General features: G+C 53.2%; 6 protein-coding genes across 6 annotated transcripts; 1 reads left to right on the top strand and 5 right to left on the bottom strand.

Moving 5' to 3' along the window:
• The first annotated feature begins 3684 nt into the window (after window positions 1-3684).
• Window positions 3685-8658, top strand: SIX5 (SIX homeobox 5). The gene is made up of 6 exons (XM_038767638.1): window positions 3685-4493; window positions 5374-6203; window positions 6425-6633; window positions 6725-6996; window positions 7693-7754; window positions 8558-8658. Exons 1-6 carry the CDS (start codon window positions 3685-3687, stop codon window positions 8656-8658), a joined length of 2283 nt encoding a protein of 760 aa, XP_038623566.1.
• MEIOSIN (meiosis initiator) lies at window positions 8514-20927 on the bottom strand. Its single transcript, XM_038767637.1, has 11 exons — window positions 20604-20927; window positions 19091-19182; window positions 17586-17679; window positions 16923-17022; window positions 15058-15127; window positions 14365-14462; window positions 13771-13941; window positions 12422-12474; window positions 9475-9710; window positions 9120-9209; window positions 8514-9012 (listed from the first exon to the last, which is right to left on the bottom strand). Exons 1-11 carry the CDS (start codon window positions 20925-20927, stop codon window positions 8865-8867), a joined length of 1476 nt encoding a protein of 491 aa, XP_038623565.1. The 3' UTR covers window positions 8514-8864.
• Window positions 20928-21759: 832 nt separating this feature from the next.
• Window positions 21760-25746, bottom strand: SNRPD2 (small nuclear ribonucleoprotein D2 polypeptide). The gene is made up of 3 exons (XM_038767363.1): window positions 25668-25746; window positions 22175-22354; window positions 21760-22051 (listed from the first exon to the last, which is right to left on the bottom strand). Coding segments are annotated over exons 1-3 (357 nt in total). The 5' UTR covers window positions 25670-25746; the 3' UTR covers window positions 21760-21876.
• An 8408-nt stretch (window positions 25747-34154) lies between these two features.
• On the bottom strand, window positions 34155-40613 carry QPCTL (glutaminyl-peptide cyclotransferase like). Its single transcript, XM_038767636.1, has 7 exons — window positions 40605-40613; window positions 40072-40206; window positions 38252-38533; window positions 36445-36597; window positions 35004-35103; window positions 34688-34804; window positions 34155-34500 (listed from the first exon to the last, which is right to left on the bottom strand). The coding sequence occupies exons 1-7, from the start codon at window positions 40611-40613 to the stop codon at window positions 34355-34357; spliced, it is 942 nt and encodes a 313-aa protein (XP_038623564.1). The 3' UTR covers window positions 34155-34354.
• A 10543-nt stretch (window positions 40614-51156) lies between these two features.
• FBXO46 (F-box protein 46) lies at window positions 51157-53729 on the bottom strand. Its single transcript, XM_038767159.1, has 2 exons — window positions 52423-53729; window positions 51157-52385 (listed from the first exon to the last, which is right to left on the bottom strand). Exons 1-2 carry the CDS (start codon window positions 53437-53439, stop codon window positions 51606-51608), a joined length of 1797 nt encoding a protein of 598 aa, XP_038623087.1. The 5' UTR covers window positions 53440-53729; the 3' UTR covers window positions 51157-51605.
• GIPR (gastric inhibitory polypeptide receptor) lies at window positions 53459-92243 on the bottom strand. The gene is made up of 18 exons (XM_038767635.1): window positions 92220-92243; window positions 81483-81547; window positions 81140-81184; window positions 74390-74547; window positions 72404-72511; window positions 72157-72278; window positions 70517-70620; window positions 70103-70259; window positions 68240-68399; window positions 67024-67084; window positions 66812-66881; window positions 65800-65888; window positions 65282-65423; window positions 64767-64808; window positions 64116-64336; window positions 59459-59645; window positions 56743-56876; window positions 53459-53498 (listed from the first exon to the last, which is right to left on the bottom strand). The coding sequence occupies exons 1-18, from the start codon at window positions 92241-92243 to the stop codon at window positions 53459-53461; spliced, it is 1929 nt and encodes a 642-aa protein (XP_038623563.1).
• Between the last annotated feature and the right edge of the window lie 9619 nt (window positions 92244-101862).

The following is a 101862-nucleotide window of genomic DNA, read 5'->3' as shown; positions in this document are numbered from 1 at the left end:
TAGAAGAGGAAATCCTTTCCCTGACCGGGAAACGAACCCAGGCCGCGGCGGTGAGAGCGCCGAATCCTAACCAATCAATCAGTTGTATTTACTGAGTGCTTACTGTGTGCAGAGCACTGTGCTAAGCGCTTGGGAAGTACAAGTTGGCAACATATAGAGACGGCCCCTGCTCAACAGTGGGCTCACAGTCTAGAAGGGGAAATCCTTTCCCTGATCGGGAGACGAACCCAGGCCGCGGCGGTGAGAGCGCCGAATCCTAACCAATCAATTGTATTTACTGAGCGCTTACTGTGTGCAGAGCACTGTACTAAGCGCTTGGGAAGTGTAAGTCGGCAACATATAGAGACAGTCCCTACCCAACAGTGGGCTCACAGTCTAGAAGGGGGAGACAGAGAACAAAACCAAACATACTAACAAAATAAACCACTGTCCTGCCTCAAGGCAGGGGTGGAGGGTGAGGGAGGGCGGGACGGCGGGGGTTCTGGTTCACTCGTGGGGTGGTGGTAGAAGCGAGGGAGAGCCAACTTGTAATTCCCAAGCACTTAGTACAGTGATCTTTTAGACTGTGAGCCCACTGTTGGGTGGGGACTGTCTCTATATGTTGCCAACTTGTACTTCCCAAGCGCTTAGTACAGTGCAGCGTGGCTTAGTGGGAAAGAGCGCGGGTTTGGGAGTCAGAGGTCATGGGTTCGAATCCCGACTCCGCCAACTGTCAGCTGTGTGACTTTGGGCAAGTCACTTCACTTCTCTGTGCCTCAGTTCCCTCATCTGTAAAGCGGGGATTAAAATTGTGTGAGCCCCCCCGGGGACAACCTGATCACCTTGCAACCTCCCCAGCGCTTAGAACAGTGATTGGCACATAGTAAGTGCTTAACAAATACCAACATTATTCTTTTTACCCCTTTTAGACTGGGAGCCCACTGTTGGGTAGGGACTGCCGCTATATGTTGCCAATTTGTACTTCCCAAGCTCTTAGTACAGTGCTCTGCACATAGTAAGCGCTCAATAAATACGATTGATGATGATGCTCTGCACACAGTAAGCGCTCAATAAATGCGATTGATTGATTGATTGATCTGCACACAGTAAGCGCCCAACTAATACGATTGAATGAATGAATGAATGAGGGAGCCAATCCGGAAAACCTCCGAAGCCACGCTCAAGGGCGGGAGAATGCCCAAAGAACCAATCAGAACGGCCGCCTGGAGAGCCAATAAGCTTGCGGCCCGAGGGGCGCGGGATCGTAATTGAACCAATCAGAGCGGGCGGAGGCGAGGGGCCCGAGGCTGGGAGAAAGGGAATGCGGCGCTCCAGGCAGCGGGATTGTAATTCGACCAATCAGGGTGCGCAGCGGCTCGCCGATGGGCCAATCGGAGCCACGGGTTCGCTCGGCCCCTGCGGTCAATCAATCAATCGTATTTATTGAGCGCTTACTGTGTGCAGAGCCCTGTACTAAGCGCTTGGGCAGTTGGCAACATCTAGAGACAGTCCCTACCCAACAGCGGGCTCACAGTCTAGAAGGGGGAGACAGAGAACAAAACCAAACATACTAACAAAATAAAACAGAAATGCTTAAAGTAAGGTTAAATGAAAGAAAGATTAGAAGCAAGATTAAAAACGGGTTTCCCGGCTTGGAGAACGTGAGAGGCCTTAATCACGGAACCTAAGGGTGTGAAGGAATAGCGTATCTTCTAGACTGTGAGCCCGTTGTTGGGTAGGGATTGTCTCCATCTGTTGCCGAATTGTCCTTTCCAAGCGCTTAGTACTTCCCACGCGGGACCGACGAGGGGGCGAGGAGACCGTGGGGGACGGGAAGCTCGGCTCCTCCCTATTTCCAACCACCCCACTCGGCCCTCACAGAAGAGTAGGGGCGCGGAGAGGGCAGGGCCCGCTCCCCCACCATCGGTTGTCAATCAATCAATCGTATTTATCGAGCGCTTACTGTGTGCAGAGCACTGTACTAAGCGCTTGGGAAGTACAAGTTGGCAACATCTACAGACAGTCCCTACCCAACAGTGGGCTCACAGTCTACAAGGGGGAGACAGAGAACAAAACCAAACATACTAACAAAATAAAGCAGAAATGCTTAAAGTAAGGTTAAATGAAAGAAAGATTAGAAGCAAGATTAAAAACGGGTTTCCCGGCTTGGAGAACGTGAGAGGCCTTAATCACGGAACCGAAGGGTGTGAAGGAATAGCGTACCTTCTAGACTGTGAGCCCGTTGTTGGGTAGGGATTGTCTCCATCTGTTGCCGAATTGTCCTTTCCAAGCGCTTAGTACTTCCCACGCGGGACCGACGAGGGGGCGAGGAGACCGTGGGGGACGGGAAGCTCGGCTCCTCCCTATTTCCAACCACCCCACTCGGCCCTCACAGAAGAGTAGGGGCGTGGAGAGGGCAGGGCCCGCTCCCCCACCATCGGTTGTCAATCAATCAATCGTATTTATCGAGCGCTTACTGTGTGCAGAGCACTGTACTAAGCGCTTGGGAAGTACAAGTTGGCAACATCTACAGACAGTCCCTACCCAACAGTGGGCTCACAGTCTACAAGGGGGAGACAGAGAACAAAACCAAACATACTAACAAAATAAAGCAGAAATGCTTAAAGTAAGGTTAAATGAAAGAAAGATTAAGAAGCAAGATTAAAAACGGGTTTCCCGGCTTGGAGAACGTGAGAGGCCTTAATCACGGAACCTAAGGGTGTGAAGGAATAGCGTATCTTCTAGACTGTGAGCCCGTTGTTGGGTAGGGATTGTCTCCATCTGTTGCCGAATTGTCCTTTCCAAGCGCTTAGTACTTCCCACGCGGGACCGACGAGGGGGCGAGGAGACCGTGGGGGACGGGAAGCTCGGCTCCTCCCTATTTCCAACCACCCCACTCGGCCCTCACAGAAGAGTACGGGCGTGGAGAGGGCAGGGCCCGCTCCCCCACCATCGGTTGTCAATCAATCAATTGTATTTATTGAGCGCTTACTGTGTGCAGAGCACTGTACTAAGCGCTTGGGAAGTCCAAGTTGGCAACATGTAGAGACGGTCCCTACCCAACAGTGGGCTCACAGTCTAAAAGTCATCATCATCATCATCGATCGTATTTATTGAGCGCTTACTATGTGCAGAGCACTGTACTAAGCGCTTGGGAAGTGCAAGTTGGCAACATATAGAGACGGTCCCTACCCAACAGTGGGCTCACAGTCTAAAAGTCGGGGGACCCCTCCTCATCCCAGGCCGCCCCAGCGGAGGGCCTAAGAGGATTTGGCTCCGGCCACTTGGGGTAAAAAGAAAAAAAGTTGCAAAAGTGCGTTTCCCTTTTCTTCCCCGTCCCGCGGTCCTCTCCTCTTCCCGGGCCCCGGAGCACGTGGTCTGGCGCTGCGCAGGGCGAAGGGGGAGAAGGAAGGAAGGAAGGAAGGAAGGAGCTGGGGGAGGGAGAGGGGCGCCTCCGCGGGCTCCCCTCCCCCGGCTCTCCCCCTTCACGGTCGGAGCCGGGAATTCGGGGCGGGGAAGGAAGGGGAGGAGCCCGGGAAGGGGAGAGGCGGCGCCGGGAACGGAGTGTGTGTATGGAGGGGAGGGGGAGCTGGACGAAGAGGCGATTGAGGCGGGGGGGAGAGGGAAAGGGGGAGGAGATCGGGAGCGGGAGTGGAGAAGGAGGAGGAGGAGGAGTGGGGGGAGGAACTTGAAAAAGTTGAAAACATGGCTTCCTTCCCCGCGGAGCCCGCGGAGCTGGGCTCGGGGCCGGCCGGGGGGTCGGCGAGGGGCGAGGAGGAGGAGGACGAAGACGAGGAGGACGACGACGAGGAGGACGACGACGACGACGACGAGGAGGAGGAGGAGGAGGAGGAGGACGAGGCGGCGGAGGAGGCGACGGCCCGCCAACTTCTGCAAACTTTGCGAGGGGCGGAGGAGGGGGCGGAGGAGGAGCCGGAGCCGCCCGTGCTGAGCTTCTCGGCCGAGCAGGTGTCGTGCGTGTGCGAGGCGCTGCTGCAGGCGGGCCAGGCGGGCCGGCTGGGCCGCTTCCTCGGGGCGCTGCCGGCCGCCGAGCGGCTCCGTGGCAGCGAGTCGGTGCTGCGGGCCCGGGCGCTGGTGGCCTTCCAGCGGGGCGACTTCGCCGAGCTGTACCGGCTGCTGGAGAGCCGGCCCTTCCCCGCGGCCCACCACGCCTTCCTGCAGGACCTCTACCTGCGCGCCCGCTACCGCGAGGCGGAGCGGGCCCGCGGCCGCGCCCTGGGCGCCGTGGACAAGTACCGGCTGCGCAAGAAGTTCCCGCTGCCCAAGACCATCTGGGACGGCGAGGAGACGGTGTACTGCTTCAAGGAGCGCTCCCGCGCCGCGCTCAAGGCCTGCTACCGCGGCAACCGCTACCCGGCCCCCGACGAGAAGCGCCGCCTCGCCGCCCTCACCGGCCTGTCGCTCACGCAGGTCAGCAACTGGTTCAAGAACCGCAGGCAGCGCGACCGCACCGGGGCCGGCGCGGGCACCGGCGGGGCCGCCACCGCCAAGAGGTGAGAACCGGGGGGAGAGACGGAGGGAGGGACGAGGGGAGCCTCCCCAACCTCTTTGTTGTGAAATGTGACCCGACGACGACGACGACGACGATCGGGTTTCCCTCCCCGGGGCCCGGAACCCTCTCCCCACCGGCAGGGAGGGAGCAGCCTCCTCCCGGGCTCGGGCCCGGGGGCGTGAGAGGAGGAGGAGGAAGGGCGAAGAGGTCCCCCGCGCCCCCTCCTCTCGGCACACGCACACATTCACTCACTTAATTACATTTATCGAACCCCTACTGGGCGCGGAACACCGTACTAAGCGCCCGGGAAGGACAAAACGGCAGCACAGAGAGACGGCAACGACGGGCCCACCCCGTCCAAATCGCTCTCCCAGCAAACAGGTCAAAATCACTGGATTTTTTAAAAGGGTGACTCCCCCCAATCGTATTTATTGAGCGCTTGCTGTGTGCAGAGCACTGTGCCAAGCGCTTGGGAAGTACAAGTTGGCGACATATAGAGACGGGCCCTACCCAACAGCGGGCTCACAGTCTAAAAGCTCACACCACTCTGGATAGCCTAGGCCAAACTGAGCAATTACGTGTACGCAAATCGCCGGGGACCGTTGGAATCTAAGATGCACACGCTCATGCACACGCATCCCCCCCACCCCGCACAAACGCGTGCACAAGTTGGCACACACACACATCCCACACATACACAGCCACGCGCTTCCTTTGAGGCAGCCCTCTCCTCCCTTCACACCTCGTCGCGCTTCCCGCCCCGCGGCTTCAGCCAACCGGTTCCCGAAGCCGCCGGGGCAGGGGTCCGGGGGTCGGGGGTGGCGGGGGATGGGGGAGGGGGACCCCTTCCCCACGGACCGCCTGCCCACCTCCGCCCACAGCGAGTCGGACGGGAACCCCAGCACGGAGGACGAATCCAGCCACAGCGCCGAGGACCTGGAGGGGGCTGCCGGGGTCCCCGGGGTGACCGTGGCCCCCGAGGGCCCCGTGGGCTCCGTGTTCCTGCCCGCGGCGCCCGGCGGGACCCCCGGCCCAGCGCCGGTTCTGCTCAACGGAAACTTCCTGGCGGGCAGCCCCCCGGCCGTGCTGCTCAACGGGGGCTCGGTCATCATCAACGGACTGGCGCTGGGGGATGGACCCACCCTCGCCCCGGCCCTCGCCCCGCTCCTCCTCAACGGCGCCGCCCCGCAGCCCCCAGACGCCGGCCCGGGGAAGGCCCAGGAGGCCCGGTTGGCCGAGGGGCCCGGGCCGCTGCCCGGCACGGCCGAAGAGAAGCCCCCGCCGCCTCCGGGCCCGGCGGTCTCCCTGCCCCAGGTGGTGCCCGGGTCTCAGGCCCCCGCCGCCCTGCAGCTCTCCCCTGCGGTGCCCGCCGTGCAGCCCGCCACCCTCCCCACCTCGCAGGTGGTGCCCGCCTCCCAGCCCGGCTCCGCCCCGCCTGTGCTGTCCCCGGCCCAAATGGTGCCCCTGTCCCCGTCGCCCGTCTACTCCGTGCCCGCCGGCCCCGCGCCCCAGCTCCTGTCGCTGCCCCAGGTGGTGCCCTCCCCACAGGTGGTGGCCCTGCCACAGGGCGTCGGGCCCCTGCAGCTCCTGGCGGGGGGCGGCAGCCCCGTCAAGGTGGCCGCGGCGGGCTCGCCCCTCGGCTCGGGCAACGTCCACCTCATCAACACCGGCGTCGGCGTGACGGCTCTGCAGCTGCCCACTGCAGCTCCGGGTAATGGCCCCCGGGGCACGGGTCGGGGGCAGTCCCGAGGGAGAGGGGAGGGAATCCGTCGGCACGGCAGTAGGGCTGTGGCGGAGAGTCCCCAGGGCCCCGTGGGGGCTGGGGGGAGGAACCCCAAGGACCCTGGGGGGATGGACAAGGGGAACCCCCCCGGGCCCCTGGGGAGGTCACCGCGGGCAGGCCGCGCTCACTCGCCGCTCTCCCTTCCACAGGCAACTTCTTGCTGACGAACCCCGTCCCCGGCGGCCCCATCCTGACGGGCATGAGCCTGCAGCAGGGCAAACTCGTCCTCACGGCCACCTTCCCCGCCAGCATGCTGGTTTCCCCCGTCCTGGCCGCTGCAGCCCCCACCGGCCTGGCCCTGCCCGTCAAGCAAGAGCAGGGCCCCGGGCCCGCCCCGGCCGAGCCCCCCCCCCCCCCCGCCCGCCGACGCCGCCCTCCTGGACCCCTTTGGCGGGCCGCCACCCCCCGGCCCGGCGTTCTCCCCGGACCCCCCCGACTTTGGGACCCAGGGGGGCCTGCTGCCCGGCTTGGCCGCGGCCCCGGCCGAGGGGCTGGCGCTGGCGGTCACGCCCGCGTGGGGGGCCGGGGTGCTGGAGCTGGGGGGTGGGGTTCCGGTGGGGGGGCTGTTCGAGATGGACAAGGAGCTCCCGGCCGCGGCCCCCCACGCCTTGCTGCGGCTGCCCGATGCCGAGGGCCTGCTGCTGGAGCCCGGTGAGCTGGGGCCCGAGGGCAAAGTGCTGACCCAGCTGCAGTCGGTGCCCGTGGAGGAGCCCCTGGAACTGTGAGGGGGCAGCCCGGTGTCGGACCTCCTCCCTGGGGCCAGGTGCTTCAAAGACGAGACCCCCCCCAAGGCGGCGGGGGGGAAACGGACGTGCCCGGCCTTCCCAGCCCCATCACACTACCGTCTTCCCGCTCAGAACACTAACTGGCTCCCTCAGTGAAGGGAGAGGAAGCCCCCGACCTCTTCCAGCCGGGGCCTAGGACCCCACCCTGGGGCTCCAGCTTCTGTTACATCCCTCACCTCTGCTGCCCTGGGGCCCCGGGGGATGGGGGAGTCACTCCCCTAGACGCCCAACCTGAAGCCCGGCAGAGGGGAGGGGAGGGGGCCGGGGGAGGGTCTCGGCCCAGCTCGACCAGGTACAAGGGCAGAACTCCTGGGCTGGCACCCGTGGCCCCAACCCTAGCCCCGCTCCCGGTACTGTATCACTCCGGAGGGGATATCTACCCACAAATATATATATACTGTCTATATTATTATACAGATGGTTTCACAGCCACTTTGGAGGGACCCTCCGTGGGCGACTCACAACTTCTCCACCTTCTGCAGGGGCTGCTGCAGCCAAAGTCCCTCAGACCCAGATTGGTATTTGCGTTGGCGGGGTGGGGTGATGGTAATACTGAGGCCTTCCCACCAATTAAAGCGAGAGTACCCCTCCTGCTACACCCTCTGCCCTGTCCGGAGGGTCCCTGTAAGCAGATGGGAATCCGGTCTGTTCCCCGGCTGCCAAATACCGGCCCTGCCCGAGGCCCAGGACCGAGGTGAGTAACTGAAATCCACAGGCTGAGGTTTTTCTGCTGCAGTCTCAGCTCCCTGTCCCCAATCCTGAGGCTGCTGAGGTGTCATGGAGCCCCCAGATCAGAGTTAGGGCTCCTCGTCTCCCCCGGAGCCGCTGGGATGAGTAGGGAATAATAATGATAATAATAAATGGGGTAGTAAATGCTTACTGTGTGCCAGGCACTGTACCGAGCACTGGAGTGGATATAAGCAAGTCGGATTGGACACAGTCCCTGTGCCACATTGGGCTCACAGTCTCCATCCTCTTTTTACAGATGAGGTGACTGAGGCACAGAGAAATAATAATAATGATGGCATTTGTTAAGCGCTTACTTTGTGCAAAGCACTGTTCTAAGCACTGGGGAGGGTACAAGGTGACCAGGTTGTCCCACGGGGGGCTCACAGTCTTAATACCCATTTGACAGATGAGGGAACTGAGGCGCAGAGAAGTGAAGTGACTTGCCCAAGGTCACCCAGCTGACAATTGGTGGAGCCAGGATTTGAACCCATGACCTCCGACTCCCAAGCCCGGGCTCTTGGAAAGCGGGGATGGAGACTGTGAGTCCCATGAACCGCCCAAGGTCACCCAGCAGATAAGTGGCGGAGCTGGGGTTAGAACCCTTGACCTTCTGAGTCCCACGCTCTAAACGCTCCAATGTGCTCCCCTAATGGATGGCTGCAGTCCAAGGAGAAATAAGTTAAGTTTATTCTAAAACAATAAATAGATAAATAGAACAGGCCAGGAGGGGCCACGGCTGTGGGAAGCTGCCAACACCTGAATAACAAGAACTCTGCGGGCTGGATTTGCAGCCCGCCGAGGCCAGGGTCCCCGCTTGCCACGAGCAGGAGCGGGGCCCGGGCTGGGAGCGGAGCACCATGCCCCGCTAGGGACTACGGCACCCCGGCCCTGTAATCCCCCCGCAACCTGACCTGGCCTCACATTAAAACCTCGCAGAACAACGACCACGCACGACGGTGGCAGTAGTACCAACCTCGATTGTCCCGATGCCACTAAAGCCCACGGGGCACCAGGCCCCAGCCCCGAGGGGGGCTATGGTGAGGCTGCTCAACCCGGGGAGGGAGCCCTGGGGGGATCACGGGGTGCCTGGGGGAGGGAAGCAGTGCGCTTTCTCAGCCAGGAGCAGGTAGAAGGGCTTCTGGGGCGGCGGCTCCTCGTCACTGCTGGAATTATCACTGCGCACGATGCGGTTGTGCAGGCGGCTGAACCGTCGAGCTTTGAAGCTTGGTTGGGGAACAAAGGGCCGCGTGAGGGAGGGTCCGAGCTCCACGGCCCAGGGAGCCGTATTCCCTTAGATCTCCCCCGCTCCGGCCCGCGATCACCCTCTCACCAGTATGGCTTTCGCTCCTGCTGGGTCATCAGACGCCACAGGTGGGCCAGCTCTTTGGTGGCAGTGGTGGACGCGATGCCAGGCCGGGTGCTGGAAAAGGGGAAGGGGAGGCATGGCAGGGGCCTCATCACCATCCCAGCTGCTTCTGGGGTAAGTTGGGGGGGCGGGGGGCGTAGGTCTGGCTCACGGACAAAGACCTTGGTGTCACCATCCCCCCGGGGAAGACCCCCATCGAGTCAGCCCTCCCAAGCTGCCCACTTGCAGCCCCAGGTCCAGAGCGACCACCCTGAATCTCCCTGCCAGCCCGGGGTTACAGGTAGGCCCTCCGACCTCCCACCCCGCGGCCCGCCCCTACCGAATGTACTGCCTGCGGTTGAGGCGGCAGAACATGATGAATCCGTTGACACACTTCTTCTTCAACAGGAAGGGACAAGGAGGGTTGGGGGTCTCCAGCCGTCGACCCAGCTCCTCCACCCTCTTGGTCTTGGGCCTGACGGGCGATGGGTTGGGGTCCCGCTTGGCGGGGCTCCAGGCGCAGTCCCCGTCCTCCTCCCCGGAGGACGAGAAGTCATCCTCCAAAGTCCAAGGGTCCTGGGGGCGAGAAGAGGGGGCGGGCTGTCCGAGTCGCTTCCGAGAAGAGAAGGTGGAGAGGGTGGGAGACGGAGATCCCTTGCCTGCTCCTGCACCTCTAGCCCCTGTGGATTCTGCTCGTTCTTCCCCGACCCCCACTTGGCTGCAGGCAGTGGGCCGGGTGGGGGCTGAGAGGGGACAGCTGCCAAGGATGGGGGCGGGGGTCCCTCAGGCAAGTGGGAAGCTCGGGCTTCGGAGTCAGAGGTCATGGGGTCATGGGTTCAAATCCCAGCTCTGCCAATTGTCAGCTGTGTGACTTTGGGCAAGTCACTTCACTTCTCTGGGCCTCAGTTACCTCACCTGTAAGATGGGGATTAAGACTGTGAGCCCCCCGTGGGACAACCTGATCACCTTGTAATCTCTCCAGCACTTAGAACAGTGCTTTGCACATAGTAAGCGCTTAATAAATGCCATTATTATTATTATTATAAGTGGGACCCCCGCAACCCGACAGGCCTGACAGTGAAGACACTCGCCACCCAGCCGTTGGCTTCCTCCCTCCCTAGTGGTCCCTGTCACAGCCCTTCCCTGCCCTCCGCTTGCTCTCACCACACCAACACGGTGTCACGTCCCATCCCACCCCCCCGCCCCGCACCACGGCACAAACGCTCGTTCCACAAATGCCCATCCGGGTTGTGCATTTGTCGGAATGCTGGGCTACTACAGAGTCGGCAGGCCCGGGGACTGGGGGAAGGGGGTGGTATCTGGTCTCCTCCAGGAGACCTATTGTACCTATAACATGTAATAGGTAATGTATCTATTATGTACCTATAATGTACCTATTACATGATAATAGTAATTATGATTCTCTGTTAAGCATTTACTGCGTACCAAACACTGTACTAAGCACTGGGGTAGATACAAGATAATCACATCCCACGTGTCTTGCCCAAGGTCACACAGCAAAGCGATTGGCAAAGCTGAACCCAGGTCCCCTGACTCCCAGGTTCTTTTCCACCAGGTTTCACTACATCCCTCGATCCTGAACAGCACTGCTGGAGCACAATTCTGATGGTGCTGACTATCTATAATAATAATAATAATGGTGTTTTTTGTTAAGCGCTTACTATGTGCCAAGCACTGTTCTAAGCTCTGGGGTAGATACAAGGCGATCAAGTTGTCCCACGTGGGGCTCACAGTCTTAATCCCCATTTTACGGATGAGGTACCCGAGGCCCAGAGAAGTTAAGTGACTTGCCCAAGTGGCGGAGGCAGGATTAGAACCCACGACCTCTGACTCCCAAGCCCGGGCTGTTTCCACTAAGCTTCTCAAGGTGTGCATTTTCTAAAGGGTTTTGCGTATTCTTGTGGAAGGACTTTTCTGTCGGTGCCGAGCACCCCGGTGAGAACCCCCTACTGCACACCACTGAGCGATGGGTGAAAACGGGCAGGACGGCGGGGCGGGGGAGTGGGGTCCTTCACCCACCTGGCCCTCAACCGCGGCTCGGCGCTCCGGAAGGAAACAAGCTCAAGGCCGGAGACGGACCTGCTGGTCTCACTCACAAAGGCAGCAGTGACCACCCAAAAGCATAGACTGGGGTGGGCCGCGGGGAGGGGGCCACGGCCCTTGGGGACGAGCATGGGCCCGGTTCCTGCACGGGTGGGCAAGGAGAGAGGGCGAAACCCCCCGGCGGGCCTGAAACCCAGGCCTGGGTGGACCCCAGACAGTGGCAGGTGGAGGAGGCGACCCTAAGGGCTCTTGGGGATTGGAGTTCCAGAAGCTTCTGGTCCCTGGCCAGAACAGGGACCAGAGAAGCAGCGTGGCTCAGTGGAAAGAGCGCGGGCTTTGGAGTCAGAGGTCTTGAGTTCAAACTCCGGCTCCACCACTTGTCAGCTGTGTGATTTTGGGCAAATCACTTCACTTCTCTGGGCCTCAGTTACCTCATCTGTAAAACGGGGATTAAAACCGAGTGAGCCCCCCCGTGGGACAACCTGATCACCTCGTAACCTCCCCAGCGCTTAGAACGGTGTTTCGCACATAGTAAGTGCTTAATAAATGCCAGCATTATTATTAACAGGTGGAAACACCCAGGTGGCCCCCCAAGGGGCAACCCCTCAATATGGGGGTGGGATGGTGCCCAAAGGGACCCCAACACAAGTCCAACAGGTTCCACGGAGAGCTGGAGGGCCAGGAGGGGTGTGGGCTGCACTGACATTTCATTCATTCATTCATTCAATCAGATTTATGGAGCGCTTACTGTGCGCAGAGCACTGTACTAAGCGCTTGGGAAGTACAAGTTGGCAACATACAGAGACGGTCCCTACCCAACAGCAGGTTCACAGCCTAGAAGGGGGAGACAGAGAAGAAAACAAAACATATTAACAAAATAAAATAAATAGAATAAATAGGTACAAATAAAATAGAGTAATAAATACGTACAAACATATATACATAGCAACAGGGGAGTGGGGAAGCCATGCCTGGACCCCCATATACCTCAGCCCCGGGGCCGTAGGGAGACAGCAGGACCCCTGTACTCCCTGGCCGTGGAGGCAAACTCGAGGGGAGTCAGCAAGACCAGCACACACTCTCCCCAACCTGTCAGATCCATCCTGGGCTTCGGCCGAGATAAGCACAGCAAGGAAGGAGCAGAGGGCAGAGCTTGGGAGGGAAGGGGTGAGTAGGGGAGGCAGAAGGTGAACGGGGGGGGGGGCACAGGAGGCACGACTCACCTTCATCCACAGGGTGCCCGTGGAGAGGCTCAGGCACACGTCTTCAAACAGGGCTAAGGGCAGAGATCGGGAGAGTTCGGTCAGCAAACTCCACCCAAGTCCCCTGGCCTAGCCAGGCCCCGCGCAGCATTCCCGTCAGCAGGCCCCGCCGGGAACGGAGGCTTCCTCCTCCCTCTTCCCTGAACCCCAGCCCCACTCCACCCCCGGTACATGGCGGGTTGGCAGACAAGAAGGGGCAGTGAACAGGTGGGAGGGGCATGCCAGAAGGACATGGGACACTCTGACTCGTCCAAGACAGATGCCAGGGCATGGGCTAGAGAAGACTCCCATTCCAGGCAGGGAACCCAGGTCCCTCCGTGGGAGCAGGGCAGGGACAAGCAGCGGGTCAGTGGGCTTTCTAAAGCCCCTGACCCGACCCCTGGGGCCTTCTCCCCTCCACCCGCCGCTCACTGTTGAGGGTCCAACTGGGGCACGCCACAGGCTCTGGATGGGCAGGACCTGCTCTAGGGGTTTCTCATCATCATCATCAATCGTATTTATTGAGTGCTTACTATGTGCAGAGCACTGTACTAAGCACTTGGTAAGTACAAATTGGCAACATATAGAGACAGTCCCTACCCAACACTGGGCTCACAGTCTAAAAGGGGGAGACAGAGAACAAAACCAAACATACTAACAAAATAAAATAAATAGATATGTACAAGAAAAATAAATAGAGTAATAAATATGTACAAACATATACATATATACAGGTGCTGTGGGGAAGGGAAGGAGGTAAGATGGGGGGATGGAGAGGGGGACGAGGGGGAGAGGAAGGAAAGGGCTCAGTCTGGGAGGAAGGGGCTCAGTCTGGGCCCCATAATGATAATATAATAATAATTATTATTATTATAATAATTCAGACTATCAGCCCCATGTGGGATGGGGGCTGTGCATAACCTAATTCATCTGTATCCACCCCAGTGCTTAGAAGACTGTTTGACACACAGTAAGCACTTAATATCATTTTTTTTTTAAAAAAAGAAACAGGATTAGAACCCAGGTACTCCCACTCCTCAGTCTATGCTGTCCGTTAGGCCATGCTTCTTCCCAGAGTTCCAGGTTTGACCTTACTCAGAGAATACAATTAAAATACATACTTTGGGGTGTAGGGGAGAGAACCTCTCATCCCACTCCCACATTTGCTAGAGTTTCCCCGCCCTCCCTGGCCCTGCGGGGCTGGGCCCCCAGTCACAGCTGGCCCCTGAGTTGCGGGGAGGGGAGCCGCACGGATGGGGCTGGATCTTCATCAGATGGCGGGGGCAATCCCAGCCCACCTTAAGCGACCCCCAGCCCCCAGGTTTCCTGACCTTGGGAAACGCTCTCGATCCCCTCGGGTGGGGTCTGAGCAGACAGCAGGTGACTGGGCGAGGAGAAGAGCGAGGGGCTCAGGCCCAAGTCCTGAGCACTGCAGCCAGTGGCGCAGCAGTTCCGGGCGGGCAGCAGCAGCAGCGGGGGCTCAGAGCCAGGGACCACCAAGCCTGCAATGACCAGGCCAGCGTTTGCTTGGGTGGCAGCGGGACTGCCCCTGCTCTGGGCCGCTCCTCCCGACTCGGCCTTGCTGCCGGACACCATCGTCGGGGGTCATTTCCGGGCCCCTCCCCTCCCTCAAGGGGTCCCCAGTCAGAAGGGAAGACAGGGGACGGTCTCCCATACACGCACGCACACACACACCCCTGCATATGCACATGCACGCACGGTGCCGGACACTGGAGAAAGGGACACAGTGGCTGGAGAGCAGTGGCAACTGGATGGATACAACCTCCCATACGGACAGACCGTGAGACCGTACTCCACGCCCCCACCCCCGGCGGGGCCGGTGGCTCGCGGGGTCCGAAGCCTGCAGTCCGAGGGGCTCGGGGTAGCGGGGTCCCCGGGTGGGCCCGGCCTCGGGCCACGCTCACCGAGGGGGCTGTTTGGGGGGGTCAGGGTCGAGAGCCACGGGCCTGTGCCGGGATCCTCCTCCTCCTCCCAGGCAGAGTCGTAGTCCACCAGCTTGGGTCTAGAAGAGGAAGCCTGCTCAGCCCCCAACCCCCAACCCCCGTCTCCTCTCCTTGAGGTGGGAGGGGAGGCGGCAGGACTCCTGCCCCTGGACCCAGCCCAACCAAGGCCCCTCCTCACTGCTCCCACATTCCTCCCCAGCCAATCAATCAATCAATCGTATTTATTGAGCGCTTACTGTGTGCAGAGCACTGCACTAAGCGCTTGGGAAGTACAAGTTGGCAACATACAGGGACGGTCCCTACCCAACAGTGGGCTCACAGTCCGACCTTCTGCCTACCCTGTCGCCCCCACTATTCTCCAGACTGTAAGCTCATCGTGGGCAGGGAATTTGTCTATAGTATCGTTTAGTGTACTCTCCTAAGCGCTTAGTACAGCGCTCCGCAGATGATAAGCGCTCAGTAAACGTAACTGACTGCCACAGCTCAAATTCCCTCCTCCTCCAGAAATGCCCCCTCCTGTAGGAAGTCCCTTCCCTCCCCCAGGCAGTCTCCCACCTTTGGAGGCTGGAGAAATGGGGTGTCACCTCGCTCGCAGAGAGCAGGCAGCCTGGGGTCCCCCCCAGCACCAGGGGCTGTGTCCAGCGGAGCGCTTACCCCATGGAAGAGAGGTCTTCCTCATCCTCCAGCTCTTCACCCGCATTAGCGCTGCTTTGGGCACAGGCACCTGCAGGACAGAGCGGATTCATGCCAAGCCCAGCCCGTGCCCCAACGTGGCCCTGCCCACCCCTCCACAATCAATCCTGGGCCCAGCCCCCAGGCTTCCCACCCCTCACCCCAGAGATGGGCAGGCCAAGTGCCAACCTGCGGTAGAGATGGATGCCCCACCCTTGGGTGGCACCTCTTCAGTCCCGCGAGGCGCTGGGCCGGACTCCGGGTCCCCGGTAGACGGGTCGGCCCCGGCGGCCTCTCCTTTACGGCCTCGCTCGGAGCCCAGCTCCCGGGAAGGATCGTTCGACCGGCGGGGGCCCTGCCCCGGGGCCAAACAACGCCAAGGCCCCCGGATGGCCCCCTGGGGCTCTACGGGCCGAAGCAGACCACTGAGCTGCTGCACCCAGGGAAGGCCCGGGGGCTGCCGATGCCCCCCGGCCAAACCCTCTCTTCTCCCAGGGGCTCGTAGCTTCAGGTCACACCCAAGCCGGAAGGGCGCCGGGGAAGACGAGGCAAACCAGAGATGAGGGCCAGTGAGCACCTTAGCAGGCGGAAGATGGGGAGAAGGTGTTGCGGAGAGTGGCAGCTGGACGAGGACAAGAAAGGTCGGGGGGGCAGAGGTGGGCAGGGTGAAAAGGATAACTGAGGCCAACCGTGAGAGCCAGAGATCCTTCTACGGCTGGGGAGCAGAGAGCTCTCTGCGGCCGGTGCCCCCACCACTTAATAACTGTGGTATTTGTTAAGCACTTACTATGTGCTAGGTACTGTACTAAGCGCTGGGATCAGGGTAGACACAGTTCCTGTCCTACGAGAGGCTCAAGGTCTCAGTCCCCATTTTACCGATGAGGTAGCTGAGGCACAGAGAAGTGAAGTGACTTGCCCAAGGTCACACAGCAGACAAGTGGCAGAGTCGGGATTAGAACCCATGACCTTCTGATTCCCAGGGTCGTCTTTATCCACTACACCACACAATCCCCAACACGGGCCCCCAGGGCCCACCCGAAGCCGGGGTCTGTGCCATTTCCTGAGGCCTGTAGCTCTGGCCCAGGAGGTGGCTTTTTTGGGATGGCGGGGAGCTGCGGGGAGAGCAGTCCCATGCCCGGGCTGGCTGAGGGAGAGCGCTGGCCTCCAGCCTCCAGCCCCGCTCGGGTTGCCAAGCTGGCTGAGTCCTGCACGCCAGGAAGACAGCGGCGTGTCAGGCGTGTGGGCAGAGATCAGGGGTCTTGGCCTCAGGCCCCCCAAACCCCTGCCCCTCTGGCCTGCCCCCGGATCGATGGCTCTGCTCCCTGCAAGTCTTCATGGCCCCCGACTGTGGCACCCCGGTTCCCTGAACCTCTGGCTCCGTCTCCACAAGCCCCTTGAACCCCTAGCTCTGTCCCCACAAGCTCCCAGCTCTACCTCTCCCCAGCTTCCTCAACCCCCAGTTCTACCTCCCCAAATCCCCTAATTCCATGGCTTTGCCTCCCCAAACTCCCAGTTTGGCCCCCGGCCCTGCCCCCGGCTTTGCCCCCAGCTCGCTTTCACTTCCTTGAAGCAGCGTGGCTCAACGGAAAGAGCCCGGGCTTTGGAGTCAGAGGCCATGGGTTCAAATCCCGGCTCTGCCCAACTGTCGGCTGTGTGACTTTGGGCAAGTCACTTAACTTCTCTGGGCCTCAGTTACCTCATCTGTAAAATGGGGATTGAGACTGTGAGCCCCCTGTGGGACAACCTGATCACCTTGTACCCTTGTAACCTTCCCAGCGCTTAGAACACTGCTTTGCACATAGTAAGCACTTAATAAATGCCATTATTATTATTATTATTATTATTACCTTCCCTGTCCTCAGGCAGGAAGTAGAGCACGGCCTGGACCTTTTTGATGCTCCTCTGGAGATGCTTGATGTAGCGCAGAACATGCAGCAGAATCTCCTTCTGCCCGGAGGAGACATGCGGGAAAGATGGGGTCAGGTGGAGTCCAGGAGCGCCAGGAGCCTCCAGCTGCCTTTCCAGGTGGGAATCCTGGGCAGGGTTGGCACCTGGGCTGATCCCCGCCCTTAGGGTGCTGCAGGCCTGTGGTCCAGTTGCTCAGTCTGACCTGCTGAACCTCCATCCATCCCGTCTGCTTGTGGACTAAACTAGGGACGGTGCCAGATGCTGGGGTCACGGGGCCTGTCGAATGACCTTGGGCCAGTCACATCGCTGCTTTGGGCTAAGGGCTTGGGACTGGCAAGAGAACATGCTGGAGTAGAAGAGGAGCTGGCAGCCTCAGGTTCCTCTGGCCTGGGGTCCCTGGGCCCGTGGCTTTGCTGAGGCGGTTGGGCCCGGAGTCCCCCTCTGAGGGACTTTCTGGACCCACGGAGAGCCGCTTCTTGTCGATGAGCCCCACAGGCAACCGCACATGGGCAGGGAGCCGGCCTCCTGTCCTGCAGCGTCAGCCACCATCTGCTCCCTCCCTACCGGGTCCCACCCAGCAGGGCCCTTTCCCCACCGGGTACCTTAGTGAGTTTCCTCCCATTGGCATGCAGGGGTCTGGGAAGCAGCGATGCCAGCTCCTGGAGGGATCTGCTGGGGTTGTGGGACAGTTTCTTCCTGGGAGATAAGGCGAGGAGACTCAGTGTTTGTCACAGCTGGGCACCTCCACCCGCCTGCTCTCCCACCCCCCACACTCTTGGCCTGGGTGTCGCTGGCGGGGTAGGGAGGGCGCTGGGGGAGGGCAGACAGAAACCCCCAACCCCCAACCCACAACTGGGGCAACAGAGACGACGCTGAGCTCCAATTGTGCAGCCCCCTCCCCGCCAGACTCCCGCGATCGCCTTTCATTTCCCGCTTGCTCGGTGTTTCCCGTTAGTCAACACCGGCCCCTGCATCTCCGACCGCGCCCCCTGGTCAGCCACAGGCCGAGAGGGCCAGGCTAGAGTTTGCAGAATGAGGGATGGGGTGGATGGGGTGAATCGTTGTCCCCCAAATCCCACTCCACCGGGGCAAGGGGCACCCCTGGAGCTGGTGAGGGGAAGGTTCAAAACAAACAGCACGAAACATGCCTTTCCCCAGCAGGGGTGAGCGCAAGGAACCCATTAGATGGCCAGTGCTGGGTCACTTGAAGGAGGGGGAGCTGGGGGGCAGAGAGAGAGAGACAGAGAGAAAGACAGACTGTTTGTGTGTGTGTGTGTGCATGTGTGCTCATGTTTTGGCTTTGGTGACTTGCGGGGAGGGGTCCTGGGGATGAGTGTGCATGCGTGTGTGTGTGTGCGTGCATGTGTGCTCATGCTTTGGCTTTGCTTGGTGACGTGGGGGGAGAGGTCCTGGGGATGTGCATGCATGTGTGTGTATGTGTGTGTGTGGCATGTGTGCTCAGGTCTTGGCTTTGTTGGGTGACTGGTGACCTGAGAGGAGGGGTCCTGGGGATAAGTGCATGTATGTGTGTGTGTGTGTGTGTGTGTGCGCACGCACTCATGTCTTGGCTTTGTTTGGTGACCTATGGGGAGGGGTCCTGGGGATGAGCGTGTGTGCGTGCATGTATGTGCTCAGGTCTTGGCTTTGTTGGGTGACTGGTGACCTGGGGGGAGGGATCCTGGGGCTGAGAGGGAGAGAGAGAGAGAGAAAGAGAGAGAGAGAGAGAGTGTGTGTGTGTGTGTGTGTGTGTACACACTCGTGTCTTGGCTTTGTTTGGTGACCTGTGGGGAAGGGTCATGGGGATGAGCCTGGGTGCCCGTGTATTTGCCCCCGTGTGTTTGCAGCAGCGCTATGGGCCGGGCCCGGCTTGGAACACTGCAAACAGAAACTGCGCCTTTAATATCCCTTGACCTGGGCAAACATGGCATCAGGGCCCCACGGGGCCAGCCAGAGAGCAGAGGTTTTGTGGAAGGAGGTGATTCAAGGTCTTCAAAGGCCAGTGCGGGGCATGGGAGGAGTGCTGCACGACTGGCCTGGCCTTTACACCCAGACTCTGAGTTGGAGGGGGTAGGGGGTGTGTGGGGGTCCCTAGCCCTGGGCCGCTTACCTTTTGGCAAGGCCTAGGAAGCTGACTCTGCGGCTGCCCAGGTCTGGGGACCACCCCGGTGGGGAGCGTCGACTTTTTTTTGGGATCAACATCTAAGGAGGGAGAGACGATCCATGGGGAGAGGGGCACGGCCCACATAGTGGTGGGTGTTGGTGGGCCTAGGCCATGTGAGGCCATCAGAAGCCGTGAGAAGCTGCGTGGCTCAGTGGAAAGAGCCCGGGCTTTGGAGTCAGAGGTCATGGGTTCAAATCCCAGCTCCGCCAATTGTCAGCTGTGACTTTGGGCAAGTCACTTCTCTGTGCCTCTGTTCCTTCATCTGTAAAACGGGGATTAAGACTGTGAGCCCCCCGTGGGACAACCTGATCACCTTGTAACCTTCCCAGCGCTTAGAACAGTGCTTTGTACATAGTAAGCGCTTAATAAATGCCATTATTATTATTAGCAAGGTGCAGGTCGAGGGGAGGCGGCCGGGCCACGGGGGACAGTCACAGGCCATGGGGACCCACAGGCCTTAGGGGTGTCTTGTGACTTGACACCTGTCCACATGTTTTGTTTTGTTGTCTGTCTCCCTCTTCTAGACTGTGAGCCCGTTGTTGGGTGGGGACCGTCTCTATATGTTACCAACTTGTACTTCCCAAGCGCTTAGTCCAGTGCTCCGCATACAGTAAGCGCTCAATAAACACGATTGACTGACTGAATGAACTCCCTCCGCCCCGGCCACCACAGCCCCCACTTCTCCTGGCGCCTCGGTGCCCCCTCGCCCACCCTTCACGGGTCCAAGGTTTCCTGGTGGATCCACTTGTAATAATAATAATAATGATGATGATGGCATTTATTAAGTGCTTACTATGTGCAAAGCACTGTTCTATGTGCTGGGGAGGTTACAGGGTGATCAGGTTGTCCCACATGGGGCTCACAGTCTGAATCCCCATTTTACAGATGAGGTAACTGAGTCTGAGCCACATGTGGGACAGAAACTGTGTCCAACCCCAAAAGCTTGTATTGTACTTCCCAAGCGCTTAGTACAGTGCTCTGCACACAGTAAGCACTCAATAAATACGATTGATTGATTGATTGATCTACCCCAGCAGTTAGTACTTGGCACATAGTAAGTCCTTAACAGATACCAATAAAAAGTAGTATTTATTAAGGACATGCTATGGGCCAAGCGTTGTGGTAAATGCTGGGGTAAATACAAGGTAATTAGATCAGATAGGGTCCCTGGCAAGAGCCCGGGCTTTGGAGTCGGAGGTCATGGGTTCAAATCCCGGCTCCGCCAATTGTCAGCTGTGTGACTTGGGGCAAGTCGCTTCACTTCTCTGGGCCTCCGTTCCCACATCTGCAAAATGGGGATGAAGACTGGGAGCCCCCCATGGGACGATCTGGTCACCTTGCGACCTCCCCAGCGCTTAGAACAGTGCTTTGCACAGAGTAAGCGCTGAAAGAAAAATGCCGTCATCTCATCACCCGGGCCGAGACAGGCCCTCACGGGCCCCCCCCCCGCCCCCATTACCCTCCTGGAGGCCGGCCTGAGGAGAGGGAAAATGGCGCGCGGCTCCCGGCGCCTCAGAGGGAGGGGGCCGGGGGGCCCCAGGCCTCGCGCCGCCCGAGAGGGCGCGGGCCCGGGGCGGGCGCGCGACGCCGCGGGACGCGCCAGCGCCAGGCCGAGGGGGGGGAGTGCGCAGGCGCAGGCCCTCAGGACTCCAGAAGGCGGGAGCGGGCGCGAGGGGACTCGAGCCCGGGCGACCCCCGGCCCCCACAAGTGGCCCGCGGGCCGTTCTCCCCCAAGCCCCGCCTCCTCCCTGACCACGTGAGCGCCGCGGCTCTCCCCTCCCATAGGCCACGGCCCCTCAAGCCCCGCCCCTCTCACAGCCCCCTCCCCTTCCCCACACGACCACGCCCCCTTCACCTCACGTGGCCCCCGCCCCTCCCGTAGGCCACGCCCCCTTTCCACACTGCCGAGCCCCTTCCACAGGCCCCGCCACATTTCCTTCGTACGACCACGCCCCTTCCCCCCTCACGTGGCCCCGCCCACTCCCCCACACCCCTCTCCACACACGTGGCCCCGCCCACTCCCAACACGGCCCCGCCCCTTCCCCCTCACGTGGCCACGCCCATTCCACAGGCCCCACCCCATTTCCCTCACACTACCACACCCCATCCCCTCACGCGACCACTCCCGTTCCACAGGCCCCGCCCCCTTTCCACACTGCCAAGCCCCTTCCACAGGCCCTGCCACATTTCCTTCATACGACCACGCCCCTTCCCCCCTCACGTGGCCCCGCCCACTCCCGAAACAGCCACGCCCCTTCCCCCTCACGTGGCCCCGCCCACCCCACAGGCCCCGCCCCTTCCCCCTCACGTGGTGCTCCCCACAGCACCTGTATATATGTATATGTTTGTACGTATTTATTACTCTATTTTATTTGTACATATTTATTATTTTATTTTGTTAATATGTTTTGTTCCGTTCTCTGTCTCCCCCTTCTAGACTGTGAGCCCGCTGTTGGGTAGGGACCGTCTCTAGATGTTGCCAACTTGTACTTCCCAAGCGCTTAGTACAGTGCTCTGCACACAGTAAGCGCTCAATAAATGACTGACTGAATGAATGAATGAATACGGGCAGAAGAGGAATCCCCACCCAGGCGGAATGAGAACTATGCGCCTTCAGCGGACTGTTTTATTTACAAAACAACTGTTAACTATAGATAACACAATCAGTGGCTTTTTGGGTTTTTACTGCCTTCCACGAGGGTCTACCTGGCTTGGCAGGTGACAGGCCCCGGCTACTTGCCGGCGATCAGGGGGTTCCTGAGCACCACGATGACCGAATCTCCACGCAGGAACATCTTGGAGATGTAGCGGTCCTTGTTCACCGGCTTTGATTTCTTCTTGCCCTTGCCGCTCTTGGGCACTTCGGTCCACATCTCCTTCACGTTCTCCAGAACCATGTTGCAATGCCTGGAGGGGAAGGGCGGTGAGACCGACTCTGGCCCCGGAGCGTGGCCAGGGGAAGACCTCCACCCACCCCACCCTGACATGGGGCCACCGGAAAAACCCCTACGTCCCCCAAAGGGCCCATACCTATCGAATGCCTTGACGCGGCCCAACAGTTTCTTGTTGTTTCTGCAGTTGATGAGAACTTGCGTGTTGTTCTTTACCGACTGGGTCAGCACCGACAGGGGCCCCGTGTTGAACTCCTCCTCCTCGCGCTTCTGCAGCTCCTCTGGGGTCATCTCGCTCTTGGGCTTGTTTAGGAGACTCCTGGATGGGGTGGACATAAGGTTAATGGGGGATAGGGAGATACCTGTATATATGTATATATGTTTGTACATATTTATTACTCTATTTTATTTGTACATATCTATTCTATTTATTTTATTTTGTTAGTATGTTTGGTTTTGTTCTATGTCTCCCCCTTTTAGACTGTGAGCCCACTGTTGGGTAGGGACTGTCTCTATATGTTGCCAATTTGTACTTCCCAAGCGCTTAGTACAGTGCTCTGCACATAGTAAGCGCTCAATAAATACGATTGATGATGATGATAGGGGTAAGGGAGAATTGACTTTCCTTTTGGGTTGACAGAGACCACAGCCCAGAGGCTCGGCATGGCATAGTCCACCAACCATGGGCTTGCGAGTCGTAAAGTCATGGGTTCTAATCCTGACTCTGCCACTTGTCTGCCTTGGGACCTTGGGAAAGTCACTTCATGTCTCGGTCCCTCAGTGACCTCATCTGTAAATTGGGCATTGACTATAATTCTATTTGTTTACATGGATGCCTGTTTACCTGTTTTGATGTCTGTCTCCCTCCGCCCCCCACCCCCAGACTGTAAGCCCGATATGGGCAGGGACTATCTCTTTTCATTGCCGAATTGTACTTTCCAAGTGCTTATCCCAGCTCCGCCAACTGTCAGCTGTGTGACCTTGGGCAAATCACTTCACTTCTCTGTGCCTCAGGTCCCTCATCTGTACAATGGGGATGATGACGACGATGGTATTTGTTAAGCGCTTACTATGCGCAAAGCACTGTTCTAAGCGCTGGTGGGATACGAGGTGATCAGGCGGTCCCACGTGGGGCTCACAATCTCTTAATCCCCGTTTTACAGATGAGGCAACTGAGGCACAGAGAAGTGAAGTGACTTGCCCAAAGTCACACAGCCGGTAAGTGGCGGAGCCGGGATTAGAACCCATGACCTCTTACTCCCAAGCCCGTGCTCTTTCCACTGAGCCACGCTGCTTCGCATGGACTGTGAACCCCACGTGGGACAACCTGATCACCCTGTATCTCCCCCCCGGCAATAAGAACAGTGCGTGCATATAGTAAGCGCTTAACAATACCATCATCATTATTATTACTAGTGTTCTGCGCACAGTAAGCGCTCAATAAATACGACTGAATGAATGAATGACTGTGAGCCCCATATGGGACAGGGGCTGTGTCCAACCCGTTTGCTTGCATCCACCCCAGTGCTTAGAACGGTGCCTGGCACATAGTAAGCGCTTATCAAGTACCAGAATTATTAATAGTAGTAACAGTAATAATGGCATTTATTAAGCGCCTACTATGTGCAAAGCACTGTTCTAAGCGCTGGGGAGGGTACAGAGTGATCCGGTTATCCCACGGGGGCTCAGTCTTAATAGAGAACGCTCAATCAATCAATCATATTTATTGAGCGCTTACTATATGCAGAGCACTGTACTAAGCGCTTGGGAATTACAAGTTGGCAACATATAGAGACAGTCCCTACCCAACAGTGGGCTCACAGTCTAGAAGGGGGAGACAGAGAACAAAACCAAACATACTAACGAAATAAAATAGAATAGATATGTACAGGTAAAACAGATAAATAAATAGAGTAATAAATCTGTACAAACACATACACATATATACAGGTGCTGTGGGGAAGGGAAGGAGGTAAAATGGGAGGGGGGGGGGATACTGTGAGCCCACTGTTGGGTAGGGACCGTCTCTATATGTTGCCAACTTGTACTTCCCAAGCGCTTAGTACAGTGCTCTGCACACAGTAAGCGCTCAATAAATACGATTGATTGATTGATATATACAGGTACATATGTACCTTCTAGACTGTGAGCCCACTGTTGGGTAGGGACCGTCTCTCTATGTTGCCAACTTGGACTTCCCAAGCGCTTAGTACAGTGCGCTGCACACTGTAAGTGCTCAATAAATACGATTGATTGATTAACTACCTTAACTTCTCTGGGCCTCAGTGACCTCATCTGCCAAATGGGGATTAAGACTGTGAGCCCCCCCCTGCGTGGGACAACCTGATCACCTTGTAATCTCCCCAACGCTTAGAACAGTGCTTTGCACATAGTAAGCGCTTAATAAATGCCATTATTATTAGTATCTCTTCCCGTGGCCAACGGGGCCTCCCCTCCCCTGCTACCCCCTTCCGACAGAGCCGAGCCCCCCACCCCTAAAAGGAGGCCTTCCCAGACTGAGCCCTTTCCTTCCTCTCCCCCTCTCCATCCCCATCTTACCTCCTTCCCTTCCCCACAGCACCTGTATATATGTATATGTTTGTACATATCATCATCATCAATCGTATTTATTGAGCGCTTACTATGTGCAGAGCACTGTACTAAGCGCTTGGGAAGTACAAATTGGCAACATATAGAGACAGTCCCTACCCAACAGTGGGCTCACAGTCTAAAAGGGGGAGACAGAGAACAAAACCAAACATACTAACAAAATAAAATAAATAGAATAGATATGTACAAGTAAAATAAATAAATAAATAGAGTAATAAATATGTACAAACATATATAGAGGTGCTGTGGGGAAGGGAAGGAGGTAAGATGCGGGGGATGGAGAAGGGGACGAGGGGGAGAGGAAGGAAGGGGCTCAGTCTGGGAAGGCCTCCTGGAGGAGGTGAGCTCTCAGCAGGGCCTTGAAGGGAGGAAAAGAGCTAGCTTGGCGGATGGGCAGAGGGAAGGCATTCCAGGCCCGGGGGAATATTTATACTATGTATATATTTATGATATGTAATGCTGAGAAGCAGCGTGGCTTAGTGGAAAAAGCACGGGCTTTGGAGTCAGAGGTCATGGGTTCAAAACCCGGCTCTGCCACACGTCTGCTGTGTGACCTTGGGCAAGTCACTTAACTTCTCTGAGCCTCAGTTACCTCATCTGTAAAATGGGGATTAAGACTGTGAGCCCTACGTGGGACAACTTGATCATCTTGTATCCCCCCGGCGCTTAGAACAGTGCTTTGCACATAGTAAGCGCTTAACAAATGCCATTATTATTATATGTAAATATTATAATATGTAAATACGTATTTATAATACGTATATATGTATACATATTTATTACTCTGTTTATTTTACTTGTACATATCTGTTCTATTTATTTTATTTTGTTAGTATGCTTGGTCTCCCCCTTTTAGACTGTGAGCCCACTGTTGGGTAGGGACTGTCTCTAAATGTTGTCAACCTGTACTTCCCAAGCGCTCAGTACAGCGCTCTGCACACAGTAAGCGCTCAATAAATACGATTGATTGATTGATGCGGCCGAATCCGCCCCCCCCCGCCTCCCGAGGCCCCGGAACTCACATGGCGCCGGATGCGCAGCCTTCCCGCCTTCTCTCGCTACTGCTGCGGCCCCGGCGTCACCTTCCTGCGCCGCCCTTCTGCGTCGCCTTCCAGTGACGCACTTCCGGTCCGGGTCACGTGGGAGCGCGGGAGGGGAGGGGCGTTACCATGGCGACACGCTCGTCCTCGCGGTCGCCGCAGGGCGGCGCGTCACCCGCGTCACGTGACCCCTGTGACGCCCCCCCCCCTCCCCCCTCCAAAAGCCGCCAGGCATTGTCGGGGTCGTAATGAAGGTAATTACAATAATAGTAATAATAATATCTGTTAAGCGCTTAATCAATCAATCAATCGCATTTATTGAACGCCTACTGTGTGCAGAGCACTGTACTAAGCGCTTGGGAAGTCCAAGTTGGCAACATATAGAGACAGTCAATCAATCAATATCAATCGTGTTTATTGAACGCTTACTGTGTGCAGAGCACTGTACTAAGCGCTTGGGAAGTACAAGTTGGCAACATAGAGAGACAATCAATCAATCAATATCAATCGTATTGAGCGCTTACTGCGTGCAGAGCACTGTACTAAGCGCTTGGGAAGTCCAAGTTGGCGACATAGAGAGACAGTCAGTCAATCGGTCAGTCAATAGCAATCGTATTTATTGAGCGCTTACTGTGTGCAGAGCACTGTGCTAAGCGCTTGGGAAGTCCAAGTTGGCAACATGTAGAGACAATCAGTCAATCAGTATCAATCGTATTTATTGAGCGCTTACTGTGTGCAGAGCACTGTACTAAGCGCTTGGGAAGTACAAGTTGGCAACATATGGAGACAGTCAATCAATCGGTCAATCAATATCAATCATATTTATTGAGCGCTTACTATGTGCAGAGCACTGTACTAAGCGCTTGGGAAGTACAAATTGGCAACATCTAGAGACAGTCCCTACCCAACAGTGGGCTCACAGTCTAAAACGGGGAGACAGAGAACAAAACCAAACATACTAACAAAATAAAATAAATAGAATAGATATGTACAAGTAAAATAAATAAATAAATAGAGTAATAAATATGTACAAACATATATACATATATACAGGTGCTGTGGGGAAGGGAGGGAGGTAAGATTGGGGAATGGATTAATAGGCTGGCTTAATAGGTGCCAGGCACTAAAAACTAGGGTGGATACAAGCAAATCGGTTTGGTTTTTTTTATGGTATTTGTTAAACGCTTACTATGTGCACTGTTCTAAGCGCTGGGAGGGATACAAGGTGATCAGGTTGTCCCGCGTGGGGCTCACAGTCCCCATTTTACAGATGAGGTAACTGAGGCCCAGAGAATAATAATAATTATAATAATAATAATCAATCAATCAATCGTATTTATTGAGCGCTTACTGTGTGCAGAGCACTGTACTAAGCGCTTGGGAAGTACAAGTCGGCAACACATGGAGACAGTCCCTACCCAACAGCGGGCTCACAGTCTAGAAGGGGGAGACAGAGAACAAAACCAAACATATTAACAAAATAAAATAAATAGAATAGATATGTACAAGTAAGATAAATAAATAAATAAATAGAGTAATTAATAAATATGTACAAACATATACATATATACAGGTGCTGTGGGGAAGGGAAGGAGGTAAGATGGGGGGATGGAGAGGGGGACGAGGGGGAGAGGAAGGAAGGGGCTGAGTCTGGGAAGGCCTCCTGGAGGAGGTGAGCTCTCAGTAGGGCCTCATTTTACAGACGAGGGAACTAAGGCCCAGAGAATAAGAATAATGATGATGGTATTTGTGAAGCGCTTACTATGTGCCAAACACCTTCCTAAGCGCTGGGGTGGATACAAGCAAATCGGATTGGACACAGTTGCTGCCCCATATGGGATTCACAGTCTTAATCCCCATTTAGAGACGAGGGAACTGAAGCCCAGAGAAGAATAATAATAATGATGATGATGGTATTTGTTAAGCGCTTACAACGTGCAATGCACTGTTCTAAGCATTGGGGTAATAATAATAATAATAATAATGGCATTTGTTAAGGGCTTACTAGGTGCAAAGCACTGTTCTAAGCGCTGGGGGGGATACAAGGTGATCAAGTTGTCCCACGTGGGGCTCGCAGTCTTAATCCCCATTTTACAGATGAGGTAACTGAAGCTCAGAGAAGTTAAGTGACTAGCCCGAGGTCACACAGCAGGCATGTGGCGGAGCCGGGATTTGAACCCATGACCTCTGACTCCAAAGCCCGGGCTCTTTCCACTGAGCCATGCTGCTTCTGGTTATTTGTTAAGTTAGGCCTTACTTATAATAATAAGCGTTTAGTACAGTGCTCTGCACACAGTAAGCGCTCAGTAAATTGATTGAATGAATGATGGCATTTGTTAAGCGCTTACCACGTGCAAAGCACTGTTCTAAGTGCGGGAGCACTGTTCTAAGCATGTGGTACTATTAATAATGATTGTAATAATTGTGGTATTTGTTAAGCTTTTACTATGTTCCAGGTACTGTACTTAGTGGCTGGTGTAGATATAAGATAGATCCCACGCCGAACTCAAGAGTCTAGGTAATAATAATAATAATAATGATGGTATTTGTTAAGCGCTTACTATGTGCAGAGCACTGTTCCAAGCGCTGGGGAGGTTACAGGGTGATGAGGTTGTCCCGCGGGGGGCTCACAGTTTTAAACCCCATTTTACAGATGAGGTGACTGAGGCATGGAGAAAAGTGACTTGCCCAAAGTCACACAGCTGATGGAGCCGGGATTTGAACCCATGACCTCTGACTCCAAAGCCCGGGCTCTTTCCACCGAGCCACGCTGCTGACTCAGGACGGAGAACACATATTGACTCCTCATTTTTGCAGACGAGGGAATCTTATTACTGAGAAGGTAAGTGACTTGCCCAGGGTCACAGAGCGGGCAAGTGGCAAAACTGGAATTAGAACTCAGGTCCTCATTCATTCACTCAATGTATTTATTGAGCACTGACTGTACAAAGCACTGTACTAAGCACTTGGGAGAATACAATATAACAGTAAACAGATATGTTCCCAGCCTAGAATGAGCTCACAGCCTAGATGAGGAGACAGATATTAAAACAAATAAATAAATAAATTACAGATCTATTCATTAGTGCCATGGGGCTGGGAGGGGGAATTAATAAAGGGAGCAAGGCCGGGAGACACAGTGGGAGAAGAGGGGAGAAGGGCTTAATCAGGGAAGGCTTCTTGGAGATGTGCCTTCGATAAAGAAGTGGGGGAGAGCAAGTGTCTGTCTGATATCATCATCAATCGTATTTATTGAGCGCTTACTGTGTGCAGAGCACTGAGATGAGGAAGGGGGGCATTATTCCAGGCCAGACGCAGGATGTGGGCGAGGTTGGCGGCGAAGTAGACAAGATCGAGGCATGGTGAGAAGGTGGGCATTAGAGGAGCGAGGTGTGCGGGCTGGATTGTAGTAGGAGGGTAGCGAGGTGAGGTAGGAGGGAGCAACGCGATAGACGGCTTTAAAGCCAATGGTAAGGAGTTTCTGTTCGATATGGAGGTGGATGGGCAACTACTGGAGGTTCTTGAGGAGTGTGGGAACATGGGCTGAGCGTTTTTGTAGGAAAATGATCCGGGCAGCAGAGTAGGGAGAGACAGGGGGCATGGAAGACAGCAAAGAAGCTGACACAGTAATCAAAGCGGGATAGGATAAGTGCTTGGATTAATGTGGTAATAAATACGACAATAAATGAATGAATGGTAGCAGTTTGGATGGAGAGGAAAGGGCATATTTTAGCAATGTTGTGAAGGTTGACCCAACGGGATTTAGTGATAGATTGAATATCTCGGTTGAAGGAGAGGAGTCAAGGATAACGTTAAGATTACGGGCTCGTGAGACAGCAAGGACGACAGTGCCGTCTCCAGTGATGGGAGAGTCAGGAGAAGGGTCGGTTGGGGTGGGAAGATAATAAAGAGTTCTGTTTTTGACCTGCAGAGTTGGAGATGATGGGAAGACTTCCAAGTGTTTAAGGCAGGAGGAGATGCGAAACTGCAGAGAGGGAGAGGAGACGAGGGCTGGAGAGAGAGATTTGGATATCATCCACATGGAGGGGGTTGTTGAAGGAATGGGAGAGAATGAGTTCTCCAAGGGAGTGGGTGCGGGTGGAGAATAGAAGGGGACCCAGAACTGGACTCTGAAGAACAGCCACGGTTAGGGGGTGGGAGGCAGAGGAGGAGCCCATGAAAGAGACTGAGAATGAGCAGCCAGAGGGATAGGAGGCAAACCAGAAGAGGACAGCGTCAGTGAAGTCGAGGTTGGATCACGTTTCCAGGGGAAGGGGGTGGTCAACAGTTTCAAAGGCAGCTGAGAGGTCAAGGGGCATTGGGATGGAGTGGAGGCTATTCGGATTGGCAAGGAGGAGATCATTCGTGACCTTTGCGAGGGCGGTTTCTGTCGAGTGAAGGGGTTGGAAGTCAGATTGGAGGGGGTCGAGGAGAGAATTGGAGGAGAGGAACGTGAGACAGTGGGTGTACATGACTCACTCAAGAAATTTAGAGAGGAATGGTAGGAGGGAGATGGGGCAAGAACTGGAGGGAGCTGTGGAGTCATGGGAGGGATTTTTTTTTAGGAAAAGGAGATGTGGGCACGTTTGAAAGCAGTGGGAAAGAAGCCATTGGAGAGCAAACAGTTGAAGATGGCGCTGAGGGAGGGAAGAAGGGAGGAGGCTAGTGTTTCGATAAGGTGCGAAGGGTTGGTGTTGGATACACAGGCCGAGGGGGTGGATTTGAGGGAAGGCAGATCTGCTTCTGAGATAGTTCTGGGAAAGATGGGAGAGTTGAAGAATGGGTAGGAAGAGGGAGGGACCGGGGAGATTTTAGGAAGATCAGGCCTGATAGTTTCTATTTCCTCAATAAAGTAGGTGGCCGGGTCTTTAGGGACAAGAGATGGGGGCATAGACAGGAGGTTTGAAGAGGGAGTTAAAATGGCTGGAACAACTGGCCAGGGTAATGGGCAGAGGTATCAGTAAAGATGGAGAAACTGGGGAACAGAGAAGTGATTAGAGAAGCAGCATGGCCTAGTGGAAAGAGCCCCTACCTGGGACTCAGAGGACCTGGGTTCTAATCCCAGCTCCACTGGGTACCTGCTGTATGACCTTGGGCAAGTCACTTAACTTCTCTGGGCCTCAGCTCCCAAATGTGCAAAATGAGGATTCAATGCCTGTTCTCCCTCCTACTAAGAGTGTGGGACCATGATTATCTTGTGTCCACCTCAGCGCTTAGTACAGTGCTTGGCACATGATAATTCCCAGCCCCACAGCACTTAAGTACATATCTGTAATTTCTTTATTCATATTAATGTCTGTCTGCCCCTCTAGGCCCGAAGCTCACTGTGGGCAGGGAATGTGTCTGTTTATTGTTATATTATCCTCTTCAAAGTGCTTAGTACAGTGCTCTGCAGACAATAAGCACTCCATAAATATGATTGACTGACTGAAATCCTTACCAGATACCAAAATTATTATTATTACTCAAGGTCATACAGCAGACAAGTAGAAGACCTGGGACCACATGGGTTTCACAGTAAGCAGCATTGCATAATGGAGAAAACAAGGATTTGGGAGTCAGAGGATTGTGGGTTCGAATCCCAACTCCGCCATTTGTCTGCTGTGTGACCTTGGGCAAGTCACTTCTCTTTTCCAGCGCTTAGAATAGTGCTTTGCACAGAGTAAGTGCTTAACGAGAAGCAGCGTGGCTCAGTGGAAAACACCCCGGGCTTTGGAGTCAGAGGTCATGGGTTCAAATCCCGGCTCCGCCACTTGTCAGCTGTGTGACTTTGGGCAAGTCACTTAACTTCTCTGGGCCTCAGTTCCCTCATCTGTAAAATGGGGATGAAGACTGTGAGCCCCCCGTGGGACAACCTGATCACCTTGTAACCTCCCCAGCGCTTAGAATAGTGCTTTGCACATAGTAAGCGCTTAATAAATGCCATTAAAAAAAAAACAAAACAAATGCCATCATTATTATTATTATTAGAACACTGGTCCCCTGGCTTTCAGTCCTGTAGCATGGATAGTGGCTAGAGCCCACGGGGGCCTGGGATTTCAGAAAGACCTGGGTTCTAAACTCAGCTCCGCCACTTGTCTGCTGGGTGACCTTGGGCAAGTCACTCAGTTTCTCTAGGCCTCAGTTATCTCATCTGTAAAATGGGGATGATGACTGTGAGCCCCACGCGGGACAACCTGATCACCTTGTATCCCCCCAGCGCTTAGAACAGTGCTTTGCACATAGTAAGCGCTTAACAAATGCCATCATTATTATTATTATTATTAAGTCACTTAGTTTCTCTAGGCCTCAGTTATCTCATCTGTAAAATGAGGATTAAGACTGTAAGCCCCATGTGACCAACTTGGTCAGCTTGTCTCTACACCAGTGCTTAGTACAGTGGCTGGCATATAGTAAACTCTGAACAAATACCATTTAAAAAAAAAAGTCACGCAGCTTTCCAGTCTATCGATAGTATTTATTTACCATCTAGTATATGCAGGGCACTGAACTAAGCTTCTGGAAGAGTACCGCAGAGTTAGTAGACAGACATCAATATAAATAAATAAAATGACAGATACGTACATAAGTCTGGGAGGGGGGAATGTATAAAAGGAGCAAGTCAGGGTGACGCAGAAAGGAGTGGGAGAAGGGGAGAGAAATTGAGTTCCAGGCCAGAGGCGGGACGTGGGTGAGAGGATGGCGGCGAGATAGAGGGACAGTGAGAAAGTTGGCATTAGAGGAGTAAAGTGTGCGGGCTGGGTTGTAGTAGGAGAGAAGCGAAGTGCAGTGGGAGGGGCCAACCGTGAGCCCGTTGTTGGGTAGGGATCGTCTCTAAAACAAATGCCATCATTATTATTATTAAGTCACTTAGTTTCTCTAGGCCTCAGTTATCTCATCTGTAAAATGAGGATTAAGACTGTAAGCCCCATGTGACCAACTTGATCAGCTTGTCTCTACACCAGTGCTTAGTACAGTGGCTGGCACATAGTAAACTCTGAACAAATACCATTTAAAAAAAAAAGTCACGCAGCTTTCCAGTCTATCGATAGTATTTATTCACCATCTAGTATATGCAGGGCACTGAACTAAGCTTCTGGAAGAGTACCGCAGAGTTAGTAGACAGACATCAATATAAATAAATAAAATGACAGATACGTACATAAGTCTGGGAGGGGGGAATGTATAAAAGGAGCAAGTCAGGGTGACGCAGAAAGGGGTGGGAGAAGAGGAAAGGAAGGCTTAGTTAGGGAAGACAACTTGGAGGAGATGTGCCCTCACTGAAGCTTTGGAGAAGGGGAGAGGAATTGAGTTCCAGGCCAGAGGCGGGATGTGGGTGAGAGGACGGCGGCGAGACAGAGGGACAGTGAGAAAGTTGGCATTATTAGAGGAGTAAAGGGTGCGGGCTGGGTTGTAGTAGGAGAGAAGCGAGGTGCAGTGGAAGGGGCCAACCGTGAGCCTGTGAGCCCGTTGTTGGGTAGGGATCGTCTCTATATGTTGCCAATTTGTACTTCCCAAGGACTTAGTCCAGTGCTCTGCACACAGTAAGCGCTCAAGAAATACAATCGAATGAATGAACGAACGCCCTCAAGGACTTAGGTTTAGCAAAGACAGTAGTGGGTTTTTTTTAAGAGCATTTGTTAAGCACTTACATGCGTCCACCTTATTCGGAGCACCAGGGTAGGTACAAGTTAATCAGGCTGGGCACGGTCCCTGAGTTTCTGTCGAATCTTTAGCACTTGTGCATCTACAGTTATTGAACTGTGCATTCAAGTGTTTATTCTGATTTCTGTGTTTGTAACTTTATTTAATTTCAGAGAAGCAGTGTAGTCTAGTGGAAAAAGCATTGGCTTGGGAGTCAAAGGACCTGGTTTCTAATTCTGGCTCTCCCACTTGCCAGCTCTGTGACCTTGGGCAAGTCATTTAATTGGCTTGTGCCTCGGCACCCTCCCCTGTAAAACGGGAATTTAATGCCTGTTCTCCCTCCTTCCTCTTTTTTCTTCGTAAAGCGCTTACGAGGTGGCGAACATCATTCTAAGCGCCGGGGTAGATACAAGATAATTAGGTTGGAAACAGTCCCTCTCCCGCAGAAGCCTCACAGTCTAAGTAGGAGGGCCAACGGGTGAACTGAGGCACGGAGAAGTTGAGTGACTTGCCCGAGGTTACACAGCAAGCAGTTGGCAGATCTAGGATTTGAACCCAGGTCCTCCAACTCCCAAACCCGTGCTTCTTCCACTCGGCCGTGCTGCTGCTCATTGACCACCTGGAACTGTCCGCTCTCCATCCTTGACTTTCCCTCCACCAGCCCAGGTACTTAACCGCGGCTCCATCCACACCCTTTGGGATCTGCGGGTGTTTCAAGCCACACAGGTCAGTCCCCTGTCTCTGTGGCTTCACCGGAGGGCACCTTGCTTGGCCAACGGCTAGGGAAGGGGCCGGCGAGGGAGGGGGCCGGCTACGGAGCGCCTAGTCAGGACACGAAGCTGCTGGACGCTACCGATGGAATATATTGTCAAACAGGGCAATGGCTCAGACACCACCCCGATCCCGACCCCTCTGGGCCGGCCCCTTGGTTCCGGTCCTCCGTTGGGGGCAAGGAGCGTCGAGGCGGTGGCAGTCAGGGACCTCTTGAAGGGCTGAGGCTGCCCTGGCCCCCAGTTTGAACTGTCCCGCTCCGGTGCCGGGCGCCGCTAAAGGCCCAGACATTCGGCCAGGAAGACGAGGAGGATGCGGCTGAGGTTGTGGACGGTGGGTGGATCCAAGTTCTCCTCCGTGTCAGCGGGCGTGTGCCAGACCGCGGGGAAGGGGGTGGCGATGAGGTGCAGGACCGGCACCCCTGGATGGGCGAAGGGGAAAAAGAGGGAGGATTGGCACGGCATCCCTACCGAGAGAATCATCGCAGGGGAGGGGTGGGGCAGTGCAGGGGTGGATATGACCCCGTCTCCCTTCATTTCCAGCCCTGAGGGCGCCTCTGGCCCAGGGGTTCGGGGGGATGGAGCGGGGCGGACCGGGGCACCAGATACCTCTGCGGAGGAAGGGCGCGTGGTCATCGTCCACGGGGCCGTAGGGAGTTCCCTGCTGGAAGTACAACTCCTCCCGGGAGTGGGATTCCAGGAGGCCGAGCCGATGCAGTCGCTTCTCTGTGGGGAAGGGGCCCGGTGTGGGGGCGAACTGTAACCCCCAAGGCTGCCTTCCATCCTCCCCCCGGCCCCCAGGGACCGAAGGGGAATTGCCACCCTTAATCCCGGGATGAGGCCTGGCCTCCCGCCTACTTCTCCCCCTCCCCTCCCTCCATCCCTCTGCCCCGAAACCGGCGCGGGGCGGGCGGGCGGGCGGTACCGATGCCAACGAGCCGCTGGAACCAGGAGGCCGTGCGGGGGAAGTGGCTGTGGATGGAGAGGGCAGGGGCGCCCAGCAGATCCAGGAGCACGAACAGTTCCTGACAGAGGAGGGGAAGGAGGGTAGAAGCGGTGGGACACGAGAGGGGCCAAGCAGCATGGCCTAGTGGACAGAGCCCCCGCGCCTGGGAGTTGGAAGGACCGGGATTCTAATCTGGGCTCCGCCACCTGTCTCCTGGATGACCTTGGGCAAGTCAGTTCACTTCTCGGGGTCTTAGTTCCCTCATCTGGAAAATGGGGATTGAGACTGTGAGCCCCACGTGGGACAGGGACTGTGTCTAACCCGATTAGCTTGTTTCCACCCTAGTGCTTAGCATCATCATCATCATCAATCATATTTATTGAGCGCTTACTATGTGCAGAGCACAGTGCCCGGTGCATAGAAAGCACTTAACACATACCACAATCATTATTATTATTGTCACACTGTACTCTCCCAAGCACTTAACAGTGCTCTGCACACAAAAAGGGCTCCATAAATATGACTGATTGCCTCAATTACCTGCTCTGTAACACATACCACGATCATTATTATTATTGTCACACTGTACTCTCCCAAGCACGTAACAGTGCTCTACACACAAAAAGGGCTCCATAAATATGATTGATTGCCTCAATTACCTCCTCTGTAAAACGGGGATTAAGACCGTGAGCCCCAAAGTTCGTTGTGGGCAGGGAATGTGTCTGTTTATTGTTGATTTGGACTCTCCCAAGCAGTTAGTACAGTGCTCTGCTCTGCACACAGTAAGCGCTCAATAAATACGATTGAATGAATGAATGAATGAATATTACTCTGTTTTACTTGTACATCATCATCAATCGTATTTATTGAGCACTTACTATGTGCAGAGCGCTGTACTAAGCGCTTGGGAAGTACAAATTGGCAACATATTGGTACATATTTACCATTCTATCGATTTTATTTTGTTACTGTGTTTTCGTTCCGGTGTCTGTCTCCCCCTTCTAGACTGTGAGCCCGCTGTTGGGTAGGGACCGTCTCTCTATGTCGCCAACTTATACTTCCCAAGCGCTTAGTACAGTGCTCTGCACACAGTAAGCGCTCAATAAATACGATTGATTGATTGAGCGCTCAGTAAATACAACTGAATGAATGAATGAATGAATGCTCTGTCCACAGTAAGCGCTCAGTCAATATTTTGGAATGAATGAATACGGGACATGGACTGTGTCCAACCTGATTAGCACTTTGTACAGTGCCTGGCACATGGTAAGCACTTAACAAATACCATAAAGAAAAAAAAGAGAGGGTGGGGGACTAGCCTCGGGCCTGTCTAGGGCAGCAGTTGACAGGGGCAGGGGGATCCTAGTCTGCCCCATCTCTACTGTGCCTCCGAGGCCTCAGGCAGTACAGGGACACTCACAATGGCTTCCAGCTGGGAGGTGCCAGGGCCATGGGGTGTCTTCTCCATTCGCCGGGCGAGGTGCCGGGCGCCGTACAAGGAGTCCGTGGGACTCCACTCCTCGAGAGCCTCCTCCCCGTCCAGGAAAAGCAGCTGGAGCGTCATGGGGGACCCCTGGGGGGACAAGAGGGTGGGCCCATCTCCCCCCCCACCCCCTGTCCCCCTCTCCATCCCCCCCATCTTACCTCCTTCCCTTCCCCACAGCACCTGTCATCATCATCAATCGTATTTATTGAGCGCTTACTATGTGCAGAGCACTGTACTAAGCGCTTGGGAAGTACAAATTGGCAACACATAGAGACAGTCCCTACCCAACAGTGGGCTCACAGTCTAAAAGGGGGAGACAGAGAACAAAACCAAACATACCAACAAAATAAAATAAATAGGATATGTATATATGTTTGTACATATTTATTACTCTATTTATTTATTTATTTTACCTGTACATATCTATTCTATTCATTTTACTTTGTTAGTATGTTTGGTTTTGTTCTCCGTCTCCCCCTTTTAGACTGTGAGCCCACTGTTGGGTAGGGACTGTCTCTATATGTTGCCAATTTGTACTTCCCAAGCGCTTAGTACAGTGCTCTGCACACAGTAAGCGCTCAATAAAGATGATTGATGATGTGACCATGGGGAAGTCATCTCCCTTCTCTGGGCCTCAGTTATCTCATCTTTAAAACGGGGATTAAGACCATGAGTCCCACGTGGGGCAGGGACTGCGTTCAACCGTGCTCTGCACACAGTAGGCGCTCAATAAATATGATTGATGGACTGTATTAGCTTGTATCTGCATCAGTGCTTAGAACGGGGCTTGGCACATAGGAAGCGATTAACAAATGCCATCGTTATCATTTTTGTTCCCCGTCCCAGGCCTACAGCACTTATGTACTTATCTGTAATTCCTTTGTTTATATTAATGTCTGTCTCCCCTTGCACTCCCCCGCTCATTGTGGGCAGGGAATGTGTCTGTTCCACTGTTGTACTGTCCTCTCCCAAGCCCTTAGTACAGTGCTCTGCACACAGTAAGCGCTCAATAAATACGATTGATGATGTGACCATGGGGAAGTCATCTCCCTTCTCTGGGCCTCAGTTATCTCATCTGTAAAACAGGGATTAAGACCATGAGTCCCACGTGGGACAGGGACTGCGTACAACCGTGCTCTGCACACAGTAGGCGCTCAATAAATACGATTGATGGACTGTATTAGCTTGTATCTGCATCAGTGCTTAGAACGGGGCTTGGCACATAGGAAGCGATTAACAAATGCCATCGTTATTATTTTTGTTCTCCGTCCCAGGCCTACCGCACTTATATACTTATCTGTAATTCCTTTGTTTATATTATCATCATCATCAATCGTATTTGAGCGCTTACTATGTGCAGAGCACTGTACCAAGCGCTTGGGAAGTACAAATTGGCAACATATAGAGACAGTCCCTACCCAACAGTGGGCTCACAGTCTAAAAGGGGGAGACGGAGAACAAAACCAAACATACTAACAAAGTAAAATAAATAGAATAGATATGTACAAGTAAAATAGAGTAATAAATATGTACAAACATATATACAGGTGCTGTGGGGAAGGGAAGGAGGTAATATTAATGTCTGTCTCCCCCTGCACTCCCCCGCTCTAGACTGTACGCTCGTTGTGGGCAGGGAATGTGTCTGTTCCACTGTTGCACTGTCCTCTCCCAAGCCCTTAGTACAGTGCTCTGCACAACGTAGGTGTTCAATAAACAGGATTGACGCCGCGTCGCCCGTTACCTCCTCCTTGGCCCGGCGGAGCTCGGGGTCCAGGGCCCGGGCCAGCTCCAGGAGCAGGGCGCAGGGCACGGCCGAGTCCGAGGCCCCCAGGAAGGGCCCTTCTCCCGGCGGGAAGTACTTGGAGTCGAAGTGGCAGGCCAAGACCAGGCGGCGGGGGGCCTCGGGGGCCAGCGTGGCCACCACGTTGGAGAAAGGGATGGCCCCGCGAGGGGTGCGAGCGGAAAAGCTGTCCAGCTCCACGTGCCAGCCGGCGCCCAGGGCCCGCAGCTCCCCTTCCAGGAACTGGGGGCACAGATGGGGAGTCAGTCGGGGGTCAGGGCGAGGAGAGCCCTTCTGTGCCACCCTTGTACTGTTTTTTAAATGGTATTTATTAAGTGCTTAAGCACGGTTCCGAGCGCTGGGGTAGATACAAGGGAAACTCATGCGGGGCTCACAGCCTTCATCCCCATTTTCCAGGTGAGGTAACCGAGGCCCAGACTAGTTAAGTGACTTGTCCAAGGTCACACAGCAGACAAGCGGCAGAGCCGGGTTTAGAACCCACGTCCTCTCACTCCCAAGCCCTTGCTCTTTCCACTAAGCCACGCTGCTGCTACTTGGATTGACACCCCTTATTCATCCCTCCCTCAGCCCCACGGCGCTTCTGCACATAATCTGTAAATTATTTATTTCACATTCATGTCTGTATCTCCCTGTAGGCTGTAAGCTCACTGTGGGCTGGGAATGTGTCTCTCAATCAATCAATCAATCGTATTTATTGAGCGCTTACTGTGTGCAGAGCACTACTAAGCGCTTGGGAAGTACAAGGTGGCAACATATAGAGACCGTCCCTACCCATCAGTGGGCTCACAGTCTAGAAGGGGGAGACAGAGAACAAAACCAAACATACTAACAAAATAAAATAAATAGAATAGACAGGTACAAGTAAAATAGAGTAATAAATATGTACAATCATATATACATATATACAGGGGCTGTGGGGAAGGGAAGGAGGTAAGATGCGGGGGGATGGAGAGGGGGACGAGGGGGAGAGGAAGGAAGGGGCTCAGTCTGGGAAGGCCTCGTGGAGGAGGTGAGCTCTCAGTAGGGCCTTGAAGGGAGGAAGAGAGTTAGCTTGGCGGATCATCATCATCATCAATTGTATTTATTGAGCGCTTACTATGTGCAGAGCACTGTATTAAGCGCTTGGGAAGTACAAATTGGCAACATATAGAGACAGTCCCTACCCAACAGTGGGCTCACAGTCTAAAAGGGGGAGACAGAGAACAAAACCAAACATACTAACAAAATAAAATAAATAGAATAGATATGTACAAATAAAATAAATAGGGTAAAAAAAAATATGTACAAACATATATCCATATATACAGGTGCTGTGGGGAAGGGAAGGAGGTAAGATGGGGGGGGATGGAGAGGGGGACGAGGGGCAGAGGAAGGAAGGGGCTCAGTCTGGGAAGGCCTCCTGGAGGAGGTGAGCTCTCAGTAGGGCCTTGAAGGGAGGAAGAGAGTTAGCTTGGTGGATGGCCAGAGGGAGAGCATTCCAGGCCCGGGGGAGGAGGCCTCTCAACTCTGTTACCGGTTACATTTACTTTCCCCAATGCTTAGTAAGGTGCTCTGCATACGGTAAGCGTTCAATAAATTAAATTGGTTCGTCGATGGATTGATACTGAGGGGACTCCCGCCCATCCTGGGCCACGGCTGCTCAGGCCGCGGACCTTCACCGCCCACCCTACGATCACCAGAGCCCCAGCCCCTCGCAGCCCCTCACCGCCCAACCCGAAGGTCGCCACAGCCCCTCACGCACCTGAGCCCCAGCCCCTCACCTGTCGGACGCGCAGGTTCCCGGGGCTGCCCGGGCTCCGCTCGACCAGCAGCGGCTGCAAGTACGTGCCCCAGAGGCGCCGCGCATCCAGCTGGCTCAGCAACTGCTGCAGCCGGGCCCGAGGAAGACTGCGGAGCTGAAACGGAGAGGGGGGGGAATCGATCCATTAATCATAGCTGATCAATCAGTCCCCCTCTAGAAGACTGTACGCTCGTTGTGGGCAGGGAATGTGTCTGTTTATTGCTGTATTGAACTCTCCCAAACGCTTAGTACGGTGCTCTGCACAGCGTAGGTGCTCAATAAATATGAAGCAGCGTGGCTCAGCGGAAAGAGCCCGGGTTTAGGAGTCAGAGGTCACGGGTTCTAATCCCACCGCCACCACTGCTCAGCTGTGTGATCACTTCTCTGTGCCTCAGTTCCCTCATCTGCAAAATGGGGATGAAGACTGTGAACCCCACGTGGGACAACCTGATCACCTTGTATCCCCCAGCGCTTAGAACGGTGCTTTGCACATAGTAAGCGCTTAACAAATACCATCATCATCATCAAGTACGTGCCCCAGAGGCGCCGCGCATCCAGCTGGCTCAGCAACTGCTGCAGCCGGGCCCGAGGAAGACTGCGGACCTGAAACGGAGAGGGGGGGGGGAATCGATCCATTAATCATAGCTGATCAATCAATCCCCCTCTAGAAGACTGTACGCTCGTTGTGGGCAGGGAATGTGTCTGTTTATTGCTGTATTGTACTGTCCCAAACAGTACGGTGCTCTGCACAGCGTAGGTGCTCAATAAATATGAAGCAGCGTGGCTCAGCGGAAAGAGCCCGGGTTTAGGAGTCAGAGGTCACGGGTTCTAATCCCACCGCCACCACTGCTCAGCTGTGTGATCACTTCTCTGTGCCTCAGTTCCCTCATCTGCAAAATGGGGATGAAGACTGTGAACCCCACGTGGGACAACCTGATCACCTTGTATCCCCCAGCGCTTAGAACGGTGCTTTGCACGTAGTAAGCGCTTAACAAATACCGCCATCATCATCATTATTATTATGATGATTGAATGAATGAATTTATTGAGCGCTTACAATGTACAGAGCACTGTACTAATTGCTTGGCAGAGCACAAGAGAACAGAATTGGTAGGCACATTCCCTGTCCATAACAGGTTGACGGTCTAGACGAGGAGACAGACAGTAATGTCAGTCAGTTGTATTTATTGAGCGCTTATTCAGTGCAGATCATTGTACTAAGTGCTCGGGAGAGTGCAATAATCAATCGTATTGAGTGCTTACTGTGTGCAGAGCACTGTACTAAGCGCTTGGGAAGTACAAGCTGGCAACATATAGAGACAGTCCCTACCCAACAGCGGGCTCACAGTCTAGAAGGGGGAGACAGAGAACAAAACCAAGCATACTAACAAAATAAAATAAATAGAATAGATAGGTACAAGTAAAATCAATAGAGTAATAAATATGTACAAACATATATACATATATACAGGTGCTGTGGGGAAGGGAAGGAGGTAAGATGCGGGGGATGGAGAGGGGGACGAGGGGGAGAGGAAGGAAGGGGTTCAGTCTGGGAAGGCCTCCTGGAGGAGGTGAGCTCAGTAGGGCCTTGAAGGAAATAATAACAGCAAGCAGACACGTTCCCTGCCCACAATGAGCTTACAGTATAGAGTGGGAGGCAAATATTAATATAAATTACAGATAGGCTATGGATGTAATAAGTGCTGAAGGGCCGAGGGAGGAGTGAATAAAGAATGGAAATTCATGGGCAGGGGTGATGCAGAAGGGAGTCGGAGAAGAAGAAATGAGGGCTTCATTGACCTTTTGGAGGAGAGAAGCAGCGTGGCCTAATGGAAAGACGATGGGCCTGGGGGTCCGAAAACCTGGGTTCGAATTCCAGCTCTGCCACTTGTCTGCTATTAAGTGACTTGGGCAAATTACTTAACTTTTCGGTGCCTCAGTTATCTCAGCTGCAAAATAGGGATTGTGCGGTCTTTGTCGGTCAGGGGGTGTGTCCAACCAGGTTATCTTGTATCTACCCCAGTGCTTAGTAGAGTGCCTAGCACATAGTAAACACTTAACAAATACCAATCCCCCTCCCCCCCAAAAAAGGATTAGATGTGTTTTTAATGAGGTTTTGAAGGTGGGTAGAGTGTCAAATATGAAGAGGGAGGTTGTTCCAGGACAAAGGCACGCTGCTTCTCTAATTCTAATAAATTCAAATTCTAATAAATTCTTTGAATTCTTCGAATTCATTCTTCTTGGAATTATTAGAATTCTTCTCATTCTAATAAAATTAGGCGTCCAGTAAATCTTTTGATTGATTAAGGACGTAGCCATGGCCTAATGGAAAGAGCAAGGGCCTGGGTGTCAAAGGACCTGGGTCCTAACCCGCCACTTGTCTGCAGTGTGACCTTGGGCAGGTCACTTGTGGGCAGGGAATGTATCCGTTATTAGTGGAATAATATACTCACCCAAGCGCTTAGTACAGTTCTCTGCACATTATTAGGGCTCTGTACATATGACTGAACTGAAATTCACTTCTCAGGGGTTCAGTTCCCTTATCTGCAAAATGGGGTTATAGACTGGGAACTCCACGTGGGTCACGGACTCTGTCCGGCCTGATTAGCTTGTATGCACCGCAGTGCTTGGTAGTAGTAATAATAATAATAATAATAATAATAATGATGGTATTTGTTAAGCGCTTACTATGTGCCAAGCACTATTTTAAGCACTGGAGTAGATCCAAGGTAATCAGGTTGTCCCACGTGGGGCTCACAGTCTTAATCCCCATTTTACAGATGAGGTAACTGAGGCCCAGAGAAGTTCAGTGACTTGCCCTAAATCACACAGCTGACAAGTGACGGAGTCTGGATTAGAACCCAAGACCTCTGACTCCCAAACCCGTGCTCTTTTTCGCACTCGTTCATTACTGAGCGCTTACTGTGTGCAGAGCATTGTCCTAAGCGCTTGGAAAAGGACAATATGATAATAAATAGAGCAATAGGAAGCTTCACCCACTGGGAAGCAGCGCGGCCTACTTATTAGAGCATGGGCCTGGGAATCAGCAGGACTTGGGTTCCGATTCTGCCTCTGCCACTTGTCTGCTGTGTGATCTTAGGCAAGGCATTTCACTTCGCTGGGCCTCAGTTCCCTCGTCTGAACTTTGCTGCTTCTAATACGGAGAAGCAGCGTGGCTCAGTGTAAAGAGCACGGGCTTTGGAGTCAGAGGTCATGGGTTCAAATCCCGGCTCCGCCAAGTGCCAGCTGTGTGGCTTCGGGCAAGTCACTTAACTTCTCTGTGCCTCAGTTACCTCATCTGTAATAATAATAATGATGGCATTTGTTAAGCGCTTACTATGTGCCAAGCACTGTTCTAAGCACTGGGGTGGGGGGGAGATAACAAGGTCATCAGGTTGTCCCACATGGGGCTCACAGTCTTCATCCCCACTTTACAGATGAGGGAACTGAGGCACAGAAAAGTTTAGTGACTTGCCCAAAGTCACACAGCTGACAAGTGACAGAGCCGGGATCCCACGTGGGGCTCAGAGTCTTCATCCCCACTTTACGGATGAGGGAACTGAGGCACAGAGAAGTTTAGTGACTTGCCCGAAGTCACACAGCTGACAAGTGACAGAGCCGGGATCCCACGTGGGGCTCACAGTCTTCATCCCCACTTTACAGATGAGGGAACTGAGGCACAGAGAAGTTTAGTGACTTGCCCAAAGTCACACAGCTGACAAGTGACAGAGCCGGGATCCCACGTGGGGCTCACAGTCTTCATCCCCACTTTATTCAATCGTATTTATTGAGCGCTTACTGTGTGCAGAGCACTGTACTAAGCGCTTGGGAAGTATAAGTTGGCAACATATAGAGACAGTCCCTACCCAACAGTGGGCTCACAGTCTAGAAGTCTGTATGTATGACTGTCTGTCATATATGTCTGTATGGCTTGATTACATTCCTGCACAAATCCCCAAGTATGAAAGGGTCTTATTCATAGCAGAGAAGCAGTGTGGCTCAGTGGAAAGAGCCCGGGCTTGGGAGTCAGAGGTCATGGGTTCTAATCCCGGCTCCGCCACTTATCAGCTGTGTGACTTTGGGCAAGTCACTTCACTTTACAGATGAGGTAACTGAGACTCAGGGAAGTTTAGTGACTCGCCCAAAGTCACACAGCTGACAAGTGACAGAGCCAGAATTAGAACCCATGGCCTCTGACTCCCAAGCCCGTGCTCTATCCACTGAGCCACTATGCTGTAAAATGGGGATGAAGCCCGTGAGCCCCTCGTGGGGCAACCTGATCACCTTGTAACCTCCCCAGCGCTTAGAACAGTGCTTTGCACATAGTAAGCGCTTAATAATCAATCAATCAATCGTATTTATTGAGCGCTTACTGTGTGCAGAGCACTGTACTAAGCACTTGGGAAGTACAAGCTGGCAACATATAGAGACGGTCCCTACCCAACAGTGGGCTCACAGTCTAGAAGGGGGAGCCAGAGAACAAAACCAAACATACTAACAAAATAAAATAAATAGAATAGATAGGTACAAGTAAAATAAATAGAGTAACAAATATGTACAAACATATATACATATATACAGGTGCTGTGGGGAAGGGAAGGAGGTAAGATGGGGGGATGGAGAAGGGGACGAGGGAGAGAGGAAGGAAGGGGCTCAGTCTGGGAAGGCCTCCTGGAGGAGGTGAGCTCTCAGCAGGGCCTTGAAGGGAGGAATCAATCAATCAATCAATCGTATTTATTGAGCGCTTACTATGTGCACAGCACTGTACTAAGCGCTTGGGAAGTACAAATTGGCAACACATAGAGCCAGTCCCTACCCAACAGTGGGCTCACAGTCTAAAAGGGGGAGACAGAGAACAAAACCAAACATACCAACAAAACAAAATAGACTAGATATGTACAAGTAAAATAAATAAATAAATAGAGTAATAAATATGTACAAACGTATATACATATATACAGGTGCTGTGGGGAAGGGAAGGAGGTAAGACGGGGGGAGGGAGAGGGGGACGAGGGGGAGAGGAAGGAAGGGGCTCGGTCTGGGAAGGCCTCCTGGAGGAGGTGAGCTCTCAGGAGGGCCTTGAAGGGAGGAAGAGAGCGAGCTTGGAGGATGGGCAGAGGGACTGGGGGCATTCCAGGCCCGGGGGTCGATGGCGGGACAGGCGAGAACGAGGCCTAACGGTGAGGAGATTAGCGGCGGAGGAGCGGAGGGTGCGGGCTGGGCTGGAGAAGGAGAGAAGGGAGGGGAGGTAGGAGGGGGCCAGGGGATGGATGGATGGACAGCCTGGAAGCCCAGGGGGAGGAGTTTCTGCCTGATGCGCAGATTGATTGGTGGGGGCGCGGGTGTGTGTGTGTGTGTGTGTGTGTGTGTGTGTGTGTGTGTGTGTGTGTGTGTGTGTGTGTGTGTGTGTGTCTCTCACCTGCGGGTCCCCCCGCGGCGGCGCCGGGCCTGCCCGCTCCTCGCCGCCGCCGCCGCCCGGGCCCCAGGCCACGTAGAGCCCCGCGCCCACGGCCAGGCCCAGCAGCAGCAGCGGCAGCGGGGCCCGGGGCAGGCGGCCCCGCCCCGCCTCCTGGGCCCCGCTCTCCTTGGCCCGCGCCCGGGACCCCCTCCGCATGGCCGGCCACCGGGACACCGGGAACCGGGACACCGGCCGCCGGGGCGGGGGGGGGCGAGGCCACGGACAAACGCGCTACTAAGCCCCGCCCACGGAGCCACGTTCTGGCCAATGGCTGCCGCGCCCGACCCCTCAGCGGGGCGGGGCCACAGACACACCGCTCAGGCCACGCCCACCGAAGGCAGTTTGGGCCAATGGGAGCAGCGCCCTCCCGGTGAGTGGGCGGGAAAGGGGGCGGGGCCACAGCCGGCCCGCTGAGGCCACGCCCACCGCAGGTAGTTTGGACCAATGGGAGCAGCGCCCTCCCCGTGAGCGGGGAGGGGAAAGGGGGCGGGGCACAGCCACCCGGCTCAGGCCACGCCCACCGAAGGCAGTTTGGGCCAATGGGAGCCGTGCCCTCCCGGTGAGTGGGTGGGAAAGGGGGCGGGGCACAGCCACCCGGCTCAGGCCACGTCCACCAAAGGCAGTTTGGGCCAATGGGAGCAGCGCCCTCCCCGTGAGCGGGGAGGGAAAGGGGGCGGGGCCACAGCCACCCTCCTCTCCCTCCCCATCCTCCCCGCCTTACCTCCTTCCTCTCCCCACAGCACCTGTAAATATGTTTGTACGTATTTAATACTCTATTCATTTATTAATTTTATTTGTACATATTCTATTCATTTTATTTTGTTAATATGTTTTGTTTTGTTGTCTGTCTCCCCCTTCTAGACTGTGAGCCCGCTGTTGGGTAGGGACCGTCTCTATATGTTGCCAACTTGTACTTCCCAAGCGTTTAGCACACGCTCTGCACACAGTAAGCGCTCAATAAATACGATTGAATGAATGAATGAATGAATGAATGAACCTTGCTCAGGCCACGCCCACCAAAGGCAGTTTGGGCCAATGGGAGCAGGGCCCTCCCGGTGAGCGGGCGGGGCCACAACCGCCCTGCTCAGGCCACGCCCACCAAAGGCAGTTTGGGCCAATGGGAGCAGCGCCCTCCCGGTGAGCGGGCGGGGCCACAACCACCCCGCTCAGGCCACGCCCACCAAAGGAAGTTTGGGCCAATGGGAGCAGCGCCCTCCCCGTGAGCGGGGCGGGAAAGGGGCGGGGCCACAGCCACCCCGATCAGGCCACGCCCACCAAAGGCAGTTTGGACCAATGGGAGCAGCGCCGTCCTGGTGAGCGGGCGGGGCCACAACCACCCCGCTCAGGCCACGCCCACCAAAGGCAGTGTGGACCAATGGGAGCAGCGCCCTCCCCGTGAGCGGGGCCACATCCACCTTGTTCAGGCCACGCCCACCGAAGGCAGTTTGGACCAATGGGAGCAGCGCCCTCCCCGTGAGCGGGGCGGGGCCACAACCAACCCGCTCAGGCCACGCCTACCTAAGGCAGTTTGGGCCAATGGGAGCCGCGCCAACCCCGAGAGTGGGGCGGGGCCGGAGCCTCCCTGCTCAAGCCCCGCCCACTAATGGACGTTCTGGCCAATGGGCGCAGCGCCCTCCGTGAGTGGCAGCGGGAGGCCACGCCTCCCGCCAGACGGGCGGGCGTCGCTTCCCGCCTCACGGAAGTCGGGCGGTTGGTCGTCGCCTGAGGCGGCGGCGATGGCGGCGGGCTGGAGCAGAAGTTGTGCCTCGTACGTATTTATTGAGGGCTAACTGAGTGCCGGCCACTGGACTACTACTACTACTAATAATAATGGCATTTATTGAGCGCTTACTATGTGCAAAGCACTGTCCTAAGCGCTGTGGGATACACGGTAATCAGGTTGTCCCACGGAGGGCTCACAGTCCACCCCCATTTTACAGATGAGGGAACTGAGGCACGGAGAAGTGAAGTGATCGGCCCCAAGTCCCACAGCTGACAGTTGAGTCAGGATTTGAACCCACGACCACTGACTCCAAAGCCCGGGCTCTTTTCCACTGAGCCACGAAGTGTTTGGCAGAGTGTAGCGTAACAACAACTAAGCGCTTAGTACAGTGCTCTGCACATAGTAAGCGCTCAATAAATACGATTGATGATGAACAATAATCACAGTAATGGTACTTGTAAAGCGCTATATGTCAAGCACCGTTCTAAGCGATGCGGTAATAATAATAATAATAATATTAATGAATGGTATTTGTTAAGCGCTTACAATGTGCCAAGCACTGTCCTAAGCGCTGGGGTTGATAGAAGGTAATAGGGCGGTCTCACGTGGGGCTCACGCCTTAATCCCCATTTTACAGATGAGGTAACTGAGGGTCAGAGAAGTGACTTGCCCAAGGTCACACAACAGGCAAGGGGCCGAGCTGGGATTAGAACCCACGTCCTCTGACCCCCAAGCCCGGGCTCTTTCCACCAAGCCATACTGCTTCTCACAGATATAAGATAATCAGGTAGATGTAAGTTAATCAGGTTGGACACAGTTCCTGTGACACATGGGGCTCACAGTCTACATATAGAGTTGGCGGCACATTCCCTGCTCACAGTGAGCTCCCAATCTAGATGGTAATAATAATTGTGGTATTTGTTAAGCGCTTACTATGTGCCAGGCACTGTACTAAGCGCTGGGGTGGATACAAACAAATGAGGTTGGACCCAATCCCTAGCCCACATGGAGCTGAGTCTTACTCCCCATTTTACAGATGAGGTAAGAGGCACAGAGGAGTTAAGTGACTTGCCCAGGGTCACAGCAGCTACCTGGCAGAGTCAGGATTAGAACCCAGTTCCTTCTGACTCCTAGGCCCGTGCTCTATCCATTAGGTCATGCTGCTTCTCCTCAGAGTCTGATTTTTTTGGCGGTTTGGGTTTCTTTTAACAGGTCCCCTGCTCTTTCCTCTCCATCCAAACTGCTACCATGTTAATACAATCGCTTATCCCATCCCGCCTTGATTACTGTATCAGCCTCCTTGCTGACCTCCCTGCCTCTTGATTCTCCCCACTCCAGTCCATACTTCACTCTGCTGCCCGGAGCATTTTCCTTCAAAAATGTTCAGACCATGTTTCCCCACTCCTCAAGAAACTCCAGTGGTTGCCCATCCATCTTTGCATAAAACAATAACTCCTCACCATTGGCTTTAAAGCAGTCAATCACTTTGTCCCCTCCTACTACAACCCAGCCCGTACATTTCGTTTTCTCTAATGCTAACCTCACTGTACCTCGATCTGGTCTATCTTGCCACCGACCTCTCGCCCACATCCTACCTCTGGCCTGGAACACCTGCCCTCCTCATATCAGACTGATAATTGCTCTCCCCCACTTCGAAGCCTTATTGAAGGCACATCTCCTCCAAGAAGCCTTCCCTAAGCCCTCCTCTCCCCTTCTCCACTCCCTTCTGCGTCACCCTGACTTGCTCCCTTCATCCTCCCTCTTATCCACACGGCATATATGTATGTATCTGTAATTTATTTATCTATCAATCAATCGTATTTATTGAGCACTTACTGTGTGCAGAACACAGTACTAAGCGCTTGGGAAGTACAAGATGGCATGTATATCTATATATATTAATGTTTGTCTCCCCCTCTAGACTGTGAGCTTGTTGTGGGCAGGGTGTCTGTTGTTGTATTGTACTTTCCCAAGTGCTTAGTACAGTGATTTGCACACAGTAAGCGCTCAATAAATACAACTGAATGAAGGCACATCTTCTCCAAGGCTTTCCACAGTGATTCCCTCACAGTAAGCGCTCAATAAATACAACTGTATGAAGGCACATCTTCTCCAAGAAGGCTTCCCTAAGCCCTCTTCTCCCACTCTCTTCCTCGTCACCCTTAAGTGCTTCCTTTATTCATCCCCCCTCCCAGCCCCACACTACTTATGCATATACCTGTAATTTATTTAGTGTGTGTCTCCCCTTCTAGACTGTAAAGTCGTTGTGGGAAGGGAATGTGTCTGCTTTTCGTTGTTTGTTTTATTGTACCCTCCCAAGGGCTTGGAACAGTGCTCTGCACACAGTAAGTGCTCAATAAATAGGACTGAATGAATGAATGAAGCACTCACTTTGTGCCAGGCACTGCACTAAGCCCTTATGAGAGTACAATATAACAGAGTTGGTGACAGATTCCCTGCCCACAAGCTCCCAGTCTAGAGGGGTGAGCTCTTCCTCAGAGCATGATTTTTTTTATATATTTTGGGGTTTTTTAATGGTATTTGTTAAGCGCTTACACAGTCCATGTCCCAGATAATAATTATGGTATTTGTTAAGCGCTTACTATATGCCAAGCACTGTTCTGAGCGCCAGGGTAGATACAAGGTAATCAGATTGTCTCACATGGGGCTCACAGTCTAAATCCCCATTTTCCAGATGAGGTAACTGAGGCACAGAGAAATGAAGTGACTTGCCCAAGGTCACACAGCAGACAAGTGGCAGAGCCAGGATTAGAACCCAGGTCCTTCTGATTTCCAGGCCTGTGCTGTATCCACTAGACCATGCTCCTTCTCCAGTGGATTGGCCAGACCCTTCTGCCGCTGCAACACCTGGTCCAGTCTGGCCCACCATCCCCAGTGGCTCTGGGGGCTGGGATTCTCCAGGACCCAGGTGCCAGATTCCCTTCCAATATCTAGGCACCCAAGGCAGTCCACAGGGGACTGTGCTGGCGAGAAAGAGGGACAAGTGGCAGGGAGCAGGGAAGAGCAAGAATCCCTGGTGTCTGGGGATTATTATTATTATTAGTGTTATTATTATTATTATCTGGCCAGCAAGAGAGGCTCTGGACCTCACAGGCAGGACGCACTGAAGTTGGGAGGGGGCTGGACACCAGGGCAGACTGACTCTGGTCACGGACAGGCGTTTCCTAAAACAGAACAGGACCCATCCCTACTCTGGCTTCAGGAAGGCCACAGTGTGTGAAGACCGAGGAGAAGGGGTCTTCCACGGATCCTTCTCCTCGAGGGAGGGTGAGGCAGCCCCCCTTTCCGTGCCTGGCTGGAAGAAGCAATGCGGCAGACCACTGCCTTATAAATATTGACTTTATAGAAAGAACCGATAAAAACCAGTCAAACATGACACACAAGAAGCATCCAGAACTGCGGAGGTAAAAACCAAAAACCTATACCGCCCCGGGGCTGGGGGTGGGGGGGACGGGATTCCAGGAGGGTCATCCCCTCGGTGGCGGGTGGCAGAGGGCTGCGGGGAGCGGCCTGGGGCAGCGAGTTCACAGCAGAAGAAAACAAAATCAACCCAAACTTTCGAGCCAGCCAGGCCCGCCCGGCTCCGGGAGAGGGAGATGTCCGATTCACAGCTTGAGGGGGACCGGGGAGAGGGCGAGCAGAGCACCCGGGGTCGGGGACCCGGGCCCCGCTGAAGGACGTCAGAGAGGGGACAGGCTCTGTCGGTTCGCCGAGGGTCCACGACCTGGAAATACCGATCGGGGGGGCCCCGAGAGAGGGGCTGCCGAGGAAACGCGGCGGGAATCTGCGGCTGCCCACCCCGGGTCGGTGGTGCTGGCCAGTGAGGGATGGGGGTGGAGGCGCCCGGGACCCTTCCCGGGCCTGACCCTGCTGGCGACTCCTCGGGGGGGAGGAGGAAGAGGGGTGGCTACCGGGAGGCCGCGGGACCTCGACGGAGGACTGGATGGGTGGGAGGAAAGGCGGTGTCGAAGGACCCTGCTTCGGTGCCCGTGTTAGCTGCCATCTGCTCGCTGCTGGTAGGATTCAGGAGCAAGGTCTGGGGTGGAGGTCCGACCCGGGACTCCGGAGGGACGGGGCACCGCGGGATCGTCGAGGAACGGTCGATGACCGGACCGCTCCACCCCGCGGCCCCAGGCGGCCCGTGTCGCCCCCCCGAGCTGCGGTCGCCCTGGGGCCGCGGCTCGGGAGGGGCTGTCGGGGTGGTGGGGGGGGGAACCGGTCCCGGGGGCTCCCCGCCCCGGTCGGTGAGGCCGGACTCGCGGAGAGGGGAGGGGGTGGCTCAGTCGGGCCCCCCCCCAAGGCCGGGGGCCCCTCACCTGCCGTCTTCCCGGCGGCCCCGCTCGGGGGCCGGCGGGCGGCAGGGCAGGACCCAGTTGTTGTCGTGCAGACCGACGCGGCAGCCGGGCGCCTCGCGGTCGGGCCGGCGGCAGCACATCCAGTAGGAGCGTCCGTAAGGCAGGTCGTGGTGGTAGGGCTTGGGGTGCCAGCGGCACAGCGACACGTCGCCGCGGGCGTAGCGCTTCTTGCACTGCTTGCAGGGGTCCTCGCGGTACAGGGGGTCCCGGCTCCAGCGCGAGTCGGCGGCCCGCACGCCGAACGTCTCGATGACGCACTTGAAGTAGTGGCAGGTGCACTTGAGGGCGGCCAGGGCCCGGGTGGGCAGGCAGCTGAAGATGCGGACCAGCACGTGGTCCGGCAGCTGCAGCAGATACTGGCGCGGCTCCAGCAGCCGCTGGATCTTGAAGCGGATCTCCAGGAAGTCGTGGGAGACGTGGCGGTAGAGGCGGCACAGGGCCGGGTCCCCCGCTTCCGCCTCGCCCCCGGCCCGGCCGGGGGCCGGGGCCGCCTCCGGGGCCGGGGCCGGGGCCGGCGGCTCGTCGGGCCCCCGGGGCAGGAGGAAGAGCTGGCCGGGGGGCGGGGGCTCCTCGGGGACGGGGGTGCCGCCCAGCCGCACCGTCTCCTCCTGCACGTTCTTGGCCCCGTCCTGGCCCAGGAAGACGCACTGGTCCACCACGCCGGTCACCACCACGTCCACGTGGAAGCCGGCCCCGGCCGCGGGGGCGGCGGCCGGGGGCGCCGAGTCCCGGGCCGGCTTGTCCGGCCGCTCGGCGGCCCCGGCGGGGGGGGACCGGGGCCGGCGGCGGCGGGGCCCCGGGCTCCCCGCCGCCGCTCCCCGGCTCGCCGGGCCCGTCGGCCCGGGCCAGCAGGTACTCCACGTTGGTGGGCAGGGCGTCCCGCGAGGGGCTGATGAGCTGGTACAGGTCGCACGTGATCTTGTCCGGGCCCCCCGGCCCCCCGGGGAGCGCGCAGCCCTGGCGGCCGCCACCGGCCCCCCCGCCCTCCCCGGGGGGCGACGAGCGGGAGTCCCGGCCGCTGGAGATGCGGAAGGCGATGCGCACCTCACCCGCGGCCCCGGCCCCCGCCCCGCCCTTCTCGTCCTTGCGCTCCCCCACCTCCCGCCAGGCCTCGAACTGGGCCACGGCCTCTGCCACCCGGCTGCAGTCCCCGGGCCGCCGCTCGGCCCCCTCGGGCGCGCCCGGGCCCCCCAGGCCCCCGGCCCGCTCGGCCGACACGAACACCACGGGGGCGGGGGGCGCGCCGCCGCGGGGGTAGGAGGCCTGGAGGGCCAGGGCCGTCCGCTGCTCCACCAGGGCCACCATCTCGGCCACGGACAGCAAGTCGGGATCCTCGCCGGGCACCGACCCCGGCGGCGGCTGCCCGGGCTCCGGCCGGCCGGGCTCGGGCCGGGCCTTGGCCGGGTCGTGGCTGCGCCGGCGCCGCTTGGCCTGGGAGCTGTCGCTGCCCCAGTGACCCTTGACCTTCATGGCGCTGACCCTCCCGGCCCCGCACTGGTGAGCCACGAAGAACGCCACCTTCTCCTTGGTGTTGCCGGGCTTGATGACGTACCACGTGTCCAGCAGCACGGGCCCCTCCTCGCCGGGGGCCGTGGCCAGCAGCGGGGGCGCGGGCGGCGGGGGCGAGGCGGCGGTGTCGGGCGCCGGCGGGGTGTTCTCCGAGCAGGCGGGCCCTCCCCCGTCCGGGCAGGCCGGGGGCTTGCGGGCCGGGGGCCGGGGCTGGTTCTGCGAGGAGGTGCCGAAGGGCCGCGGGCACCACAGCTGGACGGGCGACAGGCTCCCGGGCTCCATGGTGGCGCTGGGCCAGGGCTCACCGCATGGCCGGGGCAGGGAAGGGGGCCCGGGGCCACCTGCGGGCACAGAACGGACGGGCTCAGCGGAGACGCCGGGAACGGGGAGCCTCTACCTCCTGGGTCCCCTCGACGGGGGCCACGGCTGGGCAGGGAGCCCTCGCTCCAGGGGTGCTGGGCGAACGTGCGCACGGGCCCAATTGTGGGCCTGTGTGATGGGCAAGGGTGCCAGGGATTTGAGGGGTCCGTGGGGGCTCAGGCCTTGGGGTCTTCAGGCCCAAATGGCTGGGCAGGACCTGACCCATCTCCAGGAAGGGCTGGGCATCCCCGGCACCCCTCACGTCACCCCACAAACACCGCAGCTCACCCCAAATTGTCATCCCAAGCGCTTAGTACAGTGCTCTGCACGTAGTAAGCGCTCAATAAATACGATTGACGATCCCACACCTCTCCTCCCCCCCCCAAGCGTGGGGTGTGGGGGGGGGGCGGTGCCCGTGGAAGGGGGCGCGCATGCGCGTTGGGAACCCGCTCTGCCCCTCCCCGGATGGCCCCGCCCCTCTGCGCGCGTGCGCGGGGCGTCCGAGGCGCTGAGGTGCCGGGGAAGCCCCACCGCGCGCCTCGCCGGCCCCGCCCCTTTGTTGACAGAAGCGCGTGATGCCGCCGGCCAATCAGCGGGCGGCGTTTGGGGCCGTGCCCATATATGGACGCCAGCGGCGCGGGGGGCGGGGCCGCGACCCGCCAGGGACCGTCTGCCAATTCCCACCCCCACACACATCTCACTCTTTTTTTTTTTAAGGGCATTTCGTTAAGCGCTTACTATGTGCCTGTCAATCAATCAATCAATCGTATTTATTGAGCGCTTACTATGTGCAGAGCACTGTACTAAGCGCTTGGGAAGTACAAATTGGCAACACACAGAGACAGTCCCTACCCAACAGTGGGCTCACAGTCTAAAAGCTGTCCTGTCCTGAGCGCCGGGGTGGATGATAATTAAAAATAGGCATTATTATGGTATTTGTTAAGCGCTTACTAGGGGCCGGTTCTAAAAGCTGGGGCGGATCCAAACAAAAAGGCGTGGCCCAGTCCCTGTCAATCAGCCCACTGTTGGGTAGGGACTGTCTCTAGATGTTGCCAACTTGTACTTCCCAAGCGCTTAGTCCAGTGCTCCACACACAGTAAGCGCTCAATAAATACGATTGAATGAATGAATGAATCGTATTTATTGAGCGCTTACTGTGTGCGGAGCACTGGCAACATCTAGAGACAGTCCCTACCCAACAGTGGGCTCACAGTCTAGAAGGGGGAGACAGAGAACAAAACCAAACATACTAACAGAATAAAATAAATAGAATAGATATGTACAAGTTAGAGTAATAAATATGTACAAACGTATATACATATATACAGGTGCTGTGGGGAAGGGAAGGAGGTAAGATGGGGGGGATGGGGGGGGAAGGAAGGGGCTCAGTCTGGGAAGGCCTCCTGGAGGAGGGGAGCTCTCAGTAGGGCCTTGAAGGGAGGAAGAGAGCTAGCTTGGCGGATGGGCGCTGTCCCAAGTGGGGCTCACAGTCTCACTCCCCATTTTACACATGAGGGAACTGAGGCACTGTGAGCCCGCTGTTGGGTAGGGACCGTCTCTATATGTTGCCGACTTGTACTTCCCAAGCGCTTAGTACAGTGCTCTGCACACAGTGAGCGCTCAATAAATACGATTGAATGAATGAATGAAAAAGTGAAGTGACTTCCCCAAGGTCTCACAGTAGACAGGGTGCGGAGCCGGGATTAGAAGCCACGACCTTCTGAATCCCAGGCCCGTGCTCTATTCATTCGCCATGCTGATACTGGCTTATTCAATGGTATTTGTTGAGCGCCTACTGTGTGAGAGCACTGTACTAAGCGCTTGGGAAGTACAAGTCAGCAACATGTAGAGACGGTCCCTACCCAACAACGGGCTCACAGTCTAGGTTAGACACAATCCCTGACCCACATGGGGCTCATGGTCTTTTTCCCCATTTCACAGAGGCCCACAGAATGGAAAGGACTTGCCCCAGATCACACAGCAAACAAGTGGCAGAACCGGGATTAGAACCCAGGTCCTTCTGACTCCCAGCCCATGCTGTATCCATTAGGCTGCTTCCCTGTCTTCTAGGGGACAGGGTGAGACTTTTAGACTGTGAGCCCACTGTTGGGTAGGGACTGTCTCTATATGTTGCCAATTTGTACTTCCCAAGCGCTTAGTACAGTGCTCTGCACATAGTAAGCGCTCAATAAATACGATTGATGATGATGATGATGAGAGGGCAGCCTAGGACTCCTGGAGAGGTAGCAGTGGGGTATGCACATCTCGGGGGGAGGATTCTCTGTGAGCCCACTGTTGGGTAGGGACCGGCTCTGTATGTTGCCAACTTGTACTTCCCAAGTGCTTAGTACAGTGCTCCGCACACAGTAAGCGCTCAATAAATACGATTGATTGATTGATTGCGAGGGGTCCCAGGCCTCAGAGCTGGAAGCCAGAAGGCCACAGCTTCCGAGCTCAGTCCCCTGCTCTAGGCGTGCAATGCAGCCCAACATTCCCGGGTTCTAATCCCGGCTCCGCCGCCTGTCTCTTGTGTGATCTTGGGCAAATCACTTCCCTCCTCTGTACCTCAGTTTTCTCATCTGCAAAATGACCGTCAGCTCCGAGTGGGACATGGACTGTGTCCAACCTGATTGCGTTGCGTCTACCCCGGCGCTTAGTCCAGTACCTAGCACATAGTAAACGCTAAAAAAAAAAAAAGCCAAGCCAAAAAACAGTCCGGTAATGGGCTGATCCAAGAATCGGGGCGGGGATGAGGCTGAAGAGCGAGCTCAAGGGTCAGTGGTGGCCAGGGCCTCAGGAAGATGGAGACAAAGCTCGGGCCGGACGGTTGGATGACTGTCCCTTCTACCCACAGTTCTGATTGACAGGGGATTTAAAGAGCCAGGCTCCTGCCCGCCAGAAAAACAAATTCGGGTGGCGGTAGGGATGCGGAGGATGGAAGGGAAGGAGGGGAGAAGGTCAGTGGGGTCAAGGCCCGAGTTCCCACCCGAGCCTTCTGCCCCCTTGGATGTCCATTTCTAAGGCTCCGACCAAGGGTATGGGGGCATCAATCCTGGTCCCTAGCGCGGCCCGGGATGCCATCAACTCTTGGCCCCCGGGGCTCGGTGGAACGGGTCTGACCGGAGCTGGCCAGCGTTCCTGGACCACTTGGCAGCTCCCTGCGGGGCGGGGACCCGAGTTCTAATCCCGCCCGGCTCTGGGGGCTCCCGGCGCCTCCGCCCGCACCTGGCTGGCCCCAACTCGGCCCAAGGCCGGGCCTGAATCTTCCCTCCTCCGGATGCCCCAGACCAGGGTGCGGGGAGGTTCTCCGACCGGGAAATCCTGGCCCTAGGCCCAGTCTCTACCGACACCGGGGCCTCCTTGGGCAGGAGGGGCACGGAGTGGGAGGGGGGGAAGGAAGAGCAGGTGCGCGTGACTCTGGACCACCCGGGGATGGAGGGCAGTCGCGATGGAGGGCACCTGTCTGGCGCTTCGGTCTCATCATCATCATCATCATCAATCATATTTATTGAGCGCTTACTGTGTGCAGAGCACTGTACTAAGCGCTTGGGAAGTACAAATTGGCAACATATAGAGACAGTCCCTACCCAACAGTGGGCTCACAGTCTAAAAGGGGGAGACAGAGAACAAAACCAAACATACTAACAAAATAAAATAAATAGAATAGATAGGTACAAGTAAAATAAATAGAGTAATAAATATGTACAAACATATATACATATATACAGGTGCTGTGGGGAAGGGAAGGAGGGAAGAAGGGGGGGGATGGAGAGGGGGACGAGGGGGAGAGGATGGAAGGGGCTCAGTGTGGGAAGGCCTCCTGGAGGAGGTGAGCTCTCAGCAGGGCCTTGAAGGGAGGAAGAGAGCGAGCTTGGCGGATGGGCAGACGGAGGGCATTCCAGGCCAGGGGGATGACGTGGGCCGGGGGTCGATGTCTCCCCAAATTCCCTCTCGCGCTCCCCACCCCCAGCGAAAAGGGAAGGAAGGTCTCTGAAGCACAAACGAATTCGAGGCGGGAAATCGCTTAGTTAGTTCTCTCCCGAATATAAGAGTAAAAGATGGGGCCGAGGACCAACCACCGATATCCCCCCACGTCACCTTTGCAACCCACAACTTCCCAGCTCCGTGGGAGAGAAGGGAAAGGGTGGGTGGGCCTGGGAGTGGCATATTCTGAATTGTACTTCCCCAGCGCTTAGTACAGTGCTCTGCACACAGTAAGCGCTCTATAAATACGACTGAATGACTATTCCCTGCCAACTTTTCCCCCCGACTCCGCTTCCTCCCCTGGCTAAACCTGTTTTTTTTCCACCCTGAATCCCGATCAGCCTGGCAGAGTGGCAGCATGGAACAACACTGAGGGTTGCCAGCGAGGTGTCGGGGGGTTAATCCCAGACAGGGAGAGGGGGAACCCGGCGTCCCTACCCAGCCCCCTCCGCTGGGGCCTGGGCGGATCATCATCATCATCATCAATCGTATTTATTGAGCGCTTACTATGTGCAGAGCACTGTACTATGCGCTTGGGAAGTACAAATTGGCAACATCTAGAGACGGTCCCTACCCAACAGTGGGCTCACAGTCTAAAAGGGGGAGACAGAGAACAAAACCGAACGTACTAACAAGATAAAATAAATAGAATAGATATGTACAAGTAAAATAAATAAAAATAGAGTAATAAATATGTACAAACATATATACATATATACAGGTGCTGTGGGGAAGGGAAGGAGGTAAGAAGGGGGGGATCATCATCATCATCATCATCAATCGTATTTATGGAGCGCTTACTATGTGCAGAGCACTGTACTAAGCGCTTGGGAAGTACAAATTGGCAACATATAGAGACAGTCCCTACCCAACAGTGGGCTCACAGTCTAAAAGGGGTAGACAGAGAACAAAACCAAACATACTAACAAAATAAAATAAATAGAATAGCTATGTACAAGTAAGATAAATAGAGTAATAAATCTGTACAAACATATATACATATATACACGGATCAGTCGGAAGCTGCAATGGGTCTTGAACCCAAGCTGCGGGATCTCGGGGTGGTGGAGAAGGGGATCTAGGGGTGCGGGCGGCTGCAAAGAAGGGGGCGGGTAGGGCTACTGCGAGAGGCCTAGTCATCATCATCAATCGTATTTATTGAGCGCTCACTGTGTGCAGAGCACTGTACTAAGCGCTTGGGAGTTACAAGTTGGCAACACAGAGAGACAGTCCCTACCCAACAGTGGGCTCCTCCAGGAGGCCTTCCCAGACTGAGCCCCTTCCTTCCTCTCCCCCTCGTCCCCCTCTCCATCCCCCCATCTTACCTCCCTCCCTTCCCCACAGCACCTGTATCTATGTATATATGTTTGTACATATTTTTTTTACTCTATTTATTTATTTATTTATTTAATTTATTTCTACATATCTATTCTATTTTATTTTGTTAGTACGTTTGGTTTTGTTCTCTGTCTCCCCCTTTTAGACTGTGAGCCCGCTGTTGGGTAGGGACTGTCTCTATATGTTGCCAATTTGTACTTCCCAAGCGCTTAGTACAGTGCTCTGCACATAGTAAGCGCTCAATAAATACGATTGATTGATTGATTGATTGATTGGTTTTGTTCTCTGTCTCCCCCTTTTAGACTGTGAGCCCGCTGTTGGGTAGGGACTGTCTCTATATGTTGCCAATTTGTACTTCCCAAGCGCTTAGTACAGTGCTCTGCACATAGTAAGCGCTCAATAAATACGATTGATGATGATGATGATGATGGGCTCACAGTCTAAAAGGGGGAGACAGGGAACCAAACCAAACGTACTAACAAAATAAAATAAATAGAATAGATATGTGCAAGTAAAATAAATAAATAAATAGAGTAATAAATGTGTACAGTGCATTTAGGGCATCCAATACACCCCACGCCTCTCTCCCCTCCGCTCCCAACCCCCTCCCATCCCTTACCCCTTCCAGGCGCCGCGGGTCCCACCGCTCCAGGGGCTCGCGCTGGTCTGCAACCCCCACTTCCGGGTTTTCGCCCCACGGCCCTCTGGGACATGTAGTTTCGTTCGGAGGCGAGACTACATTTCCCAGAAGCGCCCGGGAAGGAGAGCGAGGGGCCTCCACCGTGGACGGGAAGTGGGGTGCGGCGCTGGGGAGGGCCGCAAAGCTTGCCGGGAGTTGTAGTCCTGGCCCCGGCTGCCCGCCTCCCCTCCAATCAATCCACCAATCAACAGATCAGTCGTATTTATTGAGCGATTATTTCGTGCAGATCATTGTATTAAGCGCTTGGCAGAGTGCAACAACAGTTGTCAGACACTTTTTCTGCCCACGAGGAGTTTTCGGGCTACCTTTCAACCCCCAACCTCACTTTTCCCTCCTAAGGTCTGAGGAAGGGAAGGTCATCAATCAATCAATCAACCAATCAATCAATCAATCAATCAATCGTATTTATTGAGCGCTTACTGTTTGCAGAGCACTGTACTAAGCGCTTGAAAGGTCGGACTGGTCATCAATCAATCGTATTTATTGAGCGCTTACTGTGTGCAGAGCACTGTACTAAGCGCTTGGGAAGTACAAGTTGGCAACATATAGAGACAGTCCCTACCCAACAGTGGGTTCACAGTCTAAAATGTTACGGTTATGGTTATGAAAGTGAGCGACATCCTCTTGTCTCTAGGCGGGACGAGCTGAGCCCACTTTTTGTAAGGGGGTGGTCCTGCTCCAAACTCACTTTTTTAGACACTTTCCATCCTGCATTAGCTTCTGGGGACAGCAGCACTCTAGACCCAACATTCAGTTCCCCCCAGATCAATTGCTGGAGACCTCTCTCCTTCAGTTCCAATTCCCCCTCCCTTTCATTCATTCACTCACTCAATGGTATTTACTGAGCGCTTACTGTGTGCACAGCACTGTACTAAGCTTTTGGGAGTGTACAATAATAAATAATAACAGTAATGATGGCATTTATTAAGTGCTTACTATGTGCAAAGCACTGTTCTAAGCACTGGGGAGTTTACAAGGTGATCAGGTTGTCCCACGGGGGGCTCACAGTCAATCCCCATTTTACAGATGAGGGAACTGAGGCACAGAGAAGTGAAGTGACTTGCCCAAAGTCACGCAGCTGAAAAGTGGCAGAGCCGGGATTTGAACCCATGACCTCTCACTCCAAAGCCCGGGCTCTTTCCATTGAGCCGCTGCTTCTGACCCCCTCCTCCCAGTTCCTCTGCCCCAGGTCAGGGATCTGGATCCTGCCTCTGTCATCAGCTCCCCCTCTCCTACAGCCAATCAATTGTATTTATTGAGCACTTATTGTATGCAGAGCACTGTACTAAGCACTCGGGAGAGTACTATATAACAGAGTTGGTATATATGTTCCCGCGGGCTAGCTTACAGTCTAAAGGGAAAGACAGACATTCAAATAGATTAAGGATATGTACATAAGTGCTGTGGGGCTGAGGGTGGGGTGGATAAAGGGTAGAAATGACAGAGAAGGGAGAGGGAGTAGGGGTAATAATAATAATAATGTTGGTATTTGTTAAGCACTTACTATGTGCCAAGCACCGTTCTAAGCGCTGGGGGGATACAAGGTAATCAAGGTTGTCCCACGTGGGGCTCACAGTCTTCATCCCCATTTTACAGATGAGGGACTGAGGCACAGAGAAATGAAGTGACTTTCCCAAAGTCACACAGCTGACCAGTGGCGGAGCCAGGATTAGAACCCATGACCTCTGACTCCCAAGCCCGTGCTCTTTCCACTGAGCGGGGCGTAGCCAGGGAAGCCCACTTAGAGGAGATGTGATTTTCAAAAGGCTTTAGAGTGATCATCTGTCAGATATGAAGGGGGAGGGAGTTCCAGGTGAGGGAGGACACGGGTGAGGGCTTGATGGCGGGATTGACAAGACTGAGGTAGAGTGAGTAGGTTGGTGTTACAGAAGCGAAATGAACGTTCTGGGTTGTAGTAGGAAATCAGTGAGATAAGATGAGGGGTCAAGGCGATGGAGTGACTTAAAACCGATGGTGAGGAGCTTCTGTTTGATGCGGAGGTGGATGGGCAACCCCTGGAGGTTCTTGAGGAATGGGGTAATGTGGACTGAACGGCTTTTCAGAAAAATAATCTGGGCAGAGCGAAGGATGGACTGGACTGAAGAGAGGCAGTCGGCAGGGAGGTCAGCAAGGAGGGTGATCCAGTAGTCAAGGCAGGATGGAGAAGTGTTTGATCACTGTTGTAGCAGTTTGGATGGCGAGGAAAGAGTGGATGTCCGTGAAAGTCGAACTGACAGAATTTGGTAGCTGACTGAATATGTGGCTTGATTGAGAGAGAGGAGTCAAGGGTAACACCAAGGTTATGAGCTTGTGAGACGGGGAGGATGGTGGTGCTTATTTATTACTCTATTTATTTATTTATCTTACTTGTACATTTCTATCCTATTTATTTTATTTTGTTGGTATGTTTGGTTCTGTTCTCTGTCTCCCCCTTTTAGACTGTGAGCCCACTGTTGGGTAGGGACTGTCTCTATGTGTTGCCAATTTGTACTTCCCAAGCGCTTAGTACAGTGCTCTGCACATAGTAAGCGCTCAATAAATACGATTGATTGATTGATTGATTGATTGGTGCTGTCTACAGTGACGGGATAGTCAGGGGGAGAACGGGGTTGGGGTGGATGACTCCCAAATCTCCCTTTCAAGCTCCAAACTCTCTCCTTCTCTGCAATCTCAGAGGCAGCATGATCTAGTGGATAGAGCACGGTTCTGGGAGTCAGAAGGACCTGGGTTCTAATCCCAGCTCTGCCACTTGTCTGCTACGTGACCTTGGGCACAGTCACTTTTCTCTCTGCCTCAGTTCCCTCACCTGTAAAATGGGGATTAAGACTGTGAGCCCCACTTGGGACATGGACTGCGTCCAATCTGATTAATCTATATCTACCCCAGCGTTTAGTACAGTGCCTGGCACATAATAAACGCTTAACAAATACCATTAAAAGAAAATTCTTCCTGCCTTCAGGGAATCCCTACCTGGGTGTCCCAGGACACCTCAAAATCAACATGTCTAAAACGGAATTCATCTTCCCTCCCAATCTTTCTCCTCCCCACTACTTTCCCATCACTGTTGACAATACGGCCATCCTCTCAGTCTTACAAATCCCGGTATCGCTAGTACCCTTGACTCTTCTCTCTCCAACAGCACATTCAGTTAGTGTCTAAATCCTGTCATTTCTCTCTCCACAACATCTCCAGAATCTGCTCTTTCCCCTCCGTCCAATCCACCACCACGCTGATCCAAGCCCTCGTCACTTCCCTTCTCGACTATTGCATTGACCTCCTCACCAACCCTCCCCACCTCCAGCCTTACCTCTCTACGGTCCATATTTCACTGGTCTGTTAGGACCATTTTTCTAAAACATTGTTCTGCACATGGTTCCCCCCCTCCGATTGATGACTGATTGATAAGCCTCCAATGGTTGCCCATCCATCTCCACATCAAACAGAAACTCCTCACCATCAGCTTGAAGACACTCAATCAGTTCTCTCTCCCCCCTCGACTTATCCTCGCTCATCGTTCACTACAGCCGAGCCGGCACACCCTGCTCCGAATATCAACCTACTCAATGGGCCCTGCTGTCGTCTTTCTCCTTTGACCTCTTGTTAACACCCTCCCTCTTGCCTGAAACTCCTTTCATATCCTACACACCACCATTTTCCCCATCCACAAAGGCCTACTAAAATTCCATCTCCTCTAGGATGGCTAATCTCTCATTTCCCTCTCCTATTTTCCCTCCCTAAAACGTCACCCTCATACTTGGCTTCATACCTGGTCAGTATTTTGATACTGACTCCATCTCCCTCCCCCGCAGCATTTATCTTTATCCCTGATTCATTCATTCAATCGTATTTATTGAGCGCTTACTGTGTGCAGAGCACTGTACTAAGTGCTTGGGATTGCTTTGCCCATCTGCAATTTATCAATCAATCAATCATATTTATTGAGTGCTTACTGTGTGCAGAGCACTATACTAAGCGCTTGGGAAGTACAAGCGCTTAGTACAATTTATCTAAAAGTGTGCCTTCTCTGTTAGACTGTAAGCTCCTAAATGTCCGGGATCATGTCTCCTTACTCTCTTCTACTCTCCCAACTGCTTAGCACGGTGCTCGGCACACAGTAAGTGCTCAATAAACACCACCGATTGACCGTGAGGTCGACGTGTGACCCGGGGTTAACCTGACCGGGATGGAGGTCTCTGAGGGAGAGGTGGGGGTCAGAGACCCCTGCTCGGGAGTCGGAAGGTCATGGGTTCTAATCCCAGCTCTGCCACTTGTGACCCTGGGCAAGTCACTTCATTTCTCTGGGCCTCATCTGTACCATGGGGATTGAGGAGACCCACACGTGACGGGCCCGGTGTCCAACTCGGTTTGCTTGTGTCCACCCCGGCGCTTAGTAAAGGGCCTGGCGCGTAGTAAGGGCTTCACAAATAGCATCATCCTCATCAACTCCCAATCCTATCCTCCCCAGGTCCCTCTGTCTCTGAGGCCTCTGTTGTGGGAATTGAAGGATCTGGGAAGGGGCGAGGGCTGCAGCCCGAGGTGGGAACGGTCGCCCCCGGGCCACCCGGGGCCTGGGCACTAGCAGAAGGTCTCGGAGGAGACGGGCAGGGTGGTGTGCTGTGTCCCGCTGGGGAGAGGGTCCTCCCATGGTTGGCAGGCCGCCCGGGGGCAGATGCAGAGCTGAGCATCACCGGGGGCGGCACCGGGGGCAGAGGGGGCAACGGGAGGGCGGCCCGGCCTCAGGGGGCTCAGGACCCCCCGGGGACAGCAAGCCCACTGTCGTCGCAGCTCAGCCTGCACCTGCCAGGCCAACCGGGGCCGGGGGAAAGACAGAGGACGGGGGAGGAAGGGGACAGGGAATGCGGGCAGGGATGAAGGAATGAGGAGCAATGGGGTGAGGAAGGGAGGATGGGAGAAGTGGGAGTGAGGAGGGAAGGGGTGAAGGAAGGAAGGGGTAAGGGAATGAGGAGGGAGGGAGGACAGAGGGGATGAGGAGGGGTGAGAGAATTAGGAGGGAGAGAGATGAGGCATTAGGAAACATCACCAGGTCGGGGAGGGGGCAGGCGTTGATGGAGAGAGGCCTCTGAGGAGTAAATAACCCCCCCACCCACACCCCGAGGAGTCCTGGGGAGTGGCAAGTCGGGGCGGGGGTGTCCGGGGGCCCCAAGGTGGAGGGGTGGGGACGGGAGAATAGAGTAGGGGCCAGGGCAGTTGAGGCAGGGATTCATACCTCCTTGTTGATGAAGCAATACAACACACTGACAAACAGGCCCTGTGGAGCAGGAACAGGGAGAAGGGGGAAATTAGGGAGCAATTCGGGGTGGGGGGGGCGGTGTCCCCGTCCACCTCCTCCTTTTTGTGGTATAAATTAAAGCGCTTACTATGTGTCAAACGCTATTCTAAGCTCTGTTAATCGTATTCATTAATACAAGTTAATTAAGCCAGACGCAATCCCTGTCCCACGTGGGGCTCACGGTCTAAGTAGGAGAGAGAACAGGGATTGAATCCCCATTTGACGGTTGAGGGAACTGAGGCACAGAGAAGTTAAGGCATTTGCCCAAGGTCACACGGCAAGAAATTGGCAGAGCTGGAATTAGAACCCAGGTCTTTCCACTCGGCCATCCCAGTCCCTTGGTCTCGACCACTCCCCGAATCCCCCTCCCTTGCCAGGGGCTGGCGAGGGGGAGCAGGACGGAGACGGACTGAAGGATGGGATGGGACCTACCTCCTCTCCCCCCAGCCCACCTGCAAGGAACTGAGTAAGAGGTCGAAGAAGAGCTTGGTGAGGCGGAAGGTGCCTTGGACCTTGTCTTCTACGATCACCGTCACGATCATCACCTCGTGGACACCAAGCAATGGGAGCAGGGTCAGCGTGGACCGGGCCAGCCTGGGGAAATGAGGCCAGAGGGAATAATCAGCAGAAGAATAATTAATAAATATTAATTATGGAGTGGTATTTATTAGGGGCTTATTCTGTGCCAAGCACGGTACTGTGCACCGGGATAGATGCAGGATAATCAAGTCCTTCATGGGGCTCACGGTGAAAGGAGGAGGGAGAACATTTTGCAAATGAGAAAACTGAGGCACGGAGAAGTTAAGTGACTTGACCAAGGTCATACAGCAGACGAGTGGCAGAGTCAGGATTAGACTCCAAGGCCTGGGCTCTTTTCCATTACCACGGGGCAGGCGACTGCAAGGGGAAGGGTCAGCCCGGGGGGCTTGGGGGCTAGTCTGGGGAGGGAAATGGGGGTGTCGCCTCCAACCTGAGCTTGTAGTCGGAGCAGCGCATCTGGTGCGCCTGCAGCTTGGACAGGAGGATGCAGACGATGCGGACGAAGATGCAGAAGTTGATCTGCGAACGGGAGGTGAGGAGGGGGTGAAGAGGGGGTGAGGAGGGGCAGGAACCGAGACCGACTGCGAGGAGGCGTCAGGGAGCAGCAATCAATCAATCGATCGTATTTATTGAGCGCTTACTGTGTGCAGAGCACTGTACTAAGCGCTTGGGAAGTGCAAGTTGGCAACGTATAGAGCCAGTCCCTACCCAACAGTGGGCTCACAGTCTAGAAGGGGGCGACAGAGAACAAAACCAAACATACTAACAAAATAAAATAAATAGAATAGATATATACAAGTAAAATAAATAGAGTAATAAATATGTACAAACATATATACATATATACAGGTGCTGTGGGGAAGGGAAGGAGGTAAGATGAGGGGATGGAGGGGAGATGAGGGGGAGAGGAAAGAAGGGGCTCAGTCTGGGAAGGCTTCCTGGAGGAGGTGAGCTCTCAGTAGGGCCTTGAAGGGAGGAAGAGAGCTAGCTTGGTGGATGGGCAGAGGGAACGCAAGGTGGAGGAAAGAAACCCTGCGGCGGGGGAATGACGTTCGGTAGTTATTCATTCATTCAATCGTATTTCTTGAGCGCTTACTTGTGCAGAGCACTGTACTAAGCGCTTGGGAAGTACAAGTCGGCAACATATAGAGACGGTCCCTACCCAACAATGGGCTCACAGTCTGGAAGTTATGGAATGGAGAGGGGAGGGACAGGGCAGACCAAGCTGGTGAACTACATGTGGGGAGGGCGTTGGGGGGTCTGGGATTCGGGCTGCACTGAGGTGGCGAGCGGGATAGGGAAAGTGAGGTGGTTGAGGTTCAAGGGTATACCGAGCTGGGGAGCCTGATAGGGAAACGGGGAGGGGGCTGTTGAGGGGGGGGTCATGCCAAGTTGGTGAGCGGGATAAGGAAAGGGGGGCGGTTGAGCGTTGGAGTTCATACCAAGTTGGTGATCAGGATAGGAGTGCGGATGATCCACCAGAAGCCTTTGATTTTGTTTTGCTCCCAGCACCTGAAGCAGCAGAGCTGGGGTCTCCTGAACCCGGCCCGTCCCCGTCCCCCAGCCCAGGTGCCCCCGGCCCAGCTGACCCCTGCCCGTCCTCTGGCACCCCGCCAGCCTCCCGCCCTCCCACCCGCGGTGCCCGGACACTCACAGCGTGTTCTCGAAGAGGTAGCGGACCATCACCCACGGCGCCACGAAGAGCACGGGGAAGCCTGCGCGGACGTCCAGCCGGCCCAGGCGGTCAGCCGAACACTAGCCGAGAGCTAGGCCCCGCTAGCCGCCTCCACCCCCTTGCCCACCAATCAATCAATCAATCGTATTTATTGAGCGCTAACTGTGTGCAGAGCACTGTACTAAGCGCTTGAGCACTGTACTAAGCGCTTGAGCACAACGGGTCTGCCTGGTCGAGCCTCAAACACACCCCAACCCCGGATCATCATCATCATCAATCGTATTTATTGAGCGCTTACTACGTGCAGAGCACATTCGTCGGATCAGCGCGGTACTGTGGGGCTGCTTCAATCTGGGGGACGGGAGGGGACCCAGGAGTCCCCACCTCCAGCCTCCCGGGCTCCATCGTAGCCCCACGCCGACCGTGCCCCCAAACTCAGTCTCCGCCCCACACCCGTCAATCAATCAAGCGTATTTATTGAGCACTCACTATGTGTACAGCATTGTACTAAGCGTTTGGGAGAGTACAATATCAATCGATTGCATTTGTTGAGCGTGTATTCACCATCAATCGTATTTATTGAGCGCTTACTATGTGCAGAGCACTGTACTAAGCGCTTGGGAAGTACAAACTGGCAACATATAGAGACGGTCCCTACCCAACAGTGGGCTCACAGTCTAAAAGGGCTCACAGTGTATTGTGTGCAAAGCATTGTACTAAGCGCTTGGAAGAGCACAATAATTGATTGTACTTCTTGAGCGTTTACTCTGGGCAAAGCACTGTTCTCTACTGGACATTTTACACTGTACACTAACTATAACGATTGGTAGGCACGTTCCCTGCCCACAAAGAGCTTACCGTCCAGATGAGGAGGCGAACATTAATATGAGTAAATAAATTACGGGTACGAACAGAAGTACTATGAGGCTGAGGGAGGGGTGAATAAAGGGAACAAATCCAAGGGCAAGGGCTGCGCAGAAGGGAGGAACGAAGACTTAGTCGGGGAAGGCCTCTTGGAGGAGATATACTTTTAATAAGGCTTTGAAGTGGGGAGAGTGATAGTCGCCTTTGAAGAGGGAGGGTGTTGCAGGCTAGAGGCAGGACGTCCCTCCCACCCCAGGTCAGCTCTTCTACCCCTTCCAGGGGCAATGGACGGCCTCCCCCCGCCCCCCACTGTCTTCCTTCCCCTGCTCACCCCAGCCAAGGAGCAGGTATCTCCGGAAGCAGCTGCGCTCGGAGAAAGCCGGGAGCCGCAAGAGGCTATGCAGGTAGAGCCCCTCCACCGACAGCCAGGCATAGTTGGTGACCACGCAGTACTGGGTAAGCGCCTGGGCCAGCCGGCAGACCACCAGGACCTGGGCCGCCGAGATGGGAGGGACACACACGTTAGGGGTTTGGGTAACGCGGCCCCCCTCAGACTGGAGACTCCAAGCTCCTTGTGGGCAGGGGAAGTGTCTGTTATATTCCTCTCTTGTAATAATAATAATAGTAATGATAGCATTTACTAAGCGCTTACTATGTGCAAAGCACTGCTTTAAGCGCTGGGGAGATTACAAGGTGATCAGGTTGTCCCACGGGGGACTCACAGTCTGAATCCCCATTTTACAGATGAGAGAAGTGAAGTGACTTGCCCAGAGTCACACAGCTGACAATTGGCGGAGCTGGGATTTGAACCCACGACCTCTGACTCCAAAGCCCAGGCTCTTTCCACTGAGCCACGCTGCTTCTCGTTCTCACTGTATTCTCCCAAGCGCTCAATACATTGCTCTGCACCCAGTAGGTGCTCAGTATTGTCTGTCTCAACGCCGACTTCTTGCCCGTGTCCTGTCTCTGGCCTGGAACGCCCTCCCTCCTCGTGACTGACAGACAATTCATCTCTCCCCCTTCAAAGCTGTAGTGAAGGCACATCTCCCCTGAGAGGCCTTCCCCGACTAATCAATCAGTTGTATTTATTGAGCGCTTACTGTGTGCAGAGCACTGTACTAAGCGCTTGGGAAGTACAAATTGGCAACATATAGAGACGGTCCCTACCCAACTAGAAGGCTGTGAGCTAACAGGGACTAAGCCCTCCCTACCTCTTCTCCCACTCCGTTCTGCACCGCCCTGACTCGCTTTACTCATCCCCCTTCCCTGCCCCACAGGACTCATATCCATATCTGTAATTTATTTATTTATATTTACGTCCCTCTCCCCCTCTGGACTGTAAGCTGGTTGTGGACAGGGAATGTGCCTGTTTATTATTGTATTGTAATAATAATAACTATGGTATTTGTTAAGCGCTTACTATGTGTCAAGCACTGTTCTAAGCACCGGGGTAGATACAAGGTAATCGGGTGGTCCCGCGTGGGACTCACAGTCTTAATCTCTTAGTCTCAAAGTCAAAGTGGGACTCACAGGGAAGCAGCGTGGCTCAGTGGAAAGAGCCCGGGCTTTGGAGGCAGAGGTTGGGGGTTCAAATCCCGGCTCCGCCACTTGTCAGCTGTGTGACTTTGGGCAAGTCACTTAACTTCTCTGGGCCTCAGTTCCCTCATCTGTAAAATGGGGATTAAGCCTGTGAGCCCCACGTGGGACAACCTGATTACCTTGTATCTACCCCAGCGCTTAGAACAGTGCTTGGCACATAGTAAGCGCTTAACAAATACCAACATTATTATTATTATTATTATTATTATTATTATTATTATTATTAATCCCCATTTTCCAGATGAGGTAACTGAGGAACAGAGAAGTTAAGTTATGTTGCCAACTTGTACTTCCCAAGCGCTTAGTACAGTGCTCTGCACACAGTAAGCGCTCAATAAATACGATCGATTGACTAAGTGGCTTGCCCAAGCTCACAGAGCAGACAAGTGGCGGGGCCGGGATTAGAACCCACTCCCTCTCCTCTCCTATACCGCTCCCAAGCACTTAGTACAGTGCTCTGCGCACAGTAGGCGCTCAATAAATACGATTGACTGACCGAAGGAGCAGAGGAGAGGTGGGGGGGGAAGGGGGACCTCAATTGCAGGGGAGAGTGGGCGAGATCGTTTATGGGATCGGGAAGAGGGGGGTCTCCAACCTGTTCGGACAGCAGCTGGGGCCGGCCACTCTCGCCGAGGAGCTCCCAGCCCAGCGGGGCCCGGAGCAGACGATCGCGTGTGAGGATGGCGGCGGCCCGCAGCAGGAAGGACGCGAACAGGTTCATGTGGATGTGATTGCGGGTGCAACGCAGCCTCCTAAGGGGAAAGCGGGGGGAAAGGGTGCCAGAAGACCCCGGCCCCCTTCGACTCCTATTTTCCCAAGCCCCTAGGCCCCGGCTCCCGACTCCAAGCCCACACATATTTTCCCAAGCCCCTAGGCCCCGGCTCCCGACGCCAAGGCCACACGTCCCGTGGGCACCGCCGCACCACCGGCCCCCTCCCCTCCTTCCCCGAGGTTGCCCCGCTGTGTCCCCCACCCCAGCCCATCACCATCCCGGGACCCTCGCCCACACCTGAAGGAACCGAGCAGCAGTAGAGCGAGGAGCAGCGCAGCGAAGGACAGGGAGTAGCCGATCGTATAGGCGACCTGCAAGTGCTCCAGCATCCGCTTCTGGCTCTGCAGGTCGGGCGGGTCAGGGACCCCTCCACCGGCCAAGCCCCCTCCCCATGCCCCCTTCGTTGGCCCACCCTGTCCTACTCTCCTCTAGCCAACCTGACCAGTCCCGGGCCTCTCCCTCCACTGCCCGCCAACGGCCCCGCATATTCCCGGCCATGCCCTCTCTATCGATCAATCAATCGTATTTATTGAGCGCTTACTGTGTGCAGAGCACTGTACTAAGCGCTTGGGAAGTACAAGTTGGCAACACAGAGAGACAGTCCCTACTCAACAGTGGGCTCACAGTCTAAAAGGGGGCATCGCCTCGCCCATTTCTCGTACATATCTATTCTATTTATTTTATTTTGTTAGTATGTTTGGTTTTGTTCTCTGTCTCCCCCTTTTAGACTGTGAGCCCACTTTTGGGTAGGGACCGTCTCTATATGTTGCCAACTTGGACTTCCCAAGCGCTTAGTACAGTGCTCTGCACACCGTAAGCGTTCAATAAATATGACTGATATTGATTGACTGATTGATTGACTGTCTCTATGTGTTGCCAACTTGGACTTCCCAAACGCTTAGTACAGTGCTCTGCACACAGTAAGCGCTCAATAAATACGATTGATGATGATGATGATTTCTAGCCCTCCCCGCCCACACCCTGCCTCACCATCTCTCTCGCCACAACCTGTTCGGGGAAAACTGTTTTGAAATGGCATTTTTGGTGTTGATGGAGGACCAGCGTGGCTCAGTGGAAAGAGCCCGGGCTCGGGAGTCAGAGGTCATGGGTTCAAATCCCGGCTCCGCCAATTGTCAGCTGTGTGACTTTGGGCAAGTCATTTAGCCTCTCTGTGCCTCAGTTACCTCATCTGTAGAATGGGGATGAAGCCTGTGAGCCCCATGAAGGACAACCTGATCACTTTGTATCCTCCCCAGCGCTTAGAACAGTGCTTTGCACATAGTAAGTGCTTAACAAATGCCATTATTATTATTATCTCTCCGCCCCCTGTAATAATAATAATAATGATGATGACGATGGCATTTATTAAGCGCTTACTATGTGCAAAGCACCGTTCTAAGTTTACTAGGTGATCAGGTCTACAAGGTGGGGAGTTTACAAGGTGATCAGGTTGTCCCACAGTGGGGGCTCACAGTCTTCACCCCCATTTTCCAGATGAGGGAGCTGAGGCATAGAGAAGTCCAAAGTCACACGGCCGACAAGTGGCGGAGCCGGGGTTTGAACCCATGACCTCTGCCTCCAAAGCCCGGGCTCTTTCCAGTGAGTCACGCTGCTTCTCAGAGCCTGTAGCCCTTCTTGGGCCATTTCTGACCACCCCCTCCCCAGCCCCCCTCTCCCGGCTCCGGCCTCGCCCTCTCCCCCGTCCTGCCCTCGTCCTCTCTGCCCCGGCCTTGCCCAGTCCTGCCCGACGTTACCCGGCCTAGCGCTCTCCCTAGCCCTCCTTCCCACCCTAACCCTAACAACTCCCGTCTGACCCCGGCCCTCCCCTTCCTTTCCACTCCCAACCCTGATCCCGGCTCCCCCCTTCCTCCTCCCACCTCGAAATGTCCGAGATCTTCGGGGTTCTCGCACTGGGAATGGTCGCGCCAGTCCTGGCCGTCCGCATCCTTCTCCCACTGTCCGTCGGGCCCGCAGCGGCGCAGCACCGAGCCCCAACTCACTAAGGGAGGGAGGCCGAGGAAAAGGAGGAGAAAGAGGAGGCCGAGGAGGAGGAGGAGGAGGACCACCACTGGCGGGACGGCCACTGAGGAAGGGGGCGGGTGGGGAGGAGGGAGGAGGCCTCACCTTCTTGGTGCCAGGACAGATAGGGAGGGCAGGGGGCCCGCACGGTGGTATTGGGGGTCCCATCGTCCCAGCAGGCGTACATGTCGAAGGTTCGGTTACAAACCAGGCCTGCGAGGGGGGGGGCCGGAGTCAGGCGGCTGGGGCCGGCCCATTCCCGGCGAGGGCCACTGACACGGACCGGATGCACACACACGCCCACACACAAGGACACATACCAGCATTTTCTCTATATGTTGCCAATTTGTACTTCCCAAGTGCTTAGTACAGTGCTCTGCACATAGTAAGCGCTCAGTAAATACGATTGATGATGATGATGATGATTTACACACAAGGCCCCCCCCCAAACGCACGCAAACACACACACACACACACACACACACACAGGGGCACGGACACACTCCTAGTACCCCCGTTCACCCCAGGCACACACGCACACATAGGAACACGCACCTAGAACAAACAGACGCAACCAGGCTTGGGAGGCACACCCCCCCCCCCCCCCCACGGATACCTACCAGCGCTAATAAATAATAAATAATGATGGCATTTATTAAGCACTTATGATGTGCAAAGCACTGTTCTAAGCGCTGGGGAGGTTACAAGCTGATCAGGTTGTCCCACGGGGGGCTCACAGTCCTAATCCCCATTTTACAGATGAGGTCACTGAGGCCCAGAGAAGTGAAGTGACTTGCCCAAAGTCACACAGCTGACAAGTGGCGGAGCCGGGATTTGAACCCATGACCTTTTAGACTGTGAGCCCACTGTTGGGTAGGGACTGTCTCTCTATGTTGCCAACTTGTACTTCCCAAGCGCTTAGTACAGTGCTCTGCACACAGTAAGCACTCAATAAATACGATTGACTGATTGATTGGTTGATGACCTCTGACTCCAAAGCCCGGGCTCTTTTCCACTGAGCCACGCTGCTTCACTGACACACAAGGACACACACACACACACACACACAGACATGCACAAACCCAGACGGGGACACGGACCCACCCCCCCATCGCCACCGACACACACAGACACACACACCCCAGAACCAACTAGGTGTCTCCACATTTTACTAGCCCCATCACTCACACGCTCAGTCGCTCAATAAATACGATTGATTGATTGACTGATTGATGACCTCTGACTCCAAAGCCCGGGCTCTTTTCCACTGAGCCACGCTGCTTCACTAACACACAAGGACACACACACATACACACACACACACACACAAAGACATGCACAAACCCAGACGGGGACACGGACCCACCCCCCATCGCCACCGACACACACAGACACACACACCCCAGAACCAACTAGGCATCTCCGCATTTTGCTGGCCCCATCACTCAGACACTCAATCGCTCAATAAATACAATTGATTGATTGATTGATTGGATGACCTCTGACTCCAAAGCCCGGGCTCTTTTCCACTGAGCCCCGCTGCTTCACTAACACACAAGGACACACACACACACACACAGACAGACATGCACAAACCCAGACGGGGACACGGACCCACCCCCCCATCGCCACCGACACACACAGACACACACACCCCAGAACCAACTAGGCGTCTCCACATTTTGCTGGCCCCATCACTCACACGCTCAATCGCTCAATAAATACGATTGATTGATTGATGACCTCTGACTCCAGAGCCCGGGCTCTTTTCCACTGGGCCACGCTGCTTCACTAATACACAAGGACACACACACACACAGAGACATGCACAAACCCAGACGGGGACATAGACCCCCCCCCCCCCACCACCACCAGCACAGACACACACAGACACACACCCCCAGAACCAACTAGACATCTCCACATTTTGCTGGCCCCGTCACTAACACCACTGGCCCCTCTGGACCTTCCCGTCAGTCCCCCACGCCCTGCAACTCGCCCCCCGAGAGGTGGGGAAGTGGGGAAGGGGTACTGGACCCCCCACCCAGCCAGAGGAGGCCCCCGGCCCGGATGGTGCGCCCACCCACCCACCTTCTGGGCGCGGCTGCTCCGCCATCCTCCGTCGACAGTCGGCCTGGTAACGCTCCCACCGCTCAAAAAGCTCCATGGGCACCGAGTGCCTGGTCCGTCGGGACCCCGCAGTGTAGTAGCCTCGACTGGCAGAGGGCACCGAGAAGGCAGGGAGGTGGCTTGGGGTGCCCGGAGGAACCGAGGCTGCAGGAGAATAATAATAATAATAATAATGGCATTTATTAAGCGCTTACTATGTGCAAAGCACTGTTCTAAGCGCTGGGGAGGTCACAAGGAGATCTTTGGTGCCAGGCACTAGAGGTGGACACAAGCAAATTGGGTCAGATACGGTCCCCGTCCCACGTGGGGGTCCCAGTCTTAATCCCCATTTTACAGAGGAGGGAACTGAGGCCCAGAGAGGAGAAGGCGCGCCCGTTCTCATTTGAACGCAATAATAATAAAGATGGTATTAAGCGCTTACTATGGGCAAAGCACTGTTCTAAGCGCTGGGGAGGTCACAAGGAGATCTCTAGGTGCCAGGCACTAGAGGTGGACACAAGCAAATTGGGTCAGATACGGTCCCCGTCCCACGTGGGGGTCCCAGTCTTAATCCCCATTTTAAAGAGGAGGGAACTGAGGCCCAGAGAGGAGAAGGCGCGCCCGTTCCGATTTGAACGCAATAATAGTAAAGATGGTATTTGTTAAGCGCTTACTACGGGCAAAGCACTGTTCTAAGTGCTGGGGAGGTTACAAGCTGATCAGGTTGTCCCACGGGGGGGCTCACAGTTCGAATCCCCATTTTACAGATGAGGGAACTGAGGCACATAGAATAATAATAATGATGATGGCATTTATTAAGCGCTTACTATGTGCAAAGCACTGTTCTAAGTGCTGGGGAGGTTACAAGCTGATCGGGTTGTCCCACGGGGGGCTCACAGTCTTAATCCCCATTTTACAGATGAGGGAACTGAGGCACATAGAATAATAATAATGATGGCATTTATTAAGCGCTTACTATGTGCAAAGCACTGTTCTAAGCGCTGGGGAGGTTACAAGGAGATCAGTTGTCCCATGGGGGGCTCACAGTTTGAACCCCCATTTTACAGATGAGGGAACTGAGGCACATAGAATAATAATAATGATGATGGCATTTATTAAGCGCTTACTAGTGCAAAGCACTGTTCTAAGCGCTGGGGAGGTTACAGGCTGATCAGGTTGTCCCACGGGGGGCTCACAGTTTGAACCCCCATTTTACAGATGAGGGAACTGAGGCACATAGAATAATAATAATGATGGCATTTATTAAGCACTTACTATGTGCAAAGCACTGTTCTAAGCGCTGGGGAGGTTACAAGCTGATCAGGTTGTCCCACGGGGGGCTCACAGTTTGAACCCCCATTTTACAGATGAGGGAACTGAGGCACATAGAATAATAATAATGATGGCATTTATTAAGCACTTACTATGTGCAAAGCACTGTTCTAAGCGCTGGGGAGGTTACAAGCTGATCAGGTTGTCCCACGGGGGGGCTCACAGTTTGAATCCTCATTTTACAAATGAAGGAACTGAGGAACATAGAATAATAATAATGATGGCATTTATTAAGCGCTTACTATGTGCAAAGCACTGTTCTAAGCGCTGGGGAGGTTACAAGGAGATCAGTTGTCCCATGGGGGGCTCACAGTTTGAACCCCCATTTTACAGATGAGGGAACTGAGGCACACAGAATAATAATAATGATGGCATTTATTAAGCGCTTACTATGTGCAAAGCACTGTTCGAAGCGCTGGGGAGGTTACAAGCTGATCAGGTTGTCCCACGGGGGGCTCACAGTTTGAACCCCCATTTTACAGATGAGGGAACTGAGGCACATAGAATAATAATAATGATGATGGCATTTATTAAGCGCTTACTATGTGCAAAGCACTGTTCTAAGCGCTGGGGAGGTTACAGGCTGATCAGGTTGTCCCACGGGGGGCTCACAGTTTGAACCCCCATTTTACAGATGAGGGAACTGAGGCACATAGAATAATAATAATGATGGCATTTATTAAGCACTTACTATGTGCAAAGCACTGTTCTAAGCGCTGGGGAGGTTACAAGCTGATCAGGTTGTCCCACGGGGGGCTCACAGTTTGAACCCCCATTTTACAGATGAGGGAACTGAGGCACATAGAATAATAATAATGATGGCATTTATTAAGCACTTACTATGTGCAAAGCACTGTTCTAAGCGCTGGGGAGGTTACAAGCTGATCAGGTTGTCCCACGGGGGGGGCTCACAGTTTGAATCCTCATTTTACAAATGAAGGAACTGAGGCACATAGAATAATAATAATGATGGCATTTATTAAGCGCTTACTATGTGCAAAGCACTGTTCTAAGCACTGGGGAGGTTACAAGGAGATCAGTTGTCCCCTGGGGGGCTCACAGTCTTAATCCCCATTTTACAGATGAGGGAACTGAGGCCCAGGGAAGTGAAGTGACTTGCCCAAAGTCACACAGCTGACAGTTGGCGGAGCCGGGATTTGAACCCATGACCTCTGACTCCAAAACCCATGCTCTTTCCACTGAGCCACGCTGCTTCTCCGGCAATACGGGGCAGTTCGACCATCAATCAATCAATCAATCAATCGTATTTATTGAGCGCTTACTATGTGCAGAGCACTGTACTAAGCGCTTGGGGAGTACAAATTGGCAACATATAGAGACAGTCCCTACCCAATAGTGGGCTCACAGTCTAAAAGACTGTGACATTACAGTCTAAAAGACTGTAAATGCTTAGAGATGTCTTTTAGCGACCTCCCAAGCTCACCTCTTCCAGGAGGCCTTCCCAGACTGAGGCCCTTCCTTCCTCTCCCCCTCGTCCCCCTCTCCATCCCCCCCATCTTACCTCCTTCCCTTCCCCACAGCACCTGTATATATGTATATATGTTTGTACATATTTATTACTCTATTTATTTGTTTATTTTACTTGTACATATCTATTCTATTTATTTTATTTTGTTAGTATGTTTGGTTTTTTTTCTCTGTCTCCCCCTTTTAGACTGTGAGCCCAGTGTTGGGTAGGGACTGTCTCTATATGTTGCCAACTTGTACTTCCCAAGCGCTTAGTACAGTGCTCTGCACATAGTAAGCGCTCAATAAATATGATTGATTGATTGATTGATTGATTCAACTCTGTACTCTCCCGAGCTCTTGGTAATAACATTAATAACTGCGGTCTTTGTTAATGGCTTACTGTTCGCCAGGCACTGTACTAAGCGCTGGGTGGTCGCAAGCAAATCCACACGGGGCTCCCAGGCTCAATCCCCATTTTACGGACGAGGGAACTGAGGCCTAGAGAAGTGAAGGGAGTCGCTCAAGGTCACACAGCAGACGAATGGCAGCGCGGGATTAGAACTCACGACCCGACTCCCCCCCACAACGCCATGCTGCCTCTCGACAGCGCTCTGCACATGGTAACGGCTCAGTAAATTCCACTAATGGATCGATTCGGTGGCCTGCTCTCTGTTCATCACCATCATCAATCATATTGATTGAGCGCTTACTATGTGCAGAGCACTGTACTGAGCGCTTGGGAAGGACAAATTGGCAACACAGAGAGACAGTCCCCACCCAACAGTGGGCTCACAGTCTGTTGGCAGCAGTGGGGGCTCCGGGGGTCCCGGGGGAGGGAGGGGTGGAGGGCATCCATATAGTAAGCGCTTAATAAATGCCATTATTATTATCATTATAATTATTATTATTATTATTATCCCCGGCCCAGGGAGACGGCGCACACGGAAGGAAGATGGAGAGACGAGATGGAGAGTCTAGGCCACCCCAGACTGAGCCCCTTCCTTCCTCTCCCCCTCATCCCCCTCTCCATCCCCCTCATCTTACCTCCTTCCCTTCCCCACAGCACCTGTATATATGGATATATGTTTGTACATATGTTTTTTACTCTATTTATTTATTTATTTATTTATTTGTACATATCTATTCTATTTATTCTATTTTGTTAGTATGTTTGGTTTTGTTCTCTGTCTCCCCCTTTTAGACTGTGAGCCCACTGTTGGGTAGGGACTGTCTCTATATGTTGCCAACTTGTACTTCCCAAGCGCTTAGTACAGTGCTCTGCACATAGTAAGCGCTCAATAAATACGATTGGAACTGTGAGCCCCCCGTGGGACAACCTGATCACCTTGTAACCTCCCTAGCGCTTAGAACAGTGCTTTCAATCAGTCGTATTTATTGAGCGCTTACTGTGTGCACAGCACTGTACTAAGCGCTTTGTGCTCTGTACTATGTGCCTTGCACATAGTAAGCGCTTAACAAATACCATTATTATTATTAATATTATTCTCTGGGCCTCAGTTCCCTCATTCATTCAATCGCATTTATTGAGCGCTTACTGTGTGCAGAGCACTGTACTAGGCGCTTGGGAAGTACAAGTCGGCAACATATGGAGACGGTCCCTACCCAACAGTGGGCTCACAGTCGAGTCTTATCTGTAAAATGGGGATTAAGACTGGGAGTCCTATGTGTGGGACGGGGACTGTGTCCGTCCCGATTATCTTGTATCTACCCCAGTGCTTAGAACAGTGCCTGGCACATAGTAAGCGCTTAACAAATACTATAATAATTATTATTATTATTATTTCCAGTCGGCCACACTGCTTCTGACCAGAGAGCCCAAGGGACTGAGCCCCTTCCTTCCTCTCCCCCTCGTCCCCCTCTCCATCCCCCCATCTTACCTCCTTCCCTTCCCCACAGCACCTGTATATATGTCTATATGTTTGTACATATTTATTACTCTATTTATTTATTTATTTTACTTGTACATATCTATTCTATTTATTTTATTTTGTTAGTATGTTTGGTTTTTCTTCTCTGTCTCCCCCTTTTAGACTGTGAGCCCAATGTTGGGTAGGGACCGTCTCTATATGTTGCCAATTTGTACTTCCCAAGCGCTTAGTCCAGTGCTCTGCACATAGTAAGCGCTCAATAAATACGATTGATGATGATGATGATGATGATGAGAGAGTTGGTTGGCTTGGAGTCCCGTGGCCCCCGCCCCCTCCCTCGGTTTCCCCGGACAGAGGCCACCCCGGGGACGGGGCGTCACTATTTATTTATCGGGGTGGGGGTGGGGGGAGGCTTGAAACGGTCATCCGAACCCCGGGGTCTCACTGCATTTTCCAGTCCCTCCCTCCCACTTTCAAGGGAGAGGCGAAGGCTGGGACTGAGAATTGGGGGCGCGGAGAAGAGGTCTCGGGGGTCAGAAGCGAAGGCCGCAATCAATCAATCAATCAATCGTATTTATTGAGCGCTTACTGTGTGCAGGGCACTGGACTAAGCGCTTGGGAAGTACAAATTGGCAACATATAGAGACAGTTCCTACCCAACCAATCAATCGTATTTATTGAGCGCTTACTGTGTGCAGGGCACTGGGCTAAGCGCTTGGGAGGTACAAATTGGCAACATATAGAGACAGTCCCTACCCAACCAATCAATCGTATTTACTGAGCGCTTACTGTGTGCAGGGCACTGGGCTAAGCGCTTGGGAGGTACAAATTGGCAACATATAGAGACAGTCCCTACCCAACCAATCAATCGTATTTATTGAGCGCTTACTGTGTGCAGAGCACTGTGCTAAGCGCTGGGGAAGTACATGTTGGCAATGGGGTTCCCAGCTCTGCGGCCTCGGCCCTCCCACTCCCAGCCCCCCAACCTTGTCCCGAATCAGCCGCCCAGGAAGGGGAGTCAGTAGGTCACCCCCCACCCCACTCTTACTGCGCCCCTGCGATCAGGCCAGCAATATTTCTGCCCCCACCCCCCTTTAAGGGCTCCATCTATGGTGTCCTCCTGGACGTTCAGTCTTTAAAGCAAAAAGAAGTTTGGGAGAGAGGGGTGAAATAGAACCCCCTTCCCAATATTCTGGGAACCTGGGTCCCTCAGTGATGGCTGAAAAAGAGGTGCCGGGGTTCCAGGCCCCCTCCCTCTGGTGTCCCCAACTCCCCTTATCATCATCAATCGTATTTACTGAGCGCTTACTATGTGCAGAGCACTGGACTAAGCGCTTGGGAAGTACAAATTGGCAACATCTAGAGACAGTCCCTACCCAACAGTGGGCTCGCAGTCTAAAAGGGGGAGACAGAGAACAAAACCAAACATACTAACAAAATAAAATAAATAGGATAGATAAGTACAAGTAAAATAAATAAATCAATAAATAAATAGAGTAATAAATATGTACAAACATATATACATATATACAGGTGCTGTGGGGAAGGGAAGGAGGTAAGATGGGGGGGATGGAGAACCGAGACCCTAACTTTCTCGCCCTGCCCGAGGGGCAAGTGAAGTTGCGGGGGGGCACGACTGGGACGGAGAGGAGTGACAGGCGACGAAAGGAGATGGAGACTGTGAGCCCACTGTTGGGTAGGGACTGTCACTATATGTTGCCAACTTGTACTTCCCAAGCGCTTAGTACAGTGCTCTGCACACAGTAAGCGCTCAATAAATACGATTGATTGATTGATTGATTGATTGATTGAGCCACGGAGACGAGAGATCCAGAAACGGGAGACGGAGAGGGCCGAGAAGCCCAGAGTTGCGAGGCACGGAGACTGGGAAACTGAGAAAGGCACGGAGAGAGACGGGGAAAACTGCCGCCAAAAACGGAGTAGGAAAGAGAGACACGAGGAGAGGGGAGATGGTGACCCCGTCCCACCCCTTCCCCACTCCGGTGTCCCCACGACCCCCGGTCCGGCTCGGCCTCCTCACCTGTCCGGTCTGCTGCCCTCGGTTTCCTCCTCCAGCTCCGAGCGTCTTCGTGGTTAAAAGACCGATTGGGTGGGCAGGAGCAGAAGGAGGGGCCCCCCCAAAGGGGGAAGGATTGGGGGCTCCCCAATGGAAGCCCCCAGACCCAACCCAGTCGGGCAGGGGCCGGGACCCTTGGTGGGGAGAGGGGAGAGTTATCTATTCGGAGGAGACAAGGGGAGATGGAAAGAGACACAGCGGGTAGAAACAGAGAGCATGGGGGGGAGGGGGGCTGCAGAGAGGAAGAACACTCTGGTAGACACACACACTCAGAAGTACACACACACACACACACACACACACACACACATCCATGCAGTTTTCCGTGTGGACACAGGCATAAAAAGACACCAGCAGAGAAAGCAGCACGGCCTAGTTGGAAGAGCGTGGGCCCCGGAGTCAGAAAGGACCTGGGTCCTAATCCTGACTCCTCCGTTTGTCTCTGGTGTGACCTAGGGCCAATCAAGTAAGTTGTCCGAGCCTCAGTTACTTCATCTGTAAAATGGGGATTAATACCGTGAGCCCCACGCTAGACAGTGACTAGTGACAACCTAATTAACTTGTAGCTCCCCCGGAACTCAGAACGGTGTTTGACACGTAGTAAGCGTTTAACAAAAAGCCGCAGCCGACGCTCACTTATCCGTAATCACCCACACGTAGGCATCATAGGCACATTTTGGACTGTGAGCCCACTGTTGGGTAGGGACTGTCTCTGAATGTTGCCAATTTGTACTTCCCAAGCGCTTAGTACAGTGCTTCACACATAGTAAGCGCTCAGTAAATACGATTGATGATGATGATGATGATCACCGCACAGGTGCATGTATCCGTTCATAATAATAATAACAATAATCGTGGTGTTTGGTGAGCGCTTACTGTGTGCCAAGCGCTGTAGTAGATACAAGATCGTCAGGTCCCCCATGGGGGCTCTCAGACTGAGGAAGGGGGAGAACAGGTATTGAATCCCCATTATGTGGAAAAGAGAACTGAGGCCCAGAGAAGTGAAGTGATTTGCCCAAGGTCACACAGTAGATAAGTGGCAGAAGCAGGATTAGAACCCAGGTCCTCTGACCCCAAGGCCCACGCTCATTCCCCTAGGCCACGCTGCTTCATAGTGGCCCACAGCCTTGTACCAATGCAGCTGCATTGAGCTTTAATTCTATTTGTTCTGACAGACTTGACAACTGTCGACATGTTTTGTTTTGTTGTCTGTCTCCCCCTTCTAGACTGTGAGCCTGTTGTTGGGTAGGGACCGTCTCTATATGATAATAATAATAATAATAATAATGGTATTTGTTAAGCGCTTACTATGTGCAAAGCACTGTTCTAAGCGCTGGGGAGGATACAAGGTGATCAGGTTGTCCCACTTGGGGCTCACAATATTAATCCCCGTTTTACAGATGAGGTAACTGAGGCCCAGAGACATGAAGTGACTTGCCCAAAGTCACACAGCTGACAGTTGGCGGAGCCGGGATTTGAACCCATGACCTCTGACTCCAAAGCCCATGCTCTTTCCAATGAGCCACGCTGCTTCTCCTGTACGTTGCCGACTTGTACTTCCCAAGCGCTTAGTACATGGCTTTGTACACAGTAAGCGCTCAATAAATGCGATTGAATGAGTGAATGAATCCCCAACATACCCTGTGTGTACAGAGCCCTAAAATGTAAGCAATGGCAGCACTTAGTTTCTAGACTACGTGCCCGTTGATGGGTAGGGATTGTCTCTATTTGTTGCCAAATTGTACTTTCCAAGCGCTTAGTCCAGCGCTCTGCACACAGTAAGCGCTCAATAAATACGATTGAGTGAGTGAACTTTAAAATTTGGAGAAGCAGCACGGCCTAATGAAAAGAGCATGGGCCTGCCTGGCTCCTCCGCCCCCGGCCTAGTCTTCCCCCCTGCCCTCTCCCCTACTTCCCACAGGCGGATGGGGAAGGGGCGTGGTTATTGGCGGGGCGTGTGCTTTAATAATGATAATAATAATAACAGTGGCATTTATACTAATAATAATAATGTTCGTATTTGTTAAGCGCTTACTATGTGCAAAGCACTGTTTTAAGCGCTGGGGTAGATACAAGGTAATCAGGTTGTCCCACGTAGGGCTTACAGTCTTCATCCCCATTTTACTAAGCGCTTACTATGTGCAAAGCACTGTTCTAAGCGCTGGGGAGGCTACACGGTGATCAGGTTGTCCCACGGGGGGTCTCACAGTCTTAATCCCCATTTTCCAGATGAGGTAACCGAGGCCCTTAGAAGTGAAGTGACTTGCCCAAGGTCACACAGCTGACAATTGGCACAGCCACCATGTACGACTCCCAAGCCCGGGCTCTTTCCACTGAGCCACGCTGCCTCTCAGTAATACTGACGGCATTTTGTTAAGCGCTTACTATGCGCCAAGCACTGTTCTAAGCGCTAGGGGGGATACAAGGTCATCAGGTTGACCCACGTGGGGCTCACAGTCTTAATCCCCATTTTCCGGATGAGGTAACTGAGGCACAGAGAAGTCCAAAGTCACACAGCTGACAAGTGGCGGAGCCGGGATTAGAACCCGTGACCTCTGAGTCCTAAATAATAATAATAATTGGCATTTGCTAAGCGCTTACTATGAGCAAAGCACTGTTCTAAGCGCTGGGGAGGATACAGGGTGATCAGGTTGTCCCACGTGGGGCTCACAGTCTTAATCCCCATTTTCCGGATGAGGTAACTGAGGCACAGAGAAGTCCAAAGTCACACAGCAGACAAGTGGCGGACCCGGGATTAGAACCCGTGACCTCTGAGTCCTAAATAATAATAATAATTGCCATTTGTTAAGCGCTTACTATGAGCAAAACACTGTTCTAAGCGCTGGGGAGGATACAGCTTGATTGGGTTGTCCCACGTTGGGCTCACAGTCTTAATCCCCATTTTCCAGATGAGGTAACTGAGGCCCAGAGAAGTCAAGTGACTTGCCCAAGATCACACAGCTGCCATGTGGCGGAGTCGGGACTTGAACCCATGACCTCTGACTCCAAAGCCCCGGCTCTTTCCACTGAGCCACGCTGCTTGCCATGTGCCAAGTGCTGTGCGAAGCACTCAAGAGGATCAGGCTGGACTCAGGGTAGGGACTGTCTATATATTGCCGACTTGGACTTCCCAAGCGCTTAGCACAGTGCTCTGCACACAGTAAGCGCTCAATAGATACGATTGAATGAATGAAGCCGGGCCACTGAGCCACGCTGCTTCTCTTTGAGGGGCCCACTGTTGGGTAGGGACTGTCTCTATATGTTGCCAACTTGTACTTCCCAAGCGCTTAGTACAGTGCTCTGCACACAGTAAGCGCTCAATAAACACGATTGATTGATTGATTGATTGATCGTGATGGGCATGGGGGGCATGCCGCTGGATGGTGCCGCTCTCTGTCTCCCGGTTTTACCCCTGGAGGCTCCGCAGGTCCCGGCCTGCTCGGGGCTAGACTATGAGCCCACTGTTGGGTAGGGACGGTCTCTATTATGTTGCCAACTTGTACTTCCCAAGCGCTTAGTACAGTGCTCTGCACACAGTAAGTGCTCAATAACTACGTTTAATTTGTTAGTCTGTTTTGTTTTGTTCTCTGTCTCCCCCTTCTAGACTGTGAGCCCACTGTTGGGTAGGGACCGTCTCTATATGTTGCCAGCTTGTACTTCCCAAGCGCTTAGTACAGTGCTCTGCACACAGTAAGTGCTCAATAACTACGTTTAATTTGTTAGTCTGTTTTGTTTTGTTCTCTGTCTCCCCCCTTCTAGACTGTGAGCCCACTGTTGGGTAGGGACGGTCTCTATTATGTTGCCAGCTTGTACTTCCCAAGCGCTTAGTACAGTGCTCTGCACACAGTAAGTGCTCAATAACTACGATTGATTGATTGATTGATTGATTGAGGGGGTCGATGCTGGATGCCGGCCCGCCCGAGGCCACCCAGCCAAGGTGGAGTCCGCGGACTGCGGAGTCAGGTTCCAATCATCCATCCCAGTAAGCGCTCAATAGATACGATTGATTGATTGATTGATTGATTGATTGATCCATCCCGGGGGTGGGGAGCTCAGTAGAGAGGAGCCGAGGGAGGCCTCCCCCCGGGCCCCGGCTGATTAATTGGGGTGAAACGGAGGAGCAGCGATGGGCCGCCGGGATCCTGGCGTCAGGGCAGCCGGGGCGGGAAGGAGGAAAGGACAGAAATAACCACAGGGAAAGGCCCCACGCGGGGTGGCCATCCCACAGCCAACACTGACAAGCCTGGGAGCCGGGAGGACCCGGGTTCTAATCCCGGCCCCGCCACCCCTTCCCTACTGTGTGACCTTGGGCAACTCGCTTGGCTTCTCTGGGCCTCGGTTATCCCATCTGGAAAATGGGGATTAAGACTAAGGAGCCCCGTGTGGCTGCATTTAACCTGATCACCTACCCCAGCGCTTAGGACGGTGCTGGGCGCGTAGTAAGCGCTTAGCAAATACCATCCTGAAGGTTCAGAACTGGGTGTCCGTGGGGGGAAACTGGGTTCCAGGACTAGGGTGCCACCCCAGGAAGTAGCTTAGTTAAGTGGATTGAGTCAGAAGGACCTGGGTTCCAATTCCGGCTCCGCCACTTGTCCGTTCTGTGCCTCAGTTACCTTATCTGTAAAATGGGGATGGAGACTGTGAGCCCCTTGGGAGGCAGGGACCGCGTCCAACCCGATTCATTCATTCATTCAGTCGTATTTACCGAGCGCTGACTGTGTGCAGTGCACTGTACTAAGCGCCTGGGAAAGTATAATATGACAATAAACAGTCACATTCCTTGCCTGTGACGAGTTTACAGACTAGAGGGGGCGAGACAGACATCAATACACATAAATTAAATTACAGATATGTGCATTAGTGCTGTGGGGTTGGGAGGGGATTAGCTTGTATCTACCCCAGAGTTTAGTACAGTGCCTAGCACATAGTAAGCGCTTTACAAATACCATTAAAATCAATCAATCATATTTACTGAGCGCTTACTGTGTGCAGAGCACTGTACATCAGCGCTTGAGAGAGCTCCGCCTCTTGTCTGCTGTGTGGCCTTGGGCAAATCAGAAGGGCAGCGTGGCTCAGTGGAAAGAGCATGGGCTTTGGAGTCAGAGGTCATGGGTTCAAATCCCGGCTCCGCCACCTGTCCGCTGTGTGACTTTGGGCAAGTCACTTCACTTCTCTGTGCTTCAGTTCCCTCATCTGTAAAATGGGGGTTAAGACTGTGAGCCCCACGTGGGACAACCTGATCACCTTGTAACCTCCCCAGCGCTTAGAACAGTGCTTTGCACATAGTAAGCGCTTAATAAATGCCATTAAAAAATCACTTCCTTGCGCCTGTTGCCTCATCTGTAAAATGGGGATTAAGACTGTGAGCCCCATGTGGGACAGGGACTGTGTCCAACCTGATTTGTTTGTAATAATAATAATAATAATAATGGAATTTATTAAGCACTTACTATGTGCAAAGCACTGTTCTAAGCGCTGGGGAGGTTACAAGGTGATCAGGTTGTCCCACAGGGGGCTCACAGTTTTAATCCCCATTTTACAGATGAGGTAACTGAGGCCCAGAGAAGTGAAGTGACTTGCCTAGAGTCACACAGCTGACAGGTGGCCGAGCTGGGGTTTGAACCCATGACCTCTTGACTCCAAAGCCCGGGCTCTTTCCACTGAGCCACGCAGCGCTTAGTAAAGTGCCTGGCACGTAGTAAGCTCATAACAAACACCATAATTATTACACTATAACAGAGTTGGTAGATCCGTCGGTAGACCCAGTCAGCGTGGCTCAGTGGAAAGAGCGCGGGTTTTGGAGTCAGAGGTCATGGGTTCAAATCCCAGCTCCGCCACCTATCCGCTGTGTGACTTTGGGCAAGTCACTTCACTTCTCTGTGCCCCAGTTTCCTCATCTGTAAAATGTGGGTTAAGACTGTGAGCCCCACGTGGGACAACCTGATCACCTTGTAACCTCCCCAGCGCTTAGAACAGTGCTTTGCACATAGTAAGCGAGCAGTGTGGCTCAGTGGAAAGAGCCCGGGCTTTGGAGTCAGAGGTCACGGGTTCGAATCCCGACTCTGCCACAAGTCTGCTGGGTGACCTTGGGCAGTCACTTCACTTCTCCGAGCCTCAGTTACCTCATCCGCAAAATGGGGGTTAAGACTGTGAGCACCCCCGTGGGACAACCTGATCACCTTGTAACCTCCCCAGCGCTTAGAACAGTGCTTTGCACATAGCAAGCGCTTAATAAATGCCATTAAAAAATCACTTCACTTCCTTGCGCCTGTTACCTCATCTGCAAAATGGGGATTAAGACTGTGAGCCCCATGTGGGACAGGGACTGTGTCGTCATCATCATCATCAATCGTATTTATTGAGCGCTTACTATGTGCAGAGCACTGTACTAAGCGCTTGGGAAGTACAAATTGGCAACATATAGAGACAGTCTCTGCCCAACAGTGGGCTCACAGTCTAAAACTGACTGGTTTGTATCCACTCCAGCGCTTAGTAAAGTGCCTGGCACGTAGTAAGCTCTTAACCAACACCATAATTATTACACTATAACGGAGTTGGTAGATCTGTCGGTGGACCCAGTCGGAATTGGCAGTCTTAGGGAAGGGACCAGCCGCAAAGGAGGAGGGGGAAGAGCTGGACTTAATGTAGGGCTATGGACAGGCCGCCTCCCTGCCTCTCAGCCCGAACTAAGTTGGTGGTTCCGCAGGGCAGAAGAGCTGCTCGCTCGTGGAGCCGTCGGGGGTAGTGGCCGCAGGGCAACCCCTGCCAGGGACCAGCTGAAGTTGGCAGGAGGTGGCATTCCCTGCTGGCTCTGGTCCCCCCGGTCCCCCGGGACGCCGGTGGTGGTGGTGGGTGGGGGGTGACGGAGCGTCGACTGGAACCGGGAGCCTGCGGAGCGGAGCCGGGAGCCCGGGGCGGGGGTCAGCAGATGGTGGCGGGAAGGGGGGCACAGGCCAAGACACCGTCCCCCGGGCACAAGTCCAGAGACGGAGGGAAGTTTAACGACAGAGATACACAGATGAACAGAGACAGAGGCCCAGAGGCCCGGGCAAAGACTCAAAGACGTGCGGGTAGGCAGACCAGCAGACAGCTGTCTAATTGTTGCTGAATTGTACTTCCCAAGCGCTTAGTGCAGTGCTCTGCACACAGTAAGCGCTCAATAAATACGATGGATGAATGAATGAATTTAGACCGTGAGCTCATCTCTAGACTCTGAGCTCCTCGTGGGCAGGGAATGGGTCTCCTCGTTGTTGTAATAATAATAATAATAATGATGGCATTTATTAAGTGCTTACTATGTGCGAACAGAGACAGAGGCCCAGAGGCCCGGGCAAAGACTCAAAGACGGCGGGTAGGCAGACCAGCAGACAGCTCTCTAATTGTTGCTGAATTGTACTTCCCAAGCGCTTAGTGCAGTGCTGTGCACACAGTAAGCGCTCAATAAATACGATGAATGAATGAATGAATTTAGACCGTGAGCTCATCTGTAGACTCAGCTCCTTGTGGGCAGGGAATGGGTCTCTTTGTTGTTGTAATAATAATAATAATAATGATGGCATTTATTAAGCGCTTACTACGTGCATAGCACTGTTCTAAGCGCTGGGGAGGATACGAGGTGATCAGGTTGTCCCACGGGGGGCTCACAGTCTTCATCCCCGTTTGACAGATGAGGGAACTGAGGCCCAGAGAAGTGACTTGCCCAGAGTCACCCAGCTGACAAGTGGCGGAGCCGGGATTTGAACCCTTGACCTCTGACTCCAAAGCCCGGGCTCTTTCCACTGAGCCACGCTGCTTCTCTTGTACTCTCCCAAGCGCTTAGTACAGCGCTTAGTTAGAGAAGCAGCGTGGCTCAGTGGAAAGAGCACGGGCTTTGGAAGCAGCGTGGCTCAGTAGGAAAGAGCCCGGGCTTTGGAGTCAGAGGTCATGGGTTCAAATCCCGGCTCCACCATTTGTCAGCTGTGTGACTTTGGGCAAGTCACTTAACTTCTCTGTGCCTCAGTTACCTCATCTGGAAAATGGGGATTAAGACTGTGAGCCCCACGAGGGACAACCTGATCACTTTGTAACCTTCCCAGCGCTTAGAACAGTGCTTTGCACATAGTAAGTGCTTTATCCAGCGCTTTGAACAGTGCTTGGCACATAGTAAGCGCTTAGCAAATACCAACATTATTATTATTATTATTATTTGGAGTCAAAAGGTCATGGGTTCAAATCCCGGCTCCGCCAATTGTCAGCTGTGTGACTGTGGGCAAGTCACTTAACTTCTCTGGACCTGTTACCTCATCTGTAAAGGGGGGATTAAGATTGTGAGCCCCCCATGGGGCAACCTGATCACCTTGTAACCTCCCCAGCACTTAGAACAGTGCTTTGCACATAGTAAGGACTTAATAAATGCCGTTATTATCGTTATTATTATTATTACAGTGCTTTGCACACAGTAGGCGCTCAATCAGTAAGATTGAATGATTGACTGAATTTAAGCACTCACGCCAAACTCATCACTCAGTCAGTTCATTCATTCATTCGTTCAATCGTATTTATTGAGCGCTTACTGTGTGCAGAGCACTGTACTAAGCGCTTGGGAAGTACAAATCGGCAACATAGAGAGACGGTCCCTACCCAACAACGGGCTCACAGTCTAGAAGGGGGAGACAGACAACAAAATAAAACAAGTAGACAAGTGTCAATACTATCAGAATAAATAGAATTGTAGCTATATACACATCATTAATAAAATAAATATAGTAAGTATGTACAAATAAAATGAAGACCAGGATGCTTATCCCTGCTCTGCCACTTGTCCGCTATATGACCTTTGGCTAGTCACTTAACCGCTCTTTGCCTCAGTTACCTCACCTGTAAAATGGGATTAAGGCTGTGAGCCCTGTGTGGGACCTGGATTTAGTCCAACCTGCTTAGTTTGTAATTACCCCAGCACTTAGTACGTTCCTGGCACATAGTAAGTGCTTCATAAATACCATTAAAAAAAAAAATCAGCCATTTCCCTTTTTCTCTCTTTCCTCCTATTTGTAAATCATTTTAGTTTCTGTCTCCCCTGCTATGATATAATAATAATAATGATGGTATTTAAATGCTGTTCTAAGCACTGAGCAACGTCTTTGAGGACAAGGACCAGGTCTGCTATCTCTATTGTACTCGCCCAAGTGCTTAGTTCAGTGCTCTGCACCCAGGGAGTGTATAATAAATACTATTGATAGCTTAGTATAGTGATCCACATGCAAGTGCTCAATGAATACCATTGTACTTACTCAGTTGTACTTATTGAGCACTTACTATCATCATCATCAATTGTATTTATTGAGCGCTTACTATGTGCAGAGCACTGTACTAAGCGCTTGGGAAGTACAAATTGGCAACATATAGAGACAGTCCCTACCCAACAGTGGGCTCACAGTCTAAAAGGGGGGAGACAGAGAACAAAACCAAACATACTAACAAAATAAAATAGAATAATGTACAAGTAAAATAAATAAATAGAGTAATAAATATGTACAAACATCTATACATATATACAGGTGCTGTGGGAAAGGGAAGGAGGTAAGAAGGGGAGATGGAGAGGGGGACGAGGGGGAGAGGAAGGAAGGGGCTCAGTCTGGGAAGGCCTCCTGGAGGAGGTGAGCTCTCAATAGGGCCTTGAAGGGAGTGATAGAGTGATAAATAGAGTGATAAATCTGTACAAACATCTATCCAGGTGCTGTGGGGAGGGGAAGGAGGTAGGGCGGGGGGGATGGGGAGGAGGAGAGGAAAAAGGGGGCTCAGTCTGGGAAGGCCACCTGGAGGAGGTGAGCGCTCAGTATTCATTCATTCATTGTGCAGAGCGCTGTACTAAAGGCTTGGAAGAGGACAATACAACAGAATTAGCAGATACGTTCCCTGCCCAAAATGAATTTTACACACTCAGGTCTGCTCTGCCTGCTCACACACACTGCGACACATTCAGACACCCACCCAGGCAGTCAAACACTCACAATGGCACATACCCGTCACAGAGTCTCACCCCTTGGATAAATGCCCACCGACACACATCTCCAGACAAACTTTCACACGGACTTTTTCTAGCTCCTGGGACCCAAGATACCCTATCCTGCAGGCCCCTCTCCGACTCCGTCTTCCCACCCTGGAGAATCTCCCCCAGCCCTCAACCATGAGAAGCAGCATGGCTTATGAGAAACAGCATGGCATAGTAGATAGAGCCCGGGCCTGAGAGTCAGAAGGTCATGGGTTTTAATCCCGACTCGGCCACGTGACTGCTGGGTGACCTTGGGCAAGTCACTTCACTTCTCCCTGCCTCAGTTACCTCATCTGTAAAATGGGGATTAAAACCGTGAGCCCCACGTGGGCCAGGGACCGTGTCCAATTCTATTTGCTTGTACCTACCCCAGAGTTTAGTACAGTGCTTAACAAATGCAAACATTAGATTGAATATCATATTTTATATATAATATATTGTTTTTGTTATATTGAAAATAACAAATATTATCAGTACCAGTCCTGGGCCGCCGCTCTCACTAATAATAATCATTGTGGGTATTTGTTAAGCACTTATGCTTTGTACCAGGCACTGTACTAAGCACAGAAGTAGATGCCTGTCCCAGGTGGGGCCCAAAGTCTCAAACCCCATTTTACAGATGAAGTAATTGGGGCTCAGAGAAGCGAAGGGACTTGCCCGTGCTCACCCAGTAGACAAGTGGCGGAGCCTGGATTAGAACCCTTGACCTTCTGATTCTCATATCTGGGCTCAATTCACCGCAGGACGCTCCTCCTCAGCTAATCTCCGGGGACCCGGTTCTGTAGCCCGCAGGGACCAGGACGCCTCTGCTTCAACGTGACTGTGGGGAATTGGAGGAGGTGGGAAGGGGGCCTTGGGAATTGGGGGCGGAGGGAGGTTTCTTGGAGGGGCGGTGAAGGGGCAGGAACCCCCTCTCCCCATCCCCAGGGGATGGATGGTGACCACAGCTCCCTTATCTGGAGGAAGGGGATGGAGGTGGGGAAATATCCACCACCCAGGGTGCAGGGATCCAACCGGCCGGCCAGGCCGCGTCGCCATGGCGACAGGCTGGGATCCGGGAAAATATTGTTTCTAATCTGAGAGGAGCGTTACTGGCCGGAGCCGTGTTTACACTGGGGAACCAGGGCCAAAGGTTGAGGAACGGGAGGGGCTGGGTGGTCCCGGGCCTGTGGGGCCATGGACCGGGCGATGGCGGGACCAAAGATGAGGGAGGCTTGTAGGCTCAGGGCTGCAGGGGCAGGGCCGAGGGTCGCAGGCCTGAAATTGGGGGTGGGTTGGGGGGTTACTGGGCTAGGGTAAGAGCCCTGAGGGACAGTGGGGGCAGAGCCGAGGCTATGAGGTTCCAAGACTGTGTGTAATAATAATAGACAATCATAATAGTATTTGTTAAGTGCTTAGTATGTCCCGAGCACTGTTCTAAGCCTTGGGGAAGATACACAGTCCGGGCCCTACATGGGGCTCACAGTCTTAATTCCCATTTTACAGATGAGGGAACTGAGGCACAGAGAAGGTAAGTGACTTGCCCAAGGTCACGCAACAGCCAAGCGGTGGAACCGGGATTAGAACCCAGGTCCTCAGAGTCCCAAATCCGCGCTCTGTGAGGGCTGAGGGGCGGCTGGGGCAGGGCCGAAGGTCCGGAGGGAAGGGTTCTGGGGCTGCGGGGGCATCGGGTGTGTAATTGGGGAGAGGGGGGACAGGCCCTGGAAAATCTCTGGAGCCGCTGTCTGGAGGCAATGTCCTGGAAGGCGCCAAAGCCAGAAGCATCTGGAGCCGGGCCTGGGGTGGGGGTGGGGGTGGGGGCGGCTTATGGGGGGCGGGGGGTGACAGGGAGCGGGCAGCTAGGCCCTTGGATTCCCAGCAGGGACAGGAGCATGGATCATGGAGAGGCAGCCAGAGGGTCAGTCAATCAATTTTATTGCCAAGTTGTACTTCCCAAGCGCTTAGTACAGTGCTCTGCACATAGTAAGTGCTCAATAAATACGATTGAATGAATGAATTGAGTCCCTACTATGTGCAGAGCACATAGCACATAAACGAGTTTACGGTCTAGAGGGGGAGACAGACGTTACTACAAATAAATAAAATTGCAGATATGGGCATAAGTGTTGTGGGGCTGGGAGGGGAAGTGAATATAAAGAAGCAGTGTGGCTCAGAGGAAAGAGCCCGGGCTTGGGAGTCAGAGGTCATGGGTTCAAATCCCTGCTCCGCCGCTTGTCAGCCAACTTTGGGCAAGTCACTTAACTGCTCTGCGCCTCAGTTCCCTCATCCCTCATCATCATCATCAATCATATTTATTGAGCGCTTGCTATGTGCAGAGCACTGTACTAAGCGCTTGGGAAGTACAAATTGGCAACACATAGAGACAGTCCCTACCCAACAGTGGGCTCACAGACTAAAAGGGGGAGACAGAGAACAAAACCAAACATACTAACAAAATAAAATAAATAGAATAGATAGGTACAAGTAAAATAAATAAATAAATAAATAGAGTAATAAATCTGTACAAACATATATACATATATACAGGTGCTGTGGGGAAGGGAAGGAGGTAAGATCGGGGGGGATGGAGAGGGGGACGAGGGGGAGAGGAAGGAAGGGACTCAGTCCTCCCCCGCCTTACCTCCTTCCCTTCCCCACAGCACCTGTATATATGTTTGTACATATTTATTACTCTATTTATTTATTTATTTTACTTGTACATATCTATTCTATTTATTTTATTTTGTTAGTATGTTTGGTTTTGTTCTCTGTCTCCCCCTTTTAGACTGTGAGCCCACTGTTGGGTAGGGACTTTCTCTATATGTTGCCAACTTGTACTTCCCAAGCGCTTAGTGCAGTGCTCTGCACACAGTAAGCACTCAATAAATACAACTGATTGATTGATTGATTGATGTATATATGTTTGTACGTATTTATTACACTACTTATTTATTTATTTTACTTGTACATATCTATTCTATTTATTTTATTTTGTTAATATGTTTGGTTTTGTTCTCTGTCTCCCCCTTCTAGACTGTGAGCCCACTGTTGGGTAGGGACCGTCTCTGTATGTTGCCAACTTGGACTTCCCAAGCGCTTAGTACAGTGCTCGGCACACAGTAAGCGCTCAATAAATACGATTGATTGATCTGTAAAATAGGGATTGAAACCGTGACCCCCAAGTGGGACAACTTGATCACCTTGTATCCTCCCCAGAGCTTAGGACAGTGCTTTGCACATAGTAAGCACTTAACAAATGCCATAATTATTATTAGTAGTAAAGGGAGCAAGTCAGAGAGACTTCGGGGCGACGTAGAAGGGAGCAGAAGAAAAGGAATAGAGGGCTTAGTCAGGGAAGGCCTCTTGGAGGAGATGTGTTTTCAACAAACCTCCTGCCCTCCCTTCCTCTGCCCTACCCCCTCCCCTCCGCACAGCACTTGTATATATTTGTACCTACTTATTGCTCTATTGATTTTATTTGTTCATATTTATTTATTAATCACATTACATATTAAATACAATATTGTATTAGATCAATTATATATAATATAATTCTATATTATGTTAATTATATATTTATATTATTATATATTATAAATTAAAATTTATATTAAGTATTATATTTATTTTATTAATAATTCATTCCATCGTATTTATTGAGCGCTTACTATGTGCAAAGCACTGTTCTAAGCGCTGGGGGGATAGAAGGTGATCAGGTTGTCCCACGTGGGGCTCCCAGTCTTCATCCCCATTTTACAGATGAGGTCACTGAGGCTGAGAGAAGTGAAGTGACTTGCCCAAGGTCACACAGCAGACGTGTGGTGGAGCCGGGATTCAAACCCATGACCCCTGACTCTAAAGCCCGTGCTCTTCCCACTGAGCCACGCCGCTTCTCATAACTATAATGCTATAATGTGTATATAGCTATAATTCTATTTATTCTGATGGTATTGACACCTATCTACTTGTTTTTTTTTTTTGTCTGTCTCCCCACTTCTAGACCGTGAGCCCGTTGTTGGGTAGGGACCATCTCTCTATGTTACCGATTTGTACTTCCCAAGCGCTTAGAACAGTGCTTTGCACATAATAAGCACTTAAATGTCATAATTATTATTATTAGTAAAGGGAGCAAGTCAGAGAGACTTCAGGGCGACGTAAAAGGGAGCGGAAGAAAAGGAATAGAGGGCTTGGTCAGGGAAGGCCTCTTGGAGATGTGTTTTCAACAAACCTCCTCCCCTCCCTCCCTCTGCCCTACCCCCTTCCCCTCCCCACAGCACTTGTATGTATTTGTACATACTTATTGCTCTATTGATTTTATTTGTTCATATTTACTATATTTATTTTATTAATAATGTGTATACAGCTATAATTCTATTAATTCCGATGGTATTGACACCTATTTGTTGTTTTGTTTTTTTGTCTGTCTCCCCCCTTCTAGAGTAGGGACCGTCTCTATATGTTGCCAATTTGTGCTTCCCAAGCGCTTAGTACAGTGCTCCGCGCACAGTAAGCACTCGATATATGCGATTGATTGAATGAATAAGGATTTGAAGGAGGGGAGAGTCATTGTCCGTGGGATTTGAGGAGGAAGGGCGTTCCAGGCCAGAGGCAGGATGTGGGCGAGAGGTCGGCCACGACATAGACGAGATTCCCTGGGAACAGAGGCGCTTAAATCGTTGTATTTGTGTGGGCCTCGGTCCACCACAGCCACTGGCTACCAATTCCCCACCACCGACAGCCCCCTCCACCAAGCCCAATAGGGACCCCTCCGGCCCGGGGGTGGGGGAGAGGAGGTAGCGGCAGGATGAGGCTTAGATTAATAATAATAATAATAATAATAATAATAATAATAATGGCATTTGTTAAGCGCTTACTATGTGCAAAGCACTCTTCTAAGCGCTGGGGGGATACAAGGTGATCAGGTTGTCCCACGTGGGGCTCACAGTCTTAATCCCCATCTTACAGACGAGGTAACTGAGGCTCAGAGAAGTGAAGTGACTGGCCCAAGGTCACACAGCAGACATGCGGTGGAGCCGGGATTCGCTATCCCCCCCATCATCATCATCATCATCAATCGTATTTATTGAGCACTTACTATGTGCAGAGCACTGTACTAAGCGCTTGGGAAGTACAAATTGGCAACGTATAGAGACAGTCCCTACCCAACAGTGGGCTCACAGTCTAAAAGGGGGAGACAGAGAACAAAACCAAACGTACTAACAAAATAAAATAAATAGAATAGATATGTACAAGTAAAATAAATAAATAAATAGAGTAATAAATAGGTACAAACATATATACATATATACAGGATAGACAAGACTCTATTGCATTGTACCCTCCCAAGCGCTTAGAACAGTGCTTTGCACATAGTAAGCGCTCAATAAATACGATTGAATGAATGAATGAGCCCCCCGCACCCGCCCCACAGTTGCCACCAGGCAGAACAAGCAGGAGAATGTCAATCAATCAATCAATCAATCATCATCAACGGTATTTAATGAGCGCTTATTATTCATTCAGTCAGTCAGTCAATCGTATTTATTGAGCGCTTACTGCGTGCAGAGCACTGTACCAAGCATTTGGAAAATACAATTCAGCAATAAAGAGAGAGAATTCCTGCCCACAACAGGATTACAGTCTACAAGTGAGGAGACAGACATCAAAACAAGTAAAAATATGGAACGCTTCACGAATTCGTATGTCATTATTGAGAGCTGTGTACAGAGCACTGCACTAAGCGCTTGGGAGGGTACAATGCAATAGAGTCTTGTCTGTCTCACCGTCTATCAATCAGTCAATCAATCGTATTTATTGAGCGCTTACTGTGTGCAATAGAGCCTTGTCTATCTCACCGTCTATCAATCAATCAATCAATCGTATTTATTGAGCGCTTACTGTGTGCAGAGCACTGTACTAAGCGCTTGGGAAGTACAAAACGCTTGGGACTGTGCTTGGCACGTAGTAAACGCTTTACAAATACCACCATTATTATTATTGTTAACGAAGCCCACAATCACTAATTCTGGCTCCGCCACTTGTCTGCTGTGTGACCTTGGTCAAGTCGCTTCATCATCATCATCATCATCAATCGTATTTATTGAGCGCTTACTATGTGCAGAGCACTGTACTAAGCGCTTGGGAAGTACAAATTGGCAACGTATAGAGACAGTCCCTACCCAACAGTGGGCTCACAGTCTAAAAGGGGGAGACAGAGAACAAAACCAAACATACTAACAAAATAAAATAAATAGAATAGGTATGTACAAATAAAATAAATAAATAAATAAATAATTAGAGTAATAAATATGTACAAACATATATACATATATACAGGTGCTGTGGGGAAGGGAAGGAGGTAAGATGGGGGGATGGAGAGGGGGACGAGGGGGAGAGGAAGGAAGGGGCTCAGTCTGGGAAGGCCTCCTGGAGGAGGTGAACTTCTCCTCCACTTCTCCACTTCACTTCTCTGTGCCTCAGTTCCCTCATCTACCCCTCGCCCACATCCTTCCTCTGGCCTGGAACGCCCTCCCTCCTCAAATCCGACAGACAATTATATCCCCCACTTCAAAGCCTTATTGAAGGCACATCTCCTCCAAGAGGCCTTCCCTGATTAACCACCGCTTTCCTCTTCCACTCCCGTCCGTGTCGCCCTGACTTGCCCCCTTTATTCATCTTCCCTCCCAGCCCCACAACACACGTCCACATCCGTAATTTATTTATTTATATTAATGTCTGTCTCCCCTCTAGACTGTAAGCTTGCCGTGGGCAGGGAACGAATCTGTTTCTTATGACATTATACCCTCCCAAGCGCTTAATACAGTGCTCTGCACAGAGTAAGAGCTCAGTAAATACGATGGAATGAAAGAATGAGTTGAGAAGCAGCGTAGGACCTAGGTTCTAGTCCCAGCTCTGCCACTTGTCTGCTGCGGGACCTTGAGCAAGTCACTTCCCTTCTCTGGGCCTCAGTTTCCTCATCTGTAAAATGAGGATTAAGACTGCGAGCCCCGTGTGGGACACGGACTGCGTCCGACGTAATAAGCTTAGAGCAGTGCCCGGCACATAGTAGGCGCTTAACAAATACCATAAAAAAGATGGAATTGGTAGGCGTGTTCCCTGACCACAGTGAATTGGCCAAGCCCAGGCCGTGCTTGGGCCTCATCTACTCCCCCTCGGCCCTCCAATTCCGAGAGCCGGCGGGGGATGTGGGGAGACTCTAGGGGGTCCCCGCTGACCCCGCTCCCGTTCCTCCTACCCTCCATGGGAACACCTGGAGAAGGGAAGCGGCATAACCTGCTGGAAAGAGCCCAATCCCGGGATTCAGGTGGGATCCCTTAGGTACTCAGCACAGAGTCTGGCGCTTCACAAGCAGCAGAGAAGCAGCACGGCTTCGTGGAAAGAGCACAGGCTTGGGAGTCAGAGGTTGTGGGTTCTAATCCCGGCTCTGCCACTTATTCATTCATTCATGCATGCATTCATTCAATCGTATTGATTGAGCTCTTACTGGGTGCAGAGCCCTGTCCTAAGCGCTTGGGAAGTACAAGTGGGCAACCTATAGAGACGGTTCTTACCCGACAACGGGCTCACAGTCTAGAAGGTTAGGGTTAGGGTCTTTCCAGCGTGGCTCAGTGGAAAGAGTGCGGGCTTGGGAGTCAGAGGTCATGGGTTCGAATCCCGCCTCCCCCACATGTCTGCTGTGTGACCTCGGGCGAGTGACTTCACTTCTCTGGGCCTCGGTTCCCTCATCTGTAAAATGGGGATTAAGACTGTGAGCCCCACGTGGGACAACCTCATCTCCTTGTGTTCCCCCCAGCACTTAGAACAGTGCTTTGCCCAAAGTAAGCCCTTAACAAATACCAACATTAATTAATTAGAAGGGGGAGACAGACAACAAAACAAAACATGTAGACAGGTGTCAAAATCGTCGGAACAAATAGAATTAAAGCTACATGCACATCATTAACAAAATAAAAAGAATAGTAAATGTGTACTAAACGTTTTCCAGTGGCTGTTAACACTGTCCAAATATTTCCTAACATAGTGTTGTGATGACCCAGCCAAGACACTTATCAGCTGTGTGACTTTGGGCAAGTCACTTAACTTCTCTGTGCCTCAGTTACCTCATCTGTAAAATGGGGATTGTAACTGTGAGCCCCACATGGGACACCCTGATTACCTTGTAATAATAATAATAATGATGGCATTTATTAAGCGCTTACTATGTGCAAAGCACTGTTCTAAGCACTTGTATCTACCCCAGTGCTTAGAACTGTGCCTGGCACATAGTAAACGCTTAATAAATGCCACCATTATTATTATTATTATTGTTAACGAAGACCACAATCACTAATTCTGGCTCCGCCACTTGTCTGCTGCGTGACCTTGGTCAAGTCGCTTCACTTCTCTGTGCCTCAGTTCCCTCATCTGTAAAATGGGGATTAAGACTGTGAGATGCTACGTGGGACAACCCGAGGAGCTCGTCTCTACCCCAGTGCTTAGTACCATGTCATGTACACAGTAGGCGCTTAACAAACATGGAGAAGCGGCATGGCCTGGAATGCCCCCCCTCCGCCCATCCGCCAAGCAACTCTCTTCCTCCCTTCAAAGCCCTACTGAGAGCTCACCTCCTCCAGGAGGCCTTCCCAGACTGAGCCCCCTTTTTCCTCTCCTCCTCCCCATCCCCCCCGCCCTACCTCCTTCCCCTCCCTACAGCACCTGTATATATGTTTGTACAGATTTATCACTCTATTTATTTCACTTGTACATATTTACTATTCTATTTATTTTGTTAATGCTGTGCATCTAGCTTTATTTCTATTTATTTTGATGACTTGACACCTGTCCACATGTTTTGTTTTGTTGTCTGTCTCCCCCTTCTAGACTGTGAGCCCGTTGTTGGGTAGGGACCGTCTCTATGTGTTGCCAACTTGCACTTCCCAAGCGCTTAGTAAGTGCTCAATAAATACGATTGAATGAATGAATGAATGAATGAAAGAGCACGGGCTTTGGAGTCAGAGGTCACGGGTTCAAATCCAGGCTCTGCCACTTGTCAGCTGTGTGACTTTGGGCAAGTCACTTCACTTCTCTGTGCCTCAGTTACCTCATCTGGAAAATGGGGATTAAGACTGTAAGCCCCACGTGGGACTACCTGATCACCTTGTAACCTCCCCAGTGCTTGACACATAGTAAGCGCTTAATAAATGTCATTATAAAAAAAAGCCATCAAAAAGTCGGAGGGGGTGTCTAGCCCAGAGAAGAAGAGGCCAAGGGTGGGCTTGGTTCTCTGCGGGTTCGTGGTCAAGAGAGCGACTGGGTTCCTTAGGTAAAACGCCCCGGATGATGGAGGTGTTGAGAAGCAGCGTGGCTCAGTGGAAAGAGCACGGGCTTTGGAGTCAGAGGCCATGGGTTCGAATCCCGGCCCCGCCACATGTCTGCTGTGTGACCTTGGGCAAGTCACTTAACTTCTCTGAGCCTCAGTTACCTCATCTGTAAAATGGGGATTAAGACTGTGAGCCCCACGTGGGACGGTCTGATCACCTTGTATTCATTCATTCATTCAATCGTATTTATAATAATAATAATAATAATGGCATTTGTTAAGCGCTTACTATGTGCAGAGCACTGTTCTAAGCGCTGGGGGGGATAGAAGGTGATCAAGTTGCCCCACGTGGGGCTCACAGTCTTCATCCCCATTTTACAGATGAGGTAACGGAGGCTCAGAGAAGTTAAGCGACTTGCCCAAGGTCACACAGCAGACATGTGCTAGAGTCGGGATTCGAACCCATGACCTCTGACTCCAAAGCCCGTGCCCTTTCCACCGAGCCACGCTGTGGGCAGAGCACTGTACTAAGCGCTTGGGAAGTACAAGCTGGCAACATAGAGAGACAGTCCCGACCCAACAGCGGGCTCACAGTCTAGAAGGGGGAGACAGAGAACAAAACAAAACATATTAGCAGAATAAAATAAATATGTACAAGTAAACCTCCCCAGCGCTCAGAACAGTGCTTACTTTTAATGGCATTTATTAAGCGCTTACTATGTGCAAGGCACTGTTCTAAGCGCTGGGGAGGGTTCTCGCCCTCACCGTTAGGCCTCGTTCTCGCCTGTCCCGCCATCGACCCCCGACCCACGTCATCCCCCGGGCCTGGAATGCCCTCCCTCTGCCCATCCGCCAAGCTCGCTCTCTTCCTCCCTTCAAGGCCCTGCTGAGAGCTCACCTCCTCCAGGAGGCCTTCCCAGACTGAGCCCCTTCCTTCCTCTCCCCCTCGTCTCCCTCTCCATCCCCCCCATCTTACCTCCTTCCCTTCCCCACAGCACCTGTATATATGTATATATGGTTGTACATATTTATTACTCTATTTATTTATTTATTTATTTTACTTGTACATATCTAGTCTATTTATTTTATTTTGTTAGTATGTTTGGTTTAGTTCTCTGTCCCCCCCTTTTAGACTGTGAGCCCACTGTTGGGTAGGGACTGTCTCTATATGTTGCCAATTTGTACTTCCCAAGCGCTTAGTACAGTGCTCTGCACATAGTAAGCGCTCAATAAATACGATTGATGATGATGATGATGATCAGGTTGTCCCCCGGGGGGCTCACAGTCTTCATCCCCATTTTCCAGATGAGGGATCTGAGGCCCAGAGAAGTGAAGTGACTTGCCCAAAGTCACACAGCT

Source organism: Tachyglossus aculeatus, chromosome 26 (genome assembly GCF_015852505.1).
Source record: "Tachyglossus aculeatus isolate mTacAcu1 chromosome 26, mTacAcu1.pri, whole genome shotgun sequence".
Classification (NCBI taxonomy): Eukaryota; Metazoa; Chordata; class Mammalia; order Monotremata; family Tachyglossidae; genus Tachyglossus; species Tachyglossus aculeatus.
Note: the sequence above shows the minus strand (reverse complement) of the source record. Positions and strands in the feature narration are given on the sequence as shown.

What these genes read in the sequence shown, in the direction of transcription:
- QPCTL (XM_038767636.1), bottom strand. An exon ending in CCAGCGGCTCGTTGGCATCG is followed by an intron (nt 34,805 to 35,003) that starts GTACCGCCCGCC and finishes CCTTCCCCACAG; the next exon opens with AGAAGCGACTGCATCGGCTC. An exon ending in CGCGCCCTTCCTCCGCAGAG is followed by an intron (nt 34,501 to 34,687) that starts GTATCTGGTGCC and finishes TCGCCCATCCAG; the next exon opens with GGGTGCCGGTCCTGCACCTC.
- GIPR (XM_038767635.1), bottom strand. Translation starts at nt 92,243, where the DNA reads ATGGCGACGCGGCCTGGCCGGCCG. An exon ending in GAGGGCAGCAGACCGGACAG is followed by an intron (nt 74,548 to 81,139) that starts GTGAGGAGGCCG and finishes GGGCACCCCAAG; the next exon opens with CCACCTCCCTGCCTTCTCGG. An exon ending in CTATCCTGATCACCAACTTG is followed by an intron (nt 65,889 to 66,811) that starts GTATGAACTCCA and finishes TCCCGTTCGCAG; the next exon opens with ATCAACTTCTGCATCTTCGT.
- SIX5 (XM_038767638.1), top strand. Translation starts at nt 3,685, where the DNA reads ATGGCTTCCTTCCCCGCGGAGCCCGCGGAGCTGGGCTCGGGGCCGGCC. An exon ending in GCTGCCCACTGCAGCTCCGG is followed by an intron (nt 6,204 to 6,424) that starts GTAATGGCCCCC and finishes TCCCTTCCACAG; the next exon opens with GCAACTTCTTGCTGACGAAC. An exon ending in CCGAGCCCCCCCCCCCCCCC is followed by an intron (nt 6,634 to 6,724) that starts GCCCGCCGACGC and finishes TTTGGGACCCAG; the next exon opens with GGGGGCCTGCTGCCCGGCTT.
- SNRPD2 (XM_038767363.1), bottom strand. An exon ending in CGCGTCAAGGCATTCGATAG is followed by an intron (nt 22,052 to 22,174) that starts GTATGGGCCCTT and finishes CTTCCCCTCCAG; the next exon opens with GCATTGCAACATGGTTCTGG.
- MEIOSIN (XM_038767637.1), bottom strand. Translation starts at nt 20,927, where the DNA reads ATGGGAGGGGAGAGCCGCGGCGCTCACGTGGTCAGGGAGGAGGCGGGG. An exon ending in CGGGCACCCTGTGGATGAAG is followed by an intron (nt 9,711 to 12,421) that starts GTGAGTCGTGCC and finishes TCTCGCCCCCAG; the next exon opens with GACCCTTGGACTTTGGAGGA. An exon ending in AACCGCAGGCAGTACATTCG is followed by an intron (nt 9,210 to 9,474) that starts GTAGGGGCGGGC and finishes CCCCTTTTCCAG; the next exon opens with CACCCGGCCTGGCATCGCGT.
- FBXO46 (XM_038767159.1), bottom strand. Translation starts at nt 53,439, where the DNA reads ATGGAGCCCGGGAGCCTGTCGCCCGTCCAGCTGTGGTGCCCGCGGCCC. An exon ending in CCCCGCCGCCGCCGGCCCCG is followed by an intron (nt 52,386 to 52,422) that starts GTCCCCCCCCGC and finishes CGGCCGGACAAG; the next exon opens with CCGGCCCGGGACTCGGCGCC.